The sequence below is a fragment of the Eretmochelys imbricata genome, chromosome 11 (assembly GCF_965152235.1).
Source record: "Eretmochelys imbricata isolate rEreImb1 chromosome 11, rEreImb1.hap1, whole genome shotgun sequence".
NCBI classification, from domain to species: Eukaryota; Metazoa; Chordata; order Testudines; family Cheloniidae; genus Eretmochelys; species Eretmochelys imbricata.
The window spans coordinates 72,101,220-72,245,398 of NC_135582.1; positions in this window are offsets into that span (position 1 = coordinate 72,101,220).

The following is a 144,179-nucleotide window of genomic DNA, read 5'->3' on the forward strand; positions in this document are numbered from 1 at the left end:
AAAGCATAGAACAGTGCAGGGGCATCACAGAGTGAGTGGGGCATGAAGAGGGCTTTGACTTAGCTCAGGTGCTCACCGGTGCATGATCTTCCTCCCAGGTAAGGCCTGTTGGGGAACGGGGCAGGACTATTAAAAATAGCACCCTTCTACCCAGTTGTGGGAGTCCTGGGGAAAGACAGCAGTAGGCTGGGGGGCAGGAAGGCCTGTGGAGTAGGGGAAAGGAGTAGAGCTCATGAGAGGTTTGCCTGAGGAAATCTTAGGAAAATGAGAGGGAGAAATAGATGCCTGATGGCATATAATCATAGGTACTGGAACTAGGGGCACTGCTGCGCCCCCTGGCCTGAAGTGGTTTCCATTATATACAGGATTTACAGTTTGATTCAATGGCTCTCAGCACCCCAACTATACAAATTGTTGCAGTACCCTGAGTGCAATGGACTGGCTTGCCCCAGGGGCTCGAGAGCCTGGACTTAAACCAGCCTGATTATAAAATAAGCCTCACCTGAGGAGAGTCAGGCAAATTCTCCATAAGAGCTACCCTTAAGCTGTGATAAAGCCCAGCTAGGAGGCAAGCTAAGAGGTTTAGGAGAACTGGAGAAGCTGGGTAGGAAGTGGCCTACAGAAAACTGCAACATAAGTAAAGGAGTAGAGCTAGATATGCAGTAGAGGGCAGGACAGGGTTCCCTACTGGCCCCAGAGAAGGGGGTGAACAAGCAGTTAAGATTAGCAAGGGGGTTACAGGCTGAGCTGAAGACAGCCCTGAGGAAGAACCTCAGAGAGGGGGAAGGATTTTTGTTTGTGTTAAAGACATTTTTGGGCCTTTCAGTTTGGACAAATTTGGCCTTGGTGCCCTGGCTGGAGAGCTAAGTCACTGGAAGGAAAACCATTGGAGTGATTGTTGGCAGGGGATGTTAGCTCAGTGAGAGAGCAGCTATGCTGTGCCTTGCCATGCATGGGCACCTAGCAGTGAGGGAGCTCTGTTACAGGGGGCTTTCTGGGGAGAAGCTGAGGAAGAAGGGTGTGGAAAGGTCAAGAGGCAGGCCGAGGAGTCAGGCAAGTCAGCCTAAATAGCTGTGATCTCTGCTGGAGGTTCTTTTGCTAGAGCCTGTAGTAAAGGAAGGGCACAGATTCCCCTGTATGTTTGACAAGGGGTGTGCAAACACCCCTGCCACCAAGGGGTAAAGAACTATCTGCAGCTTTCCTGTACAGTCAGGAGAAGGCTTGACTGTGCTTGAATATCCCTAGAAGGGGAGGACTCTTGGGTTGGCTGCGGGGGGGGGGCTGAATTGCTCCACTAGGCGGGAAGGACAAAAGCGAGGTATGGCCAGGCACCTGATATCAAAATAAGTCGTGCACTCACCTGAGGCGACTGTATTGAATAGGTTCTTTCAGTTTCACACAAGTCAGAGGGTGGTACAGAATTTAAGACTCCTTTTCTTGGTTTTAGGGTTAATAGTGTAACCCTTCTGCCAGGCCAAGTTGATAGCAGCAAGGGCCGGGTTCAGTACACAGGGGTTCCCTCTCATTAAAGCAAATGCAAAACTGGCTCGAGCCCCCACCCAGTGACCTGGGAAAATCTTACACACACCCTGGGCGCCTCAAGGAGGCAATACTTCCCCTCTCGCAAGCACGGCGTCTCGGTGTAGTAGAGAATCTTTAATAACATGAGGTAAACAACATCAGCATTAAATTGGGGAAACACCACAACTAGTGTTCATTAACCAAACCATGAACACCAACCCACCCCAGAAAAATTGGGCCACATCCTTTCCCTTAGGCCCTTGAGTCCCAGAACCCAAACGTCTCTTGAGTCCAGCAATCCACAAATCACCCAAAGTCCAAAAAAGTCCAGCCCCGGAGTTCAAAAGTTCATCTGCAGAGTGTTACTCCCCAGTCTGGCCGGAATGTGCCTGGGGGCGGGGGGGGGGAAAGAGGTAAGGGGCACCTTACGTGTCCTGAAGCTGACTGCCCCACAGGGCTCTGCTCCACTCCACCACGACCGGCTCCGCTCTGCACAGCTCGCCGTCTCACGACCGGCTCCGCTCAGCTCGCCGTCTCACGAACACACCGCCGTCTCACGAACACACCGCTGACTCACGACCAGCTCTGCTCGCCGTCTCACGAACACACCGCTGTCTCACGACCAGCTCCGCTCAGCTCGCCGTCTCACGAACACACCGCTGTCTCATGACCGGCTCCGCTCAGCTCGCCGTCTCACGAACAGCTCCGCTGCACACTAGATCTTCCGGCTCCCCACTACTTGACACAGTGCTCAGTGATTTCAGCTCTCAGTGATTTCAGCTCATAGTAGTGGGAGCCTTAGTGCTGGTGCACCATAAGGCTGAAGTGAATTCAGCACAGTACCTGTAACAAAACTCTTAATAGACCCAAAATTAGCTCTGACATTCCACAGTGGAGAGAGACAGAGGTGCAATTGGTGCTTCAGGCCCTCACAAAGGGGCCTACACCACCAGGCACTAATACCTGTCTCAAGTCTCTCTCAATTCACAGAGTTTTGGAACCCATGTCCCTTGCCTAGCGAGTGCTACTCAGTTGATGGTGAGTCCTCCATCATAACAAAAAGGCCAAGTACAGTTCCAAGCACAGTTCCCATAATCAGGGTACTAACAATTTATTCTTCCCGCCCCAATAACAGAGACACTGGGGATCCCACAGCAGCCAAAGTGACCATTTGGGCAGTTATGGCCTCATTCTAGGCGGGGTGGGTGTGCCTATGCAAATGAGATCAGCCCCTGAAGTTCTTTTCCACAACTTGCCACACCTCACCACCAGATGTCAGGGTGGAGCCCACCCTGTCTCTGCTTACATCCTCCCCCCAGCCGAGAATTTGGCGTCCCGACAAATCATACTCCCTTTATACCAACTCATTGGTTTCCTCCAAAGGGCCTCAGAAAGCCCACTTTGGCTTCCACAATCCTGTGTGCTAAATATATTGGCTCCTCACTAGTCACCCCAGGTGCATCATAAGTTAACCGTTTCACTGGTCTTATCACCCTGTCTCGTCTATTGAGAATCTCTGTTGCCGAGGTAGGGGGAACGTCCTCTTGAGTGACGGATGGAGAGGCTTCCCTGGAGGGTCCCTCGGCTACTGGCATAGGCCCCTGCACTCCTAGTTCTAACGCTGGAGGGTCCAAGGTGCCCAGGACATCCGCTACCTGTGTGTCTTCACTGGCCAATAAACTGTGTGTGTCATCACACGGGGGTCTCATCAGCGGCACAGGGGTGTCAGAAATGGGCCTAAATAATTCCGCCATTGGGTTTAGGGTGGAAAAGGGAGAACTCTCATTTGGTTCAGCTGGTCGAGACTGAAATCTTGTTTCCATCCCAGGATACACCAGGGTTGTGTCTTCCTCCTCAGACTCACTCTCAGATGTGCAGAATAGGGGTAAGTTAGCTGCAGGGGGCCCACTGTCTGTGTTGGATGGCAGCTTTGGTCTAGCACTTCTGTTCTGCCCGGCTGCCCTGTCATGGCCCATCTCATAAGGGGTGCTTACCAATTCCCCCACAGGGAGCAAAAGGTTTCTATGCACCGTCTTTATTTGCCCTGGACTGTCTTCAGGTTTGATCTTGTAGACCGGCAGATCTCCCAGCTTTTCCATCACCAGGTAAGGTATTGCCTTCCATCTGTCAGCTATCTTGTGTTTGCCAGCAATACCCAAATTTCGCAGCAGGACTCTGTCCCCCGGCTGGAGCTCCTGCGAACGCACTCTAGCATCATATCGATGTTTGTTGCGGTCTGCGTTCTTCCGAGCCGCAGCGGTAGCTAAGCGATAAGCATCCCGCAGCTTTTCTCTTAGTCGGGATACATATTGCTGATGAGTTTCATAGCTATCACCATCCTCTGATACACCAAAGCACAAGTCTATGGGTAATCTTGGTTCTCGCCCAAACATCAAGAGATATGGGGTGACTCCCGTAGCATCGTTCTTTGTGGCATTGTAGGCATGCACCAGAAATGCGACATGCTGGCTCCAGGTTGCCTTCTGCTCTGGTCGCAAAGTTCCCAACATATCTAATAGGGTTCGATTGAACCTCTCTGGCTGAGGATCACCTTGGGGGTGATAAGGCGTTGTCCTAGACTTTTTAATTCCTGCTATCTTCAGCACCTCCTTCAGAAGGTGACTCTCAAAATCCCGCCCCTGATCAGAGTGTATCCGAGCCGGGAATCCATAGACTGAGAAATATTTGTCCCACAATACTCGAGCAACGGTGGTGGCCCTCTGATCACGTGTGGGATATGCTTGTGCATACCGTGTAAAATGGTCAGTCACTACTAGAATGTTTCCAACATTCCTCTTGTCTACCTCTACAGACAAGAAATCAATGCATACCAATTCCAAAGGTTTGTTGCTGGTGATGTTCTTGAGATATGCAGCCCTCGTGGGCAGAGTTTTCCTTTGAACACATCGAGCACAAGTCTCACATTTCCTGCGAACATCTTCAGCCATTCGGGGCCAATAGAACCTACTACGAATAAGTTCCAGGGTCCTCTCCATCCCTAAATGCCCAAAGTCATCATGCAGGGCCCTCATGGCCAGGGCTCTGTACTTTTTTGGCAGTACTAGTTGTGCTCGTTGCTTTTGTAAAGAGTCGGTGGTCATTCGGTGTAGCACTCCCTGAATCAGTTTTAATTTGGTCCATTCTCTCAATAGTAGTTTACCCTCCGGGTTAGGTGGGACAACCGCAGCTGGGCTTCGCCCCTCCCTTTTGGCAAGTAGTGTATCACGAATGTCAATATCTTGCCGCTGGGCTTCTTGCCAGTCAGCCGCATTGAGCATGGGCAAAGGAGATTGGTCCAATGCAATATAGTTCACTGAAGCAGAAGGCATGCATTCAGGGGGCAGGCCCAAAGCTTCTGCAATACATCCCTGAAGGCTCTCACAGGCCTCTGGCTCTCGACGACTCACACTGCAAATAGCTCTCACTCCATCTGTGGGTATCACAGCAACTTCTGGAGCCTGCGGACGCCTGGACAATGCATCTGCATCTACATTGCTTCTCCCTGATCGGTACTGAATGCTAAACTCATAGCTAGCCAAGGCGGCCACCCATCTCTGCCCTGTAGCATCCAGCTTAGCACTTGTTAACACATAAGTCAGTGGATTGTTGTCTGTCCACACCTGGAACTGAGCACCACACAAGTAGTCTCGAAATTTCTCAGTGATGGCCCATTTCAAGGCCAAGAATTCCAGCTTGTGGGTGGGATAACGAGTTTCACTATCAGACAATCCTCGGCTGGCAAAGGCTACAGGTTTATGTTTGCCTTCCACTTCCTGGTACAGGACTGCTCCCAGACACTCCAAACTGGCATCAGTATGCAGGATAAATGGTTTGCTTGGGTCAGCAAAAACTAGGACTGGAGCATGAGTTAGGCAAGTAATGATTTCTCGAAAAGCCCTTTCACATCTCTCATCCCACCGTGGCCCAAATGGTGCAAAGGGGCCATAGTTTCTCTGCACAGGAGGCTTTGGGAACCTCCCCTTATTCTTGGTCTTAGATTTGTTCTTGCTGGACTGATGTCCCCTGGTAAGATCATTCAGAGGCTTTACAATCGTAGCATAGTTTTTCACAAACCTGCGGTAGTAGCCACTAAATCCAAGAAAGGTCTTGAGTTCTCTATAGTTACTTGGATGTGGCCATGTAGTGAGTGCTTCTATTTTATCAGGATCAGTACTCACACCCTCTTGGGATACGATGTGACCCACATACTTCACTGAGGTTCTGCAGAACTGGCATTTGTCAATTGAAAGCTTCAGACCATAATCCTCCAACCTATCAAGCACTTTAAGAAGTCTTTCTTCATGCTCCTCTAAGGTTCTTCCAAACACAATCAGGTCATCCAAATAAACTAACACTTGCAGTAAATTCATGTCTCCCACAACTCTCTCCATGAGACGTTGAAAGGTGGCAGGTGCTCCAGAAATCCCTTGGGGCATGCGTTCGAACTGATAAAACCCTAATGGGCAGATGAAGGCTGTCTTCTCCTTATCTTCTTCTCCCAGAGGGATCTGGTAGTACCCACTTCTAAGATCCAACACAGAGAACCACTGGCTTCCCAGCAAACAGTCTAAGGCATCTTGCACTCGAGGCATAGTGTACTGGTCGACCACAGTACGGCTGTTTAGGGTGCGGTAGTCAATACACATCCGGATTTTCCCATTCTTTTTGCGGACTACCACAATGGGTGAGGCGTATGGGCTGCGGGACTCTGTAATGATGCCATGCGCAGCCAGTTCCTGAAGATGATGTCGCACATCTTCCATCTCAGAGAGAGCAATCTTCCTAGATCTCTCCCTGAAAGGTCGAGAGTCATGTAGTCTGATATTGTGCTCTACTCCTTTTGCACATCCCACATCCCACTCATGCAGTGAGAACACCTTGGATCTTTCACAAAGTTTCTTCCTCAGGCGATCTTTCCAGTCCTCGGACACTGGTGAATCTCCAAAGTCAAACTTTGCTGGGTCTATTGTCGGAACTTGAGTTTCACACTGGGGTTTTACAATCGACTCAGGCTCAAAGAGGTCTGCTATCTTTTGTCCTCGCCTCACAAAAATATCACGACTTGTTCCATTAGCAATCAGTATAGTCACCTCTTCCTGGGCTTCAGCAGGTAGGGTTATGACTCCACTAAGAACCAGCACTCCTTCAGGGAGCCCTCCCTCGGTCGGCTGCTCTACCACTGCTAATGTTCTCTTATTGCCTTTCAGGCAGGTACTCATGACAATCACCTCCTTTTCTGTCATTGCAGGCACCACTAAGGGGACCGGGCCTGCGTACCTCAGTGCTCCCACCGGCAAATCAGGCATCACTCTTTTTGCGTCCTCAATTTTTCTGTAGGCTGCGGCACAATGTGTGTGTATCACTAAGGTATTCAGGTATTGGTCCCCTGCTCGCTGTCTGCAGTAATCTGCAAGTACCTTAAAGAGGCTGGAGTTGGTCCCTATCAGCACGGACGCATCAGAGACACCTTTAGGGTCAGGGCATATTAAAGCTGCAGTGTCCACCTCCTGTCTTACCCCAGCGATCTCTTCTGGGAATTCCAGGTGTACAATGACATACCCCTGATACGGGTATTCATCCATGCTGAGACCACACAGGCCAAGCCCTGTCAAGGGCTGTATAGGCAGATGCATAAGCATCTGTTGGTAGAAAGACTGGAATATGATAGTCACTTGGGATCCCGTGTCAAGCACTGCTCTACATTCTGTCCCTTCAACCTTTACAGTGACCTCAGCTCGAGGTCCTATCAATCCTGGTGGGATTCGGGTGGCATGATTCTTCGCAGGGGAGCCTCCAAACACTGCAGGCCTAGGCGGCTCCCTTCCCAGGCCCTGGGGCCGTTTCCCGACTTTCCCCAGGTGGTCCTCAGCTTTTGGTATACTAGCGGGGGATTCTCTGCATTCTGACACCTGGCAGCAATGTGCCCATCCTGGCCACACCGGTAGCAGAAGAAGGATTGCCCTTTCCCAGGTTGCCGGGGTGGGGCAGAGGTTCTAAATGTAGTCTTCTGGACCGTGGTAATGGGGGGTTCCTTGTACGCTGAAGTCTTTGCTGAATCGATAGTATTCTCTAGTTCAGCCACTTTCTGTGTCAGGACCTGCACTCGTTGGGTAAGTTCCTCTTGAGGATTCACCATCAGCGCGTTGGGCGTTCGTATGGATGTTGTGGCAGTTGCCTGGTGTGGCTGAACCTCCCAAACCTCACCAGCTGCCTGCCTCTCTTCCTCCTCTCGGACCTCTTTTATCAGTCGAGAGTAACCCGGTGGATTGTCTTGGCGCTCCCTTAATCGAAGGTGGAGAAGGATTGGGTTCTGATATTGAATTCCCCTCACAATCTGAGCCAATCTAGTCCGGTCCATTTGCTCAACCGCTACTGCTCCCCTCATGATGGCTCTCTGTAATAATTTCTCCAACCTCTGTATGTAGGCAGAAACTTTCTCTCCCTTTTGTTGCCTGGCATTGAGGAACTTGCAATAAACATCCTCTGAGCCCTCGGTTCTCCCAAAGGCATGATCAAGGGCCTCTAGGCAGTCCTTTACCTTGACCCCAGGGTTACTGAGCTTCAGGGTGCGAATCACATCTAGGGCTGGCCCCCTGAGGCACTCTACTAGGCGCCTTCTCTTTTCAGCATCAGGTACTGCCCACTCCTGCAGCATTTCAGTGGTGTGTTCCAGCCAGGGTTCAAATGCTTCCTCCCCAGGTATTGGGGTGGGACCCCCAGAAAACAACCTCAGTTTACGATAGGGGCTTGACTCAGGGTGGGGTGGCACAACCTTCTCTAATGCTTGCCCCAAAGCCTTCACCCACTCATCAGGTGATGGAGCAGCCTCCCGGGTTGGGACTCCTGGGTCAAGGCCCAACAGACCCGGCATATCAGCCAAGGTCTTCCCCTCTTTCCCCAAAAAGGCTGACATTTTCTTTAAAAACTCCACTTCAGATGCAGGAGCTGGTGAGGGCTGGCTCCCAGTAGTTATTACCTTCCACTCACCATCTTCCACTGCTATCGTGCCTGGAACCTGTAGAGGGTCCACAGCCGACGGCAGCTCACACAGTACAGCAAAATCTCCGTCCTCCCTCACAAACATGCGCCCATGCATTTTACACTTACTCAGGTACTCAGTGGATGCCCTTAAGGCAGGCTCTATTGAGCCTTCATCGAATGCCTCCGGCACCCTGGTCACCAGGACACAGTTCCTAGGGTTAATATTCATCCCCCTGCACCAATCCTCTAGCAAATGTAGGGCCATTATACAAACTGTAATTTCTTTCCCAAATATAACAGATCAAAACAACAACAACCAGATTCTGGGTTTTCCCAATTTAATGACTCACCTAAGATGTGCTTGCGAGGGGTACTGACCCAGTCTCGATCCCGGACGAGCCCCCAAAAATGTAACCCTTCTGCCAGGCCAAGTTGATAGCAGCAAGGGCCGGGTTCAGTACACAGGGGTTCCCTCTCATTAAAGCAAATGCAAAACTGGCTCGAGCCCCCACCCAGTGACCTGGGAAAATCTTACACACCCCCTGGGCGCCTCAAGGAGGCAATACTTCCCCTCTCGCAAGCACGGCGTCTCGGTGTAGTAGAGAATCTTTAATAACATGAGGTAAACAACATCAGCATTAAATTGGGGAAACACCACAACTAGTGTTCATTAACCAAACCATGAACACCAACCCACCCCAGAAAAATTGGGCCACATCCTTTCCCTTAGGCCCTTGAGTCCCAGAACCCAAACGTCTCTTGAGTCCAGCAATCCACAAATCACCCAAAGTCCAAAAAAGTCCAGCCCCGGAGTTCAAAAGTTCATCTGCAGAGTGTTACTCCCCAGTCTGGCCGGAATGTGCCTGGGGGCGGGGGGGGGGGAAGAGGTAAGGGGCACCTTACGTGTCCTGAAGCTGACTGCCCCACAGGGCTCTGCTCCGCTCCACCACGACCGGCTCCGCTCTGCACAGCTCGCCGTCTCACGACCGGCTCCGCTCAGCTCGCCGTCTCACGAACACACCGCTGTCTCACGAACACACCGCTGACTCACGACCAGCTCCGCTCAGCTCGCCGTCTCACGAACACACCGCTGTCTCACGACCGGCTCCGCTCAGCTCGCCGTCTCACGAACACACCGCTGTCTCACGACCGGCTCCGCTCAGCTCGCCGTCTCACGAACAGCTCCGCTGCACACTAGATCTTCCGGCTCCCCACTACTTGACACAGTGCTCAGTGATTTCAGCTCTCAGTGATTTCAGCTCATAGTAGTGGGAGCCTTAGTGCTGGTGCACCATAAGGCTGAAGTGAATTCAGCACAGTACCTGTAACAAAACTCTTAATAGACCCAAAATTAGCTCTGACATTCCACAGTGGAGAGAGACAGAGGTGCAATTGGTGCTTCAGGCCCTCACAAAGGGGCCTACACCACCAGGCACTAATACCTGTCTCAAGTCTCTCTCAATTCACAGAGTTTTGGAACCCATGTCCCTTGCCTAGCGAGTGCTACTCAGTTGATGGTGAGTCCTCCATCATAACAAAAAGGCCAAGTACAGTTCCAAGCACAGTTCCCATAATCAGGGTACTAACAATTTATTCTTCCCGCCCCAATAACAGAGACACTGGGGATCCCACAGCAGCCAAAGTGACCATTTGGGCAGTTATGGCCTCATTCTAGGCGGGGTGGGTGTGCCTATGCAAATGAGATCAGCCCCTGAAGTTCTTTTCCACAACTTGCCACACCTCACCACCAGATGTCAGGGTGGAGCCCACCCTGTCTCTGCTTACAATAGCCATAAAATATGGAGCGGGAATGAGCAAAACAAAGACGCCTGTGAATTCAGTAGTATGTCTCTAAATTTCTAATACCCATATTCAAAACCAACCAGCCCTGCAAGAGTCAACTCTCCTGTGAAACTTGGAAGCTAGTTCTTTAACAGTTCAGTATTGTCTGAGATAGACATTTATGTATGGGCTCTCTTCTGCACTCCTCATTTGGGCAAATCTCTCATTAAGAGCTGGTTAGGAAATGCAGTTGGCCAAACTCCTCAGCGTTCATAAGAATGGCCATATTGGGTGAGACCCATGATCCATCTAGTCCAGTAGCCGGTCTTCTGGCAGTGGCTGATGCCAGTTGCTTGAGGAGTAAGCAGAACAGAACAGAGTGATCCATCCCGTTCCAGCTTCTAACAAATAAGTTCAGAAGTATGATAAATGTAACAAATTACTACCTTTCAACCAGTTCTAGTAAGGAGTTCAGAATGGGCCCCTGGCCTTATGTTTATGAATAGCTATGGCAGTGGATGTGGCTACTGCTTCATTAGCAAGTCATGCACCAGGACTGTCTGGGTGTCTCTCACTTTATCAATTCCCTCCCGTTGCATGTGCCTTGGGCGTTGGGGCACTTTGGTCCCTCCTGTTTTCTTCCTGTGGCACACAATAATCTAGTCTCCTAGCCTGGCTCTGGGAGGCGGCCTTGGTGTGGAGGAGGCTGGGTGGTGCTAGTGGCTGGTGAAATGCAGGGGGTCAGACTAGATGTGATTGTCCCTTCTGGCAAACCCTATGAATGTATGCTAAAGTACTGCAATGGAGGGCACGTGCCACTGGGGCGATGGTGGTTGGCAGTGTAAACTAACCGGCTGCTATAAAGCAAGATGTTGTCTGTAGTATCTTAGAACATAATATTCATATCTGTTAGCCTTACTGTTATGTTTGTTACATGGTCACAAGGGGATAATTCCAGCCAGGAAAGGGATAGCATCCCCAATAAGAGGTCCTCAGCAGCTCAGCATTACTCACTCTGCTGTGTTACCTCTGGTGGGGCATGTAAACCAGTTTGATCAGGTGCCAGGCACGGGCAAAGAAAGACCTTGGAAGTAGATAGAAACCTGAGCTCTGAGCTTTGGTAGGGGACAGACGCAGGGACTGAGGGATGTAGATGTGCCATCTGGAGCGGTTGCTCTATGAGAGCCTGAGGGTAGATCTACATGCCAAAAAAGGTGTGTTCTTACCTTGTGTTAAAATACTGGTGAGGACATGGCATCCCAGCTTAGCAGTTGAAGTTAAAGCCTATAGGGGAGCATAGGTTTGAATTCATGCTGCTAAGCCTGGTTGCCACATCTTCACTGCTATTTTAACCAGAGTTACCCAACTCATATTAAGAATTCCCCTCCCCCCTTTTTTTTCTGTGTAGACATCCCTGAGAAGGGTCAAAGGGGCACCTAATCTTGAACTGTGGCAGTGACCACAGGTCCCAGTCAGGATCAGGACTCCATTGTGGCATCCACTCTGTGGACCTGGGGGTAAACCCAGTCTTTGCTCAGAACTGCTTAATATGGGGCCCTGATCCTCCAATCCAATTTATGTGGGTGCAGGTCCATGGGAATTCTAGGATAAAGCAGTGGCTGTCTCTCCTCTCTCCTCCCTCAGCTGTCCCAATGAAATAGTCATGACACACACCTAGCACTGTAGCACTGATTTGTTGCAGACTAACATAATACTTTTGCTCACAGCCACCATAAAGCTTGCTTTCTTCATACCCACAAATAGCACAGAGAAAACAAGACTGTGAAAGAGGCAGAGGAGGATCAGTGGCTTAGAAGGCTGAATAAGTTATGTCAATAAGAATTTTGGGGTTGTTTTTGGATGGATAAGCTGAAATATAGTGACTTCAGCCTTGTTGCTCTATCCACCACTTGCCCAGAAACTGGGCTTTGTCAATGAGTTGTCTGGCTCAAATCCTGCATTCTCAGGAACAGTTTGCTATACTAAAAATCTCCCCCATGCTATCCCAAGCTCTGCGCTACTTCTGAGCCTGAATCAGGGGCTGTGAATCAGTCCCACAGAGCTGTTAACATAAGATTATGAAACAGTTTTGCCAGCCACAGAATCTTGTTTTTGAGAGCAATACAACTAAAACAAGGGCTGGACTTTGAAATGTGAATGGGAAATCTACAACTTTAACAGTATAATGTGGTGGTAGATGTATATCATTGCAGCTCCGGTCTCACAAGAGGACCTCAGCATGCTAGGCACTGTACAAACACAGAACAGAAAGATAGCAGTACTATGGACAGTCAAGACCAATAACAATACACATAGACAGTGAAGGTCTGTAGTACTGATCGTCCATGTCGACAGTGCATGGCTTTATTCCAGGTGTCTAAGAGCTCCACAGCATTACGAGTGATCTGATGCAACTAGATTAATTGTAGGCAAACGTATGACCACTGCCAGTCTCACAGCTGATAGTGTCCCCTCCTGACCTCAGGTCTAACCTTCAGGGCTCGGTGTGAGGAGACTGTCTCCTAGGTGGGCAGCATGACCAAAAAGGGCCAGCTGGTGGTGGCCAAGGATGACTTCAGTCCTCTCAAGGGCAGTTATCAATGATACATCGCTATTCCTAAAAAAGCCAAACCAGTAATTGTGGCTGGAAAGGCATAAGAAATGCTTCCAGTCTCCTGATGTCTTGTTTAAGCAGTGTCCATGTTTCAGTTCCATATAAGAGGATTGGAAGTACAGGCTTGAGAAATCCATATTCTTGTATATAATTTCACCTTTTTTGGCTCTAGACCCTATGCAGGTCCTTCACAGCTGAGGCTGCTAAACCAATTCTTCTTAGGCTGTCTGACTGGGTGTGCCCATTTGACAGTTTGCTGCCTAAATAGATGAAGTCATCCACCACTGCCAGGGCTTGTCCAGAAGCACAGATGACTTGTATCATAACTTCTGCACTGACACTCTGGATTTTTGTGTTTTCATGAGAAATCTGTAGCCCAAAGGCAGCTGCCTTGTGATAGAAGCTCTCTAGAGCATCTTTGAGATTGTCAACCTCTTGGTCAGGATGCAAACAATCTGTATAAGAAGAAGTTGATAGGACGGTTATACTGATATTTGCAGAGGTACACTGAGACCAGTTTGGACTATACTGAAGTCAAACAGAGGAGTTAAGATCTGTGATGTGAATCAATTCCCTGTGGAGACTGAACCGCAAACCACTGGCTTAGTGTCTTCAACCTGTAGTCCATGGACTCACAGAGGTCCACGGACTATGTCTAAGATTTCCAAAGCAGTCTGCACGTCCATTTTAAAGTTTTAGGGGTCTGCAAATAGAAAAAGACTGAAAATCATTGCACTAAGCTAATTAGCACCAAAATAACTTCTATCTAACTGTCAAGTTGGAGAGAATTTTGTCTATCTGGGAAAGAATGCCCCCTGAGATACTACTGTCCTATGGTATGATGGGGAAGACCACAAAAACATAGAGATGGAAGGCGGTGGGCTGGAGATGGAAAGTTGGATTGTAGGGCTGGAGGCTTAGGGAAATGAGATGGTAGAAGGAAGGTGAAAGAGGGACCTTTCTTATAGAAATGGACTAGCAAGAGAATTCATAAAAGAAGAGCGCATTACTCTCGCTCAGCTCTGTAAAACATCAGTAGCTCAGCTGTGTTTCTTATGAGTACTAGGGTTTGAACTATGGCATGTCAGATCACTGAAATATCTGAGATAACTAGGAAAACCTATAGCCTTGGAATATCTAAGGCTGTCACAAGGGAAACTTGTCAAGGCAGTTATTAGAAAGACAAGTGTTTTGGGGGAAGGGTTGTCTCATTGCTGGCAGGTTCAGTGATCCAAGTGACTGAGTAGGCTTCAAGAATGCTCCATGGCACTAGTAATTTATTGTCCCATAGACTGCTGCAGGAATGTTCACCTGGGTGAATAAGCCACTGAGCATAACAGTGAGGGGCTTTGTGTCTAAACTCATAATAATGAGTAACATGTAAGAGAACGACTAACAATTCTAAATCATTAACTCTGGCTCCTGGGATAACTAGTAGAATGTTAATGAAGCAGTAAAAAGGAGAAAAGGGGACTCAGACTTTCACTGGTGCAGAGGAAGGGTCATGATCTGACTAGCGGTTCAGATATGTCAAGCAAGAGCAGGATTTTTAATCTTCAACACAGTCTTCAGATTAGCTGTGCCCTTTCCAAGATATTTTATGTTTAAGTTAATAGTAGTCCAATTGAGTGTTCGCCATATTTAGACAACATGTTGGAAGAGTGCATCACCATGAGATTTGATAAGGGAAAGCACACTTCACCCCCCCATATGTTTTTACTCCAAAAACATTTGCATGTCTAAGGAAGCTTTAATTTTCTCATGAAAACTGCACCCCACTGCATGTAGTGGAAATGTTTTTATTCAGCCTATTGCAAGCATGCAGGGCTAGTTTCCTGCATGCAATTTCTAATTACTGCAACAGGAGTTGAATGTGTACAGATATTATGGGGCACATTCTACATGCATACACCAAATGCAGCCGCACTCTGTTGTCCACATCATTAAGCTACCATACAATCAGCATGTCCTGGAGCTCTCTAAGGGCCAGGGGAGCAGAGTGGCAGTGGAGCTGGGGCGTCACTTGTATATCGGTCATTGTGTATTGCTTTCAGTGTGTAGCTTATCATAGAATCATAGAATATCAGGGTTGGAAGGGACCTCAAGAGGTCATCTAGTCCAACCCCCTGCTCAAAGCAGGACTAATCCCCAACTAAATCATGACAATGAATTCATTATGTGGGGCTATGTATAATGCCTATAAATAGCTTTTGTTAGTCCTGCTGTTTGGAAATCTTTCAACTCACCAGTTTTGTCAAAACTGAAACTGTTCTTGGGTATGGGTCTCTTTTGACAAACTTCCTGTTTGATTTTAATTCAAGTTAAAATATCCCATTTTGACATTTTCCTAAATGGAAAAAAAAATCATTTGGATTTTCTTTCAAATCCAAATGTATTTTTTTTTTAGTATACTAAGTGAAAAAATAAAAAAAATCAGTCAAGAGTTTTAACCCCGTAACTCGCAAGCGCATCTCTCCAGGCTTTCCATGCATTCAGTGGGTCTGTACTCCAGACCCTTCACTTATTTTATTGCTGCTGTAGAAAACTCAAAGCTGCTGTTTTATCAAACCTGCTTTTCTTAGGCTATTATGAATTCAGGAGTATCAGAGAGTTTTGCACAACTGCCCTGCCAGTATCTGCAGTGCTCCAATATGAAGCCTTTATCTTTAGTGACTTGTGATCTCACACACAGTAAGGTCTGGAGGCTAAAAGTGGGGCAAGCCTTTCAGCATGTTAACTTGGAGCACACAGTGAAGAAAAGGTGTGTGCACAAGCATGTACTCTGCTGCTTTGCATGGCTTAGAAGCCAGCAGTGGTGTGAACCAGAGGAAAAACTTTTCTGGGTTTTGCATGAGAAAAAGCAGGCCCCAATCCTGCAAATACTTACACACGTGTACAATTTGGCACACAGGAACAGTCTTTGATAGTCATGTGCCTAGCATGACTCTCATAGGGTGACCAGACCTCCCGATATTATTGGGATCATCCCAAATTTAGGAGCTTTGTCTTATATACCCGCCACTCCCCTGAAAAGGAGAGTGACCAGACAGCAAGTATGAAAAATTGGGACATGGGGTGGGGGGGGGGTAATAGAAGCCTATATAAGAAAAAGACCCAAAAATCATGACTGTCCCTATAAAATCGGGACAGCTGGTCACCCTACTGAAAGGTGTCCTGATTTTTCACACTTGCTATCTGGTCAACCTACTCATAGTACCTCCACGGATAAGTGTTAGCAGGATCAGGGCCTAACTGTGTCTGTCTAGCTCCTAGAATTCCTCTATGTAGTATATCTATACTTCCTTATCCCCTAGTCTAGCCAAGCTCCCACCGTAAATTTCTCAGCAAAAGCCCCCTTTCCCATAATACATCCAGCAGAGACCCTCTAGTTCTCTTCTATTGTCATTTTTTGACCAACTCTAATGTGAAGTTTGCTGTCACAACTTCCTTCACAGCTTGACAAATGCTGAACAGCTCTGTTAGCTGGAGCTTATGTGGCTGTGGAGGGGGCCTCCATCCTGCCCCGCGTGGCTTAGAATATCTGCATCTGAAGATGGCGAGGATGTTCTAGCCTTACCTTGCCATTAACTATGGGATTATACTACACTCATTTAGTGTGTAAAGTACTAGCACGCCTGGGCTCAGATTAAATAACAGTCAGAAGTATGTCACTCATCTGGGTATTTGGCACAGACAGTAACTGAGAAAGAGAGGGCTCTAATACTCTGCCCAGGTTTCTAGTGCTAACTCTGGACCATTTGAGGATGTCATCTAGCAGACAGTGCTGTGGTGTCAGTTGTGTTCTTAGGATGGATCCGGCCTCATATCTGCTTGTACCTTGCTGATGCAGACAGACACTTGTGGGGGCTTGGTGCTAGAGTACAAGGGTGTATTTCATTCTTAAATTTTCTCAGGTACATAAGCTAGGAGGCTTTTCATTTGCTTTCAGTGCCATGTTACAGTTGTAGTGACTGAACTGGTGAGTTGAGTTTTCAGAGTACTTTGGCCAGTTCTGCTTGGAATTCCTCTGCGCTTTCAGAAGGGCCATAAGTCTCTGCTCAAAAAAAGCCTTGTAAGATAGTAAATATACCGTACGGTGACCTAAGAGCACCTCAGTGCCTACTGGCAAAGGGATCCCTGTCATAACAGCGACTGACCAACTCACTATACCTAACACATTACTGTCATGGTATTTATCTACACAGAACGTCATTTAAGGTATCCAACGAGAATTTCTATCATGCTGGTTATCAAGATCACTGTGTGATGTATGTTCATACTGGAAATCAGGCACAAATGTGTCCTGGATAATGGGATGTTGACGGACCTGTCTGCCCAGGTCTGGACTGTAAATGAAGCAGTGTTAGCCAGACACAATGGGAATTCTATTTCCACATTGAGTCAACAGGGAAAGCAAGTTAACGGAAGGGTTAGAAGAACACCATGGCATCTGCACCTAACGAACAAACAGCAGGGGAGAGGTATTTTGTCGGGGGCTGTACTTCAGAGGGGACATTTCCAAGGTTGACTAGAGACTATATGTAAGCGGGGAATAGTCCTGCTATTGTGAGGAACTTTCCTGGCTTCTGCACTACCCCGGTGAAGTGGGCTAGCGAAAGGATCTGAGTCCTCGCTCCCACTCCCTTTACCCAGTGGCCTCCCTGCCTTTGAGGACTCCCCTTCCATTCTCCTGTCTGGCAGAGTTCTCGTAACCCCAACAAGTCTGGGCCCAGGATTCCTGGGGGGCTCGACCCCCAATCCTGCTGTGGTCACCCAGGACAGGATCTAGGATGCCCCACTCTGGGGTACTCTCTGCACTGGGCACTTCTCTGACCCACTGATTATTACATACAATTTGAAGCAAATGCAAGTTATTTAATAAACAATTAATTTTAAAAAGAATAAGGGGAAATGGGAAAGGTTAAAGGAAACACATCAACCCGCTCTGTGGCAGGGAACATCACAAACAGTGTCTCTGGAACGTCAGGGCAGTTCACAGTCTGTTCCTTGTAAGTCCCAGGCCTCCTTCTCAAGCCCTGGCTGTGCTGCAGGGATGCTGTGGGTTGGACGCTTGCTCTGGTGGTGGCCGCAGGCTCTAGGTGGCAGGGCCCTTCTTCCCAGCGTTGCCCCCCCCCCCCCATCAGGGTTACCAATCCCCCTTCAAGTCTGGCCTGCAGAGCCTCCTGGCTGAGGAGTCTCCCTGTGCTGGGCCCACTGCCCAGGGTCCCCCTCGGTCTCCCCAGCTGCTCATGACACCCGGCTCTGGACTGCTCTAGCCCCAGCTCCACCACTCTCTTAGCTCCAGCCCCACTCTGTCTCAGCACGGCTGCTGCTCTGCCTCCAGCTCCCTGGGCTGCGTCTCTGGCCCCTCTGGTTCTCGTTGCTACAGCTCTGGTCCCAGGACATGTCTGCTCTGCAGGCTGCTTCTGTGACTCTGCTCCCAGCACTGACCTGCTTCCTGGGCTGCTTCTCTGGCCCCTCTGGCTCTGGTTGCTGCAGCTCTGCTCCCAGGGCAAGTCTGCTCTCTATGGGCTGTGCCTCTGGCTTTGGGGCTGCAGCTCTGCTCCCAGGATAGGGTCTGCTCTCTCTGGGCTGCTTTTCTGGTCCCTCTGGATCTGGCCCAGCTCTGCTCCCCAGCTCAGCTCGGGCCCCCGCTTTCTCCTTAGCTTGGCCCCACTCTGTTTGACCCAGGCAAATCCAGCTCACACAGAGGACGGGACCTCCCTGGCCTCCTGACTCCCTGATTAGCGTGCTCACCCTGTCATTCACGCTGACCTGGAGCATTGGCCTCTCCCCATTGTTCCTGGGGACTGTCAGTCTCAGGGTCCTGATTTCCCATTGACCCTTCCCCTTTTTAGTACTGGGAGCTAGCAACTAAAACACCCCCACTGAATGTTAGTAAGGGGGCAACAGTCCCCTTACATATAGGAAGAGGTTATCTGTCACTGAGGGAGCAAAAAGAGCAGCACTTTTCTGTATCCATGAAAACTGGATCTTGGCCCAGTTGCACTGTGATGCTGAGAGGAGGCTTTTGGTGAGAAATTGCCTTAGACAAGGGTATAGCCTGTTAACAAATTTTACTCAGGAGACAATGTGTTATGCTTGTAATATTAATTGTAATCATTTTCTGTTTTGCTTGCTTAGTATCACTTGAATCTCTATTCTTTATTAATAAACTAAGAGTAAAACCCAGAATAAGTTCATCACTGTGCAAAATATTGAAGTGTGAATCCTCAGCTGAGCCCACAGACTGGTGTGTACAGTGGAGTTGGTAATTTCTGAGTGTCCAGTGATAGGGGCCAGATACTGAAGGAGAACATTCTTCCAGGGGGTTGGGAACTGATGCATGCCAGGTATGACCGGCAAGGTAGAGTAAGGGCTGGCAGAGTCCTTGAGGAGTTTATTGGGCTGGCTAACAGACCAGCCCTTCCAAAAGCCTAAAAGTGCTCCTAAAAACAAGAGATGAAACAGTGTCCTGTAACCTGCTCTTCCCTTTGAGAGGCATGAAGCTTTTTTACACTTGATTCCCTTAAAATGGAACATCACTTAAAGCCTGAGACATCAGGATCAGTTTACCATAAATCTTGACACAGGCTTTTCTCTTTTCAAATGTAGGTTCCCTGATCCATGGAAGGTGCAAGGCTTAAGTTAGTCAAGAGAACAACTCCAAAACCCTGGAGGAGATGGAGTCAAGCTCAAGTCCTGACACTTTCTGAGCTGGGTAAGTGGACTGAACACTGAGGCTGCTGCCTTCCTAAATCAATAGTGAAAGCAATGCTTGTTGTCTCACTTAACTTCCCCTAACCGCTATCTGAAGGATGAGTGGATGTGTTTAAGACGTTAAAGTAATATTACAGAGATAGTTTTTGTCCTATATACTCCTACTCAAAGGTGGAATGGTACTGCTATACAAAGCACTCAGAATCAGGGAATGAGAATGCAATGCAGTTCTATGAAAAATTCTACTAGACCTCTGCTTTCTGCTCCAGGCTACTCATAAATTAATTTTACTGTTCTTCTGGGGTTCATCTACATTTTTCTCAATTGCAATCAGCTCATGTGCATCTCGCTTTCTAATGCAATTACACACTAACCTGGAGGAACTGAACTCCAACATGGCTTTGTCCATAGGCTGCACTTTCTCCACCCAGCCATAGAGGGATGAGATGCCATGCGCTCCAGAGCTCTTTTCACAGAATTTAATTGCTGTTTGCAATAAACAGCAGATCAGAGATTCCAAGCCTTAAGGCATTCTAGTTTCTGGCATGTAAGCTTACCTGTGGGCATTCCAAACAATGGCTATGCTTGGTATTAACTGAAACAGATATTAGCTGTTTTCTTCCACCTTGCAAGAGTACTTTAATTAAGTGCTGCAGAACTGGTGCTTCAATAGCTGTTTGCTTTTCCAGTCTTCAGTTGCAATCATAATATAGTAAGCATGTAAGAGTTGTGCCAGAAAACTTTAGTGCCTTGTGGGAAAAGCTGTCCCTAGGCTATTGCCTCCATAGTCTTTCTTTCAGGCAGCTTTCAATAACATTGCAATTAAAATCTAAGTATGATTCACTGTAAAAACACAAGTGTCCCTGCATTCTCACATGTTTACTTAGCCAGTTCAGCTTGGTGCACATTTGCTTTCTTTTGAGAGTGCAAGTTTGAAATTCAGGGTAAAACTTCCAAAAAGATAGTGGACATCTAAGAAAACTGTATTCTTGAATCTCAAGTGCACCGTTCATATATTTGAAAAAGTTACATCAGTTTCTCCTTTACAAATCTTCTACAGCCGTAAACAAGCAATATGTCTGCTTCATTGGCTGCCTTTGGCTACACACACAATCTTCAACATACTGCAGCAGTGAGCTAGAAACTACAAAGATATGGCCTGCTCTGTACCTTAGAATCATAGAATATAAGGGTTGGAAGGGACTTCAGGAGGTCATCTAGTCCAACCCTCTGCTCAAAGCAGGACCAATTCCCAACTAAATCATCCCAGCCAGGGCTTTGTCAAGCCTGACCTTAAAAACTTCTGTGGAAGGAGATTCCACCACCTCCCTAGGCAACGCATTCCAGTGTTTCACCACCCCCCTAGTGAAAAAGTTTTTCCTAATATCCAACCTAAACCTCCCCCACTGCAACTTGAGACCATTACTCCTTGTTCTGTCATCTGCTACCACTGAGAACAGCCTAGATCCATCCTCTTTGGAACCCCCTTTCAGGTAGTTGAAAGCAGCTATTAAATCCCCCCTCATTCTTCTCTTCCCCAGACTAAACAATCCAAGTTCCCTCAGCCTCTCCTCATAAGTCATGTGTTCCAGTCCTCTAATCATTTTTGTTGCCCTCTGCTGGATGTTTTCCAATTTTTCCACATCCTTCTTGTTGTGTGGGGCCCAAAACTGGACACAGAACTCCAGATGAGGCCTCACCAATGTTGAATAGAGGAGAACGATCACGTCCCTCGATCTGCTGGCAATGCCCCTACTTATACATCCCAAAATGCCATTGGCCTTCTTGGCAACAAGGGCACACTGTTGACTCATATCCAGCTTCTCATCCATTGTAACCCCTAGGTCCTTTTCTGCAGAACTGCTGCCTAGCCACTTGGTCTCTAGTCTGTAGCGGTGCATGAGCCAGTTATCTCGTCATAGAAGGCAATTAGACTAGTCAGGCATGACTTGCCCTTGGTGAATCCATGCTGACTGTTCCTGATCACTTTCCTTTCCTCTAAGTGCTTCAGAATGGTTTCCTTGAGGACCTGCTCCATGATTTTTCCAGGGACTGAGGTGAGGCTGACTGGCCTGTAGTTCCCAGGATCCTCCTCCTTCCCTTTTTTAAAGATGGGCATTACAATAGCCTTTTTCCAGTCATCCGAGACTTCCCCTGATCGCCATGAGTTTTCAAAGATAATGGCCAATGGCTCTGCAATCACATCCGCCAACTCCTTTAGCACTCTCGGATGCAGCGCATCCGGCCCCATGGACTTGTGCTCGTCCAGCTTTTCTAAATAGTTCCAAACCACTTCTTTCTTCACGGAGGGCTGGTCACTTCCTCCCCATGCTGTGCTGCCCAGTGCAGCAGCCTGGGAGCTGACCTTGTCTGTGAAGACCAAGGCAAAAAAAGCATTGAGTACCTTAGCTTTTTCCACATCCTCTGTCACTAGGTTGCCTCCCTCATTCAGTAAGGGGCCCACACTTTCCTTGACTTTCTTCTTGTTGCTAAGATACCTGAAGAAACCCTTTTTGTTACTACCTTGTAACTACCCTACCTTGTTGCTCTTTATCTTGCTTAACTGTTGGTCTGTTTAGCCAGTAACAATTATGCTCGTGCTAGTTCTGGTTTTCAGCCCATCGCTTATGGGTAGTGCATGACTTGTGGCTTTCAACTTTTGTAATTCAAAGCAGGTACTTGCTTTAGTGATAAATGCCATAGAAAGCAATGAAGTACATTTAAAAAACCCTATTAGAACACTAGTTTTACAGATGGGCTCAAACAAAAACATGTGTTCATGCATTTGAAAAGGTTGCATCAGTTTCTCTTTTAAAAGTCTGCTACAGCTGTAGACAAGCAGCATTTCTGCTTCCTTGTTTTCCTGCTCATTTATGAATATGTTGAACAGCACTAGTCTTAGTACAGATCCTGGAACACGGCTCTTTACCTCTCTCATTGTGAAAACTGACCATTTATTCCTACCTTTTGTTTCCTGTCCTTTAACCAGTTAGGACCTTCCGTCTTATTCCATGGCAGCTTACTTTGCTTAAGAGCCTTTGTTGAGACACCTTGTCAAAAACTTTCTGAAAGTCCAAGTACACTATATCTATTGAATCACCCTTGTCTACATGTTTGTTTTGACCCCACCCCGAAGAGTTCTAATAGACTGGTGAGGCATGATTTCCCTTTACAGGAGCTGTATTGACTCTTCCCCAACAAATCTTGTCCGTGTATGGGTCTGATCATTCTGTTCCTTATTATAGTTTCATCCAATTTGCTTGATACTGAAGTTAGACTACTGGTCTAATTGCCAGGATAGCCTCTTGAGCCTTTTTTAAAAATGGGTGTCACATTAGCTATCCTCCAGTCATCTGGTACAGAAGCTGATTTAAGTAATAGGTTACATACCACAGTTAGCTGTTCTACCATTTCATATTTGAGTTTCTTCAGAATTCTTGGGAGAATGCTATGTGGGCCTGGTGGCTTATTAAACAGTTAAACTAAACAGTTTATTCAAAAACCTCCTCTATTTATACCTCAATCTGGGACAGTTCCTGAGGTTTGTCACCTAAAGAATGGCTCAGGTGTGGGAATCTCCCTCACATCCTCTGCAATTAAGACTGGTGCAAAGAATTTATTTAGCTTCTTCACAATGAACTTCTGTTCCTTGAGTGATCCTTTAGCACCTCGATTGTCCAGTGGCCCCACTAATTGTGTGGCAGGTTTCCTGCTTCTGACCTACTTAAAAATGTTTTGCTGCTTTTTTGAGTCTTTTGCTAGTTGCTGTTCAAATGCTTTTTTGGCCTGCCTAATTATACATACTTACACTTGCCAGAGTTATGCTCCTTTCTATTTTCCTCAGTAGGATTTGACTTCCAATTTTCAAAAGATGTTTTTTTGCCTCTAACTGCCCCCTTTACTCTGTTTAGCATGGTGGCTTTTTTTTTTTTAGTCCTCTTACTTTTTTTTTTTAATTGGGGTGTACATTTAATTTGAGCCTCTATTATGATATTTTTAAAGTTTCCATCAGCTTGCAGGCATTTTTCTCTTGTGACTGTTCCTTTTAAATTCCATTTAACTAGCTTCCTCGTATTTATGTAGTTCCCCTTTTTGACATTAAATGCTACTGTGGTGTGTTTCTTTTGTATTTCACCCCCCCAAAAGGATGTTAAATTTTTATTATATCATGGTCGCCATTACCGAGTGGTTCAGCTATATTCACCTCTTGGACCAGAACCCGTGCTCCACTTAGGACTAAATCAAAAATTGCCTCTCCTCTTGGGGGTTCCAGGACTGGCTGCTCCAAGAAGCAATCATGAAAGGTGTCTAGAAACTTTATCTCCACATCCCGTCCTGAGCGTGACAAGTACCCCGGTCAATATCAGGAACAATAACATCAGAATGATACTGGAGTTAGTTTGGAACTGTTAAGACTGATTCCTATGTTTACTGAATGTCTGATTAAACTCAATAGAGGACTGAAAAGAAATTACTAGTCTTTCTTCAGTGTAATTACGTGTAGTTTTGCTCATCCAAAGCCCCACATGTAACCTCTTTTGTTGCTGAGGTTGCTAGAGAACAGTTTCTGAGGATTGATCCATCATGCAAGCAACTGCAATTTGTTTGGCTGTGAAAGATTGTCTGGGGTGTAAGAGCGCTATCAATTCTATGCATGTTTTTACCTTTGCAAACCTTTATATGCAACCCAAGACCTGCTGTCTGCCTGTACTCTAAATGCTCTTGCTATCTGCAGATAAGACTAGTCACTTTTCTGAGTTATCCATAGGGAGCTGAGCAACACTTAATAGGTACAGACCTTCCTTGACAGACAGCCTTGGTCTGAATGAATGTGTCTGCCTCCCCAGCTTTCCATTCCAATTTCATTTTCTCTAGTGACTCTATCCAGCAAGGGGAAAGAATTTATTTTTGAACCTGTGGATAAGCTGACAGTAATAGAACACCTTTCCAGCTCTTGCTTGACTTAACTGCAGAAATAACTAATTAAGTGCCTTTTCTTACAGGGACTGGGAATATCTAATCTTCCACTGACCTTACAGGAGGAGCTGGCTGTAGATAATTGTAGCCGGGTAGGAACACGCCATTTTATTACTTATTGTATTTGGCCCAAGGGAGGCAGCATCTTCTTCAAACTGAAGTGATAATTACATAGACAAACTTCTCACAGACACACCCGTCCCCCAGAATGTATTACAAATAATCCTTTGTTCCCAGATATATCACATTTCCAATCTACTCTTGTATTTCCCATCACTGCTCATATTTGGGAGCCATGTTCACTTGGGGTTGGGGAAGGGAGCTGCATATAAGTGGAAACTGGAGGTAGAATGGGGGAAGAACAGTGACAAGCACTACTTGAGCAATGAGTGTGGCTTTCTGAGGGGGGGGGAGATGGGTAGTTAACGAGCAGCAGCCAGGCATGCAAGAAGCAGCCCCAAGAGTTGGGTGAGACGACCTTCAGGTTTGTCTGGCTGTCTAGCATGCTTAGCAGCTGAACTTGTGCTGGCTGGACTGGGAGGTGGAAATACAGCTGCATGTCGACGGTATGTCATGGAGTGAGAGGACAACAGCTGCGGGGAGGAACTGGCATCTCTGAGCTGCTGGGGTCGATAGCAGGAGGTTAGAGTTGGATGCTATTTTAGAGTCTCTGCATGTGGGCCATCAAGGGCTTGGCCTGTATATGGAGACCAGGCTTCTGTAGCCAGACTGGGAGGTGCAGCAGGGTTCCCAACCTGTATGTAAACGGTGGCTGGGGTAGCCTGGGTTCTCCAGCTCACTGTGGGTCTCTGTCTACTGTGGGTAGAGACATGGTCTCCATCAGCATAGTATGTGAACACCTCACCATCTTCAGGTTTCAGAGTAGCAGCCATGTTAGTCTGTATCCGCAAAAAGAAAAGGAGGACTTGTGGCACCTTAGAGACTAGCCAATTTATTTGAGCATAAGCTTTCGTGAGCTACAGCTCACTTCATTGGATGCAACTTCTTAACTATCTTCAGTGTAACTTCCTCTTAACACCCTGTGAGCAAGGGAAGTGACCACAGCCTGTCACGCTGACCCATGCTGTCTCATTGTAGTCCCCTGTCTCTGTGTGCAGCTGACTCTTGTTTTACACTTGGACTTCTTGGGGCAGGGACTGTCTTTGTTCTGTGTTCATACCACCCCTAGCACACGGGGGACCTGGGCCATGACTGGGGCTGCTAGGTGCTTCAGTGACAGAGTTCATGAATACTAATGGGAATTGAGACACACAAACTACCTTTTTATGGTGGCTTGTCCAAGGTGTCACAAGAAGTTTGTGGCACAGCAGGGAATTGAGCCCCAGGCTTCCAAGTCCCAGGTCACTGCCCTAACCACTGGATCATTTCCCTTGTGCTGCAAGCCAATTTGGAAGGTAAGATGAGTGTCTCTGTAGCACAGTGGGAGGGTTGTGTCAGGGTTCCTTCCCCACTGTGAACTCTAGGGTACAGATGTGGGGACCCGCATGAAAGACCCCCTAAGCTTATTTCTACCAGCTTTGGTTAAAACTTCCCCAAGGCACAAAGTTTTTGCCCTTGGATTAGTTAAATGCTGCCACCACGAAGTGATTTAACAACCAATCAGGGAAAGGACCATTTGGAGTTCCTATTTCCCCAAAATATCCCCCCAAGCCCTTACACCCCCTTTCCTGGGGAGGCTTGAGAATAAACAAGATGAGCACAGACCAGCCTTGGATTTTTAACACCCAAAAAACCCAATCAGATTCTTAAAAAACAGAACTTTATTAGGAGAACAAAACAAGATAAGAGAACAACTCTGTAAGATCAGAATGGAAGATAATCTTATGGGCAGTCAGATTCAAAACATAGCGAATCCCTCTAGGCAAAACCTTAAGTTACAAAAAGACACAAAAACAGGAATACACATTTCCTCCAGCACAGCGAATTTCACAAGCCAAAACGAAGAAAACCTAACGCATTTTTTAGCTAGATTACTTACTATCTTTACAGGAGTTGGAGGGCTTGCACCCTTGATCTGTTCCCGGCAAAGGTATCACACAGACAGACAAAAGCCTTTTCCCCCCTCCAGATTTGAAAGTATCTTGTCCCCTCATTGGTCATTTTGGGTCAGGTGCCAGCCAGGTTACCCGAGCTTCTTAACCCTTTACAGGTAAAAGGACTTTGCCTCTGGCCGGGAGGGATTTTATAGCACTGTATACAGAAAGGTGGTTACTCTTCCCTTTATATTTATGACAGGCTGAATCTCACAACTGTTTATAGATTGAAGGTCAAGATACTGTATCTGCAGCTCATGGAAGGCGAGAAGATTAAAAAGAGGGGACTGGTCTAGCTTGTTTGTGGTGACTGCAGGAGTTGGGGGCAGAATATAGGGGGGCTACTGGAGGCCTGCAGCTCATGCTGATAACATGGATAGATAGATGGGGATTTCTGGCCTATAGTCTAAGGACAGTTGGGATGTGGAGAACTTTAACAATAAGCTTCTCTGCATACCAACTTTGAATTGCGATGTTGCAACTAAATTCTCCTCTGCAGATATCTCAAGTGCATAATTTCTCTGTGGACTTCAGCATACAAACTCCTGTGCAGATTGTGCTCTAAAAATAGCTTTTTGGCTCATGGAGTTCATAAGCACTTTGGATGGAGTTCATAAGCGCTTTGCAGAGATTTTAAATCCCTTAAACACCCATAACCTCTCCATGTGGAGTTAAGCAAAAATAGTTTGATATGGCTGTCAATGTTATTACAAATCCTGAGTCTTTGTGTAAGATGAACCTCAAGTTTCTCTTCTGGATGCAAACTATGCATGAGAACTGTGTCTTCCTTTTTTTAAAGAAAGGAGGTGGGGAGCTTATCTTGAAAAATGATAGATAGCTTTAATGTTGGAGTCATTACTGTGCAATGTTGAAATGATTTTTTTTATTCAGCTTGACTATTTTAGTTTGTCATGTCATAAAAACAGTTATATAGAGTAGCAAGGTATTTAGTTCTGATTTTTTTTCTCCACCCGCCCCCTCTGCAAAAAAACAACAACCCATATCAAGGGGTGCTCTGAACAGAACTAAGCACAGGGTGTAGATGAGAGGGTTTTTTAATAGCTCTTTTTGGATTACAGCACCGTTCCAGAAAGAAGCTCTAATCCTCACTCTATACTCAGTTATCTTTCTGCAATCCCCTTTAAATCTGGTGTATCCATGAATTTAATCATGAGGTCAGAATTAGCATAGCTCTGCCGCATCTCATTCTACCTTGCTCTATTCCCAGAGCCTCATGAGTGCAGAGTGTGATTCTCAAAAGCTCACCGCTTTCATTATTAGCCCAATTAAAGGGACTGCCCCTGTATAATTTATTGAGCACCTAAAGTGTGCTATGTGCTTTTCAAATACCTATGTGGCAAGGATCCTGTCTGCATCATGTTTTGATCTTACTACATCTGTCTGACACGGAGGAGATGATCATCTCTTCCTATATTACATATGTGCACATCTTCTGCTCTAATATCTTACGAGGGTATAGGAATTGCTGAATGGCTTTGTCCCAAAAGATGCCCAAAGCAACACCCAGTTCTCATACACGGCTAATAGCTTGTGAATTATTCAGCAGAGCATTTGGTTTTATGCAAAAACCTCTTCCTGCTCTTAGGCTTTACTTTGCAGTTCTTGCTTTTCTTACCCTGCAACTCTCAACTCCTAGATCTACACGATTTCAGCACAATCGTGGTACAGCTCTGACTTCAGAGGGTAACGATCGTCACTGTCTAGACTCAACAGTTTGTCTGGGTTATGCGATTAACTTGGATGACCGGGTGTGTCAGAAAACAGACAGTCCTTCCTGGAATTCTCCCAAAAGTGCTGCCCAAGATTTTCTGTGGGGGCAGGAAGGCCGAGAATTTACCTTGATTAAACAAGTATATTGTCACTTACTACTGTATGAAATAGTTTTGTGTGCCAAGAACACTGCATGATCTGTTCACATCTTTTCCATCCTCTTGGCATCCCCTGATACCAGCACGAGCCCTGTACCTTTGCATGGCTTACTACAGCATCCGGAGCAGCACACTCCTTCCCAAAGCCCTGCATCACGGAAAGGAGTGTTACTGTGGGGTGCAGGACTCTCAGTGACGCATGCTAACATTTGCATTATTTTGTATGGGGCCTCTCTGCAGGGAGTTGGGAGAGGAAAGTGATAGCTCTCCTCTCACGCCCCTGGTTCTGCTCCTTTTCCAATTGACTGAGCTCACAGTGCCTTCAGAAGAACAAAAGTCAGGTCAAGGGAGGGGGATAAACCACAGAGCTGGCACTTCACCTTATGTGCCCCTTGGCCCAGGGCTTTCCCATACAGGCTCCCTCCCCTCACAGAAATGGAGGGGCTAACCTGCACTTAACACATTGATCTGCTAGTGTAATTTAAGCTCCTCCCCTCCCTTTGGGGGGAAAAAAATCCTGCTCCATACACGGCACATGTGTGGAACTTCCTTCAATTAGAGGTGTGTGGCTGTTTAATATATGTAGCCTCCACATGAGCATGCCTGGTGTTTACGCTGTATTTCCGCATTGAATTTGAAGGTGGCTGAGATGGTCACTATGTTGACAAGGCTGTCACAAGAAAAACGGTTAAAGCAGGGACGAAAGGGCTGCTGACCTACAGGGAAGGGAACTGGAATAGGAGATTAAATATTTAAAACCTAAATTCACTTTCTGCTGTTTGATATGCTTCTTTCTTCTATCATGAGACAGTTGCCTCTGCTTCTCCCTCCCTTCGCTAGATACTGAATGAGGAAAAGCAACCAAAAAGAAAAGAGCTTAAAGACTCCGAGTACAGAGCCCGTCAGATGGGGAAGACTTGCACTCTGACAGTACAGTTAAACATACATTATAACCCAAATGATTCTGCCAGTTCCTGTGCTGACTGGCTAGTAATGGATGATACAATTGGAGCACAGGGATTCATGTACCGTCAGGTGACCAAGAAACAACTGTACAAGACGGAAATCAGTGCCCTTTGGCTGGTGCCTATTTAATGCATTCCTGCACCCTGATCACTTGAGAAAATTCCTTCTCTGTATAACAGGCTGTAGGGCACCCAGGGGCTGTGGTGACAGGTGCCATATACATTTTATGCATAAATTGTAGGCTCACCTTCACTAGGCAGTTATTAATAAAGTCTAACCTCATTTAGTAGCTGCTGACATTTAATAGATTAACCTTTATCATGTAACTTCACCATGCCAGGTGCAGGAAAAAGTAATTACTTTTAATAGAATCTGCCCTTGATTTAAAGCTGCAGGGGAAGCAATTAAATTTAATAACAGTCAAAAGCCATGATTCTAAATGAAGCTATATGGCCTCTGTTATCAGTTTCATACATTTTATTGTGTGTAAGATATAAATACTCTAATATGTTACAAAATGGGGCTTCGTGATTTTTCAGTGTTAAACATGTATTCCAGGGCTGTATTTGGTCCCTTGAGTGAAATATCAAAGTTAATGCAGTTGCACTGTGGCTTTTTTTAATATTCAGAAATGGCTGGTGGTGATTCAGGGTTCTCAGTGTGAGCTGCTATTTTCCAAAACTTAGTTTTGAATATACACTATATGCAAAACACATGACAAATGCATACTATTATTTTTCTAGCTTGGTCAGTTTGCAGTTTTCCATTCATGAATGCCCATGTGATTGGATAGTAAGGAATCCTGTCATTTAAGAGTGAAGTTAGGACATCATACATCGCATGGGCTGAATGGGAAGATCTGTAGTGTACTAGCAGTTATCCATGTGAGATGGTAGCATGCCTATCAGGGATGGTGTGCACGGTGAGCAAAGGACAGGAGAAGGAGCAGCTGTTTAGATCCAGTACAGTGTGAATTCCTTGTCTGCCATCTAGCACTTTATCAAGTGCTTCCTGTCTAGGAGGTGCAGTTCTTGCACAAAGAAGCTAGGATGGATTTGCGCTACATAGTGGAAGTAGATTCCATGGTTGCAGTAGTGAGACCTACAAGAAGTCAGTGGGTATCTTGCCATAGAGCTCAGTAGGAGCATGATTAGGCTGTGATGACTGAGAGCTAGCTAGCAAGCATTTTGTTCTCAAAGTGCTTCACAAAAGAGTGTCACAGAATCATAGAATATCAGGGTTGGAAGGGACCTCAGGAGGTCATCTAGTCCAACCCCCTGCTCAAAGCAGGACCGATCCCCAATTAAATCATCCCAGCCAGGGCTTTGTCAAGCCTGACCTTAAACATTTCTAAGGAAGGAGATTCCACCACCTCCCTAGGTAACGCATTCCAGTGTTTCACCACCCTCCTAGTGAAAAAGTTTTTCCTAGTATCCAACCTAAATCTCCCCCACTGCAACTTGAGACCATTACTCCTTGTCCTGTCATCCGCTACCACTGAGAATAGTCTAGATCCATCCTCTTTGGAACCCTCTTTCAGGTAGTTGAAAACAGCTATCAAATCCCCCCTCATTCTTCTCTTCCACAGACTAAACAATCCCAATTCCCTCAGCCTCTCCTCGTAAGTCATGTGTTCCAGTCCCCTAATCATTTTTGTTGCCCTCCGCTAGACTCTCTCCAATTTTTCCACATTCTTCTTGTTGTGTGGGGCCCAAAACTGGACACAGTACTCCAGATGAGGCGTCACCAATGTCGAATAGAGGGGAACGATCACGTCCCTCGATCTGCTGGCAATACATCCCAAAATACCATTGGCCTTCTTGGCTACAAGGGCACACTGTTGACTCATATCCAGCTTCTCGTCCACTGTCACCCCTAGGTCCTTTTCCGCAGAACTGCTGCCTAGCCATTCGGTCCCTAGTCTGTATCGGTGCATTGGATTCTTCCATCCTAAGTGCAGGACTCTGCACTTGTCCTTGTTGAAACTCATCAGATTTCTTTTGGCCCAATCCTCCAATTTGTCTAGGTCCCTCTGTATCCTATCCCTACCCTCCAACGTATCTACCTGTCCTCCCAGTTTAGTGTCATCTGCAAACTTGCTGAGGGTGCAATCCACACCATCCTCCAGATCATTAATGAAGATATTGAACAAAACTGGCCCCAGGACCGACCCTTGGGGCACTCCGCTAGATACTGGCTGCCAACTAGACATGGAGCCATTGATCACTACCCGTTGAGCCCGACAATCTAGCCAATTTTCTACCCACCTTATAGTACATTCATCCAGCCCATACTTCTTTAACTTGCTGACAAGAATACTGTGGGAGACGGAGTCCAAAGCTTTGGTAAAGTCAAGGAACACCACATTCACTGCTTTCCCTTCATCCACAGAAACAGTTATCTCGTCATAGAAGGCAATTAGATTAGTCAGGCATGACTTGCCCTTGGTGAATCCATGCTGACTGTTCCTGATTACTTTCCTCTCCTCTAAGTGCTTCAGAATTGATTCCTTGAGGACCTGCTATATCAGTATCACTATCCCTGTTTTGCAGATGGGGAAACTGAAGTACTCAGCAAAGCAGTGCTGAACCAGGAACTGAAGCCAGGTCTCCTGACCCCAGTCCAATGCTCTATCTGCTAGGCCACACGAGCTTCTAACCAGAACCATACTTCAACCATGTGTGTTTGTGGGTGAAGAGGGGGAAGGGACTAAACCTGCATAGGTCCCACTGAAGTTGCCTGAGCTCTGAGGCATGCATGGTCTACCTGGGCAGGGCTGACTGCAATATTGTAGCCTAGGTTTTGTACTGGAGCATTCCATGGGAAACCAAGGGGGTACACAGATTCTTATGCTTCAGATCAGCCTTGGCTTGTTCCAGATGAAGGATAGGATTAAATGTAGGGCTTTCCCTGCTCTACCCAGATACCCAGCCTTTCCAACACTCATAGCAAGCCAGAGATCTGATTAACTTGTCCCCTTCACTCTTTATGTAAAGTTTGTTCTTCACATTCCCTTTCACTGGCAATGGTTTTACTGATCGCTTAAGGATATCTTGCTCTCTGGTCTGGGCTAGTGCAGGCCTGGTCAGCAAGATGCCTGGGCAGCTACTGCCAGCAGCTTGGTGCATGGTCCTTCATGTGTCAGCACCCAAAGGTTCCCTCGTTGCTTCGGGGGAGACAACAACCAAGCTGTAAGTGCGCTGGAGTGGCCACTGCTAGCAGTATTGAGTGTTAGCGTGAAAGGCCCAATGTTATGAATTGGCCGAGGTGCCAGTTAGATTTAAAGCTGAAATCTAACAAACTAGATGGCAATAATGCTTATCCAATTAGCAAATATTAGAATAAAGAAAAGGAGTACTTGTGCCACAAGTACTCCTTTTCTTTTTGCGAATACAGACTAACACGGCTGTTACTCTGAAACCTGTCAAAATATTAGAATGTAATCTAATAGGATAATCCCTTGTATTGAGTCCAGAGAGTGCTAGATTACGAATGTAATGCTAGGTTCTTTTCAGGTCAATTTTTACCTTGAACGGTATTTCTCAAATCAGGACACTTGATTATTGTTAATGAATCAACAATTTATTAATTCACGCATAACCACACCAGTATATAATCCACAGTTCATCGATCAAGTATAAAAGCCACCAAGAATCACAGAATATCAGGGTTGGAAGGGACCTCAGGAGTCATCTAGTCCAACCTCCTGCTCAAAGCAGGACCAATCCCCAATTTTTGCCCCAGATCCCTAAATGGCCCCCTCAAGGATTGAACTCACAACCCTGGGTTTAGCAGGCCAGTGCTCAAACCACTGAGCTATCCCTCCTCCCCTAGGTTCTAGGCAAGTTCTGAACACAGTCTCCCAAGTAAGTGTCATAGACTAGGGTTGAGGCAGTGCAATTATACCACATAACAATACAAATTCCCTAGGTATACTACATTTACTTATAACCATCAGTTAGCAACTCTCTAGTATCTCTAACATGTTTATTACACTTCTGTTGCTTTATCAAGGATGCACTGTCTTAAAGGCACTTGAGTGTGATCCCTACTGTTAGTTAAAATTTGTCCCTTTCATACCAAATTATTTATCAAAAGAAATTGTTTTAAATTTCTCTCAGGCCAATTTGTTTGGACTTATAAAGGAGAGCATGCACAAAGCGTTATTTTGCTCTAAAACATTGTTTCTTGAGGTCTCACTAAGGAGTGTAGAATCAACAACCTAACCTTCAATTTTTAAAGAACAGACAGAAAAATACAATCTTTGAAACGAAATCTCCCCACTTCTTATCTTGTTAACCCTGGGATGTGGAAGAGTCTCTTCCACACAGCTGGTTTGGGTGTCATTCACACTTCTGGAATCTGCAGCTTCTCCATGGGTTCAGTCAACTCTGGGGTCCCACATGTTGACCTCAGTTTTATATATCTTGATTCCAGGGCTTGTTGGAGAGGGGCCACGCTCTGACTTCTATTGTACGCTTGTCAACTGAGTGCTCGGATTTCAGCTCTGTTTTTCTGCTGCATCTAATGGTATCCAGTAGAGGAAGTCAGTGTATAACACACTTCTTCAAGCTTATTCTTATCAGGGGCTTTTGGTTTCATTTCAAGGATTGTATTTCAGTATTATCCCTAATTAATGCTTGGAATTTCCCCATTTTTAAGCAATTTGTGCCACCTGAACACAATGAAAACCAGCAAAATCCCTTATCTTCCAAATCTAAGGGGCATGCTCCATAAATTTTTTGATAGTATATATGCATTTCACTTCATTTAGGCCTTACAAAAGAACAGGAGACATTATCCACATATAGAGAGGCAGCCTATCTGAGTCACAGGGCAGACAAATGTGCAGCTTCTAATTTGGGTTGAAAGATCTACCAATGGGACAAAGATTATCAATGGCATATTGGATTCATAAGGCTAACACATATACTGGTTATAATTTGGGGAGAAAACATGTAAACTGGACTTTATGGGGTAACAGGCAGCTTTGTCCTATTTGACCTTCAGTATTCTGAGTCTCCCATCAAGCTCTTTCTAGACTAGGCTGAAGTTGGTTACCCCAAATAAGGAACTGGGGATAAGGAACCAACTTCACCCTTTTGAGCTCTGGTTGGGTTACTTCGCAGTTTCCCCACCCATCTCTTGATTGATTCAGTGTGCAATGGGCCACTTGCATAGGAAAGTAGGATGTTGACCTACTTTGTAACCTTTTGGGTTTCCTTTTAGCTAGGCTGGGAGGGAGAAAGAGGTTTATCCATAAGTAACTTGAGATCATTGCCTAAGTGATTAACAATACTCTCATTTAGCCATCTTAGTTTCTATTCTCAGAGTGGAGCTCCTAACCTTAGCTCATCTGTGGGTGTCAAGGTTCCTTCCCCACTCTGAACTCTAGGGTACAGATGTGGGGACCTGTATGAAAACCTCCTAAGCTTATTTTTACCAGCTTGGGTTAAAATTTCCCCAAGGTATAAACTATTTTCCTTTTTCCCTTGAACTTTATTGCTGCCACCACCAAGCGTCTAACAGATATATATCTGGGAAAGAGCCCGCTTGGAAACGACTTTCCCCCCAAAATCCTCCCCAAACCCTACACCCTCTTTCCTGGGGAAGGTTTGATAAAAATCCTAACCAATTTGCATAGGTGAACACAGACCCAAACCCTTGGATCTTAAGAACAATGAAAAAGCAATCAGGGTTCTTAAAAGAAGAATTTTAATAGAAGAAAAAGTAAAAAAATCACCTCTGTAAAATCAGGATGGTAAATACCTTACAGGGTAATCAGATTCAAAACATAGAGAATCCCTCTAGGCAAAACCTTAAGTTACAAAAAAACACAAAAACAGGAATATCCATTCCATTCAGCACAGCTTATTTTCTCAGCCATTTAAACACACAGAATCTAATGCATATCTAGCTAGGTTACTTACTAAGTTCTAAGACTCCATTCCTTTCTGTTCCCGGCAAATGCATCACACACACAGACAGAGAGAGACTTTGTTTCTCCCTCCCTCCAGCTTTTGAAAGTATCTTGTCTCCTCATTGGTCATTTTGGTCAGGTGCCAGCGAGGTTATCCTAGCTGCTTAACCCTTTACAGGTGAAAGGGTTTTTCCTCTGGCCAGGAGGGATTTTAAAGGTGTTTACCCTTCCCTTTATCTTTATGACAGTGGGTCTTTAGGCAAAGCATCTCACACAGGACTTGTCTACAGTCACAGCACCGCAGCTGCACAGCTACAGCGCTTGTGAAGATGCTACTTGCACGGACAGGAGAGCTTGTCCTGTTGATCTAGGTACTCCATCTCCCCGAGAGGCGGTAGCTGTGTCGATGGGAGAAGCCCTCCCATTGACATAGTGCCATCCACACTGGAGTTCGGTCAGTATAACTGTGTCATTCAGGGGTACACACCCCCGAACGATGTAGTTACACTGACATACCTTTGTAGTGTTGGCAGGCACAGTGCAAATAATTTTCCCTGTCTTTACTTTCTAGGTGGAGTTCAGTACTAGGTGGATCCTACTTTGGGAAAAACAGACATGGATAGCTTTTCTAACTGTCGAAGGCTAGAAGGCATTAATTTTTTTTCATGTAAGGGGTATAGAGAACAAGTATCTATAAAGGATGTGTCCTTACAGGATCAGAGCCCCCAAAACCATCAATCTGGCAGCAGTGGGCTGGAGTTCACTAAAAATGTAAGCACAGATCATAGAGGCAGCCTTGCAATATTAGCCCAGGGCTTGCACGCTCCCGACAAGCGATTTATGACCTTGGGCCACTCAGAGGGGCAGAGGAAGTAGTGAGGGCAAAAAGTGCCTTCTCTGACTCTGTTTCCTCCTGGGATTGGTGGCGGCAATCCTCCCAGCCTTGAGGGTACATGGCTTCTCCTCCTTCACCTTTTGCGGTTGATTCCTCATCACTTGTTGCCAGGCAGTATATCTGTTTTCCATCACCATAGTGGGTGGATTTGGAGTAGGGGTGGAGCACTGCCTGCTGCCAGAAGTAACCAGTAGCCAGTGTTCTCCCTGTGACAGAGCCATATCCTCCTCCCCTAGTGCTGTGACAGCAGTCCTCTCTAGCTGGATAGCTTCCTCAGCCTTGGATGTCACCATATGAATACTCTCAAGGAATTCCTCTGGGCACGGATGCTCCTTAGCCTAGCCACCTCCTCCTGTAGCTCTCCCACCTGTTTCCTGAGAGATTCCACCAGCAGGCACCTCTCACACTGGATAGTCCCCCCCAGCCTGGTTTTCTGTGAGTGGGAAATGCCGGCCACAGTCTTTGCAACTCCACACCAGGATCTGGGTAGAGGCATCCATGGTTAAGTTGTCCGTCTAGATGCAGGTGAGGGAGACAGGAGCAGCGTTGGCACTGGTGATGTGGCCCTTCCTAACCATAGCGGTTATATTATGATTCCCTCTTACAAGCTCTCCTGTTTGCGGTCCCTTGGTCACTTAGCTTCTGGATTTTAAGGCCTTCTCTCCTACATGAGCCCTACCCCCTTGTTAATCACACAGCGGAGGGTGATCACAAGGCTGATTGAGGCTGATCAAGGATGATCCAGGGAACAAAAGCTCCCCAGACACACAATCCCAACTAACCCAGTTACTGAAATTCAGAATGCAGGCAGCAACCTTCAAGTAAGTGCAATCCTGCATTAACATTGGAGGAAAATGGATTTGTCTTTGTGTTGATACTAAGTTCCCTAAATATAGCAGCAAAGGGGCAGCCCACAGGGTCGACTGACATGATTAAGACATGTCAGTTTCATAGCCAATGGTAGACCAAGGGTGTGGTGTGGCCAGCATCACATCTGACTGCCTTTAACAGCCCTAACCAGGTGGATTAGGTACCCATTTTGCAGTTGTGTGAAATGGATGTGACCTTTAAGTGGGAAATGCCTGCTAATGTGAACCTCTTGATGGTAGGTGCTAAAGAAGAAACAAGTGATTCTTCCTGGCCTGCTGTTAATGCACTGGGGGAATGATTCCAGTGTTTCAGTGGAAGTACCCTACAGAGAGAACTAATCTCATGCACAGGAAGGACTCCCATCAACAATCCTAGTCGTAAGTGTATACATTCCAAGGGCAGAGGGGACCATTGTGATCATCTAATCTGACCTCTTGTATTACACAGGTCAGAGAACTTCCCAAAAACATTCCTTGGGTGGATCTTTTAGAAAAAACATCACTTTTGATTTAAAATAGGTCAGTGATGGAGAATCCATTGCAACCCTTGGTAACTTGTTCCAATGGCTGAATACTTTCACCATTTAAAAACGTGCACCATGTTTCCGATTTTCCATCTGAATTTGTCTCGCTTCAACTTCCAACCATTGGATCATGTTATAACTTTCTCTGCTAGATTAAAGAGCCCACTATTAAATACTTGGTTTCAGAGTAGCAGCTGTTAGTCTGTATCCACAAAAAGAACAGGAGTACTTGTGGCACCTTAGAGACTAACAAATTTATTTGAGCATAAGCTTTCGTGAGCTACAGCTCACTTCACCGGATGCATGCAGCGGAAACTATAGTGGGGAGATTTTATATACACAGAGAACATGAAACAATGGCTGTTACCATACACACTGTAACGAGAGTGACAGGTAAGGTGAGCTATTACCGGCAGGAGAGGAGAAAAAAAAAGCCTTTTGTAGTGATAATCATGGTGGGCCATTTCCAGCAGTTTACAAGAACGTGTGAGGAACTGTGGGGCGGGGGGGGGTGGGGAATAAACATGGAGAAATAGTTTTACTTTGTGTAATGACCCATCCACTCCCAGTCTCTATTCAAGCCTAATGTAATGGTGTTAAATAGTTAAATACTTGTTCCCCATGTAGATGCTTATAGACTAGCAGTTCTAAAGCTGTGGGGCGCACCTCCCAAGGGAGGCACAGGAATGTGCTGAAGGAGGTGTGTGCAGTGCGCTGCTATTTCCCTCCCCCTGCCACCCTGAGCTGGGGCTGTCAGCCCTGAGTGGCTGGGGCTCATGCGGAAGGGCTGTGCGCACACAGAAGGTGGGGAGGGGGATAAATGAGACAGTGGGAGCCCCAGCCCGCTAGTGGGGGTGCACTCATTTTTTTCCATAGTTCAGGGACGCTCACTATGAGAACCGGTTACAGACTAACCAAGTCACCCCTTCACCTTCTCTTTGTTAGGCTCAAAGAACTCAATCCATTTAGCTTATCACTGTAAGGCAGGTTTGCTCTCCTTTCATCATTCTTGTGGCTCTTCTCTGAACACTCTCCAGTGTATCAACATCCTTCTGAATTTTGGGCACAGTGAAACTTGGTGGTCATAGGCCCCCCCACTTGAATTGACTGGTTTGCACTGAAGCAGCAGAGCTGTGTTATTTTTTGACATCATGTTAGCTCTGACTCCCAAAATCTCAGTTGAAGCTAGAACAGTAAATAGATCTGGAGCTGAGAGACTGATGACTCTCCTTTGATAGAAGCACAAAAAATGCCCTGGATACAAACTCCATATGTGGATTTGGATCCAAAGGGTGAAATCCCAGTCCCACTGAAGTCCATAGCACTGGGATTTAATCCAGAATTATGCAACACAAACCCTAATGGGTCCAATTACTATCCCTGAACTTTAGGGAAAGTTCAAATCCTGATTTCAACTCTCTCCAGTTCAGTAGTATTCTGATGTGATGCTTAACAGAGCATGTGTATCAGTTGAACCCCATCTCCAGTGCTTCTGGACTTACTACATCAGTCATGATACTACTTTGGGCCCTGCATGAAGCCTTGATACAGTGTGGCAGGGCCATAGTGAAGCTTTCAAAACGTTCCTGCCAAAGTGAGAATTTAAGGTGCTGGCTGACAGAATTGGGAATTCTACACAGCTGCTGGCCAGCACCCTGTGTCCCTCTCTCAAGAGTGACACAAAGTTCTGCCATCCATCCCTGCTGAATCTGTGCATTGACTGGCTCAGTCTCTAGAGCTCCTGTGTTGCTGCCAATCTTTCTTGCCAAAAAAACACACAAAACATATTTTTTATATTTTTGGCTAGTTGAAGCCTGATTTATTTCTTCTTACACTCTTATTGAAGGGACATCCATTTAGAAATCTGATTGGCTGACAGATTCTATTTAGGTAAACACTTAACTCCCAGTAACTGCTGGACACTTCCAAAAAACTGTAAACCCACAAATCTTGCATACTGCACTCTAGTGCCAAGGGCTTACAGGGATGGTATTAAAAGTAACTACACAAGTAAATACATCATGCAAAAAGGCCAGACTGGATTAGAGTGGAGGCCCACATTTCCCAGTGTCTCATCTCTGACAGCACCACCTGCTTTGCAGGAATGTGTAAGAACCTTGCAGTAGCAGACTTGGGATAATTGGCCCCCACATTGGACTCATCTGGATCTTTAATAGAGATTCGATTAAGGCTGGTACAAGAGTTTTAATGTCCATTCCACAAAATTGTATTGTCAGTTTGAAAGCTCTGGATATTATTGTTATTGCTCCAGAAACTTTCCTTCTGTCACCTCTGTCTCGGAGAGTACTTCGTCTTTGCAAATAGAAAAGATCACATCTGGGGTAGGAATTTTCCCAATGTTCTCAAGGGTGAAGACTGGTGAAAATAAATCATTCAGCTTCTCATCAATGACCTCCTTAAGTGCTCCCTTCAAGCCTTGGTGATCCAGAGAACCCACCAATTATTTTTCAGGCGTCTGATACGCTTCATCTTTTGTTGATGTTTTTGCATCTCTAGCTCTTTGTTCTCCATTTTAATGCTTCTAACTTTTCTCTTAACGTCAACTGTAATTTATGCTGAATAATTTGTTTCCAAGGTGCAAGTGTATAATTACAGTCCCTAGGCTTTTAATGGTAATAGGAGCGGGGGGGTAGCTGGGTGATTAGTTCAGAGCAAATACATTAGAATTTCCCCTTCAGGAGCTAACTCTCCCCAAGCCGATCACGTGTAGTCGTTTATTTAAACTATTTTCCAAATAACTGCTGTGAAACTCTCGATTGGCTCTTGAGAGTGTCGTGGGAGTAAAACAATATATGTGGGTAAGCTTGAGCTCACATGGGGAAACCTGACCCTAAAAGAGCCTCCTGATGAAATAAGAGGCAGGATTAGGAGTACTGCACTGAGGAACAAATCTGCATCATCCAGGGGTCCTGGCTGTGATGCTTCCCAGGGGAATCCAGGGGGCTGAGGCACCTTGCTATCTGCCTTACCTCCAAGATCTTAAGAACATAATTTTTAGCTATTGCGTATCTATACTTAAGGAGTTGTCTGTAGGTATATGCATGCCACCTTAGTGAATTACTGTGCTCATAGCTGCCATGGGGCTCCTTGGGATGTCATTGTGCTAGGCGCAAACACAGTACTAAGAGATGGTCCCTGCCACCCAAAGAGCTTGAAATGGAGGACAAGAGACAACGCATGGATGTAGACTGATGGAGGAGTGCAAGAAAGCAAAGAGCCACTAATATCAAAGTGGTTTCAGCATACCAGCAGCCTAACTGTTGTCAATTTTTGTGCAGGCTTTAGGGCAAGGGAGAGTTTGAAGGATGAAGATGGGTATGGGAAGTTCCTCCCAACTATGTGGGGCCGCATGACAGAAAACATAAAGGTGCTGATTTGAAAATATAACAAAAGGGTGGTGGAAGCTAATGACATGGGCCAAGCGGGTATGGGAGTTGACATCTCAATAGCAAATGAGAGATGACTTGTAGGGTGGATGTCATATTGTGGGGTGCAATCTAGACCACTGAGGGGCTGGGTCACCACCCACCCTGCAGCCTTGGGTGCCTCACAATGCTTTGCTGTTGTAGCTCCCAAATAGGCTGCTCACAGACAGCATGCATGTCATATCCAGAGTCTCTGTGTGCAACTGCAGCCCTGGTCAGCAATTCTGACCCCAGCAGCCAGTCAGCAACACTCCAGCCATGCTCTGGCTCCTAGCAGCCTTGGTTACTGCCTGCACACTCCCAGTCCCGAATTTTCCCAAAAACATGTGTCCTGCACTGTCCAGCTCTCTCCTGAGCAGCTCAGATATTAGGGGTCCGTTGCCATTGTAAGTGGTTAATATACAACACTTTGCTTTCTAACTGGAGTTACCAAACAGGTCACTTTAAACACAACACTGGATTAGTTTTGATTTTAAAAAAATAACAAAATAAGTGTATTTAGCTACAAGAAGAGGTTTTAAGTGACAGCATTAAAGACAGAAATGGCTACAAGAGAAATAAAGGTGAAATACTTTCTAGTAGCTAAAACGTGACAAACTAGACTTGGTTCAAGATAAAATCCTTATCACATGTTCCCAGCAATGGGGCTAACCAAATTTTCATGTCAGGATCACTCCCAAAGTCAAAAGCCTGGTTCCTTTGTCATCTTTGGGGAGAGGGAGAAGGTGAAAAAATAGAGAACCTGGGGATGGTTTTGCCCCTCACTTTATAGTCCAGTCACCCTTTAAAGGCATTTTCTTGAGGGTTACCACTAGATAAAGTTTCTTCCTATTATGAGGATGGAGACATGGAGACTTGTGGTGAAAGAGGTTCCAGGTTGTTTGCTAAAATACAGATCCCTAACCTCCTTCCTTGCCAAAGAATGGCTGCTTGACAGGCAATTGGCCATTAACTTTGACACTTAGCTAGAGGCTTCAGCTTGTCCTTTGTCTTTGAGAAACAGATTTACCCCTGCCTCAGACTTGTCTGGTAAACATGTTTCAGTCATCATTTCAACGTACGTTCATAACTTTACATATAATGTTACACATGTTTCACTGTGACGTTATTGAGCAGCGAATTATTCATTTTTAAATGATACCTCACAAGACATATTTTGTACTAAGATTATTACAACGGTGTCTAGGGTGTGAATACGGGGTGCATTCGGTCCCAGTGGAGTAGACCGTTATGGACTTTGAAAGTGAAGACAAGCAGCTTATGTTCCACCAATTGTATCACATAGGGCACAGTGCCTGCCCAATAGGATGTAGACCCTTTCCTCACTGACCAACTGACTTCAGAACATGGTGGCCTGCAATATGTTAAAGGAGTTATTTGCTTGGTGTGTTTTATTTCTTTAGATTGAAACAGTGAGCACTCAAAGCTCTAGGCACCCTAAAAAGTAATTAAAATTATGGTCCTGAAGGTGTCCACAGAGCAGCAATAATCACAAAGTAACAATTTCACTTAGCTGTGTAGCCTCATTAAATAATCATGCATTGATAACAAGGTAACTTGGCCAGCCCAATAAACAGAGCAGCAGAAGTCCTTTTCACCCTCTGATCCCCAGGAACATGCCCGCTTCTTCCAAAGAGAGGGTGAAATGGGCTTCTGGTATCTTGAGGTTCTCTTCTTCCAAAACACCTTCAAGCAAATTGTGGTGTGGTCCGTTAACAGCATTTGGCGTCTGGCCCAGCCTGATCTGACTCTCTTTTGGACTAGAAGAACCATGGGACTTGTAGATGACAGCAATGAAAGGTGGGAAAGGGTGCAGGAATGTAAAAAAGGCTCTGTCTTCATAACCAACAGACTCCTGGAGGAGTAAGATGGGCAATGGTGCTCTCTGGTGAGGGGCAGACCTGGCAAGAGAGCTGCTAGAGGGGTCTCTCCAGCAAGGATTTGAGAGACCAAGGGAAAGGCAAGACACTGAAGGAGCAGAAGCGGCTTCTGAGTCCCTCAGCAGAGGACCTATCCAGTCCTGAAAACCTCCTGGGGTTCCCTCAGGAATCAGGGAGCAAGGGGGGCTGGCTTTGAGACTCTACCACCAGCATGCAGGGGAAGGGCTTGTAACCCCAGGGGTGGTGGTCATTTACTCTGCATTTCATGTGCTTCTATTGCTCTTGCTACAAGACCCAGGAAAACAGAATGCAAGTGAACTGCCCAGTCCAGTCTGGACTTGTTCCTGTGGACTCCTGTGGCCCTGGAAGGCGAGGAGTATATGGGCTTAGCCAGAAGATGAAACCACCCTGTTTGTGAGAGGGGTCACTAAGGGTATGTCTACACTACGAAATTAGGTCGAATTTATAGAAGTCAGTTTTGTAGAAAGCGTTTTTATACAGTCGATTTTGTGTGTCCCCACACAAATGCTCTAAGTGCACATAGTCGGCGGAGTGTGTCCACAGTACCGAGGCAACCGTCAACTTCCGGAGCGTTGCACTGTGGGTAGCTATCCCACAGTTCCCGCAGTCTCTGCTGCCCATTTGAATTCTGGGTAGAAATCCCAGCGCCTGATGGGGCTAAAACATTGCCGCGGGTGGTTCTGGGTACATATCGTCAGGCCCCTGTTCCCTCCTTCCCTCCGTGAACGCAAGGGCAGACAATCGTTTTGCGCCTTTTTTCTTGAGTTACCTGTGCAGACGCCATACCACGGCAAGCATGGAGCCCGTTCAGCTCACCGTCACCATATGTCTCCTGGGTGCTGGCAGACATGGTACTACATTGCTACATAGCAGCAGTTTATTGCCTTTTGGCAGCAGACAATGCAGCATGACTGGTAGCTGTCATCAGCGTAGTCCTGGGTGCTCTTTTAACTGGGCGCCTGGGCAAACATGGGAGTGACTCAGCCAGGTCATTTCCCTTGTTTCGTCTCATGGCGATTGAGTCCTACCAGCAGTGCACTGTCTTTTAATCTGTAGCTAGCAGAAGACGATGGCCAGTAGTCATACTGCACCGTCTTCTGCCGAGCACCCAGGAGATGACGATGGCTAGTGGTCGTACTGCACAGTCTGCTGCCAGCAAGATGTATAAAGATAGATGAAGTGGCTCAAAACAAGAAATAGACCAGATTTGTTTTGTATTCATTTTCTCCTCCCTCCCTCCCTGAAATCAACGGCCCGCTAAACCCAGTTTTGAGTTCTATCCTTGAGGGGGCCATTCAGTTTCCTACAAAGCCACCCCCTTTGTTGATTTTAACTCCCTGTAAGCCAACCCTGTAAGCCATGTTGTCAGTCACCCCTCCCTCCGTCAGGGCAACGGCAGACAGTCGTTCCGTGTCTTTTTTCTGTGCAGACGCCATACCACAGCAAGCATAGAGCCCGCTCAGATCACTTTGGCAATTAGGAGCACATTAAACACCACACGCATTATCCAGTAGTATATGCAGCACCAGAACCTGGCAAAGTGAAACCGGGCAAGTAGGTGACATCAGTGCAGTGACGAGAGTGATGAGGACATGGACACAGACTTCTCTGAAAGCACGGACCCTGGCAATGTGGGCATCCTGGTGCTAATGGGACAGGCTCATGTGGCAGAACGCCGATTCTGGGCCTGGGAAACAAGCACAGACTGGTGGAACCGCATAGTGTTGCAGGTCTGGGACGATTCCCAGTGGCTGCAAAACTTTCGCATGCATAAGGGCACTTTCATGGAACTTTGTGACTTGCTTTCCCCTGCCCTGAAGCGCAAGAATACCAAGATGAGAGCAGCCCTCACAGTTCACAAGCAAGTGGCAATAGCCCTGTGGAAGCTTGCAATGCCAGACAGCTACTGGTCAGTCGGGAATCAATTTGGAGTGGGCAAATCTACTGTGAGGGCTGCTGTGATGCAAGTAGCCAACGCAAACAAAGATCTGCTGCTATCAAGGGTAGTGACCCTGGGAAATGTGCAGGTCATAGTGGATGGCTTTGCTGCAATGGGATTCCCTAACTGTTGTGGGGCCATAGACGGATCCATATCCCTATCCCTGGCACCGGAGCACCAAGCCGGCGAGTACATAAACCGCAAGGGGTACTTTTCAATGGTGCTGCAAGCACTGGTGGATCATAAGGGATGTTTCACCAACATCAGCGTGGGATGGCCGGGAAAGGTACATGACGCTCACATCTTCAGGAACTCTGGTCTGTTTCAAAAGCTGCAGGAAGGGACTTTATTCCCAGACCAGAAAATAACCATTGGGGATGTTGAAATGCCTATAGTTATCCTTGGGGACCCAGCCTACCCCTTAATGCCATGGCTCATGAAGCCATACACAGGCAGCCTGGACAGTAGTCAGGAGCTGTTCAACTACAGGCTGAGCAAGTGCAGAATGGTGGTAGAATGTGCATTCGGACATTTAAAAGCACGCTGGCACAGTTTACTGGCTCGGTTAGACCTCAGCGAAACCAATATTCCCACTGTTATTACTCCTTGCTGTGCGCTCCACAATATCTGTGAGAGTAAGAGGGAGTCGTTTATGGCGGGGTGGGAGGCTGAGGCAAATCACCTGGCTGGTAGTTACGCACAGCCAGACACCAGGGCGGTTAGAAGAGCACAGGAGGGCGCGGTGCGCATCAGAGAAGCTTTGAAAACTAGTTTCATGACTGGCCAGGCTACGGTGTGAAAGTTCTGTTTGTTTCTTCTTGATGAAACCTCCCACCCCTTGGTTCACTCTCCTTCCCTGGAAGCTAACCACCCTCTCCTCCTCCCTTTATTGCAGAGGCAATAAAGTCATTGTTGCTTCACATTCATACATTCTTTATTAATTCATCACACAAATAGGGGGATAACTACCAAGGTAGCCCAGGAGGGGTGGTGGAAGAGGGGAGGAGGGAAGGACAAGGCCACACAGCACTTTAAAACTTTAAAACTTATTGAATGCCAGTCTTCTGTTGCTTGAGCAATCCTCTGCGGTGGAGTGGCTGGGTGGTCGGAGGCCCCCCACCGTGTTCTTGGGCATCTGGGTGAGGAGGCTATGGAACTTGGGGAGGGGGGCGGTTGGTTACACAGGGACTGTAGCGGCGGTCTGTGCTCCTGCTGCCTTTCCTGCAGCTCAGCCATACGCTGGAGCATATGAGTTTGATCTTCCAGCAGCCTCAGCATTTAATCCTTTCTCCTCTCATCACGCTGCCGCCACCTTTCAGTTTCAGCCCTCTCTTTAGCCCGCCACCTCTCCTCCCAGTCATTTTGTGCTTTCCTGCACTCTGACATTGTCTGCCTCCACACATTCGTCTGTGCTCTGTCAGTGTGGGAGGACAGCATGAGCTCAGAGAACATTTCATCGCGAGTGTGGTTTTTTTGCCTTATAATCTTCACTAGCCTCTGGGAAGGAGAAGATCCTGTGATCCTTGAAACACATGCAGCTGGTCGAGGAAAAAAAAGGGACAGTGGTATTTAAAAAGACACATTTTATAGAACAATGGGTACACTCTTTCATGGTAAACTTTGCTGTTAACATTACATACATAGCACATGTGCTTCCGTTCCAAGGTCGCATTTTGCCTCCCCCCAGCGCGTGGCTAGCCCCTCCCCCGTCTTCGTGGCTAACAGCAGGGAACATTTCTGTTCAGCCACAGGCAAACAGCCCAGCAGGAATGGGCACCTCTGAATGTCCCCTTAAGAAAAGCACCCTATTTCAACCAGGTGACCATGAATGATATCACTCTCCTGAAGATAACACAGAGAGATAAAGAACGGATGTTGTTTGAACGCCAGCAAACGTACACTGCAATGCTTTGTTCTACAATGATTCCCGAGTACGTGCTACTGGCCTGGAGTGGTAAAGTGTCCTACCATGGTGGATGGAATCTCAGAAACCTTTTGCAAAGGCTTTGGGAGTATATCCAGGAGAGCCACGAATGCCAGGGCAAATTAATCATTAAACATGCTTACTTTTAAACCATGTATAGTATTTTAAAAGGTACACTCACCAGAGGTCCCTTCTCCGCCTGGCGGGTCCGGGAGGCAGCCTTGGGTGGGTTCGGGGGGTACTGGCTCCAGGTCCAGAGTGAGAAACAGTTCCTGGCTGTCGGGAAAACCGGTTTCTCCGCTTGCTTGCTGTGAGCTATCTACAACCTCATCATCATCATCATCTTCCTCGTCCCCAAAACCCGCTTCCGTGTTGCCTCCATCTCCATTGAAGGAGTCAAACAACACGGCTGGGGTAGTGGTGGCTGAACCCCCTAAAATGGCATGCAGCTCATCATAGAAGTGGCATGTTTTGGGCTCTGACCCAGAGCAGCCATTCGCCTCTCTGGTTTTTTGGTAGGCTTGCCTCAGCTCCTTAAGTTTCACGCAGCACTGCTTTGGGTCCCTGTTATGGCCTCTGTCCTTCATGCCTCGGGAGATTTTGACAAATGTTTTGGCATTTCAAAAACTGGAACGGAGTTCTGATAGCACGGATTCCTCTCCCCATACAGCAATCAGATCCTGTACCTCCCGTTCGGTCCATGCTGGAGCTCTTTTGCGATTCTGGGACTCCATCATGGTCACCTCTGCTGATGAGCTCTGCATGGTCACCTGCAGCTTGCCACGCTGGCCAAACAGGAAATTGAAATTCAAAAGTTAGCTGGCCTTTTCCTGTCTACCTGGCTAGTGCATCTGAGTTGAGAGTGCTGTCCAGAGGGGTCACAATGGAGCACTCTGGGATAGCTCCCGGAGGCCAATACCTTCTAATTGCATCCACAGTACCCCAAATTCGACCCAGCAAGGCCAATTTCAGCGCTAATACCCTTGTCGGGGATGGAGTAAGGAAATCGATTTTAAGAGCCTTTAAGTCAAAAAAAAGGGCTTCGTCATGTGGACGGGTGCAGAGTTAAATCGATTTAACGCAGCTAAATTCGACCTCAACTCCTCGTGTAGACCAGGGCTAAGGTATACTACACTACATGATGGACAGAGTGAGACGCACACACCCGTGCAGTAGACTACAGCTGAGGTACAGAACTTCTGTAGGGCAGTGCTGCCCACAACACACCCTCAACCAAGCCCTCCCCCTGAACCGGAACAGGAACAAAACTGGTGATGACAGCTCTGGGCTGGGCACAGAGGCTCTGTGAACTGGGGGAATTCCCCCACAGTGGGGTTTGCACATGCTTCACTCCACATGAGCCTGCTTAATTGTTGAGAAGGGGGCCACAAGGCAATGTTTTAATAGGAACCTCAGGCCTTCAGGAGGAAATAGGTTGTAAGTCCCAAGCTAGCTAACTTTGATTACACCTGGGGTTGCTTTCTGCGGTTTCTCCTCTGGGACTATAGACACACTTTTAGAGATCATTTAAACCATCTTCTTGATTTATGCTGAATTTGGAAATAGGTAGGGTATGATGTGCTGCTTTGATGGGGAAATGATGAAAGGGCATTGCTTATAACTTGACAGCAGGAGCTGTTCTGATGGGTGGAGAAGCTGTTCCAGCAGGTTATGAGTCTCCTCTTTAAATGTATAAGTATTATAGAAATTGCAGTATTTCTGGTTTATCCGTGTCTTCATGGCTGCAACCCAGCTGATTTCCAGAGAGGCTGTGACTTCCTTTGTCAGTGCTATGGTACCAAGCTTTATGATTTTGATCCTGTGGTTTTATTTTGCTTGCACAAAACTGTTTTCAGTGGGAGGGCCTCTTTGTTTTGGTTTGTGTAGTAAGCTGTATACATACGCAAAGACCATTCAAGGCTTTTTTGATCCTTTTCATATGAAAGAGATCAAAAGGAATTTTTCCCTAGCAGCTACCTGAGGCTGAACTGGAGTTGTCTTTTGCTAACCTCTAATTTTAATACCACAGTCATTGACTCTTGCCTTCTAAACCAACTCCTATGTCTTTTTAGATGGGCCTGGTTTCTAATTTGGTAGCTGTTGTTTGTTTGTTTTTTGTTTTTTAGGCTAGTGAATGTTCTTCTGTCTTTTTTGGGAACTTTGTTATTTTCACACTCCTGTCTGGGGCAGGAGTTGACGAGCACTTACTCACCCAGATAGACTTTCTAGCTTTAATGGAGCTAACTTTGTGGCAAATCATAACCTAGAGGTGTAAGGGTTGCACAGTTGATTCCTGAGCTCCTGTTCGTTGGTGAAATTAACTGCCACTTTCTCAGCTTGCATTTGGAATAGAACTCTCAGTGCTGAACCTGCAGACAGTCCAAGTGTTTAATTATCAGTCCTCTTCCACCAAACCCCTTCCCTCTCAAACCAGTTCCTTTTTAATAAGAGGAACATGTTTTTTGAAATTGGAAAATAAATTGCATGCAGCAAAATTGTATATTTTCTCAGCCTTGCCACATTCAAGACATACCCAAGGATCCAGTTTTCCAGTAAACTAGGTGAATGGGTAACATGATGGCAGATGGAATTCAGTGAGAGCAAATATAATGTCCACAGGAGGGATTAATTTGAATTACTCATGCACGTCAATGGGCTCTAAATGGCCTATATCAAGACAGGAAAAAAACCTGGGAATCACTGTTAGCAGCTCAATGAAGGCCTCTGCTTCTTAACCACTGCTACACAGTGAGTCAAGAATATTAGGCCTTGTCTGCTCAGGAAAATTAATCCAGATTAACTAATGGTGTGAATTCAAACCAGTTTAGTTAAACTGGATTAAGCCCTTGCGAGGGCACTATCTGGAATAAATGTGGCCTTAATTTATCTTTGAAAACTCATGGTGATCCGGGGAAGTCCCGGATGACTGGAAAAAGGCTAATGTAGTGCCCATCTTTAAAAAAGGGAAGAAGGAGGATCCTGGGAACTACAGGCCAGTCAGCCTCACCTCAGTCCCTGGAAAAATCATGGAGCAGGTCCTCAAGGAATCAATTCTGAAGCAATTAGAGGAGAGGAAAATGATCAGGAACAGTCAGCATGGATTCACCAAGGGCAAGTCATGCCTGACTAATCTAATTGCCTTCTATGACGAGATAACTGGCTCTGTGGATGAGGGGAAAGCAGTGGACGTGTTGTTCCTTGACTTAAGCAAAGCTTTTGACACAGTCTCCCACGGTATTCTTGCCAGCAAATTAAAGAAGTATGGGCTGGATGAATGGATTATAAGGTGGATAGAAAGTTGGCTAGATTGTCGGGCTCAACGGGTCGTGATCAATGGCTCCATGTCTAATTGGCAGCTGGTATCAAGTGGAGTGCCCCAAGGGTTGGTCCTGGGGCCGGTTTTGTTCAATATATTCATTAACGATCTGGAGGATGGTGTGGATTGCACCCTCAGCAAGTTTGCAGATGACACTAAACTGGGAGGAGTGATAGACATGCTAGAGGGTAGGGATAGGATACAGAGGGCCCTAGACAAATTGGAGGATTGGGCCAAAAGAAATCTGATGAGGTTCAACAAGGACAAGTACAGAGTCCTGCACTTAGGATGGAAGAATCCCATGCACCGCTACAGACTAGGGACCGAATGGCTAGGCAGCAGTTCTGCAGAAAAGGACCTAGCGGTTATGGTGGACGAGAAGCTGGATATGAGTCAACAGTGTGCCCTTGTTGCCAAGAAGGCCAATGGCATTTTGGGATGTATAAGTAGGGGCATTGTCAGCAGATCGAGGGACGTTTTCGTCCCCCTCTATTCGACATTGGTGAGGCCTCATCTGGAGTACTGTGTCCAGTTTTGGGCCCCACACTACAAGAAGGATGTGGAAAAATTGGAAAGAGTCCAGCGGAGGGCAACAAAAATGATTAGGGGACTGGAACACATGACTTATGAGGAGAGGCTGAGGGAACTGGGATTGTTTAGTCTGTGGAAGAGAAGAATGAGGTGGGATTTGATAGCTGCTTTCAACTACCTGAAAGGGGGTTCCAAAGAGGATAGATCTAGGCTGTTCTCAGTGGTAGCTGACGGCAGAACAAGGAGTAATGGTCTCAAGTTGCAGTGAGGGAGATTTAGGTTGGATACTAGGAAAAACTTTTTCACTAGAAGGGTGGTGAAACACTGGAATGCGTTACCTAGGGAGGTGGTGGAATCTCCTTCCTTAGATATTTTTAAGGTCAGGCTTGACAACGCCCTGGCTGGGATGATTAAGTTGGAGATTGGTCCTGCTTTGAGCAGGGGGTTTGTCATAAATATAAAAGGATAAACCCCTTTAAAATCCCTCCTGGCCAGAGGAAAAATCCTCTCACCTGTAAAGGGTTAAGAAGCTAAAGGTAACCTCGCTGGCACCTGACCAAAATGGCCAATGAGGAGACAAGATACTTTCAAAAGCTGGGAGGAGGGAGAGAAACAAAGGATCTGTGTCTGTCTGTATGCTGCTTTTGCCGGGGATAGACCAGGAATGGAGTCTTAGAACTTTAGTAAGTAATCTAGCTAGGTATGTGTTAGATTATGATTTCTTTAAATGGCTGAGAAAAGAACTGTGCTGAATAGAATGACTATTCCTGTCTGTGTGTCCTTTTTGTAACTTAAGGTTTTGCCTAGAGGGATTCTCTATGTTTTGAATCTAATTACCCTGTAAGGTATCTACCATCCTGATTTTACAGAGGTGATTTCTTTACTTCTATTAAAAGTCTTCTTGTAAGAAAACTGAATGCTTTTTCATTGTTCTCAGAACCAAGGGTTTGGGTCTGTGGTCACCTATGCAAATTGGTGAGGATTTTTACCAAACCTTCCCCAGGAAGTGGGATGCAAGGGTTGGGAGGATTTTGGGGGGAAAGACGTGTCCAAACTACATTTCCCGGTAAACCCAGTTAGAGTTTGGTGGTGGCAGTGGAGATCCAGGGACAAAGGATAAAATTAATTTGTACCTTGGGGAAGTTTTAACCTAATCTGGTGAAAGTAAGCTTAGGAGGTTTTCATGCAGGTCCCCACATCTGTACCCTAGAGTTCAGAGTGGGGGAGGAACCTTGACAGGGTTGGACTAGATGACCTCCTGAGGTCCCTTCCAACCCTGATATTCTTTGATTCTGTGACTCTATGATTAATTTGGTTTTGATAAATTTACTTCTAAAGTCCAGTAAGTATTGTGGAATAAAATCGCTTATTATAGGAGACTAGTGTGCCCATATGGGGAGCTATTCGGGAACAATTCATTCTGCAATAACTATTCTGGTCAATTTCTCTGTGTAAACAAGCCCTTAGGATATATTAAAGCAGTGGTTCTCAAACTAGGACCGCCGCTTGTCCAGGGGGCCCCTGGCGGGCAGGGCTGGTTTGTTTACCTGCCGCATCTGCAGGTTCAGCCAATCGCGGCTCCCATAGGCCACAGTTCGCTGCTCCAGGCGAATGGGGGCTGCAGGAAGGGCGGCAAGCACAGCTTCCCGCAGCCCCCATTGGTCTGGAGTGGCAAACTGTGGCCAGTGGGAGCCGCGATTGGCCGAACCTGGGGACGCGGCAGGTGAACAAACCGGCCCGGCCTGCCAGTGGCTTTCCCTGAACAAGCTGCGGCCCTAGTTTGAGTACCACTGCATTAAAGAGTGGAATGGAGAATAATGCAGAGAATATTATAATTCTGTTAAATAAATCAATCCTCTTACCCTTGCGTGAAGTCCTTGTAAACTCTGGTCACCCAGTCTCAGAAGGTTACAGCAGAGTTCAAACAAGCATGGTAAGAATGCTATAATGAGAGTAGAGCTGGGCAAAATTTTGGAGAAATGGTTTCTTTGCCAAATTATGCAGTTTCTGGTTGACTGAAACAATTAATGCATTCAGCAAATAGCTTTGGCCAAAAAAAAAAAAAGTTTTTGAGAGTCTAAATATAATGTTTCAACTTGTTGTTTTTGAAATGACCCCCTAAAAAACAAAACAGCCCCCACCAAAATTGATTTTGGATCAAATGCAGTGCTTTGTTTGACCTGAAATGATTTTTTTTCAGCAAGAAACCGGGGGGAGAGGGGGGATCATTTGTTTCACATGAAACATTTTTTTCCACAGATTTTTTTAGATCAGCCAGTGTGAGCTTTTTCCATGCCTCTAATCAAAGAGTGGGATTATTTACCTTAGACAGGTGAAAAAAGGAGACATTATAGAAGCCTATAGAATAATGAAGGGATAGAAAGGGTGAATAGGAGTTTCTGATGACCTTTTCTCATACTGCAAGAATAAGGAGACATGAAATGAAATTGAAAAGATGGTAAATTCAATACTGATGAGATTTTTTTTTATCACACAACATAACTAGCAGGGTGAATTTATTGCTACAAGATATCTTTTACAGCAAGATCTTAGCAGGATTCAGAAAGGGATTAGCTTTGTGAATAACAAGAATATCCCATTATAGTAAATATTAAAAAATTGGGGTTTTGGAAGGGATGTAAACCTACATGTGTGGGACTTAAGTCGCATAGCTACAGGGGCTTAGGAGGGGCAAAGAATTCCATAGAACTCTACTGCAAGGCTTCTGGCTCCTTTGTCTGAAATATCTGGTACAGGTCTTTGTTAGTGACAGGACTCTAGCCTAGATGAACAGTTGGTCTGATTCAATATCGTTGTTTCTATGAATCTGTACTATATAAGATCCTACCAAGTCTCTAATGGTAACTAACTGATTAAGTACTAACAGATACAGCTAAAGGCCTTTTCAGTACTGGATATTGGGAGTCAAGGGAAAGGCAAGTATATAGCTACTAGAGACTGCACTGTGCTTGCCCGCTGTCATAAAAGGTGAAGTATCATCTATTGACATCCTAAACAAACATCAGGCCACACCTATCTTTGGTTATCAAAGGTGGAGAGCTGCTGCATCTCCTTGAGACAATCAAATCACTGGTGACCTTGACAGGGAATTTAGAAACTTCAGAAACTCATGTTGTATTTGGGGCATAAGTCATATTGACATTCCTGATAACAGCTAACAAATGTGGGATCCTCCTGAGAACACATCTTGTCAGGTGTCTCCCAGAGTCAAACAGAAGAATTGCTGATCTTGTTGCAATGTTGAATGTTCTTGCAGTACAATAGTGTAGCCCAGGGTAGTCACTAGGGGGACCAAAGGCCAAATCCGTACTGCCAGACACTTTTGAATGGACCGTGAAATCTTTTTATTTACTTACTATTGTCATTGTTGTTGTTTTTGTATTTTCTCTGGAGTCTGGACCTTGATTATACCTTGACCAAGGAATTTGGACCTTGACAAAAAATAGATTACCCCTGCTGTAGCCCTTGCTCTCCATTGATTAACTATCCCTTCCCTGTGGAATCTTGACTATTCTTTGTGCATTCAGGTGCAGAGGCTTAGTTTTAAAATAGCCTTGATGAAGTCCTTCATCACTACTGTAGGTCTGTGTCATTTTCATTTCCCGTTCTGAATTCCTTGGATTTTAGAAAAGCATTAAGTGACTCTATAATTAGAATGGGCTGCAAGCTGACTGAAGACTTTGACAGTAAATAATGAGCTTAATGGGGCTTCCTGATAAATCTTAGAAATTTCTAATCCCCCTTACTTTAAACCTTTGCTGATTTCATCCTCCAGGTGATGGGCACTGCCTGGTTCAGAGTAATTGAATTTGAGTTAGCAGGGCCTCTTTGAAATGGGCTGTCTGCAAAAATCAAGTCCTAAATCTGACACCTAACATTGTACAGGCACAGGGAGCTCAATGGAGAATTCTAACAATCTAACCCCAGAGCAATTAAAATGAGTTATGCAGGGTATCTCAAATAGATACACAGCAAACCATGTGCCTTGTAAATGCCAGTTATACAGAAATCTCTGGATGTTACCGTACTAGAACCAAATGTTTCTTGTACCCTTAGGAATTTGGGAATCTCTTTTTCATCCATTGGAATAAAGCTCCTACTTCCAGGCCTGCAGGGTTACAAGAGACTAGACTCTGCTGTTCTAGAAAGGCCACCACTGGTACAAAATTAAATCTTGCCTAATTTTGATTTTGGACTAGCGTAATTCAAATGGCAATCTTGAGTCTGATAGATGTGGGGGAAAAAACTGAGAAATTGCTTAGGGTATGTTTACACTTACATTACGACAGCATTGCAGCTGTGCTACTGTAGCATTGTAGTGTAGCTATGCCAGTGGGAGGGGTTCTCCTGTCAGTGTAGATCATCCACTCCCTGAGAGGTGGTAGCTCATTCGATGGAAGAATTCTTCCATCAATTTAGCACTGTCTGCACCAGGGGTTAGTTCAGCCTAGCTACATCTCTCAAGGATGTGGATTTTACATGAGCTACAAGTGCTGATCTGTGAAAAATTAACATTGCACTAATGCTAATTGCTTTTAATTAAATATGAAGGTTAAAACAAAGGACTGGAAGATCAGTTGAACTACCCTAGTTCAACTGATCCCGGTTGAGATCTGTGCTAGCTAAACTTGTTTGATTTACACTGCTACAGCTCAAAGCAATGGCCCCATAAAACTCCACAGCAGGGAGGATAAACAGCAGTCATGCCCTGGTGGAGAATTACAGCATATGTTACATAAAGTGAACACTGCCTGGGTGAGGAAAGAGTTATGGGACCAACTTTAGTCCTGGGGTAATGGCGCAGTTTCACCTGCTCCTGCCAGAGTTGAATTCAAGTTGCAATATAAAAACAGGTTTCAGAGTAGCAGCCGTGTTAGTCTGTATTTGCAAAAAAAAAAAGGAGTACTTGTGGCACCTTAGAGTCTAACAAATTTATTTGAGCATAAGCTTTCGTGAGCTACAGCTCACTTCATGGGATGCATGCAGTGGAAAATACTGTATTTTCCACTGATGTTCTCTATGTATATAAATCTCCCCACTGTATTTTCCACTGAATGCATCCCATGAAGTGAGCTGTAGCTCACAAAAGCTTATACTCAAATAAATTTGTTAGTCAAATACTCCTAATATAAAAACAGACTGTAGTGATAAGGGAGCTTGCTTTTCCCTCATGGTGTTTCTACACTGGAGGAGGTGGTAGGTTTAAGAATGAAAGTGGTACCTACTTGTCATGATTCAAGAACCCACTGTGCTGATAAACAGCATTCCTTGGGGTGGGGTGGGTACTAAGGGTGCCTACAACAGACAGAATAACAGGAAAACTCATTTGGAGATAGCTACTGGGGCCTGTCCCACCAAACTCATTTGGTACACTTGTATTCTAGCAAAGCTTCTGCTTATTGTGATTGGGCAAACTTTTTTATCAATTCACTTAACAGGTTTGGATGGGGAGCTACAACTTTAGGCAGAAGGGCATTAGGGCAGAGCAAGGGCTTGCTACCTCCTTTCACCATCACCGTCTTTGCCTGCTTCAACTCCCTTTACCCACATCAGCTTCCCTCCTCCCCTCTGTTTACCCTCTGATGTAAACTATTTCAGCCTGTTAAAAGACACGTGCTCTCAGATTGCCTGAAGGCTTTAAATGGAAGAGATTTGTGTAAGACTCTAATGGTAGGTAGTTACTGGAACCATTGGTGGGGGGACACTATGATTAATAAGGAACTGAGCTCTGTGCATGTTAAGTTGTTTCAGTAATCCAAGAGATGTGCTAATTAGTCTGTGAAAGCTGGCACCTCAGACTCAGTGACAGATCACCTTCTGACAGAGGCTCTGTCCTACTAATGTTGTTCATGCCCTCAATTGTCCAGATACCAATAAACGTAAGGGAACCTTTCCTCCTAAATTAAGCACTATCCAAACTAGCCACAATTTGAAGTAGCTAGCTTATCAGAACTGAAAGAGTGTCCTGGAACCCCTATTCACCTCTTCCCTCCCCCACCATGAATACTTGCTGATGTAAGCAGGGTCTAAATGAATGCTCCTCTGACAGCTAGTTGGGGAGGGGGAGAGACTTCAGGAGCAAACTGTATTTACACGGACATACCTACTCTGCCAAGATATCCAGCAGATAGAGCACTGTTGCTCAAAGTGATCAACTTTGGCTGGTGTTGGGTTACAAATCACTTTAGTACTGAATGTAGGGGTAGTGAAATATTATTAATATTGTTGTCTTTATTGTATGAATAAAGGGGAGCAGAACCACGCTTAACCTGTCCCAAATGAGGGGGCCACCCTCAGCTGAAAGGACCTTATTAAGCCAGGGGCTCGAATGCCAGAGCCCCGTAAAAGAAGAGGAGTGCGAACATGTGTCTCAGCTAGGAGGCGTGGACTCTCCCTGAGGGTCCCTGGTCTGGTTTAACCTGTTCCTCCCTACTGCTCAAAGATAGAGCTAAATAGGCTTCATTAAGAGTCTTTTGTTATTTCAAGTACTCAAAGAGAGCTTAAATCACTCATGATGAGGGTTTTAAGCTTCTCAGCCTGCTGAGAGCTAAAAATCACTAAGGGACTGACCTACAGAGGTCACAGCAGAGAGGCGGGCGGCAGCAGAAGGTAACTGATGGGTGGCCAGCAAAAGTGGCAAGTAATCGGCTGGTGGCGGGGGGCAGCCAGGTGGAGAAGATGGAGGAGCAAGCAAGGTGCCTTCTTCTCTGGGTGGGAGGTGAACCCTGGGTCCTCACTGACCAAGGACAACCACTGTGAGTGGGGTATGGTGAGGGAGCAGAGAGGGGCACAGTAAAGGAACTTTTGGTTGTAGAACTCAAAAACATGAGGCAGAAGACTCTGCCCCACGGACTCTGTGTCCTGTTCAAAGTTTTATGTTTATGAATCCTGCTTGCAACACTTTCCCTAATTAATGTCGGGTGACTTCTCTCCTTTCATGAAGTTTCTTTTCTACACTCAGACTCTGTACTTGAGAATAGGAAGGTATTGCCTCTCAGTGCCACCCCGGGGTGGTGTGTAATTTTCCCAGGTTACTCGGCAGGGGCTCGAGCCAGTTCCATGTTGTGTTGTTGAAAAACAACCCCTAGATATTGAACCTGGCCCTGGTTGCTGCCGGCTCCACCTGGCAGAAGAGTTACATGCAAATAAAATAAATCCCGCAAGGCTCTGATTATGTCCCAGTGTCATTGTTGTTGCAAATGAGTTTACTGCCAGCCATGTCCATCTGCAGAAATGGCAAATCTTTAAGCACATACTAAGGAATATTTGTGGGCAATAAACTATGAATTTGCAAATGTGAGTTTAGCAGCTTGACATATTAAGCTTTGTTTCCTGAATGGATGAGCTGAACTCTTTTTCTAGAGTAGTCTTGATTGGACATTTCAATCACATGATATATACAAATAATTCCAAGTATTGGAAACCATAACTCTTGCTGTATAGATGAGTTAATCATATTTACTTGCTGTTAAATACACTGCCTATGAATGCTTTGAATGTGTGCTGCTCGTAGATCATAAACAAATAAAAACAAGGTATATCTGGATCAATCACTGACTTCGTCCTAGTGTACAAACCTCCACTCCTGATGCACGGTTAAACCAATGGATTGAAATACGGGGTGCATGTACTCAAATCAAGGTTGCTGGTCAATAGGACAGACTTACATTGTCATCAATTTCTCTGTCACCGCTTCTTCACTGGGGATCTGCCTCCATGTGACTCCCCCAATTGGTTGAGTCCTCCCACCTGTAGAGGGGGTGGGAGCTGAAAGACCATAAACTGCTGCTTCAGCTGTTAGCATGGCAGTGTCTGCAGAGCTGCTCTACACCTGTTGATCAGCTGCTTTCTTCACCTACAGAGATGCCTAATGACTAGTTATTCGGAGAAGACTTGAGAGGAAGGTTGTTCCAATGGTTAGGGGACTAAACTGGTTCTTAGGAAGCCTCTAGTGGAGCAGGGGATTGAATCTGGGTCTACTGTTGGCAAGTCTCTCTATCCCTCATTTTCCCATCTGCAAGATGGGGATAAGGCACTTCCGTACACCACAGGGGTTTGGTGAGGACAGATGCATTGAACTGTGAGGTACTGAGACACTCCAGTCATATCCTGACTATCTGTTGCTTTGGGCATGCATCCCAGTTCATCACCACTCGTGATCACATGTTTCCATAGCACGTTACTTGAAAAAGTTCCAAAGGGTCACCACCTTACTCTTGTATGCTGTCTTCCTGTCAGTGTTACTGTGCTACTGGCTTTCTACGAAGAATCGTGACATGCATGTCTCTTGAGATTTCCTTCCTATACTATTTGTACCCTTACCATGATGTAGTCCTGCACTAGGCAGCCAAAAGGACAGCTGCCACAACAACAACAAAGGGATTTTTGTGGCCACAGAGGTTGTGAAGCACAGAAAATTACTGACAAAATGAATAATTAAATCTTTTAAATTACTACTTAGCAAGATCACAATCGGATGAATCCTTACCTTGTCTGAATATGGACTGTAGGGGCAAATTCTCCCCTGTGGGGAGGTTCAACCTGAGTGTTCTGCCCTCGTCCTCAAAATTGTAAGGCTTTAAGTGAGATTTAAATGGTACAGAGGCACTGTGTTGGCCTTCTGTGGAGTGCTGGATTTCACCCGGAAAGATTTAGTCCTATGGAGATACAGCAAGAGTACTGCAGGTCACACCAGAGATTAGCTGCAACCTAATTTCTTACTTAAATGGATGAACATTACTGGAAATAAAGCTCACACTGTATAGTGTCTTGGAAAAGCCCTTGATAAGCTTTCTCTTCATGCAAACTTTTTCAGCAATATTACTGAAGTGGAATTAAAAACAATCTGGAGCGGAGGAGATAAGAGAGCACTTTAATAAGTTCACAGATAAAAGTAATGCTCAAACTGGTAGACAACTTGCATAATTCATCCGTTGGGTAGTCAAGGGCATGTATAGCTATTTTTCAACAAGTCATTAAAGTGATAGACTTCCTTTGTCATTCTTTATGTAAAGATAATATGTCGTCTCTCTGGAGATGAAAAATGAGGTCTTGTACTAGTAGCTGCAATGTGAAAGCATAATGAGATTTGGTTTGGTTGTATAAAGTAGGACATGAGAAGAGTTTGTTGCATTTCACACACAATTCTTGTTAAAAGAAAAGGAGTACTTGTGGCACCTTAGAGACTAACACATTTATTTGAGCATAAGCTTTCCTGAGCTACAGCTCACTTCATCAGATGCATTCAGTGGAAAATACAATGGGGAGATTTATATACACAGAGAACATGAAACAATGGGTGTTACCATACACACTATAATGAGAGTGATCAGATAAGGTGAACTATTACCAGCAGGAGAGCAGGGGGAAAAAAACCTTTTCTAGTGATAATCAAGGTGGGCCATTTCCAACAGTTGACAAGAACGTCTGAGGAACAGTGGGGGGGGGAGGGGAGGGATGTGGAAATAGTTTTACTTTGTGTGATGACCCATCCACTCCCAGTCTTTATTCAAGCCTAAGTTAATTGTATCCAGTTTGCAAATTAATTCCAATTCAGCAGTCTCTCATTGGAATCTGTTTTTGAAGTTTTTTGTTGAAGAATTGCCACTTTTAGGTCTGTAATCGAGTGATCAAAGAGATTGAAGTATTCTCCAACTGGTTTTTGTGGACCAGTCCACACAAGAGATCCACTTCCTGGACACTACAGTGCTAATAAGCAATGGTCACATAAACACCACTCTATACTGGAAACCTACTGACCGCTATGCCTACCTACATGCCTCCAGCTTTCATCCAGACCAGACCACACGATCCATTGTCTACAGCCAAGCTCTACGATACTACAGCATTTGCTCCAATCCCTCAGGCAGAGACAAACACCTACAAGATCTCTATCAAGCATTCTTACAACTACAATACCCACCTGCTGAAGTGAAGAAACAGATTGACAGAGCCAGAAGAGTACCCAGAAGTTACCTACTACAGGACAGGCCCAACAAAGAAAATAACAGAACGCCACTAGCCATCACCTTCAGCCCCCAACTAAAACCTCTCCAATGCATCATTAAGGATCTACAACCTATTGTGACAAAGCTCTGTCCTTGCCTCCATGGGTCCCGCGTTTCCTGGCAGATTTCGCTAGCCTCAGAGGCTCACTGTGACCCTCCACGTAACCCTTCTCTCTCTAGAAACAAGGGTCACAGTCTACTGAGCCATTTTCATCATAAGCCAGCAAGGGAGGTGAGGAGAAGTTATCCTTCCTTGCACAGTCTCTGTTGTTTCCCAGTCTCAGTGATTAATAAGGGGGCAAAGGTGTGGGAGGGGGGCCCAGGCCCACCCTCTGCTCCGGGCTCCAGCCCAGGGACTCTAATAGTATCAGCTATGGTAGCTGACCTTTTAGAAACATGACATGTACAATTCCCTGGGCTACTTCCCCCACAGCAGCCCTCACTTCCTCAAGCTCCACTTCACCCTTACCTCAGGGCCTCCTTCCTTGTGCCTGATATGGTGTGTACTACTCAGCCTCTCCAACAGCACAACTTCCTTCCACAGCTCCTGACATGCACCCCCACCTGGCTGACTGGGGGGCTTTTAACTAGTTTCAGCCAGCCCCTGATTGGCTTCAAGTGTCACAATCAACCTAGCATTCTCCCTGCCTTCTGGAAAGTTCTTAATTGGCCCCAGGTGTCTTAATTGACCTGGAGCAGCTGCCATGTCACTTAACCTGGTACCAGGGATTCATTTAGCCTGGAGCTAATATATCTCTCTCCCACTACTTTTCTATCGCCATCTGGCCTTGCCCCATCACACTATCCTGAAGGATGACCCATTACTCTCACAGATCTTGGGAGACAGGCCAGTCCTTGCTTACAGACAGCCCCCCAACCTGAAGTAAATACTCACCAGCAACCACACACCACACAACAGAACCACTAACCCAGGAACCTATCCTTGCAACAAAGCCCATTGCCAACTGTGTCCATATATCTATTCAGGGGACACCATCATAGGGCCTAATCACATCAGCACACTATCAGAGGCTCATTCACCTGCACATCTACCAATGTGATATATGCCATCATGTGCCAGCAATGCCCCTCTGCCATGTACATTGGCCAAACTGGACAGTCTCTACATAAAAGAATAAATGGACACAAATCAGACACCAAGAATTATTACATTCAAAAACCAGTCGGAGAACACTTTAATCTCTTTGGTCACTCGATTACCGACTTAAAAGTGGCAATTCTTCAACAAGAAAACTTCAAAAACAGACTCCAACAAGAGACTGCTGAATTGGAATTAATTTGCAAACTGGATACAATTAACTTAGGCTTGAATAGAGACTGGGAGTGGATGGGTCATTACACAAAGTAAAACTATTTCCACATTCCCCCCCTCCCCCCCCCCACTGTTCCTCAGACGTTCTTGTCAACTGCTGGAAATGGCCCACCTTGATTATCACTAGAAAAGGTTTTTTTTCCCCGCTCTCCTGCTGGTAATAGCGCTCCTTACCTGATCACTCTCATTACAGTGTGTATGGTAACACCCATTGTTTCATGTTCTCTGTGTATATAAATCTCCCCACTGTATTTTCCACTGAATGCATCCGATGAAGTGAGCTGTAGCTCATGAAAGCTTATGCTCAAATAAATTTGTTAGTCTCTAAGGTGCCACAAGTACTCCTTTTCTTTTTGCGGATACAGACTAACACGGCTGCTACTTTGAAACCTGTCAATTCTTGTTGACACTCCACAGGGGAGTTTTTGAAAGGCCCAAATGGGTATTAATTTGATTCTATGCTTTCTTTCACATATAGTGCCACTCTCCCACCAGCACGACCTGTTCTGTCCTTCCAATATTTAGACTAGAAATAAAAATTTGTACCTTAATGAGATTAGCCAACCAGTGGAGCAAATGATCGAGGATTATGATGGAGTGGAGACAGTAAATAACACTTCCTGACTTACTCCTCCTCATAACACAAGAACTAGAGGTCACCAAATGAAATTAATAGGCAGCAGGTTTAAAACAAACAAAAGGAAGTATTTCTTCACACTGCCTGTAGACAGATATTGCACTACAGTAGGGTGACCAGATAGCAAGCGTGAAAAATCGGGACGGGGGTGGGGGGTAATTGGCACCTATATAACACAAAGCTCCAAATATCGGGACTGTCCCTATAAAATCGGGACATCTGGTCACCTTACACTACAACTATAACCCTATTTTCATTTACTTCCCCATGTCTTCGTCTCACTGATGTCTGTCAAAATAACACAGTGAGTTGACTGACAATGCAGTGCCCATCCAATTGGGTGAACTTAGCTGCTAAGAAGTGGAGAGGCCACTTCTTCTTTCTCCTTGAAAACCTGTCATGAATGACACTTAACTCATTCCATAGTTTATGGGCCTCAGCTAAAAAGCACAGGAACATGCCCTGCTGTGAAGCTGTTCTGACCTCTTCTCTTTTGTTAGACCCAAGAGGTCTGGGTATTTCATCCTCCACACTCTCCTGTCTGACTCTCCAGCCCAACTTCTGGAGGTTTGTTTGTGGCCAGTTGCCATGGTTTATGGAGGTTAGCGCAGTCTTTGTGGGAAATAGGTTTCGTAAGGATTGGCGGAATGCTGAATGCGCTGTTGTTGTTGCTGTGTCGGTCCCAGGATATTAGAGGGACAGATATTAGAGGAATGCTGAGACACTTGAGATGTGAAATGAAATTTTGGCTTTCCACTAGTCTTGCCTGCATAGTGGGGAGAAATCCTCCAACCCCACATCTTTTAGTTGAACTGCAAATAGCATGGATCGACATATTCTATTACACTTTTCAAACAAGGTTCTCAACGTTTGCAGATTTCAGAGGGAAATTGAACAAGGCCAACAATGTGCCATTTACATCCCACTTTAGCCCACTAGTGCATGGACCTTGTGGAAGCCTGCAGAAAAGGTTCTAAATTGCTATTTTCTGAACTGGTTCAGTCATTTCTAAACAGCAACATCTGTATAGAACAGAAGCTTTAAAAAACCAAGAATCAGTGTTCTTTTCTGTAGATATTAAAGGTACTTATTCACTCAGATTTTGTGTTCTTTCTTCTGCTGATAGCTCCAAATTTTCCACTCTTGCAAAACTAATTCAGCCAGAGCAGACAAATAAAGAAAATCTAACCCAACTATTCTTCAGCTGAAGGTAGAAAAGTCACTTTTCCCCTACTGACTTTGACAAATGGTACATATTAGTCCTAAGCTAATACAAGGCTTGTCAACTGCCCTGGGGACTCAACAGTTGGATGTAAATTTCAGACACATTTGCAGCCAATAAATATAGATCACTCTTGAACTGATTTCCACAGAGCTGCAAATACAAATTTCAACACATCAGTTTTACTGCTGAGTACTTGGTTTTACATAAGGTTTCATAATTGACATGTGAAAGCTAACCGTATTATAGTCACTTATGCTGAAAGAAAAGCTACATCTGAAATATAGAACATGGTCTGAAATTAAGCTTGTTTCCTTAGTATAATCACTGCAATCAACAACTAGCATCAGTTGCTGTCAGCCCAGTAGCTGGTGACAGATGAGAACTTTGCAGAGCGACTCATCATGTACTAAACCCAGAACTTATTCATGAGAAAATGATACCTCGTGTGTGCTGCGTGACCTATTCTACAGGCCTTAAAAGTGCATAAAGAACACCATTAGCTGGTGGGGTGTGAACTGTCTCCAGTACGATTGGGGGAAACTCTGAACAAGGGGTGTCCCTGGTAGGGAAGGGGAATAGTTAAACTACCAAGTGGAGAGCTGCATGTTCTGAGTTACCCCCCTAAAAAGTCATTGTCTTCTCACTGTGTCAGTTACATGGCTCTCTCTTCCAGTATCCTTCTTTCATGTAACCATTGACTTCAAAAGCAGTTCATGTAGTAATGACACTGGCTTATTAATTGTATACGGAATAGCTGACATTGCGACTTCTTTGCGGAAGCAGTGGGAAATGTGGAAAAGCAGAATTGGAATGTGAGGACTAGGCAAAAAAACAGGAATACCTAGGTTCGGAGCACTCTATCTAGGATCTGTATGTTAGAGGGCGTACAGTTCAGAAAATCTGATGAGACTTTTAAACTGATTGCTCCTCCTCGGTGGGTTTGAGAAGACCCCAAGGTAGCAGTAAGGAAGTAAATATTTTCATTCCCATTTTATACCCCTGTCCGTAGTGTCAGTGCCAAGTTGCTGGCAAACTTTCTCAATAGGCAGATGGCAGCATCTCCTTTGGGCACTTCTTTGGCATTTTAGGGTTTCTTCATTTGCACAATAAAAACACTTGTTCACTTCTCTCACTACGGGGCCCATAGCATAGATGATTGCACATAGCAATGATGGTCTTGGAGTTGGGCTGGAATTTTTCAAGTGAAAAATTTTCCCACTGAAAAAAAGTGTTTACTCGAAAATGACTTTCTACAGGAAAACGTAGCATGACATTTTTTGTATGGGGGTTTTCAAAAATGCAACAGAACAAAAATTAAGGTTTTTCTGTTTAGTTTTTCCCCCCTTTTCTTATCTCGTTTGCCACTGGTGCAATATAATGGGTCTCTATGGCTGTTTCTTTTCTCTACTCTAATGCATCCAAACGTCTCCAGCTTGAGGAAAAGCTGGTAGCAAAAGGAAAACTTAAATTTTATATTTCTGCCATTCTGCAACTTTTTGAAAGCTGGAGAAGTACATAAGAATGGCCATATTGGGTCAGACCAAAAGTCCATCTAGCCCAGTACCCTGTCTTCCAACCATGGCCGGAGCCAAATGCTTCAGAGGGAATGAATAGAACAGGGCAATTTTGAGTGGTTCATTCCCTGTTGTCAAATCCCAGCTTCTGGCAGTTGGAGGTTTAGGGACACCCAGAGCATGGGGTGGGTCCCTGACCATCTTGGCTAATAGCCACTGATGGACCTATCCTCCATGAATGTATCTAATTCTTTTTTGAACCCTGTTATAGTTTTGGTTTTCATAACATCCCCTGGCAATGAGTTCCACATGTTGACTGTGTGTTGTGTGGAGTACTTAGTTTTGTTTGTTTGAAACCTGCTGCCTACTAATTTCATTGGGTGACCCCTAGTTCTTCTGTTATGTGAAGGGGTAAATAACACTTCCTTATTCACTTTCTCCACACCTGTCATGATTTTATAGACCGCTATCATTTCCCCCATTATTCAGCTCTTTTCTAAGCTGAATAGTCCCAGTCTTTTTAATATCTCCTTATATGGAAGCTGTTCCACACCCCTAATCATTTTTTCGGCTCTTCTCTGTACCTTTTCCAATTCTAATATTCCTTTTTTGAAATGGGACAACCAGAACTACATAAGGTATTCAAGATGTGGGTGTACCATGGATTTATATAGAGGTATTATGATTTTTACTGTCTTATTATCTATCCCTTTCTTAATGGTTCCTAACACTGTTTGCTTTTTTGATGGCTGCTGCATATTGAGCAGCTGTTTTCAGAGAACTATGCACAATGACTCCAAGATCTTTTTTGAGTGGTAACAGCTAATTTAGACCCCATCATCTTGTGTATAGAGTTGGGATTATTTTGCTAGTGTCTTCCAGTTATTGAGGGGTGATGGAAAATGTGTGCGTAAGGGGGCCCTAGACACTCACTCTGGCAGAAGTGGCAGCAGGTAGAGATGACAAAACTTTTAAAAAGTGTGTATTTGAAAAAATGCATTTGAAATTAATTTGCTAGGAATGCTGCTTTTTGGGTGGGCAGAACTCCATTTTTGCTGCACTTGCTATGTGGGTGAAATCCCATATACAGTAAATGTTTAACCAAGGTGGGCTTCTGGGCAGTACTGAATGAACAACAGATACATGGACAGAGATGGTCCTTTTTCAAGTAGTTAAAATGGCTGCCTACATCCTAAAGGCATTAGCCCCTTTCTCCATATCGCCCATGGCAAAAGCTCCTGTCCTGTGGGGATGAGGCAGTGCCCAATATTCCCATTATGGCACTGGAACTGTAATCTTCTCTCCATCATGAGGATAGAAGTGAAATCCTACTGAATTGCCAATATCCCTTCCTTCAGCATCTGGGTTTTCTGTAGAGATCTCCCCTGCCCCTTTCCAAATCTTAGTCCCGATAGCATAGCTTGAGGAGGACGAATACACGCAAAAAACCAAACGTAACCCATGTCCCTTCAGAACATTTGAAAACAAATGCCAGCTTTTCCCAGCCTCTGCTCTTGTAGCTCATTGTGCAGTGAGACTTTCTGGTGCAGAGATCTGTGGACATAAATCCTATGTAGCGCATTCGCTTCCCTCAGCCCATGATAATGGAGAAATGATTCACATTTATAGCTTCAGAAAGAGAACGTGCTTAGCATTGATCCCAGAGTGCACTTCACCCCAGGCTTTGGAAAACAAGGCTACTGTGACATACTATTCAGCATGAACAGTCAGCAGCTCTTGGCATTCAGTATTCTCTATTTGAAAGTCGATGGTGTGGACTAGATCACTGGCACCCTGGTGCTCAGGATGAACACTGCATTAGCACATAGCACCCCTGACAATGCCATTAATACTGGGTGGCGTTCATTTTGATAAGGTGGCAGGGATTTATATTTGTGTATGTGAAAAGACAATCTTCCTAGAGCTGGGTGAATACTTCTGAACAGCATTAAGGCTCGAAATAGCCACTTGCTTGCATCATGCTCTTCATTATTCACCGCTGAAGAATACCTCTGTGTGTGTGTTTTTTTAATGTATGCTCAGGTAATTTAGTTGCATGTGGAGACAGGACATTCTGGAGGAAAGGCTAATCTAAACACAGCTTTTTTCTGCTGATTGTTGTTGTATAAAGTGTGGCAGGGAGCAGCAATGACACCATGTGACTTAGCAATTCATTGTATGACCGGTTATTTAATCATTTAGTTTTGAAATAACAGTTTATGAGCAGCTCAACACCTGAAACTGATTCAAACCGTCTTTTTAACAAATGAAATAAATTCAGGTTAAAAACTGTCTTGACCAACAAATTGGATAAACAAATCACTTGATTGGCTCGGTTTTTGTCACCAGCGTCCATTCTAGGGGTATTATGAAATGGCATTAGTTGACACATGAATCTGGTCACTGAAAATTCCAAATCATATCACTTAGGTTTTTTTAAAGCAGGACTGAGAGTAACTTGGTGGATCTCTGCAAAATTCTGAGCTGAATTTAAAATCCACATCCACCTTTACTACTGGGTGAACCTAAAACTTGGAATCTACAAACTTCGCAGTGTTTGTGATTTAGATCTGGTTTTTGTGGCTTGAGACACTATTTGCTATTGATGTTTGGAGGGTCCATATTTACCTGTAGACCTCAGAAGATATTGCTTAAAGGAACAGAGCAACTCTGTCTAGCAGTGACTGTACGTGTGAGTTTCTCCATAGTCACAGCTCCAAGAGATGCTTCCTCAGCTGATGAAATCAGTACAATGCTACTCTTGATTAGCAGCTGTGGAGAAAGTAGCCGAATGTGTCCAAACACAAACCTGGCCTTCTTTCATACAAAGATCTGCATGCGCTAGTCTTTGTTTCACCCGTCATCGGGGTTGCACAGTGAGAGGACAGCTTCAATAGCTCAGTAATAATAAGCTTGATGCATTGCTTTCTGACTAGAGCTCTTCCCAGTTGCTGGATAAAATGCAGCATTTCACCAATTGAGGCCAAACCTCATTTTGTGAAGGCACTTGATTTAATCTGACAGTGTGAATCTAGCTCTCCTTATGGAGTCTTTCAATCTGTGTTTCATTTTGCTCACCAATGAAAATCTCTTCTTCATTCCCCCCCACTGCTTCAGATCAAATCAGGGGGGAAAGCTTTTAACAAAGACAATGATTTGGGCCAAGAAATGATGGCATTTTTCATGTTTGAGTGTGTGTGTCTTCGCAGGCTTTTTTTTACATGCCAAAGAAAGTTGATATAATGCAAAATGAACAACAGTGGGAATGCAAATCAGGCCGTTTACACACCCTTCCTTATAATACAGAAACAAAGGGACACTCTGCAATGTTTAAATTTGCTGCCTGTCATACTAAAAAGCAGTGTTTCCTGTGATCTTAATGCAGAATTAGCTTGTAGAACTCATTGCCCCAAGGTAAGCCAAGACTGAAAAGAAGCAGTTTTCCAGGAAGGTTGGATGTTCTCTCTATCCACATAGTTATCTTTTATCAATTCTTGCTATTGTTATAATGGAGAAGTGTTGGAAAGGGCTTAAATCCTATAGCTTTGGGTGATTTCCTAACCCCTGGAAGTTGGTTTGGGTTGAGGATCTCCCTGAGGGCAGACTAACATAGAACTGCTGCAGCTAGGTAGTTTGCACTTTCTACTCAGTCATGAGGTTCTAGCCACTGGCAGACAGCTAGCTGGACCAATGGTCTGACCCAATGTGACAAGTGCTACAAATGAGGCTCAAGACAATCCTGTCCTGGTTAATGTGGCCAGCATGCATTTTATCCTCTAACCCAGTGGTTCCCAAACTTGTTCCGCCGCTTGTGCAGGGAAAGCCCCTGGTGGGCCAGGCTGGTTTGTTTACCTGCCGCGTCCGCAGGTTTGTCCAATTGCGGCTCCCAGTGGCCGCGGTTCGCTGCTCCAGGCCAATGGGAGCTGCTGGAAGCTGCGGCCAGTACGTCCCTCGGCCTACGCCACTTCCAGCAGCTCCCATTGGCCTGGAGCAGCGAACCGCGGCCACTGGGAGCCGCGATTGGCCGAACCTGTAGATGCGACAGGTAAACAAACCGGCCCGGCCCACCAGGGGCTTTCCCTGCACAAGCGGCGGAACAAGTTTGGGAACCACTGGTCTAAGCCAAGATAAACAGTAGATGTTGCTTGAAAATTTGGCAGCTGCTCTGAGGTGTAGTCAAAGAACGCTTCCTGCAGGGACTGTCTTTTTATTCTGTTTGTACAGTGCCTAGCACATTTTGGGCCCTTGCTAGGGTTCCTAGGTGCTACATGTCATTAATAATTAGTTTGTGAAATTGAACAACTTCTGGCCTGACTCTGCTGTAAACAATGGGGGAGGGCAGAGAGTACATGCCCACATATCTTGGCTGAGGGTGAATGGGATATGATCAGCACTCTTGGCCACATTTCAGCTCCAGGAGTGGATATGCAATATTTCACAGCTTCCTCCTCCGTGCATGGGAGCAGCTCCTTTTTGTGGTGAGGGGAGTGCTCTCAGGGACCAGCAGGAGCATGGCAGGGGTGGAAGGGAGGAGCCTTCAGGGCATCAATGAAGGTGATCATTGCTTCTTGTATTGCCAGCTATTTGCAAGATTTGTAGGCTGACCCCTGCGCTAATCTGGGGAAAGAGGAGGTACTCCTGCGCTCCTCACAGAGAAATTAAACAATTTAGCACTAAGGATAAGGTCAGCTGAGCTCAGGACCTCATTTTATTAGGCACTACACAAACACATGGGATACACGATACCTGCCCCAAAGAGACAAGTCTTGAGAAGAGAAAGGGTAGGGAAAGCAGAAAGAGGAAACAGTTTGCTCAAGGTCAGCAGCAGAGTTGGGAACAGAGCCCAGGTTCCCTGCTCCCCAAGCCAGAGTCCTTTCCACGCAAGCTCACTGACCCCTCCCCCCCCCGCCACAGCTAGAATGCCCATTAGGCAGAGTACTTCCCTATGGGGCAGATGGAGCCCTAGGCTAGTCATTCTCTTTTCTTTTAAGCTGCCCATATGCCCTGGGCCATGGCTGGCTACAGAGTAGCCAGTCTCCCGTCTCTGTATGGCCCAGGAGAGATCCCGCCCTGCTGTTTGGAGTGGAGGGGGAAGAGGCTCTTTCCCTGCCTCCCCCTGCCCTGTCCACTTACAAGAGAGGAAAGTGATCAGGAACAGTCAGCATGGATTCACCAAGGGAAGGTCATGCCTAACTAATCTAATCGCCTTCTATGATGAGATTACTGGTTCTGTGGATGAAGGGAAAGCAGTGGATGTATTGTTTCTTGACTTTAGCAAAGCTTTTGACACGGTCTCCCACAGTATTCTTGTCAGCAAGTTAAAGAAGTATGTGCTGGATGAATGCACTATAAGGTGGGTAGAAAGTTGGCTAGATTGTCGAGCTCAACGGGTAGTGATCAATGGCTCCATGTCTAGTTGGCAGCCGGTGTCAAGTGAAGTGCCCCAGGGGTCGGTCCTGGGGCCGGTTTTGTTCAATATCTTCATAAATGATCTGGAGGATGGTGTGGATTGCACTCTCAGCTAATTTGCGAATGATACTAAACTAGGAGGAGTGGTAGATACGCTGGAGGGCAGGGATAGGATACAGAGGTACCTAGACAAATTGGAGGATTGGGCCAAAAGAAATCTGATGAGGTTCAATAAGGATAAGTGCAGGGTCCTGCACTTAGGACGGAAGAACCCAATGCACCGCTACAGACTAGGGACCGAATGGCTAGGCAACAGTTCTGCAGAAAAGGACCTAGGGGTTACAGTGGACGAGAAGCTGGATATGAGTCAGCAGTGTGCCCTTGTTGCCAAGAAGGCCAGTGGCATTTTGGGATGTATAAGTAGGGGCATAGCGAGCAGATCGAGGGACATGATCGTCCCCCTCTATTCAACATTGGTGAGGCCTCATCTGGAGTACTGTGTCCAGTTTTGGGCCCCACACTACAAGAAGGATGTGGATAAATTGGAGAGAGTCCGGCGAAGGGCAACAAAAATGATTAGGGGTCTGGAACACATGACTTATGAGGAGAGGCTGAGGGAACTGGGATTGTTTAGCCTGCAGAAGAGAAGAATGAGAGGGGATTTGATAGCTGTTTTCAACTACCTGAGATGTGGTTCCAGAGAGGATGGTTCTAGACTATTCTCAGTGGTAGAAGAGGACAGGACAAGGAGTAATGGTCTCAAGTTGCAGTGGGGGAGGTTTAGGTTGGATATTAGGAAAAACTTTTTCACTAGGAGGGTGATGAAACACTGGAATGCGTTACCTAGGGAGGTGGTAGAATCTCCTTCCTTAGAAGTTTTTAAGGTCAGGCTTTACAAAGCCCTGGCTGGGATGATTTAATTGGGGATTGGTCCTGCTTTGAGCAGGAGGTTGGACTAGATGACCTCCTGAGGTCCCTCCAACCCTGATATTCTATGATTCTATGATCACAGTGCAGGGTCTGCCTTAGGGTTTTTCCAAATTATTGAACCTTTGAACGTCTTGAGAAGTTTAAAAACAAACCCAGCCTTTCCTGCCCCTGAGGCTGGGACTGCTGTGAATCACTCTGAACTCCTTAGGGTCTCTTGCAATGTGTCAAAGCACCAGCTACGTCAGCAGCCTGTACTGCAGCTGTTAATAATCTTGGGTCCTGGTGCAGATTTCAGTTCTCTTGACTAATCGACTGATATATCCGTTTGGCATGGAGGGAACCTCCCCCGGGAAATAACAGGCTTTTTTTAATTCTGTTCCTTTCGCAGCGAAGGGCTTCAAGCTTCCAAATCAGCAGCTGCAGGCTTTTCCGAGCTTTAGTTGCTGGTTCTATGCATTTCAGGGCTGGGTTTAAAGCAAGAAAAATGGGCCAGAATCTCAGCTCATGTAAATCAATGGAGCACCATTGAAATCATGCTGAGGCTCTGGCCCATTAATATTTTCAATTTCAATAGATGGCTTATGGACCCTGAAGGGCCTAGTACCAATTGCTCACTCCACAGACAATTACTGAGCAGGAGATATTTATCAATGTTACAAGGTCAGTTTCCCTTCTTGCTAATATTCCTTCAGAACTGATGCAGAATCCCTGCTATTAGCCGGCACTCCCCAGCTCTAGCAATATCCAAGTGCTTGTATTGTGTAGTCCAGTTCAGTAACCTTGTGAGTCCTCCTTGCACTCACCTCAGAGAAGCTTTGAAAGGGAGAAGAGGGGGGGAAATGCCTTCGTTATTCAGTGTAAAAACGGAGGCATTTAGAATCCATAAATACAGAACACAAAGAGCATTAATCAGCAAGACACACTGGAGAAGTCATTTTAAAAAATCGCTGTGCAAATTACAGTCTTGCAATATCCTAATTAGGAGTCTTAATTATCTCAGTCTGATCACGATTAAAATATTCAAGACAGCTCAGAAAAGGAAGTGGCTCTTCCCTTTGTTCTCCAGTCTGTCTGACATCCCTTTTTTTCTGTGGGATGTTTTAAGAGAGCGTAATTCATGGAATGAACGGGGGTTTTGCCCAGTGATAGTATGTCTATATTTCTCCTATGTCCTTTTGGTTAATTACAGAGAAGAAAAATTCCAGTGTAGCTGTTTGTTAGGGAGTACAGTTATAATCTTGCAAAGTGCTATTTATCTGCCCTTTGTATTTGGTTCCCAGCGTGACTCCCTGGTTGGTGCTAAAAAGAGCTGCAGACAAGACAACATTATGCATAAGGCACTGATATTTTTAAATGTAATGGGAAACAGCTTGTTCTGATTTGGTTCTGGTCGTGGCACAGGGCAATATTTTCAGTGCTAAAATTCCTCCGGACAGTAAGAGCGCGTTTCGTGATGAACCCAGTTCTTTGTGCCTGAAGAAATCCTTTGTGCTGACAAGAGTATGCTTCACTTGTCCTAAATCCGGCCTCTGTACAGACAGGCTTCCTTTGAAAGAGGGCTAGCAGTTAAAATAAGCCTGCCCTCTGTGCATGGCTCGGGGAAGTGGGATTCCCACAGTGAGGCTATGTAGAGGAGGGTACATGGGAAATCATCCCCCTCCTGTGTCCCAGTGCGGTGGAGTGGCAGTGCAGATGCATGGGCTTGCAGCAGTCAGGTAAGCTTTGCCTCTTCGTTATATGCAGCATCCATCTCCACGGAATCAGATGCTGCGCACGTTGAGGACTGGCATGGAGCTGCTGCAATGATGAGAAGTAAAAGCCGGGAAGAGATTACCCAAAAACTCTGCCAACAGTGGACAGTGACCTGCACCCTAAGATGATGGTGGGGCGGTGTCCATTCACCTCAGGTGACACCTCATCCTGGCTGCTCTGGGGATTAGCTCCTTCCAGATCCGAGACCTTCTCCTCCTTCTTGCTGCATGCCCTACTGTCACTCTCTCTGTCTCTGCAACTCCTTCTTCACAAGTTGGCCTTCAAGCCAGGTCACTATGCGTGTTTCCCCATTCTGCCTCGCTAGCAGTCTCAGGCAGTCTTCCCATTCACTGCCCCTTAGTGCCACATCCCCAGTGGCTGGCAGGGCAACCCAGGCCCTCTCCCACAGGTTCCAGCTCAGGAACCCTCTAGTCAGCAGCCAAGGTCTGCACCATCTTGAACCTTGCTGCCTTTTCCCTAAGCCCTTTCCTTACCTTTTGGCTCTCCCCCCTTCCCTGGGTTTGCCAGCCTCACAACTCCCTTCTCCCAGGCAGCCGCTGGAAGCCTACTTCCCTGCAGCCACCTCTCTCTGCTCCCACTTCCTGTCTTTATAAACCCCAACCGCACATTAGGGCGGTGACTTTCCCCCCATTAGGACTTTCCTCTTAGCCTTAATTCTCCCAGTTTGCAGCCTATTATGTTAATCGTCCCATTTGACCTCCATTAACCCCTTCAGAGCGAGCGTGGGGTGGAACACCTTGTCACATACCCTAACTCCCATGACTTTCATAAAATCTTCCTTACTGCCTTTCTAAAAGGAAAAGGATACCTTGGACTTGTTTACACAGGGAAATTGACTGCAATAGCTATTCCACAACAGCTCCCTGCATGCACAGCCTTATTCCAGAATAGATTCATAGACTCTAAGGCCTTGTCTAGACTACGAAATTAGGTTGAGTTTATAGAAGTCGGTTTTGTAGAAAGCGTTTTTATATAGTTGATTTTGCGTGTCCCCACACAAATGCTCTAAGTGCATGTAGTCAGCGGAGTGTGTCCACAGTACCGAGGCAACCTTTGACTTCCGGAGCATTGCACTGTGGGTAGCTATCCCACAGTTCCTGCAGTCTCCACCACTCATTTGAATTCTGGGTAGAAATCCCAGTGCCTGATGGGGCTAAAACATTGCCGCGGGTGGTTCTGGGTACATATAGTTTTGTACCCCCCTTCCCTCCCTGCCTCCATGAAAGCATATCGTTTTGTGTCTTTCCTCTTGAGTTACCTGTGCAGATGCCATACCATGGCAAGCATGGAGCCCGCTCAGCTCACCGTCACCGTATGTCTCCTGGGTGCTGGCAGACACGGTAATGCATTGCTACACAGCAACAGTTTATTGCCTTTTGGCAGCAGACAGTGCAGTATGACTGGTTGCTGTCGTTGACATAGAATCATAGTTTCATAGAATATCAGGGTTGGAAGGGACCCCTGAAGGTCATCTAGTCCAACCCCCTGCTCGAAGCAGGACCAGTTCCCAGTTAAATCATCCCAGCCAGGGCTTTGTCAAGCCTGACCTTAAAAACTTCCAAGGAAGGAGATTCCACCACCTCCCTAGGCAACGCATTCCAGTGTTTCACCACCCTCTTAGTGAAAAAGTTTTTCCTAATATCCAATCTAAACCTCCCCCACTGCAACTTGAGACCATTACTCCTCGTTCTGTCATCTGCTACCATTGAGAACAGTCTAGAGCCATCCTCTTTGGAACCCCCTTTCAGGTAGTTGAAAGCAGCTATCAAATCCCCCCTCATTCTTCTCTTCTGCAGGCTAAACAATCCCAGCTCCCTCAGCCTCTCCTCATAAGTCATGTGTTCTAGACCCCTAATCATTTTTGTTGCCCTTCGCTGGACTCTCTCCAATTTATCCACATCCTTCTTGTAGTGTGGGGCCCAAAACTGGACACAGTACTCCAGATGAGGCCTCACCAATGTCGAATAGAGGGGGACGATCACGTCCCTCGATCTGCTCGCTATGCCCCTACTTATACATCCCAAAATGCCATTGGCCTTCTTGGCAACAAGGGCACACTGCTGACTCATATCCAGCTTCTCGTCCACTGTCACCCCTAGGTCCTTTTCCGCAGAACTGCTGCCTAGCCATTCGGTCCCTAGTCTGTAGCGGTGCATTGGATTCTTCCGTCCTAAGTGCAGGACCCTGCACTTATCCTTATTGAACCTCATCAGATTTCTTTTGGCCCAATCCTCCAATTTGTCTAGGTCCTTCTGTATCCTATCCCTCCCCTCCAGCGTATCTACCACTCCTCCCAGGGTGCTCTTTTAACCAACCTCGATGAGGTGAGGGGCACCTGGGCAAACATGGGAGTGACTCAGGCAGGTCATTTCCCTTTTAAGTTTCGTCTCATGACGATTCAATCCTACCGGCAGTGCACTGTCTTTTAATCTGCAGCCAGCAAAAGACGATGGCCAGCAGTCATACTGCACCGTCTTCTGCCGAGCACCCAGGAGATGACGATGGCTAGCAGTCATACTGCACAGTCTGCTGACAGCAAGATGTATAAAGACAGATGAAGTGGATCAAAACAAGAAATAGGCCAGATATGTTTTGTGTTCATTTTCTCTTCCCTCGCTCCGTGAAGTCAATGGCCTGCCAAACCCAGTTTTGAGTTCTATCTTTGAGGTTTTGAGCTCTATCCTTGAGGGGGCCATTCTGTTTCTCACAAAGCCACCCCCTTTGTTGATTTTAATTCCCTGTAAGCCAACCCTGTAAGCCATATTGTCAGTTGCCCCTCCCTCCGCTAAAGCAACAGCAAACAATCATTTCATGCCCTTTTCCCTGGATTGCCTGAGCAGGAGCAGACGCCATAGCACAGCAAGCGTGGGGTCCATTCAGCTCACCACAGCAGTTATGACCATTGTAAACACCTCGTGCATTATTGGGGTGTTTATGCAGAACCAGCACCTGAAAAACCAGGCAAGGAGACGACGGCAGCGTGGTGATGAGGACATGAACAAATTTTTCTCTAAAACCGCGTTCCCCCGCAATTTGGAGATCATGGTGTTAATGGAGCAGGCTCATGCCGTGGAACGCTGATTCTGGGCCTGGGAATCAAGCACAGAGTGGTGGGACCACATAGTGTTGCACGTCTGGGATGATTCCCAATGGCTGCGAAACTTTCGCATGCGTAAGGGCACTTTCATGGAACTTTGTGACTTGCTTTCCCCTGCCCTGAAGTGCAAGAATACCAAGATGAGAGCAGCCCTCACAGTTCACAAGCGAATGGCAATAGCCCTGTGGAAGCCTGCAATGCCAGACAGCTACCCGTCAGTCGGGAATCAATTTGGAGTGGGCAAATCTACTGTGGGGGTTGCTGTGATGCAAGTAGCCAAAGCAATCACTGAGCTGCTGCTATCTAAGGTAGTGACTCTGGGTAATGTGCGGGTCATACTAGATGGCTTTGCTGCACTGGGATTCCCTAACTGTGGTGGGGCTATAGACGGAACGCATATCCCTATCTTGGGACCGGACCACCAGGGCAGCCAGTCCATAAACCGCAAGGGGTACTTTTCAATGGTGCTGCAAGCACTGGTGGATCACAAGGGACGTTTCACCAACATCAATGTGGGATGGTCGGGAAAGATACATGATGCTCGTGTCTTCAGGAACCCTGGTCTGTTTAAACGGCTGCAGGAAGGGATTTACTTCCCAGACCAGAAAATAACTATTGGGGATGTTGAAATGCCTATAGTTATCCTTGGGGATCCAGCCTACCCCTTAATGCCCTGGCTCATGAAGCCGTACACAGGCACCCTGGACAGTAGTCAGGAGCTATTCAACTATAGGCTGAGCAAGTGCAGAATGGTGGTAGAGTGTGCATTTGGATGTTTAAAGGGTCGCTGGCGCAGTTTACTGACTCGCTCAGACCTCAGCGAAACCAATATTCCCATTGTTATTGCTGCTTGTTGTGTGCTCCACAATCTCTATGAGAGTAAGGGGGAGACGTTTATGGAGGGGTGGGAGGTTGAGGCAAATAGCCTGGCCATTGAATACACGCAGCCAGACACCAGGGCAGTTAGAAGAGCACAGCAGAAAGCGGTGCGCATCAGAGAAGCTTTGAAAACCAGTTTCATGACTGGCCAGGGTACTGTGTGATAGTTCTGTTTGTTTCTCCTTGATGAAAACCCGCCTCCTTGGTTGCCTCTAAATTCCCTGTAAGCCACCCGCCCTCCGTCCTTCGATCACAGCTTGCTTTCAAAGGAAATAAAGTCACTATCATTTTAAAACCATGTATTCTTTATTAATTGATTATAAAAATAGGGAGATAACTCACAAGGTAGCCCGGGTGGGGTGTGGGAGGATGGTAGGAGGGAAGGAAAAGGCCATTTTAAAACTTGTTGAATGCCAGCCTTCTGTTGCTTGGGCTGTCCACTGGGGTGGAGTGGTTGGGTGCCTGGAGCCTCCTCCCCGCGCGTTCTTAGGTGTCTGGGTGAGGAGGCGATGGAACTTGGGGAGGACGGAGGGCGAGTAAGCAGTGGCTGCAATGGCAGTCTGTGATCCTGCTGCTGTTCATGAACCTCCACCAGACGCTGGAGCATGTCCGTTTGATCCCGCAGTAGCCCCAGCGTTTCCTCATGCTTCCTCTGATCTTCCTGCCGCTACCTCTCCTCATGTTCATTGTCCGCTTTACTGTACTCTGCTGTTGTGTCCCTCCACACATTCTGTTGAGCTCTGTCAGTGCTGGACGACTGCATGAGCTCAAAGAACATGTCATCGCGCGTGTGTTTTTTTCGCCACCTTATCTGAGATAGCCTTTGGGACGGAGGAGGGAGGCTTGAAACATTTGCAGCTGCTGGAGGAAAAAAAAGGGAGTGAAGTATTTAAAAGTATTTCATTTTACAGAACAATGGCTATACTCTTTCACAGTGAACAACACTATTCACCTTACATAGCACATGTGATTTTGGTACAAGGTCGCATTTTGCATCTTATAGTGAGTGCCTGCGGCTTTGGGGTTAGAGATCACACACGCCGCGCCAGGCAACAGAATCCGGCTTGCAGGCGGCCATGGTAAGCCCTAGTCTTTCGGCTTCTTCAACCTTCATAACAGCAGCCCCCTCCTCTCCCATACCAAGCAAAGCACGTTGAGTTGGCCATTTAGTGCTGCAGTTTTCCTGTTAACATGCAACAGCAGAAACCAAACTAACCCCCTTCCCCCATCCAATTCTCTGGGATGATTGCTTTTCCCCTCCCCCCACCGCCTGGCTGGTACCAGAGAAGATCCCTGCTAGCCAAACGCGAACAGCTCAGCGCCAGTGGCCCCCCTTCCCACCGTGTGACTAACTGCGGGGAGGATTTCTTTTCAGCCACAGGCAAACAGCCCAGTAGGAACGGACACCTCTGAATGTCCCCTTAACCAAATTCCCCTATTTCAAACAGGTTATCATGAACGATATCACTCTCCTGAGGATAACACAGAGAGATAAAGAACGGTTGTTGCTTGAATGCCAGCAAACATCAGGACCATATGCTGCCAGGCTTTGTCATGCAATGATACCAGATTACTTGCTACTAGCATGGCGTGGTAAAGTGTCCTACCATGGAGGACGGAATAAGGCTGCTCTCCCCAGAAACCTTCTGCAAAGGCTTTTAGAGTACCTCCAGGAGAGCTTCATGGAGATGTCCCTGGAGGATTTCCGCTCCATCCCCAGACTTGTTAACAGACTTTTCCAGTAGCAGTATTGGCCACGAATGCATCCCAAGTCCTCAGGGCTACTTAATCATTAAAAAATGCTTGCTTTTATAACATGTATTATATTTAAAAAGGTACACTCACCAGAGGTCCCTTCTCTGACTTCGTTGGGTTGGGAAGGTATTTCAGTCAGGGTGATAAAAAGATCCTGGCTGTCGGGGAGAATGGTGTGCTGTGTGCTCTCCCCAACCTCATCCTCCTCTTCCTCCTCCTCCTCGTCTTCCCCATCTGCAAAATCCTCAGCCATGGCGGAGAGTACCCCATCATTGGAGTTTACAGAGAGGAGTGGGGCAGTGGTGGCGGCCCCCCCCCTAGAATTGCATGCAGCTCAGCGTAGAAGCGGCATGTCTGGGGCTCTGTCCCGGAGCGTCCGTTTGATTCTTTGGTTTTCTGGTACGCTTGTCTGAGCTCCTTAAGTTACATGCGGCACTGTGTTGCGTCCCTGATCTAGCCTCTGTCCCTCATGGCCTCTGAGATTTTTTGAAATGTGGCATTTTGTCTTTTGGAACGTAGTTCTGATAGCACGGATTCCTCTCCCCATACAGCAATCAGATCCAGTACCTCCCATTGGGTCCATGCTGGAGCTCTTTTTCGATTCTGGGACTGCATGTTCACCTGTGCTGATGAGCTTGCCTGGCCAAACAGGAAATGAGATTCAAAAGTTCCTGGGGATTTTTCTGTACAACTGGCCAGTGCATCCGAGTTCAGAGTGCTGTCCAGAGCGGTCACAATGGTGCACTGTGGGATAGCTCCCAGAGGCCAATACCTTCGATTTGTGTCCACACTAACCCTAATTCGAAACGGCGATGTCGATTTCAGCGCTAATCCCCTTGTTGGGGAAGAGTACAGAAATTGGTTTTAAGAGCCCTATATGTCGAAAAAATGGCTTTGTTGTGTGGACAGGTGCAGGGTTAATTCGGATTTAACGCTGCTAAATCCAACATAAACTCGTAGCCCTGGTCTACACTAGGACTTTAGGTCGAATTTAGCAGCATTAAATCGATGTAAACCTGCACCCGTCCACACGATGAAGCCCTTTATTTCGACTTAAAGGGCTCTTAAAATCTATTTCCTTACTCCACCCCTGACAAGTGGATTAGTGCTTAAATCGGCCTTGCCAGCTCGAATTTGGGGTACTGTGGACACAATTCGACAGTATTGGCCTCCGGGAACTATCCAGAGTGCTCCATTGTGACCGCTCTGGACAGCACTCTCAACTCAGATGCACTGGCCAGATAGACAGGAAAAGAACTGCGAACTTTTGAATCTCATTTCCTGTTTGGCCAGCGTGGCAAGCTGCAGGTGACCATGCAGAGCTCATCAGCAGAGGTGACCATGATGGAGTCCCAGAATCGCAAAAGAGCTCCAGCATGGACCGAACGGGAGGTACGGGATCTGATCGCTGTATGGGGAGAGGAATCCGTGCTATCAGAACTACGTTCCAGTTTTCGAAATGCCAAAACGTTTGTCAAAATCTCCCAGGGCATGAAGGACAGAGGCCATAACAGGGACCCGAAGCAGTGCCGCGTGAAACTGAAGGAGCTGAGGCAAGCCTACCAAAAAACCAGAGAGGCGAACGGCCGCTCCAGGTCAGAGCCCCAAACATGCCGCTTCTATGATGAGCTGTATGCCATTTTAGGGGGTTCAGCCACCACTACCCCAGCCATGTTGTTTGACTCCTTCAATGGAGATGGAGGCAATACGGAAGCAGGTTTTGGGGACGAAGAAGATGATGATGATGATGATGATGAGGTTGTAGATAGCTCACAGCAAGCAAGCGGAGAAACCGGTTTTCCCGACAGCCAGGAACCGTTTCTCACCCTGGACCTGGATCCAGTACCCCCCGAACCCACCCAAGGCTGCCTCCTGGACCCAGCAGGTGGAGAAGGGACCTCCGGTGAGTGTACCTTTTAAAATACTATACATGGTTTAAAAGCAAGCATGTGAAAGGATTACTTTGCCCTGGCATTCACGGCTTTCCTGGATGTACTCCCAAAGCCTTTGCAAAAGGTTTCTGGGGAGGGCAGCCTTATTGCGTCCTTCATGGTAGGACACTTTACCACTCCAGGCCAGTAACACGTACTCGGGAATCATTGTACAACAAAGCATTGCAGTGTATGTTTGCTGGCGTTCAAACAACATCCGTTCTTTATCTCTCTGTGTTATCCTCAGGAGAGTGAGATATCATTCATGGTCACCTGGTTGAAATAGAGTGCTTTTCTTCAGGGGACATTCAGAGGAGCCCATTCCTGCTGGGCTGTTTGCCTGTGGCTAAACAGAAATGTTCCCCGCTGTTAGCCACAGGGAGGGGGAAAGGTTGAGGGGGTAGCCACGCGGTGGGGGGGAGGCAAAATGCGACCTTGTAACGAAAGCACATGTGCTATGTATGTAATGTTAACAGCAAGGTTTACCCTGAAAGAGTGTAGCCACTGTTTTATAAAATGTGTCTTTTTAAATACCGCTGTCCCTTTTTTTTTCTCCACCAGCTGCATGTGTTTCAATGATCACAGGATCTTCTCCTTCCCAGAGGCTAGTGAAGCTTAGAAAGAAAAAAAAACGCACTCGAGATGAAATGTTCTCCAAGCTCATACTGTCCTCCCACACTGACAGAGCACAGACGAATGCGTGGAGGCAAATAATGTCAGAGTGCAGGAAAGCACAAAATGACCGGGAGGAGAGGTGGCAGGCTGAAGAGAGTAAGTGGCGGGCTGAAGAGAGTAAGTGGCGGGCTGAAGACAGGGCTGAAGCTCAAATGTGGCGGCAGTGTGATGAGAGGAGGCAGGATTCAATGCTGAGGCTGCTGGAGGACCAAACCGGTATGCTCCAGTGTATGGTTGAGCTGCAGCAAAGGCAGCTGGAGCACAGACTGCCACTACAGCCCCTGTGTAACCAACCGCCCTCCTCCCCAAGTTCCATAGCCTCCACACCCAGACGCCCAAGAACGCAGTGGGGGGGCCACCGGCCAACCAGCCATTGCGCCACAGAGGATTGCCCAAACAAAAGAAGGCTGGCATTCAATAAATTTTAAAGTTGTAAACTTTTAAAGTGCTGTGTGGCATTTTCCTTCCCTCCTCCACCACCCCTCCTGGGCTACCTTGGTAGTCATCCCCCTATTTGTGTGATGAATGAATAAAGAATGCATGAATGTGAAACAACAATGACTTTATTGCCTCTGCAAGCGGTGATCGCAGGAAGGAGAGGAGGGTTGTTAGCTTACAGGGAAGTAGAGTGAACCAAGGGGCGGGGGGTTTCATCAAGGAGAAACAAACAGAACTTTCACACCGTAGCCTGGCCAGTCATGAAACTGGTTTTCAAAGCTTCTCTGATGCGTACCGCGCCCTCCTGTGCTCTTCTAACTGCCCTGGTGTCTGGCTGCACGTAACCAGCAGCCAGGCAATTTGCCTCAACCTCCCACCCCGCCATAAACGTCTCCCCCTTACTCTCACAGATATTGTGGAGCACACAGCAAGCAGTAATAACAGTGGGAATATTGGTTTCGCTGAGGTCTAAGCGAGTCAGTAAACTGCGCCAGCGCGCCTTTAAATGTCCAAATGCACATTCTACCACCATTCTGCACTTGCTCAGCCTGTAGTTGAACAGCTCCTGACTACTGTCCAGGCTGCCTGTGTACGGCTTCATGAGCCATGGCATTAAGGGGTACGCTGGGTCCCCAAGGATACATATAGGCATTTCAACATCCCCAACAGTTATTTTCTGGTCTGGGAATAAAGTCCCTTCCTGCAGCTTTTGAAACAGACCAGAGTTCCTGAAGATGCGAGCATCATGTACCTTTCCCGGCCATCCCACGTTGATGTTGGTGAAACGTCCCTTGTGATCCACCAGAGCTTGCAGCACTATTGAAAAGTACCCCTTGCGGTTTATGTACTCGGCGGCTTGGTGCTCCGGTGCCAAGATAGGGATATGGGTTCCGTCTATGGCCCCACAACAGTTAGGGAATCCCATTGCAGCAAAGCCATCCACTATGACCTGCACATTTCCCAGGGTCACTACCCTTGATAGCAGCAGATCTTTGATTGCGTGGGCTACTTGCGTCACAGCAGCCCCAACAGTAGATTTGCCCACTCCAAATTGATTCCCAACTGACCGGTAGCTGTCTGGCATTGCAAGCTTCCACAGGGCTATCGCCACTCGCTTCTCAACTGTGAGGGCTGCTCTCATCTTGGTATTCATGCACCTCAGGGCAGGGGAAAGCAAGTCACAAAGTTCCATGAAAGTGCCCTTACGCATGCGAAAGTTTCGCAGCCACTGGGAATCATCCCAGACCTGCAACACTATGCGGTCCCACCAGTCTGTGCTTGTTTCCCGAGCCCAGAATCAGCATTCCACAGCATGAACCTGCCCCATTAGCACCATGATGCATGCATTGGCAGGGCCCATGCTTTCAGAGAAATCTCTGTCCATGTCCTGATCACTCACGTGACCGCGCTTACGTCACCTCCTCGCCCGGTATCGCTTTGCCAGGTTCTGGTGCTGCATATACTGCTGGATAATGCATGTGGTGTTTAATGTGCTCCTAATTGCCAAAGTGAGCTGAGCGGCCTCCATGCTTGCCTTGGTATGGCGTCCGCACAGAAAAAAGGCGCGGAACGATTGTCTGCCGTTGCTCTGACGGAGGGAGGGGCGACTGACGACACGGCTTACAGGGTTGGCTTCAGGGAGCTAAAATCAACAAAGGGGGTGGCTTTACATCAAGGAGTATTTCAGGCAGGACTTCACGGAGGGTTCCAATAAGAAATGGTGCACCTAAGTTATTGTTTTTATTGGAACAAGGAGGTTAGCCTGGCCTCTGATTGATACATGGCTAGATTTACCTCGCTGCACCTTCTCTGTGAGTGACTGCAGTGTGACCTAGAGGAATGAGTCCCCTAGACAGGGGAGGAGGCAAATGAGTACAAAACAAATCTGGTCTATTTCTTGTTTTGATCCACTCCATCTATCTTTTACATCTTTGGCTGGCAGCAGATGGTGCAGAAGGACTGCATGCCATCCACATCTCATGGCTGCTCGGCAGAAGATGGTACAGTACAACTGCTAGCCATCCTCATCTCTTGCCTGCCCGGCAGAAGATGGTACAGTACAACTGCTAGCAATCCGTATTGCCTGCCTGCTCACCATAAGACGGTTCAATAGGACTGACTGCAGGACTAAAGAGAATGACCTGGTCAAGTCACTCCAAATTTAATCCCTGCGCCCATGTCTGCCCAGGCGCTCTCAGCCGACGTGGCCAGGAGCACCTCGGACACAACGAGAACGGCTACCAGTTGTACTGCACCGTCTGCTGCCAGAAGGCAATGGGTTGCTGCTACTGTGTAGCAATGCCGTACCGCGTCTGCCAGCACTCAGGAGACATACGGTGATGGTTACCTGAGCGGGCTCCATGCTTGCCGTGGTATGGCGTCTGCACAGGTAACTCAGGAAAAAAGGCGCGAAACGATTGTCTGCCCTTGCTTTCATGGAGGGAGGGAGGGAAGGGGAGCCTGACAATATGTACCCAGAACCACCCGCGACAATGTTTTAGCCCCATCAGACATTGGGATCTCAACCCAGAATTCCAATGGGCAGCAGAGACTGCGGGAACTGTGGGATAGCTATCCACAGTGCAACGCTCCGGAAGTCGACTCTAGCCTCAGTACTGTGGAAGCACTCCGCCGAGTGAATGCACTTAATGCACTTAGAGCATTTTCTGTGGGGACACACACACTCGAATATATAAAACCGATTTCTAAAAAACCGACTTCTATAAATTCGACCTTATTCCGTAGTGTAGACATACCCGTAGTGTAGACCAGGCCTAAGGCCGGAAGGGACCACTGTGATCATCTTCTGACACTGACCATAGGACTTCCCTAAATGAATTCCTGTTTGAAGCACCTCTCTTAGATAAACATCCAATCTCGATTTAAAAATCACCAGTGATGTGGAATCCACTGCAACGCTTAAAGTGGAGTAAGCTAAACTGGAAAAATGGACTCTTGTTCTGGAAAAAGTGTCCCCACGGGAGTTACTGTGGAATGGGTGTGAATTTGAAGTGCAATGCCTTACCTTATTCTGGAATATCTTTCCTGTGTAAACAAGGCCCTGGTATGTGGGGGGAGGGAGTGTTTCTTCCTCCAAATTACTGACAACAGCTTTTCTTTGAGAACTAGGCTTGTAGAGCAAAGGAACATCAGTCATCCTCCTAAAGCAATGCCGTGGAGTTCCCATTCAAGAAGCAAGAAGAGACAAATAAGCATGAGCAATTACTCAAGTTTAAATTCTCTTGCTTTCCACTTCTACTCTGATGCTGTTCCTTCATACAGGCTTCTGTAAAGTTAATAGAATGCTCCTGAGTCCTGCCCCTCCGCCCTCCAGGGCTTTGAGAAACTTTGCATTCGCCTGCAGTGTTTTGTAACTGAAAAGCACTTAGTAGTCCCAGAGAAGCAGAACCACTGAATCATGCTAGCATACAGCGCAATTTAGAATCACCTTTGGGTGAGAGTATGTACAGTTGTGGGGAAAATACAGGCTATTCACTCAAGCCACATGATTTGTAATGGCTGAAAGGTCAAGAAAAGTGTGGGGCCCTTACTGAATGGGGGAGGCAACCTAGTGACAGAGGATGAGAAAAAGCTAATGCACTCAATGCTTTTTTTGCTTCTCTCTTCACGAACAAGGTCAGCTCCCAGACTACTCTACTGGGCAGCACAATATAGTGAGCAGGTGACCAGCCCTCTGTGGAGAAAGAACTGGTTCAGGACTATTTAGAAAAGCTGGATGACCACAAGTCCATGAAGCCGGATGCACTGCATCCGAGAGTGCTAAAGGAGTTGGCGGATGTGTTTGCAGAGCCATTGGCCATTATCTTTGAAAACTCATGGTGATTCAGGGAGGTCCCGGATGACTGGAAAAAGGCTAATGTAGTGCCCATCTTTAAAAAAGGGAAGAAGAAGGATCCTGGGAACTACAGGCCAGTCAGCCTCACCTCAGTCCCTGAAAAAATCATGGAGCAGGTCCTCAAGGAATCAATTTTGAAGCACTTAGAGGAGAGGAAAGTGATCGGGAACAGTCAGCATGGATTCACCAAGGGCAAGTCATGCCTGACTAACCTAATTACCTTCTATGACCAGATAACTGGCTCTGTGGATGAGGGGAAAGCAGTGGATGTGCTATTCCTTGACTTTAGCAAAGCTTTTGGTACGGTCTCCCACAGTATTCTTGCCAGCAAGTTAAAGAAGTATGGGCTGGATGAATGGACTATAAGGTGGATAGAAAGCTGGCTAGATTGTCGGGCCCAACAGGTAGTGATCAATGGCTCCATGTCTAGTTGGCAGCTGGTATCATGCGGAGTGGCCCAAGGGTTGGTCCTGGGGCCGTTTTTGTTCAATATATTCATTAACGATCTGGAGGTTGGCATGGATTGCACCCTCAGCAAGTTTGCAGATGATACTAAACTGGGAGGAGTGGTAGATACGCTGGAGGGTAGGGATAGGATACAGAGGGACCTAGACAAATTAGAGGATTGGGCCAAAAGAAATCTGATGCAGTTCAACAAGGACAAGTGCAAAGTCCTGCACTTAGGATGGAAGAATCCCATGCACTGCTACAGACTAGAGACCGAGCAGCTAGGCAGCAGTTCTGCAAAAAAGGACCTAGGTGTTGCAGGGGATGAGAAGCTGGATATGAGTCAACAGTGTGCCCTTGTTGCCAAGAAGGCTAATGGCATTTTGGACTTTATCAGTAGGAGTATTGCCAGAAGGTCGAGGGACATGACCGTTCCCCTCTATTAGGCATTGGTGAGGCCTCATCTGGAGTACTGTGTCCAGTTTTGGGCCCCACATTGCAAGAAGGATGTGGAAAAATTGGAAAGAGGCCAGCAGAAGGCAACAAAAATGATTAGGGGGCTGGAGCACATGACTTATGGGGAGAGGCTGAGGGAACTGTGATTATTTAGTCTGCAGAAGAGAAGAATGAGGGGGATTTGATAGCTGAATTCAACTACCTGAAAGGGGGTTCCAAAGAGGATGGATCTAGACTGTTCTCAGTGGTAGCAGATGACAGAACAAGGAGTCATGGTCTCAAGTTTCAGTGGGGGAGGTTTAGGTTGGATATTAGGAAAAACTTTTTCACTAGGAGGGTGATGAAGCACTGGAATGGGTTACCTAGGAGGTGGTGGAATCTCCTTCCTTAGAGGTTTTCAAGGTCAGGCTTGACAAAGCCCTAGCTGGGATGATTTAGTTGGGGATTGGTCCTGCTTTGAGCAGGGGGTTGGACTAGATGACCTTCTGAGGTCCCTTCCAACCCTGATATTCTATGATTCTATGAACTTACTTCTTATTTCCTGCTTCATTCTTCTGGGAATTATCATTCAGAGAGGTTTTAGATCTGTGCTGTTTCCTGCTTCAGATCAAATACCAGAAATTTCATAGACACCCTTTATATTCTTAAGTCTCCTTCTAACCATGTATATCATCATGAAAGCAGATTCCCCCGGGGCTTTTAGGCCTTGACCCTGCACTAGAGAAGTCTATGGTGTTCCTGTGCACCCCCTGGTGGCCCAGCATGGTGCTGTAAGATATGCCCCATCTAAACTTGGGGACAGCCATGGGTCACTTCAAGAGCCCAGGCAAGAAGAAGCCAGCACAAATTAACCAAATAATATGTCCTCTTTTTAAATCAAGTTTCAGGACAGGAATTATTGCAACAAACAATTAACCAGGACCCTGCTTCACGGCTCCCAAACCTATGGTCCACACCAAAGTCTCTGTGACAGCTTGTCTCCTGGGGCCTGAGAAAGCAGCTGCCAGCTACTGCAGCCTGCCTGGCTTTTACTTTCCCCTCAGCTTCCTGTCCCTGTGTTGAAATAGCTCAGCCCCTGGGCTGGGTCTGCTGGGGCTGTAGGCACCAGCCTAGGCTGTCCCTACAAGGGGTAGCCCACTTTTCCCCATTCACTCTTTCACAGTTGGTTGTTGACTTTACTGGAAAAACAGCAGGGGCTTTTTACAACTTCCTTCTCTGGGGGAGGCTAATGAGAAGTTGCCTCTTTATTGGACTGAAATGTAACCTGCCAAACTGCAAGAAACAGTCGTTAACCTCATGGTGAGGGGCAAAACCACTGGGAACAGAAGTATCCTTTTTTAATTCAGGTGAAACCATCAGATTACTACAGGGAGTAAAGTCCAGCTGCTTTAGACAACTCAGCCATCTAACTGGGAAAAGCTATCTCTGTGCCCATTCAATCCTTAGCATCATTAGCCTCTTCAAGGACAGACAACTAACTTAGAGTCTGTGATGGCGTATGGGGTGTTGATATGGACACTTGTCCACCAGGAACTAGACTGAATTAACTTTGATACCCAGACAAAGAGTACCAGCCCAGCATTCTCAGGATTGTATTAATTGACAGCCAATAGATTGTGGAGCCCTACTCCTGGCTCCACAGCTAAGTTTAAAAACCAGAATAAGATGGAGACCTCTCTGGTAGCTTCTGCAGACAGGCACTGCTTAGATCTGCTCATGCTCACACTGAAATCAGCAGGCAACCTCCCACTGTGATCGTAGTCCAGGATCTGTCTCTGAAGCAGCAAAACAGCTACACTGGCAACCCCTGGGAACTCAATTGGGAGGAAATGGAGCAAACCATGCCAGTCAGGAGCAAAAATTCAGTCTAATTTTCTGGAAAGTGTGACTGTAACTGCAACAGAGTCTGCCGGGGATTGCAGAAGAGGTCACTGGGGAATTGACTTTCTCAAAATGCCAATGGTGGAAATAAAATCCCAACTGATGTTAAGACAGTGGCAACACCAAACTCCATTGTTTCGTGGGTGACTGAACTTCAGCTAACACCTGAATATCAGCAAAAAGAACAGGAGGACTTGTGGCACCTTAGAGAGTAACAAATTTATTTGAGCATAAGCTTTCGTGAGCTACAGCTCACTTCATCGGATGCATGTAGTAAAAAATACAGTGGGGAGATTTTATGTACACAGAAAGAAAAGGAGTACTTGTGGCACCTTAGAGACTAACCAATTTATTTGAGCATGAGCTTTCGTGAGCTACAGCTTGGTTAGTCTCTAAGGTGCCACAAGTACTCCTTTTCTTTTTGCGAATACAGACTAACACGGCTGTTACTCTGAAACCTGTCATTATATACACAGAGAACATGGAACAATGGGTGTTACCATATACACTGTAACAAGAATGATCAGGTAAGGTGAGCTATTACCAGCAGGAGAGCGGGGGGTGGGGGGGGAACCTTTTGTAGTGATAATCAAAGTGGGCCATTTCCAGCAGTTGACAAGAACGTCTGAGGAAAAGTGGAGGCGGGGAATAAACATGGGGAAATAGTTTTACTTTGTGTAATGACACATCCACTCCCAGTCTTTATTCAAGCCTAAGTTAATTGTATCCAGTTTGCAAATTAATTCCAATTCAGCAGTCTCTCATTGGAGTCTGTTTTTGAAGTTTTTTGCTGAAGAATTGCCACTTTTAGGTCTGTAATCAAGTGACCAAAGAGGTTGAAGTGTTCTCCGACTGGTTTTTGAATGTTATAATTCTTGACGTCTGATTTGTGGCTATTTATTCTTTTACGTAGAGACTGTCCAGTTTGGCAGAGGGGCATTGCTGGCACATGATGGCATATATCACATTGGTAGATGTGCAGGTGAATGAGCCTCTGATAGTGTGGCTGATGTGATTAGGTCCTATGATGGTGTCCTCTGAATAGATATGTGGACACAGTTGGCAATGGGCTTTGTTGCAAGGATAGGTTCCTGGGTTAGTGTTTTTGTTGTGTGGTGTGTGGTTGCTGGTGAGTATTTGCTTCAGGTTGAGGGGCTTTTTGTAAGCAAGACTGGCCTGTCTCCCAAGATCTGTGAGAGTAATGGGTCGTCCTTCAGGATAGGTTGTAGATCCTTGATGATGCGTTGGAGAGGTTTTAGTTGGGGGCTGAAGGTGATGGCTAGTGGCATTTGTTATTTTCTTTGTTGGGCCTGTCCTGTAATGGGTAACTTCTGGGTACTCTTCTGGCTCTGTCAATCTGTTTCTTCACTTCAACAGGTGGGTATTGTAGTTTATAAGAATGCTTGATAGAGATCTTGTAGGTGCTTGTCTCTGTCTGAGGGGTTGGAGCAAATGTGGTTGTATCTTAGAGCTTGGCTGTAGACAATGGATCATGTGGTGTGGTCTGGATGAAAGCTGGAGGCATGTAGGTAGGCATAGCGGTCAGTAGGTTTCCAGTATAGAGTGGTGTTTATGTGACCATTGCTTATTAGCACCGTAGTGTCCAGGAAGTGGATCTCTTTTTGCAGATACAGACTAACACGGCTGCTACTCTGAAACCTGAATATCAAGGTATGATGTCTTGTTGTCAACAGGCCATTAGAGTGCAGGCACAAAGATGTTCTAGCTATGCTTGTTCTAACACCCCCAGGGCCAGCAGCACAGAAACAAATGCCTCCTAGCCAGGACTGTCACTGTCTGTTACATGTTGATCTGAAAAGTGTCTAAACCAAAATGAACCAAGCAGACTTGCTATCCTATGGGATCTTGCTTCCGTAGGACTTGTTCTGATTAGCAAGTGTCTTGTCATGACTTTTGATTACATCAAGGCCCTAGTCACCAAAGCTTGCTCTGGTTTGTAGGCATGTGTGACTAGGGTCTATAGACAGATTTAGACTTTTGATCCTTGTCTCTCCTTCCATTGTTACCCACCCCTCAATCCAGCATCTTAAATGGGAGCCTTTCACAAAATACATCCAGCAAGAGTGGTTCTCTCACTTGGTAGTACATTTTTGTCTGAATTTGTATTCTTGTACTTTGTGTCAGGTCCACTCGGTACTTTGTCATTTCAGTTGGGCTTTGAAAATTTTTCAACATCCTATGTGAGTGCTAATTTTCAGAAGAATTTAAATCTGATTTCCTGCCTCAATGAAAGCTTTGCTTAGTTCAGCTTTACTTAAGCAACCAAAGAGCTGCCTTTGGAAAATTATTATCTACGTGATAGGAGAGAGACAAGGTCGGGGAGGTAATATCTTTTATTGGGCCGACTTCTATTAGTGAAAGAGACAAGCTTTCCTGCTACACAAAGATATATTACCTCCCCTACCTTGTGTCTCTCATATTCTGGCACCAACAAAGCTTCAGCAACACTGCAGACCTATGTAAATATTTCACAGTGCTGCTGATGGTGATGCTATAGCTAAGGTTGTATCAGCACTCTTATTATTTGTATTACCGTAGCTCCGAGCAGCCCTAGTCGTGGACCAGGGCCCCACTGCGCTCGGCGCTGTACAAACACAGAACAAAGAGATGATCCCTTCCCCAAGGAACTTACCATCTAAGTATAAGACAAAAGACAACAGATGGACACAGAAGAGGGAGTGCAAGGAATCAATGGGACAATCATGTTGACCAATATTGGCAGTGATATCGGTACACTTCTTAGAAGTTTCTGTTGAGCTGTAAAAGTTCATTCTTGGTGAGGCTTGACATGCAAGATCAGCACAGGATCACTTCTTGGAGGCCTGTTTTTAAACATTAAAAAAAAACCACCCTGCTCTGCTGCATTTAAGCTCAAATGTGAAAACAAACAAGCCAAGAATGGGTGCTCTGCATATGCTTTCCTGGACTTCTGTAACTGAAGTGTCTGGCTTCTAAAAAGTGACTTTAAATGTTTCACCTCCAGTCTGAATGGTACAGAAAATCCATGTAAAAAGGTAAAATACTCTACAATCTTGTCTCATACATAGCTTTTCAATTCCTTCTGTGGTGTGGTAGTGCTTAGAAATCTTGATCAGGAACCCACTGTGCTAGGTGCTGTACAGATCTAGGACAGCCTCTGCCCCAGTGAGCTTACAATCAATACTTTGTCTATTAGACAAGGAAAGGTACAAAGCAAAACTCAAAGCTGTTATTAAATATAGTGACAAAGAAGTTTGCATTTCCTGAAGTTGCATGTGTGCATTGTGACTTCCATAAGAACCAATGCGCAACTTGGCTTTGAGTTAATACCTTCTCAAAATGCAGGTGCATCATCAGTATTGTTGCTCCACCCCTCCCACACAAACACAGTCTATTCACAGGTTGCAGTGACTCTGCATTATTATGTGCAGATTTTAGTGAGTAGCCACTGCTTTCTGCAGGGGGGAGGGAAAGCCGCTAAGACTTGCCATGTAGCTCTGTTAATGCAATTGTGACAGCAAAGCTCAGAGAGGGTGTGACAAATAAAGTGGTGGGGTAGCTCCCTTTGATGGACATGCAGCCAGTCAGTTAGCTGTAAAATCCCTCTTGGTAGCTGTTCTCTGCTTGCTTTAGCTGTAAAGGGTTAACAAGCCCACAGGTAAAAGAAAAGGAGTGGGCACCTGACCATAAGAGCCAATGGGAAGGCTAGAACTTTTAAAAATGGGAAAGAAAGTTTCCCTTTGTCTGTTGTTCTCCGGAGAACAAAACATGGAGCAGCAATACTATAAGCAGGAATGTTGTGTAAGGCTTGAACCAGGTATGAAAATTCATCAGATCATACCTAGAATTACTTATTTGAAACCCCTCAAATATGTAAGTAAATTAGGAATGTTTAGATAGATGTGATCAGGTTTATTTCTTTATTTTGGCTTGTGGACTCCTCTATGCTAACCCCAGATGCTTTTTTTGGCTTGTAACCTTTAAGCTGAAACACCAAAAAAGCTATTTTAGGTGCTTAATTTTTGTAATTGTTTCTTTTTAAGATCTAGAAAAAAGCCTAAATTCCAGATGTATTTTTTTCCTTTTTGGGTTTAATAAAATTTACCTTTTTTAAGAACAAGATTGGATTTTTGATGTCCTAAGAGGTTTGTGCATGTTGTTTGATTAGCTGGTAGCCACAGCTTATTTCCTTTGTTGTCTTTCTCAGCTCTTCCCTGGAGGGTGGGGTGAAAGGGCTTGAGGATACCCCACAGGGAGGAATTCCCAAGAGCTCCTTCTTGGGTTCAAAGGGGTTTTTTGCATTTGGGTGGTGGCAGCGTTTACCGAGCCAAGGTCAGAGAGAAGCTGTAACCTTGGGAGTGTAATATAAGCCTGGAGTGGCTGGTATTAATTTTTTAAATCCTTGCAGGCCCCCACTTCCTGCACTTGAGGTGCCAGAGTGGGGGTTCAGCCTTGACAGATGGTGTCATTCTTAACTTTCTGAATGTGTTTTTGGATTCATGCAGCTTTCCACAAAATGTGTATGGTGATACTGCCATACTACAAACATGTGCCAGGCAGGTTGCTGTCTTTACCAGCTATAAAAGAAATCCATTAATCATCCATAGTGGCTTTGACAATTGGAATATATCGGTAAATCAAGGTAAAAAAGACTGAAGCAGTACCTAGTTTAAGACTGATTGATTAAAAAGGTACACACACATTCTCAATTTATTTAATCCCAGTAAAGACTTCACTCTCCAACCCAGTTCATCCAAATAAGTTACTGAAAAAATCTGATCAAACAAACCTGTGGCCTTAAAATGCACAGAGGAAGTTAAAGGTTTGGCTATGAATACAGGATCGTAATAAGATGTAACTGGGTCCAATTTCAAGTTCCTATTAGCTTTAAAAGAATAGGTCCTATTGCATAGTACACTTATGACCACATAAATAACCACCGTTTATATAAGTGTGGCACACCCTGAAATCTAACCTCCCACAAAGGGGAGGGGCCAAGTGGATGAATATGCAAGTTATTACTGAAAGACAAGCCCCAATATGAGATTTGAGTGGCTTCAGGCATTACTTTTCTTAAAGGCACTTCATGGTTAGCTAAGTAATAACTCAATTAAGACTAAAGGAGAGACTTCTGTTGTGATTTCTTTATATGGTCCACTGTAACAAACTGAATTCCTTATATCACCAGCTTCACCCTCACCTGAATGGAAGGCATTTTGAGTTACACATAAAAACAGCTCCACTGTGGATCAAATGTTCTTAGTTCATCAAGTATCTGAGAACAGAGGGGAATATGATCAGAGCATATACAAAGTTTTTTATAGACTTTAAGAAAACATGTGATAGTATATCGTGAGAGGGCCTCTGGGCCACAGTGAAGGAATTTGGAATCTCTGAAAACTTTATTGAGATGGTACAACTATGAGTGTGTAGCTCAAAAAGTGGAGTTTGAGTAGGGAGTGCAATCTCTGCCCCCTTAGAGATCTATACTGCACTAAAGCACTATCCCCAGTACACTCTGATGTGGCTATGGAAAAAGTGGTAAGATTATTGCAAAATTCTCAGGACAGGGTGAAGTTAAATGGCCCGAACTAAACCTTTGGGTATTCTGATGACCTGGCTATTGACACAGAGATGGAAATGTGGTACAAAGCATGGTTGGTGACTTGAAGGAGCAGCAGGATAAATGGGACTTGAGATCAATGAAGATAAAACCAAATATATGGTAGTAAGCTGATGAGAAGGTCCTGGACAAGTTTATGTAGCAGTCAATAACCACAGGTAACAACAAGTTAGACAGTTCAAATACCTAGGAGCAGTAATTACCGATAACAATTTGGTGAAGGAGGAAATTGACATGGTTCCAGAGTGGGAATGCCCATTACTTTTCTTTGCAAATAATTTTTAGCTCCAAACAACTACTGAGAAAGACCAGGCTTCAAATATACAAGACCATTACAATGCCTATTGCTTTATATCAGTGGTTCTCAAACTTTTGTACTGGTGACCCCTTTCACATAGCAAGCTTCTGAGTACGACACCCCCCCTTATAAATTAAAAACACTTTTTAATATATTAAACACCATGATAGATGCTGGAGACAAAGCAGGGTTCGGGGCGGAGGCTGACAGCTTGTGACCCCACCATGTAATAACCTCGCGACCCCCTCAGAGGGGTCCTGACCCCCAGTTTGAGAACCCCTGCTTTATATGGATGTGAGACCCAGACACTTACTAAAAAGGAAAAAGACCACTAAAAACATTTTGAAAATAGAGTATTGAGATGAATTTTGGGGCCAGTAAGGGAGAATGATGTGCAAAGAAGATCTAATAGGGAACTGCAGCAGGTCTATGAAGAACCAAGGATAGTAAATGTAATGAAATTCAAGTGATGTCAGTGGGCAGGGCATGTATTTAGGATAACAGAAGACAGCCCAGATAAGCATCTCTTGGAAGGACTGCCTTGTGTACGACCTCACGGCCAACCCAGAAGAAGATGGAGGGCTAATATTGAATAAGACCTAAGAGCTCTTAGTGTGAATAACCATCAACGGGAAAAATATGCCCTTGACAGAAAGAGGAGTGGATAAGTTGTGAGAGCAGCTAAGAACCTCCTTAGTCTGTAGAGTTAGGGCATGAGTACATATATACAAATGCACAACACAACTCCCAGCCCTGACACACGTGGGAAGACCTACTGCATGGGACTTTAAAAGCAGTCAATTTGGAGAAAGGTGATATAAATTAGTGTAACTCAGTGAGCAAGAAACAGATAAGATGTACTTGCACACAGGAAGTGGCATTCAAACAGACTGTGCTGAGCTCAGGGAGAGTAACATTTAGCTTTTAGGCTTGCCTGCATATCAGCAACTGGAATCTAACCCCAAGTTATTTCCTGTCTTACAAATATGTGAGGTCAGATCTTCATGTTACAGTTCATCCTCCTCCAACATCTGATTTACGTGTGTTTTTATAGGTATATGAAAGATCAAAATCTGTCAGTGAGACATGGAAGATTAAATTGTGGACAATTTAGGGGTTTTTTTAGATTTACCGATTTCACTGTTCCTATCCCAGGAGAGATGCTTATTTGACTAGAAATACAGCTGATGATAACTATTTTGTCTGGGACTTCACACTGAGACTTTGTCTACATGGGGGAAATTGTCTGGAATAATTATTCCAGAACAGCTGTTTCAGTATAATTTGGCTATTTTGGGAGAATCCCCCTGTGTAGACAATGTTCTGCAATAAACATGATTTTATTTCAGAATAAATTACAGAGTTTTGCGAACAGTAACCATTCTGGAATAAAGTCACTTTTAGTGTCTGCGTAGAGAGCTATTGCAGGATACCTACATTACATTGAAGTAGCTATTCCAGAATACTGTGCCTCTCAATTCTCCTGTGTAGACAAGCCTTCAGGAGTAAGGCATTGTCATACTGAAAGTGCATTGTGTAACTTGACTGACACGGGAGAGTTAAATATTGCAAATAATTAATTGACCAGAACTAATCTGTAGAACAGCTTGAACATTCGTGGAGGAACTCAGCTTTCCAACTGTTTAAAATATTTTCTGCTGTAAGAAAAGATGGTCCATGTGACCACTCCTTAGGTATTGGATGACTGGACAGTTTATTTGTTACAAAATACATTTAGGGACAAGGTCTGCTTGCCTTGGTCTTATGAATAGTCATATTGAAGTCAATAGGACTGTTCACGTAAGGAGGGCAACCAAGATTTGGCTTTGTTTAGGGACTGTCTACACTACTGTGGCTGCAGTCACACAGCTATCACGCTGTAGCACTTCCATGTAGATGCTTTCTACATTAATGGAAAGGTTTTTTCTGTCAAGGTAGATAATCCACCTCTCTGAGAGGTGCTAAATAGGTTGACAGGAGAATTCTATTGACCTAACTGTATCTACGAGGGGGGTGGAGGTTGGGGGGGGGCATAAGTTGACCTAACTAACTCGCACAGGGCATGAAATTTTTTATATTCCTAAGTGATGTAGCTAGGTTGGACCTAAATTTTAGTTGTAGACCAGGCCTTGGATTGTAAGCTCCTTGGGGCATACACAGCCTTTGTGTTTCTAGAGTACCTAGCACAGTGAGGCCCTGGTCTATGTGTTGTAGTAGCATCTAGCAGTCCTAATCAAATTATTAAACACCTTTCCCAGAATTTGCAAACTGCTTTGGGCTCTTTCAGGATTGATTCACTCGCTCGCCATAGAAATGCAGCCACCTCTGGTATTTAAAGATGGCAGTTATTCTTTGCCAGTAATACTATGCAGTTAAGCTTTATACTTCTTATCATTTGTGTTACCATAGTGCTATAGAGCCATGGTCATGGACCGCAATATGCTAGGCACTGTACAATCACAGAACAAAAAGACAGTCCCTTCCCCCAAAGAGCTTACAATCTAGGTGTAAGACAAGAGACAGATGAATATAGACAGATGGGGGATACAAGGAGTAAATGTTGACCTTTTGAAGAGGAAGTGACGGATGGAAGGTGTGCTGTCTTCACACCATTGTGAGTTCTTATCAGATCTCATAAACTATGCAGAGAAATTAAATTCTTAGGTGGGGTAGGTGTGTTTGGTGGTGATTCACTGAATAGTGTCTCTTATTATTATCTGTTCAGTGCTGCGTATGCCTTTTATTATGAGGCCGTTTCCAGACTAGAGCAGCTGTAATGCATGTACCATGTAAAGGCATTGACAACTCACTGATGACATCCATGGTGAGCCTCACAATTCTTATTCCTGTCATGGGAGCCTATCTGGAGATCATTTTGGTGATGGAAGTCCCCTGTCCACCCCCTCAGCTGTTTCTCTGAACCACCATAGGAAAAAATATCCCTACAGAAGCTTTTTGGTAAAGCTGGTGAGAGAATTTTCTGTCTGCGTGATTTTCTGATGGAAAATGAAGCTTCTGGGAAATAAATTTTATGTCAGAAGATCAAAATTGGTTCTTTCATTTCTGGTCGGTTCAACCTGAATCTGAATATCTCCGTTTTTGAATTGACTGGAAACATTTTGTTTTGAATCAGTTCAACAAAGTATTAAACTGCATTTCCCTATCACTGGCCCTATGGGATTTGTAGTTTGAGTACCCATTCTGGGCTGGGCTCCCTGGAAGACTACATTTCCCACAATGCAGTGCAGATTGTCCTAAAACTTGCACGCTGCATTTTGGAAACTATGTGGCTTTGGAGTATTATAGGTAGGGCTTGGAAGAAATTGGGTTTTTCTAATTTATTGTATTTGATGGCTAATATCAATTTAAAATTTCACAGTTGCACAGAATTATGGAGGGGAGGTCAGATTATATAATGACAGATGGTGCGATTCAAAACAGTTAAAGCTTTAGAAAGTTATAGCTTTAGTGTCTAAATCACATGTTAAAATATACAAAGTAAATATCCTTAAACCAAATTATAATAAGTTCTTAGGCAGCATTTTTCTGACTATGCCGATGTCAGTGTGTGTGTGTGTATGGTGAAAACAATGTTTACCGACTTCTACCAATAAAAATCTAATATTTCCAAGCCTAATTATAGGAAATGTAGTCTTCACAGGGAGTCTGGCCCATGGAAGATTATGGGGGCTTTAGGCTTCCAAACTACAGTCCCATAAGTTAATGCACCACTATGGAGAAAATGCAGTTTAATATTGAATTGACTGAAATTGAAGCATTTCAGGGTCATTCAGTTAACCAAACCAAAACACTATTTTGGGAATGATGAAATATCTGAATGATCAATAATGTGAATGAAATATTTCAACATTTCTGAATTGAAATTTTTAGGAATTTCCATTCTGTGAAAACTTTTGGAATTTCAATTTTTTTGTCCCAATTTGGGCCTTAGTTTGTAAGATTGGGGCCATCCTCAGCTAGAAGTGGTAACAGTTCTTATCCCTTTGACTCTAGAGGGGAGTTCTGCCTGAGCAAGGACTGCAGGATTGAGCCCAAAGCGGTACCTTAATATATTTGCAGACTCTATGAATAAGTACAATTTTAAAAGATAATTCACCAGTCCATCTCATCCCTTTAAAAGTACACGTGCATATTTTGGGTATAAAGTAACAGCCCCATGCATCTGAACCAGATTTGTCAGGATAAACTGAAGTGGAAAAACACTCTCAAGAAGGGATGAAATGTTCCCATCTTCCCATCAGCTGTCGAGCGAAAGGGAGATGGAGTTCAGCATTAGCCTCTATTAATGATTTAGCACAAACACTAACAACACAGTAAATCACATGCAGGCAGCAATTAAATTATCCTACCTTAGTTCACCTCCAGGGATGAAATGGCACATTACACTTGTGAGCATTTGGCACTAGTCAGTCACAAGGTAGAATAATTCTATGTAGGGGCTGGTAAATTTGCATAGATTTTAAATTCATATTTGACTGTATGTCAGAGGCTGGCATCCCTGATGTACTAGACATGGTGGGTGCAGGTTTTGCCGCACAGAGAAATCTATTTCCAGTTACAGAATGTGCAGGCACTTGCTGTCTTGTAATGCTGCTAACTGACATGGATGTCTTCTGTATCAGAGGCAGATATGATGGGCCAGCTTTCCTCATCCCTTTGCAATAGAAACCAATTCCTACTGCCACAGAAGGCACCACATGCTTCTTAGGTCTGAATGCATCACTTGGAAAAGGTCTTGCAAGAGACTGTTAGGAAGGATGCATTAGCTGGTGGCTGACATGCTGAGCTATAACTGTCAGTCCTTTATGCGTTGGATTGCATGCGCTGGAGATACAGCTCTCCAGGTCTGCACTATGTTGCAGTCAGGAGTGTATTCCCATGGACAGAACCGGATACTGGTGCATGGCTAGTCAAATATCCTAGGTCCAGATAAGCACCTTACAATCAGGAAGTTTGATCCAACTATCCACACCATTCTTGGCCTTCACAATTTGGCTAGAAACACCAGAAGAACTGACTCATGGAAGGCAAGCTGTGGTGGTGATAAGCAAAAATGTTCACGGCTGTCTGCAGAAGCTGGTAGTGGCAGGCCAACTTCTGGTGAAGCTCTGGAGGGAATAGACCCTATCAGCCAGAAATCCACATTGTACCAGCCTGTTTCCCCATCCTCTAAAGTCATGAACCCCTCTTAAGCTTGCTTTCTTGCTCTGGAGAGCTATGAGAGCTGATGCCCTAATTCCTGCCGGTCTCCCCTCCCCCAGGGTTATAGAGACCGCATTCTGAAAACTTCTTCAGCATGGGGGCAGTCCCTTCTCTGAAGCACAGTAGGTGTGGATCCTAGGATAGGGCTGTTCCCAGAGGACAAGAGGTGAAGCCAGAACACCTCTCGGACTGCTGAAATTGGATAAGTGGCCAAAACTTGACCCAGACTTGGACAGCTTCAGTGGTGGCATAGCCCTTTTCTCTTGTGCCTTCCCCACCCCTCAAGTTCTGCACTAATCTCGGCTTGCTTGGCCCAGAGGTACAGCCTTTCTTTAAAGTAGTTCTTCCCCATGGTACCTATTTTTCATTCTTGGCTGCAAAGCAATAGGGTAGCAGATTTAAGTATATAGCTATTTAAAATCCCCCTCAGGCTGGCGTGTTCTGGTTAATCACATGTTGCATCATGAGCTCTGCCAGGCTCCCTCAAATAGGATGTTTTTTCCAAACTTCAAGCTTTATGTAGCTGAATATTTGACTGACTGGTTCTGGTGGCTTTGAAGCAATTATCTCCTTCTTGTGAACAGTCTTCAAAGAAAATGTTGTTTCAGACAACTAATTAGGAAACAGATGTAGATGGTCTGGGGACCATATGGTTACAAAATATCCATTGTGGAGTCACCAGTACCACTGTCTTTATTCTTTCAGAGCCCCTTACATACTCTCTTTCAAATGGGAACCTAGCTTTCATTATGAAATTATTACCAGTGTGGTGTCACAAGCTGTGTATCCACTAATTCACTCAAAATACTCTCTACTGTCTTCTATAATCGCATGAAGACGAAAATAAATCTGCCAGATTTTAGTTAGAACCATTTCACCTGTGGAATGAACTCTTTTTAAAAACTTTAGAAACAAGCCTCCAAAAGAGGATCCAGCCATAAGTAAGTGGAGAGAACAAAGCAAAAAACATTGTGTGTTAAAGGCAAGGAGAAGCATGTGCTGTTGACTTTAGGAATCGGTTAGTACCACTACAAGTCTACACACTGCTAAGTATCCACAGACTTGTCTTTATATACTTGACTTTAGGGCCTGCTTATGCTACAACTTTTGACCAAGCCTGTAACTAATTTGTGGATGCAGGCTAGTTTTTAGTCAACTGTACCACTCCAAAATTAGTAATAAAGTAATTTGAGGCACGGGCTTCGATTGTCCATCTGTACAGCACCTAGCATGCTGGGAACCCAACCTAGTCAGCTTCCAGATGCTATCACCTTAGTGTCAAATAACATTATAGTGGGAGCCACCACAGTGCTCACAGACTCATAGACTTTAAGGTCAGAAGGGACCATTATGATCATCTAGTCTGACCTCCTGCACAACGCAGGCCACAGAATCTCACCCACCCACTCCTGCAATAAACCTCTCATCTATGTCTGTGCTATTGAAGTCCTCAACTCATGGTTTAAAGACTTGAAGGTGCAGAGAATCCTGCAGCAAGTGACCCGTGCCCCACACTGCAGAGGAAGGTGAAAAACCCCCAGGGCCTCTTCCAATCTGCCCTGGAGGAAAATTCCTTCCTTATGGCAAATATGGCAATCAGCTAAACCCGGAGCATGTGGGCAAGACTCCCCAGCCAGACACTCAGGAAATAATTCTTTGTAGTAACTCAGATCCCACCCTATCTAGCATCCCATCACAGGCCATTGGACATATTTACCGCTAATAGTCAAAGATCAATTAATTGCCAAAATTAGGCTATCCCATCATACCATCCCCGCCATAAACTTATGTTACAAGCATGTTCCTAGTGTGTGAGCTGTGTGCAGACTCTGAAAAAATGCTGTTCTGTGATGCAGGCTTTTGAGGGGAGGAGTCCGCCCTCTTCCTTCAGCTCTTTAACTAGTCAGTTTCTGATGCATTTGTGTCCTGCAAACTGGGGCTGAGAATCCAGAAAGAGGCGTCAAGCTGAACTAAGAATATACCCAGACTACATTGAGCTAATAACTCCTCCAATGAGAAACTAACTTGCAAAGCCTTGAAATCAGGGTGCCTATTCACCAGCCCGCCAGTAATCTGGTTTGGCCACCGGTTGTCGCAGCTTAGCTGGTTACCAATAAAGAGGTGGGTTACCAGATTCCATGAACAGGCCAACTCTTATTCCTCAGGTTTACCCCATTCTTGGCACAGGAAGCATTAGACAGACTGGGGGAGATGGTACCCACTGTCTGCAAGTCGGACCCATCCTTCCTGCTGGGGCAAGAAGACCATGGGTGGGAAGTCCATCCCTTGATTGAGATTGTTAATGCTTCAGTAGAAGCAGGAATCTTTGCTTTTGTCTTAGACCCTACTGCAGCTGGGCCAGCCAGCTGAGAGCTTTCCAGAGATCCGATGAAGGGAGTCATCAGTCTGTCCATTTTCCAGGAGGATGTATATCGGAAGAGTCACCACACTACTTGGCCTCACTGGCAGCAGTAAGATGAAGGATTGAATGGGCATGGAGTTGTGTTTGTCTTGCTGAGACAGTCCAGGGAGATCGAGATACAAAGGGTTGCACAGGGAATCTTTCACTGCCATTGCCTGTACTCATCAAAGCACAGAGACCACAAAGAACCTGTGGTGTGCTGGCATCTTTCAGAGGCACTCAGTTGACCTTGGATTTGGCTGGATGAGACTACAGACATCTGAGATATGCTGGCAGCTGTTCTCTGACTGGAAAGAATATTTCTAGTTGACTCTCCTCCTTTAAAAGCCTCTGCAGCTGCCAAAATGTGGAGATGCTTCATATATTCCTTTTGGCTCAACGTACATTGGACACAGGTCAGGCTGATGAATTATCCTAGCACACCGTCCCTGCTGCACAGCTGCTGCCCTGGAGCTGCACTTCATTCTCATTAATTCGTGCATTTGCAAGTGAATCCAGTATGTGCAGAGAGCAAAGTATTGACAATGTGAACGAGTGAACTTGATCCCCAGATCGTAGTATGAGCAGCAATGAGTTCCCCTCCACAGTTCTCCTGGTGTATTTTACACCCTGAGCATGAAGGGGCCTCCTCATTCAGTCTGTCACTGTTGGGAATGCCAACAGCGGTGTCGAGTCATGGCAGTTTTCCGTGGTGTGCATGCTAGAGGCAGCTGAAACCAGCAGGCTATGTTCACAGGAACAGGTGGTAAACTCTACTGCTAGGCTTTCTTGGGACAGAGTCAAACTGAGACAGAAGGCTATTGAGTTAAACAGCCTATTTTATTTAATAATTTTAAAGCTCTTTTAGGCCTTTTGACATTCTTTCCCCTTGTTGCAAAGTACAGCATCTATCACTTTTGCCTTTTTGCCCTGGGACACAATGTAAAACTTCAGTGATGACACGTACTGAAGCCTTCCATTGCAGTCCAGGTTGAATTTACCAGCATAATTTTGTTTAGAGGTGTGTGAGGATTTTTATTGACCCAGTCATGCCAGTAAAAGCCCTAGACTGGACACAGTTATACCAGCATAATGCATTTCACAGGTATGCCAGGTCTACACGAAGAGCTCTTTATGGGCATAGTGTTATGCCAATAAAATAAAAACCAGCAGGATCTTATTAAAGGGTATAAGACAAAATGTCACATTTATTGTGAATACAACAAGAATCATAGTAGGCAGCTAGTTATAGCTATAACATTTCATTCAGTTTCACATTCATTCACACATTCGTTCATACACACTGACAGGGTCGGGCCAGATGGCTACAGGAGAGTAATATTGTTGATAACTGCAGGAAGCTGGGGGCCAGCCTGCAGAACCATTGAAGACTTATATGAGTATTGCCTGAATAAAGACCGTGTGACAGGGTCAGGCCAGATGGCTACAAGACAGTGGTCCTATTGGGATCCAGGAAGTGGGAGGGTAAAGCCCGCCCACTGCTAAAGGATCCCCCCAGCCTAAGAGGGGGATCCACAGGACCTGGACACCAAATAAATATGGGAGACAACTAATGAAATAACAGGGACAGGAGTGGGGTCAAAGGGTCAAACGAAGGGAACCAGATGGGGACACCAAGCAGAGAACCCCGGACAGCACCAACTGCTCCTCAAAGGCGTCAAGGGAGTCAGTGGACGCCGCCCAGAGGAACTCTGTCCGGATACGTGAATCATAGAATCATAGAATATCAGGGTTGGAAGGGACCTCAGGAGGTCATCTAGTCCAACCCCCTGCTCAAAGCAGGACCAATTCCCAATTTTTCCCCCAAATGGCCCCCTCAAGGATTGAACTCACAACCCTGGGTTTAGCAGGCCAATGCTCAAACCACTGAGCTATCCCTCCCCCCGTGAACAGACCGAGGATCGGAAATAGGCCCCACAGTCACAGGAGGCTCCATCTGCCAATCTCCTCACTCTGGTTTTATAGATGGCCATTTTAGCTAGGGCCAGGAGCAGGTTGACGAGGAGATCCTGTGACTTTGTGGGGCTGCGGATAGGGAGTGTATAAATAAGAAGGTGAGGGGAAAAGTGCAACCAAAAATGTAATAAAATATTGGTGAGGAGCCGGAATAGGGGCTGCAGCCTGGCACACTCCAGATATATGTGTGCCAGGCTTTCCCTCATGCCACAAAAGGGGCAGGTGTCTGGGATGGGGTGAACCATGCCAAGTACATGCCCGTGCTCATGGCTCCGTGAAGGATCCGCCAACTGGTATCCCTGGCAGGCCTCTGGACCAAGGTGGCATATAGGCCGGCCACCAGGGCTCCTCACCCTCCAAAGGTGGCAGGAGGTCCCGCCATTTTGTATTGGGGCGGGACACGAGGGTGAGGGCGTGAAGGATGTGGAGCACGAGCGTGTAGAGATGTTTCCTTGGCGCAGTCTGGAAGCAGACCGGCTGCAGCTCATCCAGGCAGCTCACGGTGAAGAGGAAGGGGGGTCGGTTGGGTCCACAGGGCAGGGGCCCAATGAAAAGGTCCAGCGGGCCTGGGGTGGAGGGTGGGTGGGGTGCGCCCTCGTGCAAGACCCGGTTGACGTAAACCCGAGCAGCTGGCGGCAAAGTGGCCCTCACCTTCTGAAGTACGCGCTGGGGAGTACAAGGTCTGGAGAGCCCCATGCACTGAGTGAGTCTCAGGGGATCCAGCCAGTCTCCCCGGTCATAGGTTAGTTTTACCCTACTGATGATGTGTTGTTGCAATAGTGACTCTTGTGACTTCTGCCAGGAACAACCTCTGGCGCACCGAGGGGGACTCCGCCACCTGCACGCGAAGCTGGGGGTTGTGTAGCCAGGGCTCCATGAGGAGATCTGCCCCTTCGGTGGCAGCCATGGACCTGGTCATTGAAAGCAGTTTCCAGGTCCGGAGGAGGTCCTGGTAGAAGACCGGCAGCCCGGAGAGGTCTCACGGAAGACTTCTCGGATGGAGATAAAGAAGCTGCCAGTTGTATCGGAGCCCTCGGAAGTGGCACAGGAAGGTGTACGCCAGTATGCTCCATGCCGGACTACCTGCACCATAAAGGAGCCTCCGCAGGGCCTGGAGGTGGAAGACATGGACCTGAGTGTGCAGACGTTTCAGGCCCTGACCTCCCTCCTCCAGGAGTAGATGGAGAACCCCTACAGGGACCCAGTGCAGTCTTGACCAAAAGAACTCCAGAATCGATGTCTGGAGGTTGGCCAGGAAACCCGGGGCCGGGACCAGGGTGTTGAGCTGGTACCAGAGCATGGACAGGACTAGATGATTAAGCACCAACACTCTCCCTCGAAGAGAGAGGCACTGGAGTAGTCCTGTCCATTTCCGGAGCCGCTCTATCACCCCGCCCTCTAAATTTTGCTAGTTCTCCGGCGGAGAGGGATGCGTGGCAGCAAGGTAAATGCCAAGATAGAGCAGCAGGCCCGCGCTCCACCGGATGGCCTGAAGCGCAGGTGGGAGGGAGCTCGCCTGCCAGCCATCCCTGACCACCAGGCCAGAGCTCTTAACCCAGTTGACCCGGGCGGAGGAGGCTGCTGAATAGATGGCCTGGCAAGCCTCCACCCGCGCCAAGTCTCCCAGGTCCTGGACGACGAGGAGCACATCATCAGCGTACACCGACAGGACCAGCCGCAGTTCCAGCTTCTGCAGCACCAACCCTGTCAACCTCCTTCGGAGGAGACAGAGGAATGGCTCGATCGCCAGAGCGTACAGCTGGCCCGAGAGGGGGCACCCCTGCCATACTCCTCGCCCGAAGCAGACCGGTTCGGTCAGGGTCCAGTTGAGCCTGACCAGACACTCTGCGGAGGCGTACAGCGCCCAGAGAAAACCCACAAACTGGGGTCCGAAGCCAAACGCTTGCAGAGTGTTGAGGAGATACCTGTGATCCACCCTGTCAAACGCCTTCTCCTGATCCAAGGACAGGAGGGCGAATGACAGACCATCCCTACACCCAAGTTCCAAAAGGTCCTGGACCAGTTATAGGTTGTCAAAGATGCTGCGGCCCAGGATGGTGTAGGTCTGATCTGGATGGACCAAGTTGGCCAGCACGGACCCTAGCCGCAGTGAGATTGCTTTTGCCACGACTTTGTAGTCCGTGCTGAGGAACGAGACGGGATGCCAATTTCGTAAATTGCAGAGGTCCCCCTTTTTCGGCAATAAGGCGAGCACGGGTCGCCTGCACGAAAGAGGGAGGACCCCGCTCTAGCCTGTCTCAGTCACTCGCGCTGACCATAGGGAGCTCCTCCCAGAGCACTCTGCAAGCGTTAGGATCGGTCGGATCCGGGGAGAAAAGGCTTGCGTAGAAGGCTCTCGCCCTCCCGCACATTTCCACTGGATCCGTGAGGGGGGTGCCGTCTTCTGCCAGAAGGCAGGTGACGTTTTTCTTGGCCCCCCTCCTTTTCTTCAGGGCGTAGAAGAAGTGGGAGCCGCAATCCATCTCCCGAAGGAGGCGAAAGTGGGATCGAACAAAGGCACCCCAGGCCTGATTGTCCTCGAGGGCCCAGAGCTCCTCCCGCTTCTCCCGGCACGCTCTGCAGAGGGACGGATCCTCGGGGCTCGCAGCCAGATGCCTCTCCAGCTCTGAGACCTCCCATTCCAACTGCTCTATCACCACATCCCTCAGTCGGCTGGCGCCCCGGGTGTAATCATGGCAGAAAAGCCGGCCGCGCACCTTCCCCAGGTCCCACCACTGCCGCGCCGAGGGAAAGGCACGCCGCTGCCCTTGCCAGGCCAGCCAGAACTCCCAGAAGGACGTCATGAAGCCCACATACTCCAACAAGCTGTTGTTAAAATGCCAATAGGCCGGCCCCAGCCTCTCCGCGCAGAGGGAGGCCGTCATGGTGGCTAAATGATGGTCAGAAAATGGGACCGGCCAGATGCTGGAGGAGTGGGCTTGTGAAAGGTGGAAACGTGATAAATAAATGTGGTCCAACTGGGAGTGGCACGACCGATGGGCCTCCACCCGGACAAAGGTGAAAGTGGAAATGTCATCCGGGTCCCCAAGCAGTCCCGCTCCTCAAGGGTGGTGTTAAAGTCCCCACCCAGGACCAGGCACTCATGAGGATCTAAGGTGCAGAGGAAGGCAGATGCCTGGTGATAGAATTGCAGCTGCTCCGGGCCTGATGTTGGGGCATAGACATTAACGAGGTTGACCACAAGCCCCTCCATACTGACCCGGAGGTGCAGCAGGCGGCCCGGCACAGCCTCAGCGACCCACAGCACCTCGGGCCGTAAGTCAGGGGAGAACAGGATCGTCACTCCAGCTGTACGAACTGTGAGATGGCTAAAGTAGACCCTGTCCCCCCAATCCAGCCGCTAGCTGTCTTCGGCGGTCAGATCCGTATGGGTCTCCTGCAGGAAAACCACAGAGTACCCCCCCTCCCGAAGGAAGGAGAGCACCTGGGACCTCCAGAGACCCATCCTACAGCCCCAGGTGTTCAATTTTGCGATGGTGAGAGGTGCCATGAGGAGGGCTGGGGGGGATCCTTGCCGGCAGGGAAGCTCGCGGCTCCTGACGGGCCATGCAACAGTCCGTGACCTACCCAGTAAGTGAGTAAGGAGTCACGGAAGAGGCGGACTGCCAATAGGCCACGGTGCCCTGCTTCCTGGTCCTTTTACCCTCCACTATGAGGGCCCTTGCGGCTCGGAGGATTTGGTGAATGTTCCCCCGTCACTGGAGAGCAAGCTGTACTTTGTTGCGGGAGCCACGGACATCTTCTAAAAACTCCTGCAACTCCTCTTGCAACGCATGGGGGCCTGGGGTTACGGTGTCCTGGTTATTCCCCGACGAGGCCCTTGGTCCAGCCCCATGGCCCACCGAGACGGGCAGACATGGTGCGGACACCCGACGGGGCGCCTGATGGACTGGCACCATTTGTGCCGCCTTGAACCTTGGGGCAATAAGGGGCAGTGGAGGGAGGATAGCAGCCCCTTGTAAGTCGGGACAGGTAAACACAAAGGCCGCTCCCTGGGGGGTCATCTCCTGGAAAAGGGAAGGAGACAGCCCCAGAGGCAGCGGTAACATTGCAATAACTTTGTGGGAGGTGGAAGGGATAGGGACAGGGGCAGGGGCAGGGGCAGAGGTGAGATTCTGGGCTTCAGAAGCCAAGCAGCTGGATGTATTCTCAAAGGAGGGAATTGTTGGGGCCTCAGGGCATGGCCACTAGTTAAGTCAAGGGGATCAGGCTCAAGGGTTGAGGGGGTGGGGAGGGGGCTCTCAGCGATGCCGGGCACAGGCTCTACAGTGGGTTGGACAGCCACAGCATCAGGAGGTGGACTATCGTCTGTAGGGCCCCCACCTGGGAAGGAAGTTGATTGCTTCACACCAATGAGGGGTCCCTCTGGTGGCTCGTGTCACCTCTGGTGGCTCAGGTCTCGGCCGCGTGGCACTGGCTGTCGCCTGAACAGGCTCGGTGGCCGTCAGTGGGTTGCGTTCTGGGGCCGGGTTGATGGAGGAGTCCAGGGGCTCCTCGGCGGTGGGAGCGGAAGCAATGGTTAGGGGGAAGGAGCATGAGAAAAGGGGGACTGGAGTGAGGTCACGCAGATCGAGGCCCGCTGGCATAGGGTCGTCCTCCTGCTGGGTGACCGGGGTCAGACCCAGGGCCTTGATCTCCTTGTATATGGAGAGGAGATCGCTTTCTGCCACCCCAGGGTTCTCCCCGCTGGCACCCGACACGACAGTTGCCTCAGGGCTCATAGAGGCTTCAGATGGTACCAGGGCAGAAGGGGTTCCCTCGGAGGGGAGGGACTCCCATGGAGGGGAGATACAGCCTTCCTGTGCTGCCACGTCTTCCCCAGCCGGCACTGGTGGATGGAATATACCCGTGGGCAAAGCGGAAGACTCGGCATCAGTGCCCCCCTTCCTGGTCTTCTGGGGGGGCCTCCGCATCGGATGGGAGGAGAGGAGCTCGAGCCTTCCGCTTGCCCCGCTTCCCCTGGACTAGGGCCCACCCCTCCATGGCATCATCCAGGGGCTAGCTAGCAGGGGTTGCATCAGGGGGCAGAGGCGATGGCTCAAGGACTCGGGGGGGGTAACGGTGGGGCAGCGTGAGGGAGGGAGGATTCTCCCTGGGACAGGCCCTCTCCCATGCCTGGCGGTGTCCCTGCCGCACCCTCCTCCACAGGTCCCGCCAGATTGCAAGCAGCGGGAGCGGGGCTCTCCCGCTCATCTGGGCATAGTGGGGGAGGTGCCCCTTGGGCCTGAGCAGGAACAGTGATAGACTGGAAAGGAGGAGGAGTGGCTTCGGGGGCCGGGCAGCTCGGGGCACCGGTGATGACGGAGTCGGTGCTCTGCCATGGCTCGGGGGTCTTGGATGCCCCTTCTTGCCGGGCCAAGGGGCAGTCCCTCTGGACGTGCCCCATCGCCCAGCAGAGGTAGCACCGGGTCTCCCCCCAGTGGAATAATGCACCCGGTAATGGGCCTCCTGGTAGGGAACCAGGAAGGACCCCTCGAGAGTCTCTCCGTCACACGCCACCAGCGGCAGTTGAAGCTGCACTTGCCGGTGGAACGAGAGGATGTGACGGAGGGTGGGGTCTTTGGAGCCCAACGGGAGAGGGCTGATGACAGAGGTGCGTTTCCCCAGGGTGGAGAGGGCGGGTAACAGGGTGGCATTGGGAAGAAAAGGAGGGATGGAGGTCAGGACCAGGCGGATGCCCACGTCCTCTAGCAGCTCCAGGGGGACGAACACCCCCCCCCCACTGCCAGGCCCTTCTCCACTGCCTCCTGGACTGTACCTTCCGATGCTAAGAAGAAGACGACCTTGCCATACATTTTGGAGGCTGCCACAATGGCCGTGGGCCCCACCACCCTCGCCAACGCCCGCACGTAGGTCTCTACGTGGAGTGAGGCGGGCACCAGGAGGCAACGGACGCCGTGCTTCCTGGTCATGGTGGGAAAGGGGTCCCGGCCACTATAGATGGTAGCGGAGGCGGTGGGTGGGAGACATGATGTAGCGGCAGGCGGGGGGGGGGGCTGCCGCCACCTGGGCGTATGCTCTGGGGTCCGGAGGAGGGACACCTGCAGAGCTGGTGGAGGGAACAGCAGGGAGGGACGCCGCAGCTGGTGGTGGGGCGGCAGTAGTGGGGGCAGCCCTTGTCATGGAGGGCCTGGTCTTTTTAGCTGGGCCCTTCCCCTTCTTCTTACCCTGGCCTTTCCCGCCAGCTGGGGGGGCTCCCCCAGAATCTGAGGGGGCGGTGGCGGGTGGTTCAGCAGCAGCAGCGGAGGTAGAGACTTGGGGGGGTGGCAGAGGGGCAGGCGGGGGAGGGGTAGCTGGGGCTGATGGAGGGGCCCCACCTGTCTCATCCCCCGCCATTGTGAGCAGGGAGGGAAGGGGAGACACCAGAAAGAGAAGGGGAAAGGGGAAGCAGGTCGACCACTCCTCCCTGCTAGGCTGCAGGCAGGGGAGGAGGGCACCAAAAGGGGTGGGCTGGATGGGGGGACAAAACAGGGGTTAGGGGTCAGTCGCCAACACAGGGTGGGATTCCAGCTCCTCTAGCTGCATTAGGGATGGGGGGCTCCAGCAGCTCTAGGCAGCAGACTCTGCAGCAGCAGCTCCAGGAACTCCAGGTGGTGGTCCAGGCAGGCAGAAAGGACACCTTTCAGGTGGTGGTGGTGGTGTCCACAGGAGCAGCAGCTGGGGTCCCTCACTCCCCCCCCTCTAGGGAGCAGGCCAGCAGGCCTTCCCCAAGGGGCTGCAGTTAGAGCAGTAGCAGCACCCGAGGGCTGGGGGGTCCAGCAGCTGGCTAGCAACCAGGTAGCAGAGAAGGGAGGTGGTGTCTGGCCCGGCCAGGGGAGCAGCTGGAGCAACAGCAGTGACAGGGAGAGCCCAGGGCCTGAGAGCAGCAGCCCTCGCTCCTCCCTCCAGGACAGAGGGCTACAGGAGAGTGGTCAAAGGTAGATAGATTAGTTCCAGGTTAAGCTAGAACTTTTCCCTGGGTAAGATAACAGGGAAGGTTGTTTTTTTGTTTTTCTGGTTTTTTTTGAAACAGAAAAGAATTTTATTGTGTAACACTTGCAAAGAGTTACCAATGAAAACAAAACAAACTATGCAACAAAACAACGCAAACAGAAGGTATAACACAGCAGCTTTCAGGAGGGAGAAGTGTTCAGGCTAGCCTGGGCCCAGAGCGGGGGGGCTTCCTCGACACTCGTGGTCTTCCACCCTCCTGAGTTACCTGGTGGTCTAGAGCGGGGGGGCTTCCTCGACACTCGTTGTCTTCCACCCCCTCGAGTTACCTAGTGCCGCACCCAGTGTCACCGATTATCCCTCTCCTGAGAGTGCCCGGCAAGATGGGCACGGCTGCGGGGTGGGCGGTTTAGGGGTGGGGGAGGTAGACACCCATGTATTATAGGACCCTTCCTAGATGACAGTAATGATGGTATCCACAGCGGCAACGGCTGGGGCTGGCATCTCTCGCTCTTCCCCTCAATCAAAGGGTCAGATGGAGGGAACCGGATGGGGTCACTGAGCAGAGAACCCTGGACAGCGCCCACCGCTCCTCGAAGGCGTCAAGGGAGTCGGTGGACGCCGCCCAGAGGAACTCTGCCCGGATACGTGAATGTAGTGAGGATCGGAAAAAGGCCCTACAATCGCAGGACGCTTCATGGGCCAACCTCCCCTCTCTGGTTTTATAAATGGCTGTTTTAGCCAAGGCTAGGAGGAGGTTAACCAGGAGGTCTCGCGATTTTGTGGGGCCACGGATGGGGAGTGTATAGATAAAAAGGTGAGGGGAGAAATGAAGCCAAAAGCACAATAGAATATTTGTGAGGAGCCGAAAAAGGGGCTGCAATCTGGCACATTCTAAATATACGTGCGCCAGGGTTTCCCTCACATTACAAAAAGGGCAAGTATCCGGGATGGGGGTAAACCATGTCAGAAACACGCCCGTGCTCACAGCTCCGTGAAGGAGCCGCCAACTGATGTCCCCGATGGGCCTCGGGACCAAGGTGCAATACAGGCTGGCCCACCGAGGTTGCTCACCCTCCAAGGGTGGCAGGAGGTCCCGCCACTTTGTATCAGGGCGGGACACCAGGGTGTGGGCGTGAAGGGTGTGAAGCGTGAGTGTGTATAAATAATTCCGTGGTGCAATTTGAAAACTGACCAGCTGCAGTTCATGCAGCCGGCTTGCAAGTGAAAGGGTGAGGGGTTTGTTGGGATCGGCAGGGTAGGGGCCAAATGGAAAGGTCCGGCGGGCCTGGGGTAGAGGATGGGCGGGGTGCGCCTTCGCGCAAGGCTTGGTTGACATAAGCCCGAGCAGCGGGGGTCAAGGCAGCCTTCACCTCCTGAAGTATGCGCCGGGGGGTACGAGGACTGGAGAGCCCCATGCGCCGAGCGAGCGTCAGGGGATCCAGCCAGTCTCTCCGGTCATAGTCCAGGAGGTCTCCAATTCTCGTTACTTCCGCCAGGACCAACCTCTGGCGCACCGAACGGGACTCCGCCACCTGCACACGGAGTTGGGGATTGTGTAGCAGGGGCTCCGTGAGGAGATCTGCTCCCACAGTGGCCGCCACGGACCTGGTAGTTAGAAACAGTTTCCAGGTCCGGAGGAGGTCCTGGTAGAAGACCGGCAGCCCAGAGAGGTCTCGCGGAAAACCTCTCGGACAAAGATAAAAGAGCTGCCAGTCGTATCGGAGCCCTTGGAAGCGGGCGCAGGAAGGCGTGCGCCAATATGCTCCACGTCGAACTACCTGCACTATAAAGGAGGGCCTGGAGGGCCTGGAGGCGGAAAACGCGGACCTGAGTGTACAGACACTTCAGGCCCTGCCCTCCGTCCTTCAGGGGTAAATGAAGAACTCTAACAGGGGCCCAGTGCATTCCTGACCAAAAGAACTCTAGAATCAATCTCCGGAGGTGGGTCAGGAAACCCGGGGCCGGGGCCAGGGTGTTGAGCCGGTACCAGAGCGTGGACAGGACTAGTTGGTTAAGCACCAGTGCTCTCCCATGGAGGGAGAGACATCGGAGTAGCCTCGTCCATTTCCGGATCCACTCTATCACCCCGCCCTCTAAATTTTGCCAGTTCTCCGGCGGCGAAGGGTGCGTGGCGGAAGAGTAAACGCTGAGATAGAGCAGTGGACCCGCACTCCACTGGATGGTCTGAAGCGCGGGTGGGAGGGAGCTTACCTGCCACCAGTCCCCTACCACCAAGCCAGAGCTCTTGACCCAGTTGACTCGGGCGGAGGAGGCTGCCGAATAGATGGCCTGGCATGCCTCCACTCGCGCCAAGTCGCCCAGATCCTGGACCACGAGGAGTACGTCATCGGCGTACGCCGACAGGACCAGCCGCAGCTCCGACTCCCGCAGCACCAACTCTGTCATCCTCCTGCGGAGGAGACAGAGGAAAGGCTCGATCACCAGAGCGTACAGCTGGCCTGAGAGGGGGCACCACTGCTGCACTCCTAGCCCGAAGCTGACCAGTTCGGTCAGGGTCCAGTTGATCCTAACCAAACACTCCGCGGAGGCGTACAGCACCCGGAGAAAACTCACAAACTGAGGTCCGAATCCAAACGCCTGCATAGTGCTCAGGAGGTACCCATGGTCTACTCTATCGAACGCCTTCTCCTGATCAAGAGACAGGAGGGCGAACAACAGACCATCTCTCCACCCGAGTTCCAAAAGGTCTCGGACTAGAAATAGGTTGTCAAAAATGCTGCGACCCGGGACAGTATAGGTCTGGTCGGATCACGTCTGCCATCACGGACCCTAGCTGCAGTGAGATTGCTTTCGCTACGATTTTGTAATCCGTGCTAAGGAGTGAGACGGGACGCCAGTTTCGTAAATCGCGGCGGTCCCCCTTCTTCGGCAACAAGGCGAGCACCGCTCGCCTGCACGACAGAGGGAGGACCCCGCTCTGCAAGGACTCAGCCCAGCCAGTGACTAGGTCTGGGCCAAGAATGTCCCAGAACGCACGGTAGAACTTCACGGTCAGCCCGTCCATGCCCAGAGATTTATTGGTGGGCATGCGACGGAGGACTTCCGAGAACTCGGCCAGAGTGAGAGGCAGCTCTAGCCGGTCTCGGTCGCCCACGCTGACTGTGGGGAGTTCCTACCAGAGCACCCCGCAAGCGCCAGGATCGGTCGGATCTGGGAAGAAAAGGCTTGTGTAGAAGTCACGGGCCCTCCCACACATCTCCTCCGGATCCGTGAGGGGGGTGCCATCTTCCGCAAGAAGGCAGGTGACGTGTTTCTTGGCTCCCCTCGTTTTCTCCAGGGCATAGAAGAAGCGGGAGCCGCGGTCCATCTCCTGAAGGAGGCGGATGCGGGACCGAACGAAGGCACCTCGGGCCCGGTGGTCCTCGAGGGCCCGGAGCTCCTCCCGCTTCTCCCGGCACGCTCTGCAGAGGGACGGGTCCTCGGGGTTGGCGGCCAGGCGCCTCTCCATCTCTAAGACCTCCCGTTCCAACTGCTCTATCGCCACATTTCTCCGTAGGCTGGTGCCCCGAGTGTAGTCACGGCAGAAGAGCTTGGTGCACACATTCCCTAGATCCCACCATCGCCGCACCGAGGGAAAGGCACGCCACTGCTTTCGCCAGGCCAGCCAAAACTCCCGGAAGGATGTCACGAAGCTCTCGTCCTCCAACAGTCTGTTGTTAAAGTGCCAATAGGCCGGCCCCGGTCTCTCTGCACGGAGGGAGACCGTTATGGTGGCTAAATGATGGTCGGAGAATGGGGCCGGCCGAATGGTGGAGGAGTGGGCCTCTGAAAGATGGAAACGGGATAAGTAAATACGGTCCAACCAAGAGTGGTGTGACCGATGGGCCTCCACCCGGACAAAGGTGAACGTGGAAGTGTCATCTGGGTGATGGTCACGCCAGATGTCCACTAGGGAGTGATGTTCGACTATTCCTCGGAGAATGTTCGCGGCGGCTGGGCTCGGCTCAGCCCCTGAGCGGTCCCGTTCCTCGAGGGTGGTGTTAAAGTCCCCTCCCAGGACCAGGCACTCATGCGAATCTAGGGTGCCGAGGAAGTCGGACACCCGCTGATAGAATTGTGGCCGCTTTGGGCTCATTTGCGGGGCATAAATGTTAACAAGGTTGACCACGAGCCCCTCCATATGGACTTGAACGTGCAGCAGGTGGCCCGGCACGGCCTCAGTGACCCCTAGCACCTCGGGCCGTAGGGTGGGGGAGAACAGGGTCGCCACTCCAGCTTGCCAAGTCGTGAAGTGGCTAAAGTATACCCCATCCCCCCACTCCAGCCGCCACCTGGCCTCAACAGTCGGGTCCGTATGGGTCTCCTGCAGAAAAGCTACAGAGTACCCCCCTTCCCGAAGGTAAGAGAGCACCTGGGACCTGCGGAGAGCCATCCTACAGCCCCTGGAGTTCAAGGTTGCAATAATGAGAGGCGTCATGCGGAGGGCTGGGGGGTGGGGGGTTCTTATTGGGTGGGGGTGTCCGTGGCCCCCGGCGGGTTGCGCAGCAATCCGTGACCCATCCCGTAGACGAGTAAATCTTTTCGGAAGCCGCAGGCCCACTCGTAGGCCGCAGCACCGCACTTTCCTTGCCCCCTGCCCTCCTTTATAAGGGCTCTTGTGGCCTGAAAAATTTGATCAAAGTCCCCCCATAGCTGAAGAGCTAGCTGTACCCTATTGCGGGCGCCACGGGTGTGTTCTAGGAACTTCCGTAATGCATGCCACAGCTCATGGGGGGGTGGGGTTACGATTTCCGGGGTGTTCCCTGGTGGGGCTCTTAATACAGCCTCGTGGTCCGCTAAGGCGGGTAGGCAGGGTGCAGAGGAGTTGAAAAAGCTTATGCTCAAATAAATTTGTTAGTCTCTAAGGTGCCACAAGTCCTCCTTTTTCTTTTTGCGGATACAGACTAACATGGCTGCTACTCTGAATGTTGAAACAATGTAAGTTTTAGCGATTTAAGCATCAATTGGATTGAAAGTGAAAGTCAATTAGCCAGTTATTGGGGTAACCTGTTTTATGAATGAATGTTGTTTCATTCATAAAACTTTGCTTATGAAGTTATATTAATAAAGTGAACAATTAAAAACAATTTCATTGATCAGTTCTACAATAGTGCCTGGTGTGGACAGAGCTTATACTGGCAAAGCTATGCTTACTCCAGCCCCCGTCCACCTTCAAATCGCTCCTGAAAACTCTCCTTGCCATGATGGCTACAAAAAATGTGGCAAGTTAGCTGCTTGTGTGCAGACACCACTCTGTGCATGACAGCTGATCAATACCGTCTCATTGTTTCCTTGACTGCCCTGTCTGTCTGTATCCAGCCATTGTCTTGTGTTCTTTATTTCGATTGTAAACTCCATCTTGTTGAGTGTTTGTACAGAGCCCAGCACAATGGGGTCCTGGTCTTTGGCTGGTTCTCCTTCAGTAATACAAATAATAATGATAAAAAGGCAACGGTGGCAGGATAACTGTGCCCATCCTAGTGGCTTTTGCTGGCCCAGCTGTGTTCATCAGGGATTGCCCCTCTTCACAGCCATGACTGACACAGCGCTGCCAGCCAAAGGCTGCCTGGTGGCTGTGGCCTTAGTTCACCTCAAACTGCAATAAGCTGTACCCCGTTCTTGCAGCAGCATAGCTACATCCACTCCTGGGTTCTTCTGTCGCTTTAACCACACTGGCATAACTAACCCAGCAAAGCTGCTGTGTCTTGTCTACACTAGCCAGTGTTTGCTAGGAGAGCTACAGCAGCAAACCCTCCTAGTGGAGTCGCAACTTATATTCCTGAAAGAAGTAAGCTACACTGCCAAGAGGACTTTTGTGCTGAGACAACTGAATCAATGCTAAAGCTTTTGTCTGCATAGCCATGTCGGCTGGGGGGTTGATAGGGAGTGTGATAGCTATGCCAGCAAAACTCTTAAGTGTACACCTAGTCTTTGTTTCCTCTGCTAGAATTTCTCTTAACCAAGGTAATTTGGCTAATTGAAATCCCAACAGCCAGCGGTTGATGCCGTCTGGTGCTACTCCACCCAATGTACAAGGTTTAACACACTTCAACAGCAATACAGCAGTACCAAACATGTCTGAGGTGCTGTACAGACAGTCCCTGCCCTCAAGGCTGTTTGGTGTGGATATTGTCATGAGTCACTATCTAACATTTCATCCCTTTTTACCAAAGGTTTGTCTTGTTGATTCTATGTGACAGTAGCCTCTAGAGACCCCAACTGAGAGCAGGACCCACTAGGCAATGAGGGGCAGGGACTCTTTCCATTAAACAAGAAATGATGATTTGAGACAAAGAGGAACTCTATGTCCGGGATAAAATGCCAGCTGACATACTTCTGCCATGAAATGATGTGGACTATACCACATCTGTTATCTTAACACATCTTGTGAATTTCTCATATTCCCTAGTAGGACCTATTGCCCCTAAATGATATCAGAGCCCCATTGTGCTAGGTACTGTACATATGGTGTGAGAGAAAGTCTGTGCCCCAAACAGACTAGTCCAGGTAGAGGGTGGGTTAAAGGAAGTATTTTCCTGCTTTTACAGATGAAGAACTGATAGATTTATTGACTTGCCCTGCTTCACACAGGGAGCCTGTAACAGAACCAGGAGTTGAACCCAGATCTTTAGAGTTCCACCCAACGGCTCTTTATCCATGACAAAATAGTCTTGATGTTCACTCCTTTTGTAAATTTAACAAGACTGAGGCAACCTCACTTGACAGGGATAAACAGAAGGTTATTTGACATCTGTTCCTTTTTCAGTATGAACTTCTTGCTTTTAGAAACACTGTAAAAAGAAAATGCTAATGATATAGCACAATGGATACAGTAACTTGTTCTTAATCTATCTAATAACCTAGTCTCTGCTGTGTTCATTTAGATGTAATATATAGGCTTAAGATGTTAACATAACCCAGTCACTGTCTACCATTAAACTGTGTTAAACAAGGTCTGGGGTTTGGTACGCAGAGACCTTAGCCTGCTTAGTACCATGGTGCAAACATCATAAAATTCATGCCAAATATTAGAAATGTATTGATTGAAACACAAAAGAGGAAGAGAATCAAAATGAGATCAAGAGCATTGAAACTGACCTTGATTCTTTATGAAAAACAAACTTAATAAAAACCTATCAAAGTCCCTTTCTGAAAACAGTGACTCTTGGTTAAAGTCTCTTATTCAGTCAAGTCTTTTTTGGTGGGGAGGAAAGGTTTAGTTCTGTTGTTCAATTCAGAGTTGGGAAGGATAACCACTTCCCTGTTTTAGACAAAACACATAGGCGCAGAAGGGAGAAAAGAGAGAGGATAGTAAAGATGGGGGAAATGTAGCTTTTTGTTGTTCTCCAGCTGGTGAGTCACAGACGGATGTTTTGGGCTGGCAGACTGGTCATGAGAGCTGTTGCTCTGAACCTCAGCTCATCTGCCAGGTCAGGGACCATCATCTGGTTAGTCTGGGCAGGTCCCCCTCCTTCACTGGTCCTTCACAGGCCAGGCAGTGCTGGACGGGCCATCTCATCTCACCATGCAGTGTGTTTGCTGCTGGAGAAACCCCATTATGTTCTGGTGAATCTCCATCTCCTTTTCCTGCTGGGACTCCTGGGCCTTTCTCTGTCCTTTCCTTCTCCAGGCTGTCTGCAATATTCATCCTCCAGGCACTCTGTTCATGGTGTGATGCAGCACTGGCTTGCAGGATCTCAGTGAACATGTCATCCAGAGTCCTCTTCTTTCTCTTCCTTATCTGGCTCAGGTGTTCCTCAATGGTGCCTTCCAAAGTTATCACCCTCTAGCATGGGAAAGTGTCCTCCCATGGAGGAAGAAATAAGGCTGCTAGCAGTCACAAATATCTCCAGTGGCAGATGGTGGGACATTAGACAGGGAGGATGCCGAGAGTCACTTGCAGGTTTAAATTTGTGTAAATGGTGGATTCTCTGTAACTTAACGTCTTTAAACCATGATTTGACAACTTCAGTAACTCAGTCAGAGGTTATGGGTCTATGACAGAAGTTGGGTGGATGAGGTTCTGTGGCCTGCAATATGCAGGAGGTCAGACTAGATGATCATAATGGTCTCTTCTGACCTTAAAGTCTGAGTCTATGAGTAACAGTAACTGTCATTCATGTTGGGTAGACAGGAAAGACCTAGGGACTTTATTTACTATTCTGGAGCACACTTGTGCTTGGAAGCTTGGAAGCTGTGCTCTGTCAACAACTGCTGAACACACTTGTCACGCAACCAGAGGTGTCCATTCATCTGTGTGCATAATTGCGATGCTCATAGTCAGGCAAAGCATGTCATGTAAGGGAGGCACCTGTATAGTTTGGGATGAGGAAGTTACAGGAGTCAGTTGGCAGTGCTGTATCATAGGCTCAGATCAGTGGATGCCAGCACACTGGCCCTATATTCTGTAGCAAGGGCCTAATATGTTCCTTTTCCTCCAATTACAAGGTGGTGGGTAATGTGGTGAGTTAATGCTATTCTAGGGGTGGGGTTGTGGGAAGTAAAATCTGTGATTGGACCTGGGATGTTGATTTAATATCTGAGAATTCTGTAAAGGTCCATTTGGTTTGCTGGGAATTTGTATAGAAGGGCTGTATGGAACACTGGAAGGTCATTGGAAGGGAGAGTTGAGGTTTGCTAGCTGGAGGTAGATTTTCCCAGGACCTGGCTGATAGTGCCGGAATGGACCCTCAAGACAAGAGACTAGTCTATTGGGGACAGCAGTAGGCCAGGATACCAGAAAGGTGGCAATGAGACCAAATTCAGAGGACATAGGAGCCAGCAGTTTCTGAGCATGGGATCTGTAGTAGGACTCTTCTGTGCTACGCAGGGTAAAGAGGGCACCTGTAGATGAACAGTAAATGAGTTCATTCCTGGGGATTACCCATAAATAATAAAGTAAGAGCTCATTAACCGATTCTGGAGTAGAGCTGTGGTGACTGGGTTTTCTTGCAGTGGCCTTTGAAGAGCACCTGCCCTATTTATCAGCGAGTACCCCACTCCTGGGGTCCTTGGAATAAGGGAGCTGGTCGGGGTGACATGATATAACATTTCCGAGTACAAAGCTTAGTGGTGGAAAGTAGCTACCCAAGCCCAGGGCGTAGGCCACCTGGGCTCATAACAAGGGGTAAATGTGGTTCTGCCACATCCTCATTTCCTAACCCATGAAGCTAATCAGAGCAGAGTGGAGCTCTGTGCTTATGGCTTCTTGCCCTTTCAGAGCTATTTCTAGAGACACACTTCAGGCACAAGTTAGCATGCTGGTTTACATCCCACTTCCTTTTGGCCATCTGAGCTTCTCCTGTTCCTCATTTGAATAACTCAAGCCTTGTTGGCACTAGAAAGTGGTTGTTGATGTAGCTAACCTGGCTAACCCTCCAAGTGGAGATGCAGCTTATGCTGGAAGAAGAACTTTTGTTGGTACAGCTTATGCCAGTTCCTTGAACAAAATAAGCTTTACTGCCGTAGCACTTTGCTGATATAACTGTATCTGTGCTGGGACTTTTGCTGGAATAGCTATATCGGTTAAGTGTGTTTCCCCCCCTCCCGCCCCCCACACCTGCTATGCTGGCAAAACTTTTAAGTGTAGGCAGGTCTTATTCATAAAATCAGATGGTAATGTGTTTTCATTTCAAGTACAGCTGTATTAGACAATGAGATGATTTATTACTAAACTGTTTAGTGGACTAAACTCAGACCTGCTGAAAGCAGGCACACCTCATCTTGGGACTGTCTCTGGGTGTATCACCTCACGTTGTGATCACATCCTCTTTCACAGGACAAACATCGTTGAGCCTGATTTGCATAGGCCACCTGCACATAAAATGTTTAACCAGCAGGTAGTGGTATTTCCTGGCAAATAGGTGTAATTCCCCTTTCTGCCACTGCTAACCACAAGCACCAGCATGGTCAAGGGGCCTCATATAAAGGTGTTTTAAGCCACTGGGAGTCTTTCCACTGGCTTCAGTGAGCTTTGGACTTTCAGTCTAGGGTGAATTCTGCTGTTACAGAACCTATTTTGATTGCCTCAGTTTTGACTTACACCTCCACTCTCCTGTCCAGAATGATCAACCATCGTTTAACAGGGACCAATATCTACTTGGCAAGTCTTCAATCTATCACACATGATTTTCAGTGATTATATTGCATTTAATGTACAAAAGATACTATATTCAAAGCCTAAATGTGTATATATACATATTTAGGATCCCATTTAAAGAATAGTTGATACAGAAGTGTAACTTATGACTGAAGACTGCACAGCCCAGAGTGACTGCACCATCTGGCTAGATTTGTGGTTACTCAGCTAGTGTGTTTGTAACTTTTCTGTGTTTTATTGCACACTCAGTATTCTCCTGCCAAGCCTATGAACTTGGAAATGAAACACGTCAGCAGTCACTAAAGCAAACTCAAGTCATAAGAGGCTCTCAAACACTTCTGATAGTGAGTCATCTTGATATGGTTATGGTAAATGAATGTCTGATTTTTTTCACAGAAGTTCTTCTGGGCTAGGTCCAGAAGAATATAGTTACAGTCTTCACAAAGTCCAGAAAAGGAGGGATTTTGGCTTGTGGCACAAAACTAATCCTGCCCCCTAACTCAGAGGGGAACTGCAAAGTTCTTCAAGGTTTGGAGAGAGAAGAATGTGTGAATAAGCCTCTAACCTAATCAGTAGTTGCAGTGGGACATAGTGGCACAAAATCAAGATCAGGGTGGTGTACGCACAGTGTCCAATATGTGTAGCTGCCACTCTCGGCTTCTTTTGATTTAGATATAGGTGTAAAACCCCTCTAAAAATCAGGCCCACTCCTAATGGTAAGCTCTTCGGGACATGCAGTGGGATGTTTTTGTTTTTTAACTATCTAAATAGACAAGACAAAGGATGGATTATCCCCATTTTACTGATTAAATGACTTTCCTCAAGGTCAAACAGGAGTCTGTGGCAGAGACAGAAATCACACCCAACTTTCTCAAATCCCAGTCCCATGTCCTAGGTGATTAATGCAAAACAAATTAACTAGATTAAAAAAATAGTCGTGATTAATCAAAGTTTTAATCACACTGCTAAACAATAAAAGAATACCTATTTCAATTTATTATAAATATTTCTGGATGTTTTTCTACAGTTTGAAATATATCAATTTCATTTACAACACAGAATACGAAGTGTACAGTGCTCACTTTGTAATCAAAAGTAATAATACAAATATTTGCTCTGTAAAAAAAGATAAGAAATCATATTTTTCAATTCACCTCATACCAGTACTGCAATGCAATCTCTTTATCGTGAAAGTGCAATTTACAAATGTAGAATTATTATTTTTACATAATTGCACTCAAAAACAAAACAATATAAAACTTTAGAGTGTACAAGTCCATTCAGTCCTATTTCTTGTTCAGCCAATCACAAAGACAAACAAGTTTGTTTACATTTACACGAGATAATACTGCCAACATCTTATTTACAATGTCCCCGGAAAGTGAGCACAGGTGTTCACAGGGCTCTGTGCCAGATATGCTAGATATTCATGTGCCTCTTCATGCTTCAACCACCATTCCAGAGGACATGCTTCCATGCTGAATTTAAATTGGCATTCTATTATTGTTTAACAGTGCTCTTAAAACTGCAATTAATCATACTATTTTTTTAATCTCATGACTGAGGGTTGTTTTTTTTGTAATCGTTTGACAGCCCTTAAGAAAAGGTTTGCTGGAATAGCTATACTGGCAAACCATCCTAATAAAGACCGTTTATACCAGCAGAACTATGTTTTTGCTGTTATAGATCATACAGTTTCCTCAAGCGAAATAAGCTATACTGCCTAAAGCATGTTTTTGTTGGTATAACTGAGACTACGTTGACACGACCAGCACTTACAGTGGCACAGCTGCACTGTAGGGCCATAGTGCAGATGCTTCCTACATTGATGGAAGACGGTTTTCCATCGATGTAGTTCATCCACCAGTCCGAGAGGTGGTAACCAGGTCGATGGATGAATACAGGGGCTGTGTCGACAGGGGGTTAGGTTGACCTAACTGTGGCACTAAAGGTGCACAATTTTTCACAGCCCTGAGTGACGCAGCTAAATACATCTGATTTCTAAGTGTATACCAGGCCTGAGCCTACATTAGGGTTTTTGCTAAATTAAAAAAAAAAAAAAAAAAAACCCTCCCTGACACTACTAAACCAGCAAAAGTTTCTAGTGAAGATCAACCTTCTCTGGTGCAGATTGGGAAGCTCTGGGTCTAGATCCATGCTAACTACTATAGTGCTGCTGTATTTAAATACAGCCTTTCTAGCAGGGGTCTAGTGAAGGTTCTTTTTCATTGCCAGTTCAGCTTGGAGCTCTCTAGTGTGTCACACATTTAACAGTTGCTGTTTACTTATTAATCTGAAGCGCAGCGCAGGAGGGAGAGCCTTGCCCACCCCCTTCTCTTGCATTAGCTTGACAGCAGTTCTTCACTAGTCCCCTGACTGCAGCACAAGTACAAACACACCTTCATTAAAAATAAGACACCGAGCGCAAATACAAAGTTCTTTTTGTTCCAACCTGCCGGAGCAGGAATGCAGAGAAAGCCCCTCAGTGTTTCATGTTAGCCAATAAAACTGGCTTGGGCACTGCAGGGCTTTGCCTGTGTCCTTTCTGTTGATGTGTATTATGAGAGGGGTGTGTGAAGAGGGGTTTTACACTTAGCCAAAACATTCAAGGAAAACAAGTGAGCCTTGTTTTTGCTACAGCTTGGGAAGTTAGGAGGAAGGGGAGAGTGTTAGTTTGCTGCAAAGAATTTGATAAGACTATGCTGTATGGTCCAAGGCAGATGGATAGAGTGGATGGGTAGGAAAATCTTAGTGAGGGACAGGGTAAGTTACTACAAAGCTCATTATTAATACGTTTCTGTAGCCACAGGGGCTCCCAGCAAGGTCAGGACACTGCTGTGCTAGGAGCTGTACATACAGTGAAAGACAGTCCCTGCCCTGAACAGTTTATAATCTAACTAGACAAAGGGAGAGAAGGGAAACAGCAGCACGGAGGGACTAGCTACACAGCAAAAGCTGTGCATGGCCTAGCCTACCTGAGCTGGTTCGAGTCCAGCTAACACAGGTAACAGTAGGGAAGACAATGCAGTAGGGGCTCATGAGCTGAGCACATACCCGGAGTCTGTGCAGGGCTTGTATTATCCACCCTGTAGCCCATGCTGCACTGTCTTCACTGGTATTGTTACCCACCTGCTAGCTGGATTTAAGCTAGTTTGACTAGGCTAGTCCATGCAAAGTTTTTGCTGTGTAGATATTCCGGGGGGAGGGGAGGGAGAGTGTGTGACTTGTTCAGGGTCTCACAAGGGACTAGAACCCAGGTTTCCTGTGCAGTGCTCTATCCATTAGGCAAGGCTGCCTCAGGCATGCCTTTTGCTTCTGCACACCTAATGGTATACAGCCCCCCACACTTAAGATCTTTGTTGGTGTCATGTACCAAGCTGTTAAAGCAATCCCCAAAAGAAGTCGGTCTCAGGTCCCTTTTATGCATGGGGGTAGTTCCACTGACATGCAGGGGACTACTCATGTATAAGGAGCAGGACTGGGGATTGAGAGAACTGGAGGAGTACATTTTTGGCACCCGCTTAAAAACAGTCCTGCTTTAGTGGCTTCAGGCAGTATGGTCAGTGATGAAATATTAAACAAACTAAAGAGCATGTTTCTATTTACAGAAGGCTTGTGGATCGCACTGGTGGTACATTCTGCTTATTAACATGTCAGAGACTACCAGAGTGCCAAGGAAACTGTTTAAGATCAAAGGAGTTATGGATGTGTCTGCAAGAATGGAAGCAAAAAGGCAGCAGTTGTAAATCAGCACTGCCATAACTTCCAGTTCGGAAACCAAACCACTTAAGCATAAAATCTTCACCTCTGAAACCCTTCTGAGCTTGGATTCAATGATCTGCCACAGACTAGGCTGGGAACAAGGACAGTAGCTTACTGTTTTTTTAAGACACAAAAAGCTATTGTCCCAGGCTAGAATTCCAGGGAAGGTGACAGACAAGCTTTGTTTCAGTTATTCTGAACCCTGTGGCTCTTTCTAATCTGCAGCTACTGACCCAGCAGAGTTTGCTTTGGCTAAGAGGGGATGAACAGAATCTTATTGCTTAGTAAAAATGGAAGGAAATTCTACTGTGCGGCTGTAACAGGAGGCAAAGTGTCAGTTAATGGGCAAAATGTCATTTAAAAACTGCACCTCACATGCCTTCATCATCACTGAAATGCAACAACTATCCCTAAAGATAATGACTGAGTGATGGGTTGGTCACAGAGACCCCCTTGGGACTATCACCTGATGTGCTGAAACTACCTCCGAGCCCATTTTCTCTGCCAGTTTGGACCTCCAGAACCCTGCCTTGTTGAGCCAGACACGCAAGCCTGCTGCAACACAGACCCAGGGTCTGAGCCACACCCCCAAAGCTGCAGACTTAACTGAAAACAGCTCAGCAAGTACTCCATCTCCAGCACCCAGATACCCAGCTCCCAATGGGATCCAAACCCCAAATAAATCCATTTTGCTCTGTATAAAGCTTGTACAGGGTAAACTCATAAATTGTTCGCCCTCTATAACACTGATAGAGAGATATGCACAGATGTTTGCTCCCCCAGGTATTAATCACTTACTCTGGGTTAATTAATAAACAAAAGTGATTTTATTAAGTATAAAAAATAGGATTTGAGTGGTTTCAAGTAATAACAGACAGAACAAAGTAAGTTACCAAGCAAAATAAAACAAAACACACAAGTCTAAGCCTAATACATTAAGAAACTGAATACAGGTAAATCTCACCCTTAGAGATGTTCCAATAAACTTCTTTCACAGACTAGACTTTTTCCTAGTCCAGGCCCAATCCTTTCCCCTGGTACAATCCTTGTTAGTACCAGCTCAGGTGGTAACTAGGGGATTTCTCATGACTGGCAGGCCCCCTTTGTTCTGTTCCACCCCCTTTTATATCTTTGGCACAAGGAGGGAATCTTTTGTCTGTCTCTGGGTTCCCACCCCTCCTTCTAAATGGAAAAGCACCAGCTTTAAGATGGATTTCAGTATCATGTGATATTTCACATGTCCCTGTAAGACTTCATTACCCACTGGCTGGCACCCACGTATACAAGAAGGCTTACAAGTAAACAGAGCTATTTACAGATCATTGATTGTGAAGCACCCTTAATGGCTTCCACTTAATATGTTTGTATCAGTAATAGAATCATAGATTTTTAGGTCAGAAGGGACCATTATGATAGTCTCGTCTGATCTCCTGCACAATGCAGGCCACAGAATCTCACCCACCAACTCCTGTAACAAACCCCTAACCTATGTCTGAGTTATTGAAGTCTTCAACTCATGGTTTAAAGACTTCAAGGTGCAGAGAATCCTCCAGCAAGTGACCCCATGCCCCACACTGCAGAGGAAGGCGAAAAACCGCCACGGCGTCTGCCAATCTGCCCTGGAGGAAAATTCCTTCCTGACCCAAAATATTGCGATCAGCTAAACCCTGAGCATGTGGGCAAAACTCACCAGCCAGACAGCTAGGAAAGAATTCTCTTTGGAAACTCAGATCCCACCCCATCTAACATCCCATCACAGGCCATTGGGCCTATTTACCATGAATAGTTAAAGATCAATTAATTGCCAAAATCATGTTATCCCATCATACCATCTCTTCCATAAACTTATCAAGTTTAATCTTGAAGCCAGATAGGTCTTTTGCCCCCACTGCTTCCCTTGGAAGGCTGTTCCACAACTTCACTCCTCTGATGGTTAGAAACCTTCGTCTAATTTCAAGTCTAAACTTCCCGATGGCCAGTTTATATCCATTTGTTCTTGTGTCCACATTGGTACTGAGCTTAAATAATTCTTCTCCCTCCGTGGTATTTATCCCTCTGATATATTTATAGAGAGCAATCATATCTCCCCTCAACCTTTTTTTGGTTTGGCTAAACAAGCCAAGCTCCTTGAGTCTCCTTTCCTAAGACAGGTTTTCCCTTCCTCGGATCATCCTAGTAGCCCTTCTCTGTACCTGTTCCAGTTTGAATTCATCCTTCTTAAACATGGGAGACCAGAACTGTACACAATATTCCAGATGAGGTCTCACCAGCGCCTTGTATAATGGTACTAAAACTTCCTTATCTCTAATGGAAATACCTCGTCTAATGCATCCCAAGACCGCATTAGCTTTTTTCATGGCCATATCACATTGATGGCTCATAGTCATCCAGTGATCAACCAATACTCCAAGGTCCATCTCCTCCTCCGTTACTTCTAATTGATGCATCCCCAGCTTATAACTAAAATTCTTATTAATCCCTAAATGCATGACCTTACACTTATCACTATTAAATTTCATCCTATTACTCCAGTTTACAAGGTCATCCAGATCTTCCTGTATGATATCCCGGTCCTTCTCTAAATTGGCAATACCTCCCAGCTTTGTATCATCCGCAGACTTTATTAGCACACTCCCACTTTTTGTGCCAAGGTCAGTAATAAAAAGATTAAATAAGATTGGTCCCAAAACCAGTCCCTGGGGAACTCCACTAGTAACCTCCTTCCAACCTGACAGTTCACCTTTCAGTGTGACTCGCTGTAGTCTCCCCTTTAACCAGTTCCTTATCAACCTTTCAATTTTCATATTGATCCCCATCTTTTCCAATTTATCTAATAATTCTCCATGTGGAACCATATCAAATGCCGTACTGAAATTGAGGTAAATTAGATCCATTGTGTTCCCTTTGTCTAAAAAAATCTGTTACCTTCTCAAAGAAGGAGATCAGGTTGGTCTCACACGATCTACCGTTTGTGAAGCCATGTTGTATTTTGTCCCATTTACCATTGACCTCAATGTCCTTAACTACTTTCTCCTTCAACATTTTTTCCAAGACCTTGCAAACTACAGATGTCAAACTAACAGGCCTGTATTACCCGGATCACTTTTTTTACCTTTCTTAAAAATAGGAACTATGTTAGCAATTCTCCAGTCATATGGTACAACCCCTGAGTTTACAGATTGATTAAAAATTCTTGCTAATGGGCTTGCAATTTCATGTGCCCGTTTCTTTAATATTCTTGGATGAAGATTATCTGGACCCCCAAATTTAGTCCCATTAAGCTGTTTGAGTTTGGCTTCTACCTCGGATGTGGTAATATCCACCTCCATATCCTCATTCCCATTTGTCGTCCTACCGTTATCCCTAAACTCCTCATTAAAGCCTGAGGCAAAGTATTTGTTTAGATATTGGGCCATGCCTAAATTTTCCTTAACCTCCACTCCATCCTCAGTGTTTAGCAGTCCCACTTCTTCTTTCTTTGTTTTCTTCTTATTTATATGGCTATAGAACCTTTTACTATTGGTTTTAATTCCCTTTGCAAGATCCAACTCTACTTGACTTTTAGCCTCTCTCACTTTATCCCAACATGTTCTGACCTCAATAAGGTAGCTTTCCTTGCTAATCCCTCCTATCTTCCGCTCCTTGTAGGCTTTCTGCTTTTTCTTAATCACCTCTCTGAAATGCTTGCTTGTCCAGCTTGGTCTACAACTCCTGTCTATGAATTTTTCCCCTTTCTTCGGATGCAGGCTTCTGATAGTTTCAGCAACTTTGACTTGAAGTAATTCCAGGCCTCCTCCTCCTTTAGAGCCACAAGTTTTTCAGTCCAATCCACTTCCCTAACTAATTTCCTTAATTTTTTTAAGTTAGCCTTTTTGAAATCAAAAACCCTCATCATAGATCTATTTTTGTTTATCCTTCCATTTAGTTTGAACTGAATTAACTCATGATCGCTCGAACGAAGGTTGTTCCCTACAACCATTTCTTCTATGACGTCGTCGCTGCTCGCCAAAACCAAATCTAAAATGGCATCCTCTCCTGTCAGTTCAGCAACTACTTGGTGAAGGAATCTAGCAGCTATCGCATCCAGGAAAATCGGAGTCCTATTATGATTACTAGCACTTGTCCTCCAGTCTATATCTGGGAAGTTAAAGTCTCCCATGATCACACAATTCCCATTAGTATTTACTTCTTTAAAAACATTAAAGAGGGCTCTATCCATATCCAAATCGGATCCCGGCGGTCTATAGCACACCCCAAGCACTGTCCTAGGGGAGGCTCTCTTCACTTTCTTCCACAATGTAATTTTTGCCCAGACAGACTCAGTCTTATCCATTCCATCACTTTTTATTTCGTTACAGTCTACCTCATCATTGATATACAATGCTACTCCACCACCGTTGCCTTTATTTCTGTCTTTCCTAAACAGGACATACCCTTCAATACCCATACTCCAGTCATGACTACTATTTCACCATGTTTCTGTTATCCCTTAATATCTGATTTCACTTCCCGCACCAGTAGCTCTAGTTCTTCCATTTTGTTACCTAGGCTTCTTGCATTAGTGTACAAACATCTTAATTTTTGCTGTTTGGCCTCGCTCACATTTTTTATGCGATTGGGCACAGACATTCTACCGCCAATATTTCCTATTAGATTGGTATGTACACTGCCCTTCTCCCTTATGTTCATTCTCCTACCCACGGCTGTATCCTTTCTTACTTCATTTTCTTCCCTCTCAAAGAGAAAATCTGGCATGGAAATTACCTGGACATCTCCCAACCATCTCCCCTGAATTCCTAGTTTAAAGCTCTCTTGATCAGTTGTGCCATCCTAGAAGTCTATTTCCCTCCTTACTCAGGTGAAGTCCATCCCAAGAGAACAGTCCTCTGTCCATGAATGCTTCCCAGTGGCCATACCAAAGCCCTCCTTATAGCACCACTGCCTGGGCCATCTGTTGAGCATCATAATCTTGTCACACCTTTGTTGCCCTTCTCTAGGAACACTGAAGATCACCTGAGCCTTGATTTCCTTAGGCATATTCCCCAGCCTGGCATAGTCTACCCTGATAAGTACCAGCGAGAATCTAGTCGTATCATTTGTTCCCACGTGAAAGATAATCAATGGATTCTTTCCCGCTCCCAGTAGGATCCTCTTCAGCCTCAGATCCACATCCCGTATCTTAGCACCCAGCAGACAGCACACCCTTCTGTTCTTCGGATCAGCTCTTGTTACAGGACTGTCTATTCTTCTCAGTAAGGAGTCCCAATGATGTAGACCTGCCTTTTCCTGGCAATGGTGCGATTCTCCAGTCTGTCCCCTGTTCCATCTGGCTGCAAGTCCTCTTGATTCCTATTGTCCCTTGCAATTCTCTGCAACCCATCCCGTATCCTCCTGGGGCTCATATTTGGTGGTGTTATCTCCATTGACTCTTGCCCTCTTCCTATAGGACTATCTGCTCTTCTCTTCTTCCTTGCCCTCTCACCTTCAGTGACCACCTGCTGTGCCCATTCTTCATTTTCCAACTCTGCAAACCTGTTCCTGAGCTCTATTTCTCCTTCACTAGCCCGTCTTTTCCTCTGCCTGGTTCTCTTAGTCACATGCTTCCACTTTCCTCACCCAGAAGTCCCCCCTAAGAGTTCTTTGGTCCTGCTTCCATCTGCAACTCTGAGCTTTTCCCTTCAGCCTCCTCATGTCTGCTCCATCATCTGCTCGAACCCCCTTCTAAACTCAACCAGACTTTCCACCTGCATCTCTAATCCTTGGATCTTTTTTTCCATAAGCTCTATCAGGCGGCACTTCATGCAGATAAAATTCTTTTCAGGTACCTCCTCCAGGATCAAGCACATGCCACAGCTTCTACATCCAGTCATCTTCATTGTGTCTTCCACTGCTTGGGTCACTCCCACTGCTGCCTCTGTGTCTATCATAGCCTTCCCACCTCAATCCTGTTAATCTGGGAAACACAAACCACACCAAAACACCACCACTACCCACAGCAAAACAAACCCCCGCAACGAGCACCACAACACTGCCAGAACACCACACGCTCCCTTCACTAGCTTGTCTGTTCCTCTGCCTAGTTCTCCCAGTCTTCCCCCCAAACTCCCCTTGCAAACTCCCCTGTTTACAGCTCTGTTTGCTGGCTCCTGTGCCGCTGCAGCTGTCTGCAAGTTTATATCTCATTATCCTAACTCCAGACATAGAAATAATACATGCAAACAAATTGGATGAACGCACTCAGTAGATCCTAAGCTTTGTAATGATACCTTACAAGAGACCTTTTGCATAAAGCGTATTCCAGTTACATCATATTCACACTTATAAGCATATTTCCATAAAACATTATGGAGTGCAATGTCACACTGAGTTTCGGTAATTTTTAGTAAACTAGCACATAGCATATGCAGTTAATAGCACATTTCGGTATTTACGAATTCTTATTATAGCTTTCTTTTAATTATCAGACCAACTATTTAATTGTTTCAGATTTTTTGCAGGCAGAAAAGCCAGTTATTCAAGCCAATTCTATTTAAAGTTTGATTTCCCCACTTTCATCGATCCAATCCAGGGACAAAGTGTTGGAGATTCTTCCCCTGAATGAGATGATCACATGCTTTTCTGAGGCACTCTTCCAGCTATACCAAAATCATCTCTGGCTTTACTGACTTCATCTTCATGGAAGGCATACCTATTAAACTGGTGCCTCTTTAATACTCACTGTAGGGCATAGCAATGTCTTCTTATCCCGCAGTCCCCTCTAACTTCAATCCAGCCCTTTGGGCTCAGGCTTGGGACATGTGGGGTTGAGGATGGAGCTCTCGAGTGTGGGTGATTAACTTTTATCATATTTGTGCTGCAGAGAGTGTTCTGATTTTTGGTTGTAACTTGTAAGCACTGATTTAAAAATCCCCGTTACCAAATAAAGAAATCCGTGTCTAGCCAATAAATAATAGAAAAACACTGGAAATGGTTATTTGTACCTAAGCGCTTGTCTACACAAAGCAGTAATGCACACTAATGGGTGTCAAAGTAACAGCCGTGTTAGTCTGTATTCGCAAAAAGAAAAGGAGTACTTGTGGCACCTTAGAGACTAACCAATTTATTTGAGCATAAGCTTTCGTGAGCTACAGCTCACTACATCGGATGCATACTGTGGAAAGTGTAGAAGATCTTTTTATACACACAAAGCATGAAAAAATACCTCCCCTCACCCCACTCTCCTGCTGGTAATAGCTTATCTAAAGTGATCGCTCTCCTTACAATGTGTATGATAATCAAGTTGGGCCATTTCCAGGACAAATCCAGGTTTTCTCACCCCCTCCCCCCACACACACACACAAACCCACTCTCCTGCTGGTAATAGCTTATCTAAAGTGACCACTCTCCTTACAATGTGTATGATAATCAAGGTGGGCCATTTCCAGCACAAATCCAGGGTTTAACAAGAACGTCGGGGGGGGGGGGTAGGAAAAAACAAGAGGAAATAGGTTACCTTGCATAATGACTTAGCCACTCCCAGTCTCTATTCAAGCCTAAGCTAATTGTATCCAGTTTGCAAATGAATTCCAATTCAACAGTTTCTCGCTGGAGTATGGATTTGAAGTTTTTTTGTTGTAATATTGCAACTTTCATGTCTGTAATCGCGTGACCAGGGAGATTGAAGTGTTCTCCAACTGGTTTATGAATGTTATAATTCTTGACATCTGACTTGTGCCCATTTATTCTTTTATGTAGAGACTGTCCAGTTTGACCAATGTACGTGGCAGAGGGGCATTGCTGGCACATGATGGCATATATCACATTGGTGGATGTGCAGGTGAACGAGCCTCTGATAGTGCCCACATATCTATTCAGGGGACACCATCACAGGGCCTAATAACATCAGCCACACTATCAGAGGTTTGTTAAACCCTGGATTTGTGCTGGAGATAGCCCACCTTGATTATCATACAGATTGTAAGGAGAGTGGTCACTTTAGATAAGCTATTACCAGCAGGAGAGTGGGTTTGTGTGTGGGGGGGTGAGAAAACCTGGATTTGTGCTGGAAATGGCCCAACTTGATTATAATACACATTGTAAGGAGAGTGATCACTTTAGATAAGCTATTACCAGCAGGAGAGTGGGGTGGGGGGAGGTATTTTTTCATGCTTTGTGTGTATAAAAAGATCTTCTACACTTTCCACAGTATGCATCCGATGTAGTGAGCTGTAGCTCACGAAAGCTTATGCTCAAATAAATTGGTTAGTCTCTAAGGTGCCACAAGTACTCCTTTTCTTTTTACTAATGGGTGTGATTTCTAAAGTGTACTAAATGTGTTGTGCATTAATTGTTCTGGGTAGACCCAGCTGATGTGAACTAAATGTTCCCTGGGGTGATTTAATGTAGTACTGTTTGAACAGTGCCATGTTAAAGCACACAAGGGAACAGAGAGATTATTGTATATAATATACATTACTCCTTCCTGTAGATACAAAGAGGCCACCCCAAGCCCCTGATTTTTGGACATCGGCACAGAACTAAAAATGATTTTAATAAACCCTGAACACCAGAAGCCTAGCTGCAGATTAAACCAGTGATGGCATCTGATCCTGTGACATGCTGTGGCCCCTGTTCTCCCATTGTCTCCAGTGCCAGTCAAGGGTGCCTCTCAAGGAAACATCCAACTTCTTGCCATGATCAAGTTGGGATGCTCACAGTTCTCTGAAAAGAACGCTGTCCCAGCTGGTCAGCAGGATCAGGCCAGTGTTCAGCTAGCAAGTGTGTGTACAGGAAGCTGAGGCAAAGAAGCCCGCTGATTCCTAGCATTTCACAACTTTCCTAGTCATTTAGACCTTGGCTACACAACAGAATCACAAATCATAATTCTCTGTGGGTCATAGTTCTCTGTGAAAAATGTTGACTTTTGGAGGAATCTTCTAATTGGTTTTAAGCCTAGTTCAAATAAGCTGAATTCAAAACCTGTTGGAACTGCAGAGGAAACTTGATTTTTAGAAAACTTTAAGGTGACCTAACCTATCTGTATGGAATTGGTTTCAAAGCTATCTTAAATAGCCTAAAACTGAGTTCAGGGGCATGGACACTCTTTTCATTATGTGTACAGCACCTAGCACAATGGGTCCCTGATTGGGGCCTCTAGGAGGTGCTTGTGGTGTGGTGTACCACACCTTTTGAGGTCCCCTGCTGGAGGCCTTGCAGTCCTACCACACCCTGGCCCAGGAAAGGAGCAATGAAGGCCTGCCTAAAAAGGCTGCAGGGAAGCAGTCAATCAGAGCACAGCAGGCTCAGTTAAAAGGAGCTGCAGGGGCTGAGCTGTTCAGTTCTTGGCTGGGACCAGAGGGGTGAAGAAGGGCTGGAAAACAGAGAAACTCTCCAGGTGAGGAGGCCTGGGAGAGGCCCTGCTCAAGCAGGGAACAGACAGAGACCTGAGAAGGTGATGGAACAGAGTTGGAAGCAGCCCAGGGAAGGTGGCAGTCGCAAATATTAAAGGGAAGCAGTACATAGCTGCTGTTTGTTAGGACCTGGAAGTGGCCTAAGCCCTGAGGAGGGGGATAAGAGTTACTTAGAAGCTCAACTCAGTGCCAGAGACTGGGCTACGGATACCAACTAGGGCACAGTGATAGGCCTTGTTGGACCTTTGTTGCCCCAGAAGGTTGCCCCAGAATGCATTTTAGACTGTGTGTGACTTAGCCAGAGAGCTGAACCACTCTAGACAGGCCTGCCAAGGGCAACCACCAACAAGGGGGGTGCCCAGAGCAGCGGAAGGAAAGAGTGCACCCAGCTAACAGGAGGTGCTCATGAGAGGTGAGTGCACCCCGCCACAGTGCTGCTGCAATAAAAACAATAAATCAGACACTCTGGCTCTACCCAGTTAGAAGACAAACCAGTCTGAAAACTAGTTAGTTCCACTAGTCTACATTGTGGAAACTTTATGAGATGGGCGCAACCCTTGACCTGAACATATGGCATCTCCCACTGGATAGTCTAGGCGAGGGGCCGCCTAGTATGCTGGGCTCTGTGAATCTCATTCTGAGGCGTCCATCTCTCCCCATTCATCCTACAGGAGCCCTGGTGCTGCCCGCAGGCTTTGTGAAGCCCAGTTGTTTTCTAGACAGCTAAAAGTGAGGGGTGGCAATGCTCAATGACACGGCACGTAAGTTCCTTGGTGAATCGAGCCCCTCCTGCCTCTCTCCCCTCCCCAACCCTGCCAAGGAGTGATAGAACCAGCTCCTCAGCCTCTTGCAGTGGAGCTGGAGCTGAGTGTGGGAGGGAGCAGCACCTGACCTCCAGCCAGACACAGGCCATTGGCTTGGGACCCTTTGATGTTTAACCAGGGAAGCAGTTTAGTCTAGTGAATAGGGCATTAGGAGAGCTGGCTTCTGTTCCACGCTCCACGTCCTTTGGCAAGTCACTTCACCTCATCTGTGACATAGGGATAATGATACTGTGGAAAGTGCAAGTGCTATATAGACCTAGATATTAATATTATTCAGTGGCTCATGCTCAGAAGCAGTTGAGAACCTGCTGCTTTAGGGGTGTCAAGGTTCCTTCCCCACTCTGAACTCTAGGGTGCAGATGTGGGGACCTGCATGAAAACCTCCTAAGCTTACTCTTACCAGCTTTGGTTAAAACTTCCCCAAGGTACAAACTATTTTACCTTTTGCCCTTGGACTTTCGCTGCCACCACCAAACATCTAACTGGTATATTACTAGGAAAGAGTCCGTTTGGAAACTTCTTTCCCCCCAAAATCCTCCCAAACGTTACACCCCCTTTCCTGGGGAAGGTTTGATAAAAATCCTCACCAATTTGCGTAGGTGACCACAGACCCAAACCCTTGGATCTTAAGAACAATGAAAAAACATTCAGTTTCTTAAAAGAAGAATTTTAATAGAAGAAAAAGTAAAAAGAATCACCTCTATAAAATCAAGATGGTAAATACCTTACAGGGTAATTAGATTCAAAACATAGAGAATCCCTCTAGGCAAAACCTTAAGTTACAAAAAGACACAAAAACAGGAATATCCATTCCATTCAGCACAGCTTATTTTCTCAGCCATTTAAAGGAATCAGAATCTAATGCATATCTAGCTAGATTATTTACTAAGTTCTAAGACTCCATTCCTTTCTGTTCCCGGCAAAAGCATCACACAGACAGAGAGAGAGACTTTGTTTCTCCCTTCCCCCAGCTTTTGAAAGTATCTTGTCTCCTCATTTGTCATTTTGGTCAGGTGCCAGCGAGGTTATCCTAGCTTCTTAACCCTTTACAGGTGAAAGGGTTTTTCCTCTGGCCAGGAGGGATTTTAAAGGTGTTTACCCTTCCCTTTATATTTATGACAAGAAGGTGGAACTGAATGACAGAAGAGCTTGTTTTATTGACCTGGATCCAGCACTGTAGACCTTCCTGTGCATCTCGACTCCCAAGGCACCTGCAGCTGTTTCACACTAACATGAAGGCCAATGCAATAATACTTACAGCCGGTAGGGTTTTAGCTGGCTTGAAGGAGACCCTGATTTATGGATTTCCTTCTTAAAATAACAAACAGTGCTGAGCTGACAGGCTGCATCAGCTGCTTGGAGGCAACATCTCAGCTAGATGTCACAGCTCAAGGAATCCCATAGGAAAGGTTTAAAAAAATCCACTGGGGAGAAAGCTGTGGCTTGTCTGTGTGCTTTAATTAAAACTGCTTACAGGCCTCTCTTTTCCTTTTTTTTTTTTTTTTGGCATGAAAAAAAAAGCAGCCAAATTAACATCTCCTCCCCAGTACAAAATTACAGACTCCAGGCTGGAACCCAGCTTGCCAGGTCCCCACGTTCTGCTTATTCCCAGCAGAAATTTCCATTGTGTGTCAGAAGCAAGAGATATAGCCCAAAGGTTGTATTTATACCTAGAGGAGACCAAGGTCCTTTCTTCAGTCTGCTACATTGTTCATGATGTAAACAAAGAGGCGTCTGGCGAAGCCCATGTCAAGTAGGACCTCTGGAAATGATTGATTGCCCCTCCGGGCCTCTGGTTAAAGATCAGCCAGAAATGTTTGAGCATGCACTGCTACAGATTGCCTTAAAGACAACGTGTAGGGGAAAAATATTTGCCGTATGTTTGATAGGGCAGGACTATACTTAAAACGGTGCAGCTGTGCCGCTGCAGTGCTTTGGTGAAGACATATTTATGCTGACAGCAAGGGTTCTCCCATTGGCGTAGGTACTCCACCTCCCCAAGAGGTGGTAGCTAGGTTGATGGGAGAATTCTCCTGGTGACTTACCACTGTCTACACTGGGGGCTAGGTTGCTTTAACTGCATTGCTCAGTGGTGTGGGTATTTCACACCCCCGAGCAACGTAGTTATACTGACTTAATTTCCTAGTGTACAGCTGGCCTGAGAGACTTGTTCCGTTAGGTTGCATATGAAACACATATATACATGTCAACATAAAGAGAATATAGTGTTGAGATCACAGAAAAACTAATACATGTTGGTTTGTAATTTGAGATTCATCTAACCATTAGATCCTGTGTATTTACAATAGGGGAAGGCTAGTTCTGGGTGACACTTTGTTAGAGAAGCTGCCTCCCCTCTTCTGTTTGCCCCATGCACTGGGGACTGCTCACTTCTATTCGAGCAAGATTCTGAAAAGCAGATGGGAAAAGGCACCGTGGTGACTTCAGCCCCATCTCCTCCTTGCAGTGAGAGGTTGTACCTTCATAAGCCCCCACCCTTGTCTCCAGGATCTGCTCCTGCCCAGGTGTATGTCAAACGCACCACATTCTAGCCCTCAATATTGCATGTGTTTACGTATGAAGGCACTGCAGCTACACATGGCACATCCACCCGTACAACATATTTATGGTGCTCTCTTTTGTCTAATGAAGATAGCAATCAACATCTAAACAATGAGCATTTGTAAACCAAGGCTGGTGCAGTGGCTGGGGCCCAGGGAGCCAAGACAGGCGGAAGTTCCTTCATGGTGGGCCATCAAGGACCAGAAGGCAGCTGCTGGAAGTTGGCCTGATCCCTCCGTTGACTATGGCCAATTTAGCACCAGCCTAGAAACTGGGCCAGAGGGGCCTCCAAAAATTTGGGGATCCAGGCCTCTTACTCTGAAATTGCAAAACTACTAAGTGTAGTGTGTAACTGATTGCTGAAACAAGCCTCTGTACCTGATGACTGGAAGGTAGCCAATTTTATAAAGGGCTTCAGTATGACAGTACTTAGATTCTTAACTGCCAGCAATATATTCATGCTGTACAGACACAGCATGACAAGACAGCAGGCTGGGGGAGGGGATGGAGTGACCCTTCTGTGACGTGATCCCCGAGGTGCAGCCTGAGATTGTGGGACCACTGTCCCCACTTAACGCTCCAGCTTGGGCTGTCTCTCACAATGCTTTGCTAGTGACAAGCAGCAAACCCCTCCAAGTTTATTATTATTTACAAAAAATAGATATTAAGAGATTATAAGTGATAGGCAAAAAGTTAGTTACCAAAAGAAATAAAATATAAGCAAAAAGAACAGGAGTACTTGTGGCACCTTAGAGACTAACAAATTTATTAGCACATAAGCTTTCGTGGGCTACAGCCCACTTCATCGGGTGCATAGAATGGAACATATAGTAAGAAGATATATATATATATATATATATATATACACATACAGAGAAGGTGGAAGTTGCCATACAAACTATAAGAGGCTAATTAATTAAAACGAGCTATTATCAGCAGGAGAAAAAAACTTTTGTAGTGATAATCAAGATGGCCCATTTAGACAGTTGACAAGAAAATGTGAGGATACTTAACTTAGGGAAATAGATTCAATATGTGTAATGACGCAGCCACTCCCAGTCTCTATTCAAACCCAAGTTAATGGTATCTAGTTTGCATATTAATTCTAGCTCAGCAGTTCCTCGTTGGAGTCTGTTTTTGAAGCTTTTATGTTGCAAAATTGCCACTCTTAAGCTGGAAGCATGTAGGTAATAGCAATGCCCCTCTGCCATGTACACTGGCCAAATCGGACAGAGACTATGCAAAAGAATAAATGGACACAAATCTGACATCAGGAATCATAACATTCAAAAACCGGTAGGAGAACACTTCAACCTCTCTGGCCACTCAGTAAAAGACTTAAGGGTGGCAATTTTGCAACAGAAAAGCTTCAGAAACAGCAAGGGAGGTTTAGGTTGGACATTAGGAAAAACTTCCTAATTGTCAGGGTGATTAAGCACTGGAATAAATGTGCAACAAGGGTGATAAGCTGTCCGTAAAGCACATGTGTGCTACCTGCTAATAGACAAATAATAGAGCTGCATGGTACAACAGCAGGAAATGAGTGGGTGAAAAACCTTATTAGTCACAATTAAGGAAGAAAGAAAGAAAGAAAGAAAGAAAGAAAGAAAGAAAGAAAGAAAGAAAGAAAGAAAGAAAGAAAGAAAGAAAGAAAGAAAGAAAGAAAGAAAGAAAAGGGAAGTTTTCTGGATTCCTTTTGGGCGTGTGCAGCAAGCCCTCACAAGAAAAAAAACCGCAAGCTGTTATTAACGCAGACAGACATGACTTACTGGCTTCAGGCTTTGCAAGTGCCTGACAGGAAGCACTAAGTCCTAACAGTGCACAATTTTTGCAGCTGAGCTTCAAGGCCACTTTTATGGTAAAAACAGGTATAATTACAATGGAAGAAAGTTGCTATTGCTGTTAGATTATGTTAATTAGCGAAGCCGCTAATTGTGGGCTTGCAGACATATTATACTCCACGTTCCCTTAAAGACATTTGTATTTATTTACAGCCAGATTCTGCAACCCTTATTCATCAGGGAGCTGGTGTGTACTCTGCACTTCCCAGGGCCCATTTCAGGGAGGAGAAACAGAGCATACGTTTGAACAAGCCCCTCTAAATTATACCAGGATTTGGCAGAATACGAGGATCCCAGAAGTCGCTGAAAACTGCCTTCTCTCCAGCTCTCTTTCTATGCCAACAGCAGGAATGAAGTAGCTGAGAATCAGGCCCTTGGTTTCTAAATTGCGTCCTCTGAGAGGAAAGTCCCAGTTCCACATGCCCACGGTTGATGTCCAGAAGCCTGCAGAGAGCTTTGTTAAAGTGACATGAAAATGGGGAGATCGGACTGTCTCCTGTTATTGCTGTCTCTGCATGCTCATTCTTTAAGAGAAACAAAACAAGACAGGAATGAACAATCTTGGAGCCTCTTTGCACACCTCCTGTTGAGACGCTACATGGCTGATGTCGGTTTGTTTCTCCCTAGCAGAACTCAGCTGTTTCTCATAAACTTGTCTGTCACTTTCCCCAAAGTTTATTCCCCAAAGTTTATTAAGTGCATCTCAGGACTTGCTAGGATACATCTGCCAAGGGCTGCTGCTCCATGCATGCTTGGTGGAAAGCCTGTAATTATTACTTGTTTAGATCATAGCAGTATGTAGGGCCCCGGGCTCAGCTCAGGGCTCCATGGTGCTAGGTGCTGTGCAGACACATAGGAAGAAACAGTCCCGGCTTTGAAGAGCTGGCAATCTAAATAAAGAACACAAAGAAAAGATGAATCTCTCTATTTTACAGTTAGGGATCGGAGGCACATGGAAATGAAGGTCCAGATCATCAAAGGTATTTCAATGGGAGTTAGTCACCTAAATAAACCAGTGGGAGTTAGGTACCTACACACCTTTGTGGATCTGGGCCTAAGTGACTTGCTTAGGGTTACACAGGAAGTCTTTGGCATCAGTTGGGAATTGAACCTCATTCTTTTTTCATTCCAGAACCTCAAGACCATCCTTCCACCCTCTGCCGTTAGCAGTTGATCTTTGAGTGTCGCTTTGTTCTCACCTTTGCTGTTTCACATGCTAAAATTTGCAGTGCAGAACTGCTGTAAGCTGCGAAGGCAAGAGATTGCTCTCACCCAGAACCACACGCCTGCATTTAGAGTGGCAAAGATGAGGAGCTGACCCGGAAATTTGCCTTTAGGACCAGTCAGACAAGGGAGTGTGAACATGCTGTTCTTGCCAGATAGCTGCTGCTCTCTGTGTGTGCCTGCTGACTCTTAGCTCCTTACTTGTATGTCAAAAACAAGTTACTGTTAGTGCTCCGAGGAAAAGCCAGCTGGGTTCTACTTTGCCTGTAGACATAATGAGAATTGTTGGCCAAGTATAAGCTGATCTGAGTATTTTGCTGATAATTGGCTGTGTTCTGGTTTCTTTTGCACTGGTGCATTCACAGCCCCGTTGCTCCTGCTCTGGGGGCACGACACTACCAGGAGAGAGGAAGGATCGCCCAGGAGTTGGGGCTCTAGGCTGGAACTTTGGAGATCTGAGTTCAGGTTTCTGCTTTGCCATAAACTTCATACATGACCCTGGTCACTCAATATCCCTGCCTCAGTTCCCTCTGTGTAACACACTGGGATGACAACGCTGCCCTACCTCACAGGGGTGCTGCAAGGATAGACAGGTTAAAGATGGCTAAGTGCTTGGATACTACAACAAGGAGGGGGGGCGCTTACAGTTGCTGTTATCTATTTTAATTAGGGTGTGGAACATTGCGATGGGGTGTACAAACCCTGCAGAAGGTGGGAGGGGCAGTTAGGGAGAGCCTGGTAGTTCAATTAACCCATCTTGCTTCGCTTTTAAGAGGTGCCAGGCTGAAGGGGAGGGATTAAGGGGGGGAAAGCCCAGCTCGGTAGTGGCTGACAAGGAGGATGAGAGAGCCTCTCCTTCAAAGCCCATGAAAGGCAGCCTGGCTGGGGGTGGGAACTTCCTTGACACCAGAGCCAACCTAGGGGCAGGTGGTCCTGGCCTAGGACTCTTACATATATTTTGTTCTTTGTGACTACAGGGGCTTTCCTTTTGGGGTCTGCAAAGGAGTGTGCCCAGGAAGGTGCTGGTGGAAAGGCCTTGAGCACGTTGCTGATAGAAGCAGCTAAGGGAGAAAGCAGGCAGTCCTTAATTGTGTCTTACTACAGGGGCCCTGGGCCAGGTGGATTCCCTTACCACTTCATGGGTACAGGTAGTGCAGAAGCCCTGGGATAAGGGCTTGAAAAGACTCACGTCTCTATTGGGCTGCAGACCTGGCCTGAAGCCACTGGGCTATTGATACCACTAAAGGGGAGGGACCTTATGTGATCCAGCTGGAGGGACGAGTCACAAGAAAGGAGCAGACCACCACAGGCCCAGAGCAGTTTCCAGTTGGGGGAGCCAGAAAAGGAAAGCTTGCTACACAAGCCAGCCACAAGGCAGCGCACCAGCAGTGAGTCCACAGACATGAGTCCTCCTATTACCGCACCAGCCGCTGGTGCCAGCTTGGGACTGGGGGCACTGAGTGTTGCACCTACTAAAAGGGTTGCCAGGGTCCATGTTGTTTTGGTGCCTGTATGGGAATTCTCTCCTGTGTAAACCAAATACTTCCAACTATGGCTGCTAGTGCAGTGCCCTTCCAGACAGTCTCTGGAACCAGTGTTTAGATGGCAGCTTGCAGTTAGAGTACCTTTGTCTGGACTTGTAAATGATTATAGCAAAACCTCACTCATGTCTAGGCCTGTGTCAAACCATTGCCACTTTGGTTAGCAAGGGTTTTGCCAACCTAAATCAGCAGACCGCATTCCCCTGGATTTGTGTCCCTTGTTTTTCATTTGATGCTCTGGGATCCTGTGAAACCCAAAAGCAAACATCATTCTGGGATGTATTAGCAGGAGTATTGTAAGCAAGACACAAGAAGTAATTCTTCCGCTCTACTCTGCACTGATTAGGCCTCAACTGAAGTATTGTGCCCAGTTCTGGGCGACACATTTCAGGAAGGATGTGGATAAATTGGAGAAAGTCCAGAGAAGGGCAACAACAATGATTAAAGGTCTAGAAAACATGACCTATGAGGGAAGATTGAAAAAACTGGGTTTGTTTAGTCTGGAGAAGAGAAGACTGAGGGGGGACATGATAACAATTTTCAAGTACATAAAAGGTTGTTACAAGGAGGAGGGAGAAAAACGGCTCTTCTTAACCTCTGAGGAAGCAAGAAGCAATGGGCTTAAATTACAGCAAGGGAGGTTTAGGTTGGACATTAAGAAAAAACTTCCTAACTGTCAGGGTGGTTAAGCACAGGAATAAATTGCCTAGGGAGGTTGTGGAATCTCCATCATTGGGGATTTTTAAGAGCAGGTTGGACAAACAGCTGTCAGGGATGGTCTAGATAACACTTAGTCCTGCCATGAGTGCAGGGGACTGGACTAGAAGAACTCTTGAGGTTCCTTCCAGTTTGTAAATTTGTAAGAAAATCAGCACCTCCTCCCTCTGCCCCCAGCATGCTCTGTAGTGTTGCCTGGGACTGAGGTAGACCTGAAGCATAGGCAGAGGTGGTAGCTAAGCCATCTAAGTAGGTAAGAGAAGGTGTAGAAGGAAGAGGAGGGAACCAAGCACTAAGCCCTGAAGGAATTCCACACAGGGGGACAGGGATTGGGCAGTGGAGGCAACAGACAAACAGGGCCAAATGCTTGTTTCCAGCTTAGCTGCACTCCATATAGAATCCAACGAGAGGGGCAGAAATTGGTGTTATGCCACTCTTCCACCACTCCCTCCTTCCTTCCACTCCATCCTAGGGGCGGCCAGCAACTCAGGGCTGTTCTAAGTTACACCAGCCACTGACCCAGGATTGCTAGGCTGTAAGGCATTCCAGCTGTACCCTGCAGGGTGAGTGCTGGGGCAGTGCAAGGGGAAATCAATCAAAACTGAGCTGATCTTGCAAATGAGGTGGATACCCCTTTGCTGGAGACTTTAGTGGCTACTGTAGTCGTAAGAGACTCCAATGAGGTGTTGGGACACTGCTATGCGAGGTCCA